A 136,422-nucleotide genomic window follows, 5' to 3' on the forward strand; every position below is an offset into this window, starting at 1 on the left:
AAATACCTCAAGAGGAAAAAGGTAGATCTGAGTGTATGCTGAAAAAGGACAGAAAAAAAGTAATGCTCTGTCTTCAAAAATCATCATAATTTTATTTGCTCTCAAAAACACTTGGGATACTTCGATCGAATGGTATTTGCAAGGTACTGATGCAAAGAAGTGAGACATCTGATAAAACTTAACTTTCTTGTGTAAAGAAGAGGGCAGTTACTCAGAAATTAACCCATACAATAAGAAGCAAGCATCTCTCCCGGGGAAGGACTTCAGCCGCAAGGCAGTCTCAAGGAAATTCACACTCCTTGTCCATCCTCACAATGATCCTTTGCCTCAGAGCACGGCTTGGTTTTGTTCAAATTTTCCAATTCTTCAATGAGCGAAACCATTATTCTCGTTACCCTCCGTTATTACTGCATTAACTCCATTACTCGTCTGTTTCATAACGAACCAGCCCCCTCGAAGGGTCACGCCTCAGGGCCCAGGCCCGCTCCCGCACCCACAGGGCCGTGAGGCGAGGCGCTCGGCTCGGCTCGGCTCGGCTCGGCTCGGCTCGGCTCGGCTCGGCTCGGCTCGGCTCGGCCCCGCCCCGGCCCCGCCCCAAGGTGACGCACGGCGGCGGCCGCGGCGGGGGTCACGTGCGGCGGAGGCAGGCCCGGCCCGCCGCACCCGGAGCCGCCGCCATGCCGCTGCCGCTGCCGCCGCTGCCCGGCCGCCCCCGCCTCGGGCGGGCCCCGCTCCTGCCGCTGCTCCTGCTGCTCCTGCTGGTGGGCCCGGCGCGGCCCATCTCCTTCCAGCTGCCGGGCAAGGCGCGGAAATGCCTGCGGGAGGAGATCCACCGCGACACGCTGGTCACGGGCGAGTACGAGATCAGCGCCCCGCCGGGCTCCTCCAGCGGACCCTCCGCCAACCTCAAGGTGCGGCCCCGGCCGGCCGGGGGGGGCGGGGGTGGCCGGGGCGGGCGGTGCGGCCCCGCCTCCCCTCGCCGGCCGTGCGGGGCGGGGAAGGAAGGAAGGAAGGAAGGGGTGACGTGTTCCACGCGTGACAGCGGCCCACGCGTGGGCCGACAGTCGCCCGGCCCCGGCCTGCGCCGCGGGACTCGCCCTGTGCGAGGGGCCACCCCCCCCCCCCAGCAGTTCGGGGCGCTGGGCGGCGAGGGACCAGGCCAGCGTTATGGCTTGAGCCAAATAGCAGTTTTTTCTCCCCAAAGATCGAGCTGCAGTGGCTCGTCCTACCATCTGCCATATAATCCGCACACGATGCAGATTATCCGGCGCCTGGCGAGATGGGCCGCTGCGATAAAGCTGTACTAAGGCTGCTGACACCCTGTGAGCAGGAAAGAGTTTTGGTGACGTGGCTTTCCCAGGGCTCCCTCCATGCATAGAGCCTGGCACAACGGGATCCTGGCACAGTGGAGTGGGGGCTGAGAAACCAGGTTCTGGTACAAAAAATGGTTATTCTCCTCTTGCTGTGTTGTGGCTTGCATGAATTTTAAGTAGGCAGATGTTAGCTGCAGGGAAGAAAATGATCTCAAAGGATCTTCAGGAAGTACAGGGTTGGCAGAATATACATGAATAATACACCTATGTGACAAACAGCTCTCAAAACTTCAACAGGTTCACTTTAATTCAACAGCTTCACTTTAATTCTGCCCACAGTCTGCCTTCCCTAGGCTTTCTTCAGAATTCCTACCTAGCTGAATGAGATCTGCTGCTACCTAGTCAGTTCATAATAGCATTCTGTGCTCTTTTTTATTTCTGTCTACATTTCCAAAGGTTTCGATAGTAAGCACATAAACAGACAGAATGGTCTGCTCAGGAGTCTCTGAACTTGGTGTTCTTGAGTATTTTAGATCTCCTGAAATCCAGTTGCCTTTCTAGCACCTGCATACCAATGCCTGAAAGCCCTGGGTTAGTGGCAGTTGTGCTTGGTTATGGCTAGAGAAGACTACTTCTGAAATCTTGCTCTTTTAACAATCTTGTCCTTCTATTCTTACCTCATTTGTAAAAGGAATCTTGTCTATGTATAGGCAGAGCCAAGCAGCATTAAGCTTTAAAATGTTGATGTAGTTTTTGCCTGGTAAGGCGTATTTGAGATGGAGTGCCATGTTCCCATCTGTCTCTTACTGCTTGGTAACCAAGCCTCCTGATTCTCAGGTTGCCCACTCTTGGGTCAGTTGACCCCAAGGTTTCTTCCAAAATTCACTTTTACTACACAGGACTTATCTAGGGAGGTGGTGGTGAAGTAGCGAACCATGTTTGGGTCTTAGTTGGCTTTGCTGATGAAGCTGGTATCCAGGAAGTATTGCTTATAAAAGTTCTTTTTTGTTCTAACCATAAAATAATTTTTTAAAGCCTAGTATAGTTTGAAAAGCTACAACGGAGAAAAAATAAGTTATGCAATTCTTGCTTTTATTGTTAAGGTATGCTGTGTCCTCCCAATATGCTGGGCTTGTTATAAGTGCTGAAACTCCTCTGCTAGGTGTCTGTTTTCTCTGCGCTCTCTGTGGGAAAGGTCAGTTCAGGACATTATGTCTGCAGGTACTCTCTCCTCTGCACTGGGTGCTCTGCTTTGGCCCGTTGGATTGGGCCACCGAACAGAGGAGGTTGGTAGTTAATTCTGTCCGGGCTCAGTTCACTTCCTGCCGGTGAGCTGAGATTTGTGTGACTGACAGCCCAGTGCTAACAGTGACACGCTCTGTTTTGGAGGAATCCGTGGGCTCTGCCAGCTGGCTGCTGCGGGGGGCTGGGTGGGGTGGGGGTGTCAGGCGGCTGAGCTCTCGCTTGGCAGCCACGTGCCTTTGCCCCATTGTCGAGCCCGACGGTATCGGGCTGTTTGTCAAGGGCAAACAATGCCCTGTCTGTAGGGGATTGCCTTACCGTAAATAACGTTAGAACAGCATGAAAAATCCCTTTCAGGTCGACTCCCCCACAAGTGTTCTGGCTGGGCTATTAGCAGCTTCTCCCACCCCCGCACACCCGCCTGAATGGGCAGTGTATTTGGCTGATTTGGGTAATGCTATTCAGTTTTGATGAAAGTGGCTAGCAGAGCTTTTACTGTCCAGAATCCTGTTCATGAGCTGCAAAGGGCAAAAATGGATCAAGCTGCATAAAGATTAACTCTGGTGCCTACACAGCCATAGGGAAATAGTTCTCAAAATAACAGGGCCATCTGAGAGCTGTGTTGTTCTGACCACTTTTTGTGATGGAGAATCCAGTGTGCAGAGTGTATGGTATCGTGCTGATGAGGCATCTTAGTTCGTCGGGACTGCTCCACCAAACAGCATGTGCCATATGGTGGCCACATCACAGGCTGTTACACTGTGTCGGCTTGGTCAGGCATACACAGTCCTCTGCTGCAGATGGGCCTGCTCCTCACTTGGGCCCAGTGCCTTCCAGTGCCTGGTGGCTGCCAGACAGGAGGTGGCTGGTGGCTTGTGGCAAGGATGGCAGCACATCTGCCTGGCCTGACTGCACAGGCGTGCTTCCATTTGCTTGCTACTTGAAAACAGGTACAGCTCTGAGCAGGAGCTGCTGCACGGAGAGCAGTGCTCTTTGGTCTCACACACTGACAGTGTATGGTGCAGGGGCAGCTACAACAAATCCCCTAACAGGCAATTGTGCGATAATCTGTGTGTAGAGGAAGCTTGTTCGTAAAGTCTTCCCTGCTATAGTATCTACCATAAAGTGAGAGAATTTATATACTTGATTGTTTTTCTTGCCTACCACAGCAACTCTCATCCATGAGTAGGTCCACACTTGTTTCAAGTCTAGTGGTATCCCATGGCAGAGTTAATTAGGTGCTCTAAGGAGAATAAAAAGTGTTTCCTTAGAGTAGTTCTGGGTACATAACCCTTTTGATGGCCTTTGTACGGGGAAAAAGGCTGGAATAAAGTAGAATGTCTGACTTACTTTTTCCATACTACACCTTATTTTGTGTGCTTTTGTCTTATATGCCTTTAAAATTATTCCCAAGCTTTTTAGTTTCTTTACCTCTAAGACTTTCAAAGACTCCTAGTAACTTCAGTGTCCATGCTGTTTCAGACATACGTGTTAAAAATTAGAGTAGAGGGAAATTGGGAAGCATTCCAGTGGAATACACACTGTTAATTTTCATGTCGTATTATAACACCTTCCATTTTTTTCACCCCTCTCTGTGGTCAGACTGTTTCAGCTGGATGGAGCCTTTAATTGAGAACAATTATTCTCAAGTTGGCGTCATGAAATGCGTGTTCTTTCTTTTTTTACTCTTCATTGAAGCATTTTTGTAGACCTTCCACAGTTTTTGCCTATTTTTAGTAGTTTTATAGACTTAGTGCAAAGCAATCATTATTCTGTCTGTGTAGTCTGAATTGTCCTCTGAAGTGGCCACTTTTATGGATCTTGGCACCCAAACCTTGTCTAACTCAGGGCCACACTCGTGGTTAATTTCTAGAGGAATAGATGTACCCTTATCCGTTTCATTGTCCGGGGAATGTGACTCTTTTGTCCCGTAAGTCTTCTCCCTATCTCTGTTGCTATGGGAATTTATGAATTTTGCTTGTCAAACAATGGCAATGAATGACAGTTTGGTTCAGCTATAGTTCTTACATGTGGTCTGTAATTGGGATTCATAGGATGAAGAAAAATTAGTGTGGGTTTCAGTTTAGGATTTTTTTTTTCTGGTTGCTCAGTTGCTTTTTAGTAGTTTTATTTTGCAGGGGGGTGTTTTTTTGATTGGTTTGTTGATTGCTGTTGTTTTGGATCTAAGAGTCAATAATTACTTTATTATAATTACAAAGCACTCTGTCAGCTCCTGGTGTGTGGATGAGGAGGGGAGAAATTTATGTAGTCATAAGAAGGAGGGAAACTGTTGAAAGTAGAAAGCAGCAGATCCAAAGGGAAAGCTAGGTTTACTCTTCCTGCACAGGCGGCATGAGCTCACAGGAGCAAAGTACTGTGTTTCTTAGCCTCATTGTCTCTCTTACAGATAACTGACTCGGCTGGACACATCCTGTATGCCAAGGAGGATGCTGCCAAGGGCAAGTTTGCCTTCACCACTGAAGACTATGATATGTTTGAGGCCTGCTTTGAGAGCAAGCTTCCTGTGGGTAAGTGAAATGAAAGGTGTGCTGGCTGTTTCTAGCTTCTGATCAGGTTTGTGTTGATATGTGGATTAGGAATACAAGTGATCCGGAGTGTGGTCCACAGAACACTTTTTGACTTTTTTAAGCTGGTCTTCTGGAGGTGTGGCCAGTTTCACTGCAGAACATCTGCTGTATGTGTTCTACTTGAAGTAATCTTCAAGAGCACTTGGGTTTCCTCTGAAATGGGAATCAGGCATGCCTCCCACAGAGGTCACCACAGTTGCAATGAGTGGCAGTACTAGTGAGCAAACCACACTTTTTCCAGTTTCATGCTTCTCCCCATCTTGCAGTTGAGCCAGGACAGAGCTGGATGCCATTATCTCCAGGATCTATCTTTCACTCCAGCAGGCCTTTTCTTCCCCATTTGGTAGAAAGTGATCTGTCCACAATGTGTACTTGGCAGCTATCCTGCAATAGGTTGGCAACCATTTTATAAGAGTGGGCTGTGTGTGTATAGGGAATGTGGCCTTGATTTGCCCCCACAATGCTCTTGAAGTGGTCAGTAAAGGGAAGGGGAAATGAGCAGGATGTCAGCTCTGAATTTGTACTACAAGGGTGGTTGCCTAATGTGTGCTGGGGCTTGTTTCCTTTGTGACATGTGCTGCTTTGAATGCCTGTGCTCAGCTTCGGGACAAACATGCTGAAAGTGGCCAACATGTGGGCTCTGATCTCATCAGGTGGTGGTGTGAGTGCATGCAAGTTAGTAGGTGCTACATCTTTTCATGGTTACTGTTGGAGTTCTGCTCCTTGGGCCCAGTTCTCCTTAGGTCTTATCCTAAAAGATCCAGAGTGTTTGACAGAACATTTACTAGCAGCATGCCTCATATCAATTGAAAGGCAGCTGTTGTTTTGCTGTTTCTGCTCCATGTATAAAATGCAAGTAGTTTGGAAGTTGAAGAGAACTTTACAGAAAGAGAAGGCTGTATTCATTGCTGGGATTGGGAGGGATCTGACTTGTAACACCTCTTCTGTAGTATTTTATAGATAAAATAGTGACCCCAAATGCTCAGGATTATGCTCTTATTTTACTCCAAAGGCAGGACTTCCAAATGTTCTTTAACACATTGAGACATGCAGGCACTAGTGACTCATCTAGGAGTCACTCATGCTATTTACTTTCCAACACCTGGGTATTTGAGAAGTCTCCAGACAGTCCTGCAGATCTTTTCATATCTTCCATATGATCACACACTGAAGTGGGAAAGGTTTCTTTCTTTAGTTGTGTCTAGACTCTTAGTTCGATACTTGTTTCTTGCCTAGACTAAGCCCCTTATAACTGTTTTGATTGTAGCAAATGTTTGTTCCCTGGCTCCCTTGTTGCAAGTTTGTTTTAAAGCTTTCAGTACAGTTGAGGATTAAGTGTTTCTAAATGCAGCTTTTACCTTGATGACCTGTGGGTCATTGATGAGCCAGTCTAGAGCTCATCAACTGAGGAGCTGGATACTCTTCTGGAGGCTTTCTTTCTATGGGCCTCCCAGTTTCTCTTTGGACCCAAGTGTCCCAAATTGCACCTGGAATATCTCTAGATTTCCTAGATCTCTAGATCTTCTATGTTGGAAGCTAAGGAAGTATGAAGGGAGGTGACACTGTGAGGTTTGATCATCTGCAGGACTTGGTTAAGGTACATGGAAAAAAGTAACCACATCACAAGGAAGTACCTTGTTTCCTCTGTAAGGTCAGCCTGGGAGTGGGGGAACTTACCAAGTCTGTTTAATTCCTATGTTTCTCATTAAAGGTTAGGGTTTTTTTCACAGTCTCATCAAGTAAGTAATCAGAACTTACGACAGCAGCCAAGGAGGATGTTTGTGGAGTTTTGGAAGAGAAAAACTGTTGGTAGAGGAAACCCAAAGACGTTGGATCTGAGGGGTCTAAGCAACTGGGATTTCTCAATCCCTAACCACAGAAATGAGGAAGAGGAAGCGAAAAGGAGATACTATATCGAAAGTTCACCTTAACAGAGTGGAGGAGTTCTTAGGGTGCTTCTTGGAGCTGTGGGTATTTGCATGATGAGCTTTTTACCCTCTTCCAGGTGGAATGGTCCTGTCTTCCTGACCAGTGCTCTGTTCCCAGGCACATTTACTCTCTCACCGTATGCTAATCTCAGATGAACAGCCTGGCCTCACTGCATTCTCCCTCTAGGGCTCTTTTGTGCCCTAATCTTTAACTCTTTGCTCCTTCTGCAATCCTTCTCTTCCCAAATTTTATTAAGAGTGTTAGGACTTGTTTTTTCTGCAATTCCTGTGGGGAAACTTTTTGATGTTTAGTTCAACTGTCCTGCTTTTCCACTGACTTTGCAAATTAAGAGCTCCCCTTAATTTCCCGGGAAACAGTTCAGTGCTCATGTGAGATGACCTCTTGAAGACCTGAGGAATGTAGGTATCAGTTTAGTTCATGATCTCTGAATCTTGACTGTTTTTCTCTTTGCTGCTGATCCAGCCTGCTCTGGTGAGCCTTGGCAGCAGGAGAAGCAAGGAGTTTCTGAGGATCTGATTAGTGTGAAGGGAGCTGCCTTGGTCTCAGTAAACTTCTAGAAGAGCAGCTTGAGTTTTCCCCTGACAGTTCCTTACAACATTAACCTCTTGCAAGATGTCCGCTCTCCATCCCTTTGCACCTGTCAGCTTTAAGGTTTCTAGTTTCTTACTGCCTCTTGGCAGCTCTCCCTTCCAGTCTAGCAAATTAATTCTTCCAGTTCTGTTCTTCTGTTAACTGGCCTTTTCATCTTTCTCATCACTTCCTGCAAGCTTCACCTCTCAACTCAAGTTGCTGTAATTTAAGCACCATTAAAAAAACCTCTCACTGAACTGTGAATATTTTTCTGCAGCCACTGTTGTCTGTCCTACCTGTCTGTCTCCACACATGCTGGTATGTGTGTGGCCTAAACAGTGAAAGCTTGTGGTTGGGGAAAGGAGTATCACAGGGTTGTATACAGCCTGTCTCTTAAAGAATACTGCTGGGACTTCAGGGGTTTCATACAGTAACCAGTCTTTTATAAGAAAACAACAAAATTTCATTCTAATAATAATTTATCTGTTGGGCTTTTATGTAGTTCATTCCCATCAGAAAACTTAAGAAGCAGTTTATAGTTAATATGCACCATCTTATCAGTAGATTATTCATTTTCCTGCTGGTAGTAGAAGCTGATTCTACTCTGGTGTTGAAGAGCTGTCCAGTGTGTGGGTAGAAAAAAATGTGGGGATGTTGTATTGAAGATCTGGAATATCTTCCTAGCTCTAACTGGAGTGACCCAGCATAACCTGTACATTGAATTTGTTTGTGGACTGAGGGAATGCCCACCTGGCAGCCTTCTGAGACAAAATGTGAGTACTGGACATGCTCCTGGATAGAGACTCTGGAATTTGTAGTTTAAGTAAATACAGACCTTGTGTTTTTCTGGCAGCCAGTTGAGGACAACTGTATGTCCCAACATGATGGGATTTGGGAATGTGTTACATAGGGACGTTTTCTTGGTGGGTGGTATAGTAGAGAATGATATTCAGAAGAGCTAGTGTGCTGCATTTTTTAGAGTATCTAATATGACTATCTTATATCTATTTTTTTTTCTCCTGTGAATGCTCTCAGATGTTGATAGTTTATAGCAGTTGAAAGAAACTATAAACCACAGGTTTCCCTAGCCTGGAGGCTACAGCATTGAAAGATACCTACTCTGCTGGTGACTGCAGCCTTATGTGCTGCATTTCTCTGAGGCAGTGTTTTCTCAGCTTCAGAAGCCTCTTGCTCTCTTGGGGTTTGCATTAGCAGTGTGATTCTTGGGTATCTGAGATGGTTGATAAAGGGATTGCCTTGGTTTCTGCAGCTACTTCAGCATGGGAGGTTCAGTAGTCCCCATATACCACATTCCTCAATTGGAGCAGTTTATCTTCTGCTCATGTGAATGTGAAGTCATTTACAGCCCCAGTAACCTTGAGAAGTTGCTGGTTCACTTTCTGTTAGGAGAAATGTGGGCTTCGCAGTTGAATATTTGTCCCTCTGGTGACTTCTCTTTCACTAGGCTGTCTCATAGCAGCTGGTGTTCATGTTCTAATCCTCTGCAGTTTTTACAGTGATTTGCATCCTGTAGACACTCAGTGCTTTTAGTTACAGCTTGTTCTCATTATCTTTGGAAGGCTCTCCTTCAGCCAGGATTTATTGTGAAGTCTGTATTTTTAGGCTGGACTGTGCTGCCTCCGCAGTTAGCTGCAGTCATGGAGGGAGGGGAGGGGAGGGATCTGAGTTCTTCCTCACTGGTGGGAAGAGCTGGTGATTTCCTGGCAGGCTGAATGTTTTACACAAGGAATCCTTTCATTATGCTTCCAGGAACAGGGAGGATGCCGGACCAGCTCGTGACTCTGGATATGAAGCATGGTGTTGAAGCAAAGAACTACGAGGAGGTATGTCCCCTGGCTGCCTGCACTGCAGGCTTCCCTTTCCCAGCACTCACGTGATGCCTTTTGTAGATCTGGGGCTCGTGATGGGAAGCTGTTTTCCCAGCGGTGATGAAAGCCTGTCTGCAGCCTACAATTGCAGTGGAGCTTTGTGTGTTATGGGAGGGAAAAAAAAAAGACAAACATCAACTATAATTGATTCTGTACTCTGGGAACTGAAGCCTAATGTGTGAATTTCTTTGGTAGGACAGCATGACCCAGCTTCTGTGCATAGGCATTAGAGGCATCAAGACACTGAGAAGTGAAGTTTCCCCAGGCCCAGCAGCAGAGGGCATTTTAGGTTAATATCAGACCCTCTCTTAAAGATCAAGTTTCAATGTTTTTGTTCTTTCCTTCCTGACAGCAAGATGTACGGGCTCAGCAGGCCTGATACGGCACTTGTATGTTGCTAAGAACTGGCAGTGTATCAATCCAACTGGCAGAATAGTGTCTGCTGTTGAATGGGTGTTTGGTTTGAAGGCGTGACATTGCAAATAGGCATAAAAGCCTAAACACTTCCATTTTAGGAGGACATAGCTTGCTTAGACCCAAGAGCCATCTGTGTAGAATAGCAGTTGCTTAGTGGCTGAGACAGTCCTGGCTGGTTTGGGTGCTGCATTTTTATGGCACCTATCAGGCTTTTGGCTCACTAGAATTTGGGATCAGTCATCCCCAGTACAGAGCCTATGCCTGAGAAAATGAGAATTATTGGTGGACAAAGAGTCCCGCAAATGATTGCCATGTCCACTGTGCATAAGAACATGGGAGATGCCTTAGGGAGGAGAGTGGATAGCAGAGGAGACTATATGGTTCCAGTTAGAAAACTAACAAATTTCTGAGATGATCATGCTGCTATTGTTATATACTTTTGAACTTTGGGCTATCTGGTCTTGCATGGTTTAAGTTGGTTGGTAGCACTTTGTATTTTGAGTATAAGGAGGTGGTTGGGGTCAGGGAAGAGCAGAGCAATCATGGCTTAAGTCAGTGTGGAGCATATCCTACATGGAGAGTGAAAATGTGCCTGGGGTTAGGGAAGAATGGAGCAATCATAGGGCCAGCTGTCTGTACCTGCTACTGAGGGATTGCAAAATGTTGAAATCTTATGGGGTGAATCCCTGAGAGAGTAACTGGGAGGATTATGTTGGCTATATTTACAGAATGCCTTTAAATACCACCCCACAGCATACTCTAGAGTTACATTACTGTAGTGCTACCTAGAAGCACTGTTGCTATGCAGAAAGGTTCTCTTGTGCCTGTGTATCTACATACTCACTGGTTGTACTGATAAAACTGTCTTGGAATAAATGCATCCATTATGCTCATGAATGTAGTTAGACTGAGAGAAAAGGTCCATGGACAAACACAAGAAAAGAAGAATTTAGACTTGCAGTGCCACTTGATACCAAATGCAGATCTTGGCAGTCCTAGCAAACATCCTTGACTTGTGAGGACCTCTCAGAGTAGCAGACTGTACTGAGCCTTGTTGAGCAGCATGTCTGCAAAGGACTCAAACTGATTTATTATTTGTACAGCTGCTAAAGATGTTTAACAATACTGCTTTGCAGTATGTTTTCTTTTTTCCCACCCTCTCTCTTCTCAGTTTGCTGTAGTAGTTGTGAGTTTTGATTTGACAGGTTGCTGTAAGACCTCAGAAGGCAGGAGTTTTGCTCAGGTTTCTCTCCTGGAGTTGCAGCCTTTTTGACCCTTTTGCTTGTGACATTCATTTGTCGTTGGGTACCAGTGACCTGTTGTACACCCCCACTCCTTGTTGAATTGGTGCAAGGAGGCTTGATTCAGGGAGTTCAATGAGGGTCACTGATACTGTCCAAGTCTGGCTTGATAAACTTCCATGGATCTAGACATTCTTGGAGCAAAGTAGCTGGAATAGTGAGGTGGATTAGAAAATCTAACTGCAATGTCATACCTTAGTTCTCTGGGTTTGGGAGGAATAACTTTATCCATTCAGTAAGTGGAAATTAAGGTAGGGAATAGTGAAAAGATTCCTGATAGCACTAAGAATGCTTGATGATCTAGGTTCTTTTCCACATCAGCTACTCCTTGTCAATTCTTGGCTATAGTGTGTCTCTTTGTATGCTAGGAAGAGAGGTTTTGACAAATCTTTAAGTGATCCCTAGGCACTTCATTGGAATTGTTGTCTCAGTATTGGTGGTCCAGATGTTCTTTTTCTAGGATGATGATGTTCCACTATCACACATGCTTTGTGGGCTTTTCTACAAATTCTCTTGGAGCAGCTATGCATATTGGCTTCTTTAGGGATAAAAGTGCCCAGGGAGGTTGTGGTGTTTAAGGAAAGACTAGACATGTTACTTAGTGCTGTGGTCTAGTTGACATGGTGGTGGTAGGTTATAGGTTGGACTTGATCCCAGAGGTCTTTTCCACTCTAATTGATTCTGTGATTCAGGATACACATGTTGGAATACATGCAGGACTAAAAGTAGCTATTAGATGTTTGTAGCTAGTAAGAGCAGCTGAAGGGATGCAGATGGAGCAGATAAACCTTGGTTTTTCCCAGTGGAACCCTGGTAGCCTTCTGTGAATGAGGAAATGAGCCCTCAAGGAAGATAATGCAGCTGGTCAGGGCAAGGCTACCTTGTCAGTAGAGCTGCCTGAGATCTTGTGTGTGTTAGATGTGCTGCTCTAGCAGTGTCAGCAGATTCTGGGTCATAGGCTTGCAGACACTCGTGCCAGTTTTATAGCAAAACTCTCTGCTGGCAGATACATGTCCAGGCCACAGGGTTTTGTCATTACAACCTGTTGACTAGAGAGCAGGAAGGGGTTGACCTACTGCTACCTACCCCTCCTCACAAACACACTCCAAACTGACACTGCTGTGCTGGCAGAGCTATAATATACAGCTTGCCTCAGCATAAAAATCCTCGGATGATTGTTTGATTGCTTGCTGCTTGCCAGGATACGTGTGTCATGTGGAGACCCTTCAGTGGAAAGGCTGATTAGCTAGCACTGGCCTGGTCACGAGCATCTCTTCAGCTTTGGCACTGATGCCCAGGCAGCTGCCTCTGGAAGTGGCATTTTGGGGATACCTTCATGCTGGATGCCCTGTTGCCTGCCTGTCACACATATCACTGAGGGATCCCATCATGCAGCTTATATTTGAATAATCCTGTGAGGCTGACACTGGTGGTGAGCTGCAGGTGCTTTGTGTGTTTTCTGTAACATATCTTTTTTCTGCTCATTACTTGGGGACACAGCATCTGGCTTTCATGACAAGAGTCTGTGACTTGTTGGTAATAGTGACAAATTCTATGCAAGAATCCAAACCCTACACTGGAGCAGTGGCAGGAATTGCAGTTAGCTTCCTTTGAGTGTCCTTGTGTCACAGGTTTTATGTAATGTTCTGTGTCAGGTTACGGCCACGACTGGGACAGAGACACATTTCTACACATTCGGCTTAAATAGTTGCTGTTATATGCTGTGCTTTCTAATTGAATTTTGCTGTGGATTTTTGGTTTTGGATGCGAAGCGTGTGAGCCGTGGGACCGTGGGCTGGGTGTGCACAGAAGCGATGTGCTGCCTGACCCAGCGTTCCCGAGGGAAGCGGGCTGTTCCCGAGGGAAGCCGGCCCGGCAGCGGCCCCGCAGCGCCACCCGGTGGCGAGAGGCGGCCGCAGCGCTTGGTGGCTGCAGCGTCCCTGCCAGGAGCCTGTGCCGCCCGGGAGGTTCTGTCCGACGGATAAAAGCCCCGAGCTCTTGGGGATAATCAAACCGCTGCTGGTGGGAATCAGGCTGCCTGGGCTTTCTGGGGAGTCTCGGTGCTAATTGCCTGTGTGCCTGTGGAGCTGTATCATACGCGTATGCAAGTTAGTCACCTGTATCTCAGTCTGTGACTTATATTCACTGGAGGTTTCGTCATGTGGCAAGATCTTCTACCCACTCCTCAGAAGCCAACTGTGAATAAGCTAACATTAGGCTGAATAAGGAAGAAGTGTGCTTGTAAGCATGCTGTGTTCCTCCACTGTGTAGGAGGGGTAGTAGGAAAGTGTGTTTCAGAAAACAGGTGGGAGAAGTGATAGTGTTTTATGCAATGGTAGTTTCTGGCTAGTAGAGGTATTTCCCGAGGGGAAGGATGCCCTAGATCTGTAGTGTGTGGGGAGGAGTGGTTCAAACTGGCAGTAGAAACCCATGTGGGAGATTTTGGTTTTGGTTCAGTGATTTGATTTTCTGTTTTGTAGATTGCTAAAGTGGAGAAGTTGAAACCCCTGGAAGTAGAATTGAGGCGCTTGGAAGATCTTTCAGAGTCCATTGTTAACGACTTTGCCTATATGAAGAAACGAGAAGAAGAGATGAGAGACACAAATGGTGAGAGACAGTGTGCCCCTTCAGAGGGATGGAGCTCTAAAACCCCTTATTTGTGCTAAATGTGTTCCTGGGACAGCATTTGGAGATCAGACAATTATAGTGGTCTCTGCCTGTTCTGTTCCTAGTAAGGAAGACCTGAAACAGTCACTTGAGTCTTGTTCTGTCTCTAGAAATCATTTCTTTCTGTCTCCATTCCTAATGTGAATTACTCTGTTCCATTTAATGTTGCCCATTAACCAAGCTTCACCTTGTTCCCTCTTATTATCTTTCTCATTGTTCCCTCTGCTTTTATTCTCAAGTGCTGCTGGTTCTCAGGTGCCCTTGCCTTCGTGCTGTATGCTGTGTTGCTTTTGCATGGGGGATAAGAAGAAGTCTTGCAAACTTTGCCAGTTTGGGGTGCATCCTGTGATGCCAGACTCAGGTGCAATGGTTTGTTGTCTGTTTCAGAGTCAACAAACACCCGGGTTCTGTACTTCAGCATTTTCTCCATGTGCTGTCTCATCGGACTGGCCACCTGGCAGGTTTTCTACCTGCGTCGCTTCTTCAAGGCCAAGAAGCTGATTGAGTAAAGGAGCAAATCTTCTTCCCCCTCCTCTCAGACCCAGCTGGACACCGCTGGGACCTAGCCATGGCCCCCTGGAGCCATCTCACAGATAATACCCACTGACTGGAGTTTTCTGGAGCAACTTGGACCCTAAAGGGGGAGGGAAGCCTAAACATTGGAGGCAATGGGGGACTTGTGAAATCCTGTTGGATGCTGAGGGTGGGGGAGGTCGTGATGGGTTTGGATATTCCTGGGGCAGCGATTAAATAAAAAAAGATGTTTCCACGACAGCTGCAGCAAGCTTTTTGCGCTGTCTATTCTCCTTTTATAATCATGGCTTGATGATGTCTCCCATCTGTCTGTGACTGCAGTGTTACTCAGAACCACTTGACCCTGCTGCACTCTGTAGGTGGCATGCAGGTTGCGCTGGGGCAGAGTGGGGGATTACCTGTCCTCACCAGCTGGGATCTAAGCCTCGAGCAAATGGAGATGAGTGCAAAGCAATAGGATTCATCATTCCAGCAGGGCCTGAGGATAGAGGGTTTTCCAAGGTTTGGTCCCTGTCGTGGACCTCTGTGTTTCTCCCTGTGGGAGCTGGTGTCTTTGTGCTGACAGGTCAGAGCACTTGAGCATCTGGTGATTCAGCCTGGAGGAAGGGGAGCCTCCTAAGGTGGGCTTGGAAGTGTGTTTGAGCTTGGAAAGAAGCCTGCTTTGCTCAAATAAGCTATCCAGCCTTGGTCCCACCCTTCCCCCACATATTTGTCTTGGATTTGCCTCGGATTTGCCTCTTGTTTTGAAATGGTGGAGCAGCTTTCCTGAAAACCTTGGTCAGGAACAGCCTTTTGTGCAGAAGGCCTTGGTCAGATATAGTCACAGAGCAGATGGGAGCAGGTCATGCTAGGAAACTTGGTCTTACATTGAGCAGGAGATTTCTCATCTATTCAGGCAGCTGGCTAAATGTTATTTTCTGAGACCTCAAAGCAAGGTGAGCTGATGCTCACATGAGGCATGAGGGCCTGTACCCTGCATTGAGGTCTGAGGGTAAAAGAGTGCTGTGCAGGGTAGCAGAGGAGTTGGAAGAATGTGGATGAACTAAAAAAAGGCAGTACAGGGTAAGAATAGGCTAATTCTACATCTGAGAGGGCAGTCTGAATTGCGCCCTCAACAGAACTGTTATTGTGCAGTGCTGGACAACAAGAACCAGCAGCTTCTTGCTGTTTCTCAGCTGTCCTGATGGCATATTAAATAAACCAGGCTGGGAAAAAGCAGGAAGTTTAACTTCCTGGACTTAAACTGCTGCAGTTTTTAGGCAGTGATTACAATTCTTTCATCGTCTCTGCATTCCTTCAGAGCAAGTGGCTCAGCAGCACAGCATTGTGGTGTCCCGTGTCTAGACACTTCTGGCTAGGGATGGGGTTGTCATGGCCTTGGGCCCAGCCTAGCAGTTTCAAAAAAGCATTGTTTTATAATTTCTGACCTGAGTCTGATCTATTGCTAGGAAGGAAACAGTTGTCCAGGGTGAGGCAATGGAAAAGAGGATGTAAAGATGGTCTTCTGTCATCTAAATACATTAGTTCTTTGCCATTCCTGTGCTCCTGGAGTTGTTTGTTCCACGGGCAAGTACTTAGATTGCTTTTAATTTGTTTGGGTTTTAATAAAGCCTTATTAGGATCCTGAGTCCACTCCTCTGCCCTTGCATCCATTTTATCCTTGTACATTTTTGAAAGCTGTTACAGTGCAGGACAGCAGCAATGCCACAGGACTGAGTTACAGAAGTCATTTGAAGGTAGTTTTAGGTCCTACAGTTTGAAGCCTGTAGATCGGTTAAGGTTTTGTTTTTTGTTTTTATGTAACTAGAAAGTACAAGAAAGAGGCTTTTCTGGTCTTGTCTGTTTTGATACCCTTTCCCTGTCCTTATCTGAGTACAAAGTTAGCTAAAAATGGGGGCGAGGCCTTAAGTTCCCCAGGTGATTGTTACACTCTCGTTGTTCTGGTGTTACATTTTGATCTTCACTGTACTGGTGTGGTTACTGGGGAGCAGGTGCGGGGGACTGGTGTGGATTTACCTGTAATGACTGGTTGGGGGACTTTTGTCAGATTTCTCAAATAAAAATTCTTTGGGGAAAAACAACCCACCTCACCTTGTCGCTGTGAGTCTTGTCCTCCTTGTGCATGTTCCTACAGACTGCTGTTTCCTGCAAGCTGACCTGCCGCAGGAAGCAGCAAGTGCACGGGCTCCTCTCAAATCTTAGGCTTCTCTAGTAACAATTAATTCTAGACTTGGGAAAGGTGCACAGGCTTCTCTGTGGAGTGGGACCAGCACAGCAAGCAAGGTATTTTAATACAGGTTACCATTTTTTGCCTTTTTCACTCCCTCCTTCCTAATTATATCGCTCTATGTGGAGGAATTTTGAGGCTGGTAGTAAAACAGGGCTAGTGCCCTAGGGTATAAGATTCAGTTTTTCACCATCAGCTCCTGTATAAAATTCAGTTCATTAAGACAAACAGAAGTACTTTCAGTTTTGTACTTTAGAGGAGATTGAAAATTGTTGCAAAGATGTGTTGGTTCTGTGTGAGTGGCAGATACTGAGAAAGAGTGTTTATGTATTTACTGAAATGCTGTCAGATCTCTGCTGACCCTGCAAGCCTTGCGTTACGCAGTAGCCAAGTGAAATATGCCACATAACAAGACTGGGGACACATAAATCCTAGATAACTGGTTACTATTATCAGGGAGAATTTCAAGAATGGAAATCCCTAGATCTCTAGATAAGGATTAGCCTCTGCAAGTTCTTTCCTGGATGAATATTTTGAGTGTGTGCAATCCTGCAGCTGCTTGCATGCGGTAGGTTGGTGGTGAGTCTTGGTTACTTTACAGCCCTGTGGATGCAGGGCTGGTGTCTTCATTCCATTTCACTTCTCGGAAATAGGCTAAAGTTGAGCTGTTGCAGATAGTTGGGTCTGAGCCCATCTTTGTGTGTGACAGATGCATCATTGGTAAATCTACAGTTGCCTGTAGCAAACTGCATAAGACGTTTCCAGCTTCTTCCACCCACTTGTCAATGTGACTAACGATTTAATTATCACAGTACTTAACACAGCACGTGAGCATTCCTAAGTAAGGTATATGTGTATTCCCCCTCCTGCTCTGCCAGCGTGGGCTGCACTCTGTACAGGGTGCCACAGCAGCTGCTGTTTGCGTGCATGCATGAGGGGATGAGCATTTTACATACTCTTACTCATTTTTACAAGCTGTTCAGGTATGTGAGAAGTAACCCAAGTGTACAACATCTGTGTTTTCTTCTAACTGGCAGATGAGAGACATTTGACTCAACCTAGTTTGGCAACTGGTTGTCAAGATCATGAAGAGATTCCCACCCATACATTTCAATGGGTCCTAAGGCTGAAGTTTGGGAAAGTAGCATGGCCTCTCTTTACCCCTGTCAGCTCATGTGATATATTTCTGCCTCCCATATCTTTAGTTGTGTTTGTCTGGTGTACTTGTCTTTCAGATGCCTGAGATGGCCATTCAGGCCATCTGAACAAAGTCTTTGGGAAATGAACTTCAGTTATGTTGAAGGCTTGTGGGGAAAGAGAGACCACAAACCTGCAATGGATATATCTTTCAGAGCAGAAAAAAAAGTTTTCTTTTTTTTTTTCTCCTGAAAAGGAGTTCAGCCCTGGCAGGTTTTTTTTCTGCTGCCTCTTTGCCACCTGGAAAATTTGTCAGACTTGTCCTTGTTTTTCCTTCCCCCGAATCACTGCATGTTGTGGTATGGTAGCTCTGGCAGACCAGAGGCAGGTCACCTTTCTCCGAGGAGGCTGGAAGGAGCAGAGGATTTTTAAAAACTGCCAGTTGGCTTTTCCTGGACCTTTTTTTAAACCTTGAACAGGTGAACCCAAACCTTTGCTGCCACACTAAAAGACCTGTATTTGCTTGGCAGTGTTTGTAGGAATCCCACTTTGCTTTGCACTGGAAGGACTGGCAGGAGCTACAAGTTTCTCTGTTTCAGCTGCAGCTGAAGCGACTCTCTGACGTGGTCGTAACAGATTCCTGTTTGCTGCTTCTGTTGCCAGAGGTGCCTGTGGTTTATCACCTGAAACTCAATGCATTAGATTCTGCATTTCCAGCTTGCTGACAGAGCATGCCAGAGGACCTGTGATCTCTTGGTGTCCATCCCAGTGATCTTTGCTATGAGGATCACTGGTTTAGCTCATGTTTGCGGAAAGCTAGCTGCTATGTCCTAAAGGGCTCGTCTATCTTGTATTTCAGTTTCTGCAATAAAATGTACATGTCGATAACTTCCTTTGGGGGCACATAACCAAAAAGAAAGCAACGATAGGACCATGCTCACATTGCTTTGTCTCACTTCTGTGGTTTCCTGTCACTTAATTTCCTTTCACAGCTGGTATTCCTGAGGTACCTTTCCCCTTAGCTTTTAAATCAATTGCATTATGTGATCTTTGCATAAACTGCACCAAGATACTCTGTTGGAATTGTAATGGTAAGAACTTGTTTTCCCTTGGTTATTTGGTTGGATGGTGTTCCTATAGCTGCCAATAGATGAGACAAGCAGAGGAGAGGAGCGCTTGTCTTTTCCTGCTATATCCCATTGCATCTCTGGTCTGACCTGCTGCAGAGTTTTACCCTCAAGCATTTTCTCACCCATGCCAGCTGCTTGGGCCTTTATTTCCCTCAAGTGTTCTTTGTTTGGACAATCCTCCCTCACACATTAAGTATTTGCTATACATATATAACTGGATTTTCATAGTATTGTCTTCTTAATTATAATTAACAATGTAGATGCCTTGCCACTACTTTCTCAGCGTGGGCTGCTCTTTTCTTGTCTTAGTAATATAATCAATGTACTATCTTGACTCTCAAAACCATGAATGAGATCTTTGAAGTGAGGCAGATGCTTGCTATGATTTGGTTTAAATTACAGTTTTCTTACCCAAATTCATCTTTCAATACTCATTTTGCAAGTGGCAAAATTACACATTGCCCCTTGATGGGGGCTTGATGGTTTGGTTTCTTTAAATGCTTGAGTGAAAAATACAGTGTAAAGTCAGGTATGCATTCTTCAGTTATGTTCCAATAAACCTGAGTGGTAGTGACTGCTACTCCCCTTAGAAGCATCTTACTATGAGAATTACAGCCTGCTTCTTAAAGCATAGTAAAGGAAATGCTGTGGAGTGGCTAAACCTGATTGTAGCTACTACTGTAAGCATTTTATGGAAGAAGTTGTATGATAGTGTAGATAATAATGGTCAAGATAGCTCTACTTTTCAAAAGTAAAAATGAAGACTGACTTTTAAAAATAGTCCTCTGATTTTCTGCAGCTGTTCCAAACACTTTAATCCAATTTTCATGAGATTTTGTCACATAGATTTTTAAAAAAATATTACTGTTTGCCAGATGTAATTTTGTCAAGTACTCTCCTTGCAAGGGAAGGAGTAAATGATCCTTAGCAGAACATATCTGAGCTTTTTCATCCATTACTGCAAGTTTTTTATCCTAAAACTGACATGCTGTCATTGCTGCTCTTAAGGACATTATCTTTGTATGGAAATAGTTTCAATGCACAACAAACAGATGTTGACATATAAGTTACTCACAAACAGTTGCATATAATTCTGAACAGCTCTTTAACCTTCAGCACCTTGCAAGGAGTATTGCTCATTCTTTCATGCATCTTCCCCAGGTAGTGAAATAAGCACTAGCTGGGCTCCATCGTGCCTCAATTTAGGGCTTTGTGCTTCAGCTCCTAAGGTCTCCTTGTAAGCATTGCATCACCTGTCTTGAAGTGAACGTTCTCCATCATTCAACTCAGTTTCCTCACCTGTAGTTGTGACCACAGAACTTTGAAAATAAAACATTGAAACGATGATGGTGTGCATCATTTGTGAAGAAAATAAATCACAAACCTAAGATTAAGGTTGCAAATACTTTTTTGTGACAGAGAAGTCATTGCAGTTTCAGCTCTAAAATATTTATGAAGCTTTCAGTTTATTTCTTGGTCAGAGAGAGAATCCATGAACTGTGAGTGGCACGGAGAGGGAGATGCTATGCTTTATTAACAGTGTGAAATGTGTATCCACTGCAAATGCCCTCACTACTCCAGCAGCCCTTCGTCCTTGGGGTACAGCCGTGGTGTTTATCCATGTGTGTGTTCTCCCTTGTGCCAATTATTTTTCAATAAGGTATATCATGTGTAGCACAGATAAGCAAAAAGAAACTTTAACATCTGTACAATGAGAAGCAGTAATTACTTTTTTTGATATAAATCAGTTACTTCAGACAGGTTTTTGTTACTAAAAGCTTTTTAAGAAACTAACGTCGAACGCTTGACTTCTTGGGAAGTGAATTAGTGCACAGCCGCGACTTCGTGCGCCCCGCTCCCGATCCCGATCCCGATCCCGATCCCGATCCCGATCCCGATCCGATCCCGCTCCCGATCCCGATCCCGATCCCGCTCCCGATCCGCTCCCGCTCCCGCTCCGATCCCGCTGCCGGCGCGGGCGGGGCGGGGGCCGGGCCCGGCGGGGCGGGAGCGCGGAGGTCGCGGCGGCGGGAAGCGGTTCCGGGTCGCCGTGGGGAGCCGACATGGAGCCCGCGGGGCCGCGCTGAGGGAGCGCCGGGCCGAGCGGGGCCGCCATCGCCATGTCGCTGGGCGAGTACGAGCGGCACTGCGACTCCATCAGCTCCGACTTCGGCAACGAGTCCTCGGGCAGGGGCGGCTCCCGCGGCGGCGGCGGCGTGCCCGGCGAGCAGGAGGAGCTGCACTACATCCCCATCCGCACGCTGGGCCGCGGCGCCTTCGGCGAGGCCACCCTGTACCGCCGCACCGAGGTGGGTAGCTGCCCCGGCGGCGGGACGGGGGCCTCGCTGCGCCGCCCCGCCCAGGGCCCCGGGGCCGCTGCCAGGGCCGGAGGGGCGGCCGCCGGGGCCGGGGCTCGGAGGCGCCGGTGCCCGAGGAGCCGCGGCAGGGCTCGGCCCCTGGGGTGACACTGACAGCCCCCAGGGAGACATCCCCCGGCACCGCTCTGGGAACGGCCCGGGCACGAAGTGACAGCTTCAGCCCTCGGTGCCCAGGCGTGCAGGGTCTGGGTTTTGGCACGCTTGGGCACTGCCAATCTCTCGGTCCCCTAAAGTTTTGCAGGGAGGTGTGGAGACTCTGATGCTAATATACTGCTCATTTTTCTATGTTTTGTTCCAGTCACAGAGGACATGGGGGCATCTCATACAGGTAACTCCCTTATATGCTCAGCATTTCAGTGTAATTAGGGGAGACTGGATGAAAAGCCACTCCTCCTGTTGCTCCCAACTCGTTTAATAGCATCCCATTCAATTGTAGTTGTGGTTTTTAGTGACTGTCAAGGAAAAATGCTTGATCTAGTTCTAAAGGGAAGTTCTTCAGTTTTTTTCTCACCACCTTGAGGTGTCATAGCTTGGGCAGTTGTAAGTGAACACTCTTAACATGAGAGATCACTCATAGTGTGGCTGACAATGTGTATGGGCCTAACAAGGGCAAACTAAATTCATTTTCTTATTGGTTTTCTTATTGGTTTGTGGGTTTGGTTTTTTTTTTTCTTCTTTCTTTAGGCTTTTTTCTTTGAATATTTGTAACAACTCATGGTCTTGTACAATATTGTACAGTTACAGGATTGGAAATACAATGTACTCCCTTTATTGAATGGGAGTATATTTAGTCTTTATAGAAATAAAATAAACCTCATGTGTTTCCCTTGGTTTGGTGAAAACACCAAAAAGTTTTTGTTGTTTTTTCCCAACATGAGTGTTAGCCAGCTAGAAAGATGGCTTCAGGCCATTGCTATTTCTAATGACAAACAGAAAACCTCAAAACCTAAATTGTGAAGAGTATTTGTCTGAAATCTGTAAGAGACAGGAAAGTCCTTTACTTTTCCTGATATTTTAATTTTCTGCTATAAAGGCACGTACTGTTCTCTTCATAACAGTCTGTTTTTAATTGAAAGATGTTTTTGTGTTTCAGGATGACTCACTTGTGGTGTGGAAAGAGGTGGACCTGACCCGGCTGTCAGAAAAGGAGCGTCGTGATGCTTTGAACGAAATCGTTATCCTGGCCCTGCTGCAGCATGAGAACATCATTGCATACTACAATCACTTCATGGATAACACCACGCTCCTGATTGAGCTGGAGTATTGTAATGGTGAGATCCCTACTCCCATTTACAAGCAGGCAGCTGCCATGTGTCTGGGTCACCCTCCTGCAGAACCTGCAGCAAGTATTTCTGGGGTACCAGCTGGAGAGCAGAGGAGTGGAGGTGAATTCTGCTGCATAGGTCCTGAGGAAGAGTTTGAGAAGCCTTTTGATTTGTGTTCAGGTGCTATAAAAAATAAGCCCAGTAGTTAGTGGAGGCAGTCTATGCAGTAGATGATTTCTTGTATTTTCTGAATGGCTGATGCACTGGAAGGAGTGGGTTATTGGTAATAAACACTTCTAGTGCACCTTGCTGTGTTCTTTCAGGAGGACAGTGGGAAAAGACCATGAGAATATTGGGCATCTCTGCCAGTACAGAGCAGGGCTCTTTTTTCAGTAGTGTTACTTAAATAGGTTTATAATTTGGCAATTATAAATCAAAGCTTAAAATCGCCTGGCACACTGCAGTCAGGACTTTTTCCTGCCTTCTTCTTTCAGCTTCTACATTTACTGTTAAAAAATACCCAAACAGCAAACCTGGTCATTCTCGTGCTGGAGAAAATTTTAAAATTCTGTCAAAGATTAGCTCAGATGGTGGTGTTTGGAGTTTGCAGGGGAAACAGTCCTAGCTGGGATGGAGTGATAGAAGGATTTGCAATGGGGTTCTGACTAGCAGCTGCTCTTAGCATGAAGAGGAGCCCATATACAGCTTACACTACTGGCATGGGACACCTGCCTAGAACTGCAGTGTGGTTCCTTTTTGGGTGAGTGGGACAGCTCCCCAGGTTAAATATCTGGTGTTTGTACAGGGCTTGTGTTAAGCCTTGGCTCATCTGTAGAAACATTTTTTGCTGGAAAAGGCTATCATCATGTTGTTATCACCTTAAACAACAGATTGCTTTCACTGGAGCAGGTTGGAGAGCACAAGAGTTGTGCAAAGTCTTTTTGAAGGGTGTCAGACACCCTGGTTGGCAGCTTGGCCAAATCTGGTTTTTCTTCTCTGTTTTTTGTTCTTTTGGAGGGTGAAGTCCAGTGCAAGCATAGGGGAATATTAGCTCTTTGAGGCAACTTTTATTTTAGGGGTACTCTCTCTGTGTGAGTTACTTAGTTGCCCTGAAGAGACTGGATGCTTGAGGCCATTATAAATTTGTTGGAGGGCATAGAGAAAAGCTGCATAGCATTGGTGTCTGTGCGTATTTGTAAATGCCTCTGTTGGCTTTGGGATAATAACCAAGAGGTGACTATATAGCTGATGTTGCCTGAATATATCTGAATGGTACAGAACAAGGGATGTGGGAAAGAGGAAATCTTGTTTTGAATTCCATGCAGTGGTTTTGCCAATGCATTAATACTTTCTGTGGCTTTTTTTACAGTGTACAAGCTCAAGATAATTTGTGAGTAATTTTTAAAATAAGGCTGAACTAGTGACTGTCAGACACTCCTCAGAGTCCAAAGGTTTTACTGTTTAATTAGATTGTCTCTTCTGAAGAGCTAGAATTTTGAAAAGAATTTCAAATTTCAGTAAATGTTGCTCCTGTTTTGCGGAAGAGGAAGCCAAGTTACTGATTTATTTGCCTTTAGTTCTGTGTGTATATCGTGGTACCTCAAGACGTGGATTTACCGTGGGATAACATCAGTGAAAACAAATTAAATACATTTGGGAAGAAATACCTTATAAAATGCATTAATTGAAAAGAGAGTAACCTACGTCAGAAGGTTAAATGTGATTAGATGAAACAAATACTAAATTAATTTGGTTTTCATATGTATGCATAGAGGTATTGGTTATATGAGTCAAGAGCTAACTTGTCTACTTGCGTAGGATTTTGGCAATGTGGTACCTATCTTGCTGCTCTTTGGTTCAGAAAAGCTGCAGAAAAGATGGGGAAAAAAAGAGAGATGAAGCACACAATTGACTAAAAGCCTGCAAAGTTTGAATGGTTAGAAAAGGTGTTCATAAGAAGAGACAGAAGTGAATACTTTGGTTGAATTGTGAATGTGAAGACTGGTTTGTAGCTAATTTGTAAATGTGAACATAAGGCACAAAAGAGAAATGTTGAGAAGTCACAGCAAAGCTGAATGGGAAGAAGTTAAGTGGAGGGCATCTTAATTAGAAAAATCTTCCCAACGTGGAAGTCTGAATTAAGCCCCTCAAGTAGACAAAAAAGTTATTGCAGCCTGTTTTGGACATTTACCACTTGACAGGCCCATGGAAATCACACAGCCAAAAGCTGTCTTGCACCATGGGAATGGTCCTGGTAATCCATTACTATTAGGACATAATGTATGATAATTGGGAATTGGAATAGCAACAGGATGTGATCAGAGTTTTGGGATTTACTGTTTGAATGCTGATCTGACAGGGAGTCTCTCTACCTGCAGCCCTCAGCATCATTTCTTTTAGCTCTCTTTTATTTTCAGTCTGCTGTCTTGAAGTTGTGAGGTGCCCTGAAGATTCTGCTGATTCCAGGCTTCTGTTGGTGCTGCTGCTGTTGTCAGTGCTTTGTGAATTCTGCACCAATGTATTTGGCAGGGCAGATAAAGGAGAGGCCAGTCAGAGCTGGGCAGTAAGTAGGGAAAGACAGTAAATTGTGCTTTCAGGGACTACTCTGATCTTAAAATTGTTTCCTTTCTCTTTTTTAATGTACTATTTATATATATAATGCTGAGCAGGACAATCTCACATGATTTGGTAGATAGCTAATAGATGTTTACATACCCCAAGAAGCACTTAGAAAAAGTAAGTAGAAAAGTAGGGACTGCTGGCTGAGCTTACTGATTTGCTTTTCAGAGAGTATTAAAGGGTCATGTTAAAGAATCATCTCTGCTTAGGCTTAAATACACCTTTGAAGTTCTTAGATGGAAGAAGAACTTAATTTTGTGATTGCCTGACCTGTTTAAGTGAAGAATGCTGAGAGAGAGCTGTAGTGATTGATCAGATCTCTTAGGGAATTTGAGTATTCCTAGCAGCACTTAAGCAGAGCAACTGCTGCCATTAACTAAGATGCAATTCTCTGTCTTTCTCCCTCACTTATAATTACAGGAGGGAACCTCTACGATAAGATTCTGCGACAGAAAGACAAGTTATTTGAAGAAGAGGTAATTTGGACTGGTTTGAGGGAGCAGTGGGGCTGGCCTAATATTCTGGGGATCTATAGGGTTATTTGAGTATTTCTTCCGAATTTTTTTCATAGTGATGGTGGGGAATTTCTGTGTTTATCTGGGGGTTGGCATCCTCCTGTTCAATATTACAAGCATTTATGGACTATCCAAAACTTCTTATTTTCCTTTTTAAGTTGTCTATAAGCAGTATGTTAGTTCCAAGGGAGGAATAATGAAAGAGAGCTAGCTTTCTTTACCTTATCAGCTTGGCAAACATTTAAACTCTTTCTCTGTTTCTTCCTCGAGGCAACTCAGTTTCTCTCCCTTCTTAATAATTTTGTAGGATTTTTTCAGAGTAATTTCCTTGAATCTGTCTTACTGTTTTTCTTTCTTTATTTTATTTAAACTTACTTTCTGTTTGCTTTCACCACATGCTGAGCTGATTAATGGTTACACTTATTTGTCTTATATAGTGACTTCTAAGACTTTCTGGCTCATGGAGAGTATTTAATGGTCATAATTCATATTCTGGAGAGCACAACTGTAGATGTTTCCCAGATGGTCATTAGTTGTCATTATTAAGTCTTTTCACTTATTGAATCTGTGATGCTTGTCAGGACAGACACTATGAATGGCAGTAGAACAACCTACTAATTGGAACATCTTTTTTAGAGGTTTCCAAAACAGGAAATTCTAAATTTTCATACTCCTGAAAGAGCATCTAAGTGTGTGGCCAGGCCCTCTTGCTGTGCCTCAGTGTGACTGGGGCATGTAGGGTTTTGTGGAGTTTTTTTTTGGTTGGGGTTTTTTTTTCTCTTTTTTTTCTTTTGAGCCTCACATAGTTCTTATATTCCTACCTCTGCAGATGGTGGTTTGGTATCTCTTTCAAATTGCATCAGCTGTGAGCTGCATTCATCGAGCAGGAATTCTTCACAGGTAAGTGTGGCATGCAGCAAAGCTGAGGTGCAGTTCATGGGAGGAGTGAAGAATTCCTTTGTTTTTTTTAAAGCAAGCACCAAGTTTCTCTCCTAAGTGAAACAGGATCTCCTAGATGTTAAGTATCCTTTTTTTATTGGGCTAGAAACAGTCTTAATGTTCCAGTGATAAATGTGCAGGAAATCTTGTATTTGAAAATGGGATTGCAGCTGTATGAAGAGTTTGTCCACGTAGGAAGGAAGTAAATTTGACCTTTATTACTATAGCACATAAATGATGTTTGTTAAAGTGGGTAGGAAGAGCAGTTACCACAGGCCAAAGGTACCTGTTCCACAGCTACTAGCTGCAAGCCAATGTGTCCATTGTTCTGTAATTCCTGGAGGCTAACAGTGATTGCATTAGCCCATGGCTGTAGATTTGTCCTGCATTTGGCTGAATCTTATTTCTTTGGCCTGTTACTTAAGGAAGTAGTACACTCTGTTAGCTTGTAGTGGTCATTTTGACAGTTATTCTGGGATTTTAATGTGTAGCTAATTACCTTTTTCTGTTGCCCTTTTCTGTTAGGGAGCAGTAAATTTCATGGCTTATGTGTATTTCAAGGAGGCCATGATGTTCTGGGGCATATCGCACATGTAGACAGCCACTTCCAGCACAGCTGGATCATGTGCTGCACTAATTCATGGGCTTAGCAGTGTGAGGATGTTTTGGTAGGATAGCATCCTGGCTGCTGCCATTGTGACTCTTTAGCAATTGGCAAGCCTTGCTAATGAGGGGTTGGTAGCCTACATTCAGCAAAGTACTGCCTAAGTTTTTGGCCTGAAGCAGATGTCATGTCTGTCCTGCTTTGCAGTGATTGCCTACTTACCACCTCTGAACATGTGTGGCCTCAAATCCTTCCATAATAATGAATTGAACAATTATTTAAATGTTTGCAGTGATTTCCTTCTGCTGCAGACATTAGCAGAGTGACCCAGGACTTTGCGATGCCCTAAGTGGATGAATGCAAAGTGCTGCTTTACTTGATGTTTTCCTGATCTACACTGGGAAGTTGTTGATGGTACGTTAGGAAAAGAGGGTGTTATGAATTGTTGGCCATGAAAAGCATATCTGCGGGGGCTTTCTCTCTATTTCCAGCCTCTGGTGTTGATCTGTGAAGCTACACATAGATTACTCTGTCTGTGAGAAAATGTTTTGAATGAGTTTTGGAGTTGGGCGTTTTTGTGGCCATCAGCCTTTTGATCTTTTGGGCATTGTATGTTATAGAATCATGGCATCATTAAGGTTGGAAAAGACCTCCAAGGTCTTAACTGAACACCACCACGTCAACTAAACGGCAGCACTAAGTGCCATGTCTAGTTGTTTCTTGAACACTTCCAGGGATGGTGACCCTACCACTTCCCTGGACAGCCTATTCCAATGCTTAATGACCCTTTCAGTGAAGAAAGTGAAGAAATTCAGTGAAGAAATTTTTCTGATGTCCAACTGAACCTTCCCTGGTGTATTCTGAGGCCATTTCCTGTTGTGACAACTGTGACGGTTGTCCCTGGTAGGCACTGTCCCTGATAGGCTTGCTAACCAGCTGTCTCAGGAAGTTATCTGTCACACACTCCAGGAACCTCCTAGACTGCTTCCTCTCTGCTGTGCTGCATTTCCAGCAGGTTCAAGTCTCTCGCAAAAACTAGCGATCATGAAACATCAGCCAGCTGCTTGTGCAATTTCATCAGGCTCTTCATTCTGGTTGGGTGGTTTTCCCTCTGATTGTCACCTGTAGGCATTGAGCCATATTGTCACTGACCTTGGGCTCTGTGCAGTCGAAATGCTCACTAATATAAAGAGCCACCCCACTGCCTCTCCTTGCTCACCTGTCCCTTAGGAAGAGCTCCGTTGCAGCACTCCAGTCATGCGAGTCCTCCCACCACCTTTCCATGATGGCAGCTCTGTCACAGCTTTCCTGCTCCACAGTGGCTTCCAGCTCCTCCTGTTTGTTACCCATGCTGTGTGCATTGGTGCTGATGCACTTCAGCTGGGCTATTGATTTCAGCCCCACTGCTGACATGCAGCCCCCAGGCTCATCTCTAGCAAGCCTGGTCTTATCTCCTTCCCTCTTCAAACCTAGATTAAAGCCTTCTCAATAAGCCCTGCCAACTCATGGGCTAGAATCCTATGTTATGTTATAAAGAGTTCTTGAGGGCTGAGGACATTATGCTTAAGTTCTAGAGTGGCATTTATTTCACACCCTCTGTATGTTTATATTTGCATACATACATATTCATGCTTACACTTAGTGTTTTTAGTGAGCTCAGCGACTCCTGGCTTGGGTCTATTTATAAAACCAGCAAAAATAAGACCTGCTCAATGACCTTCACACGAGAAGAAACTGAGAGGGGGGAAAGAACTATCTTTGATCTGTGGCCTTTACATAGGTGTCTGGAGCCTGAGCTTTTGAAACTGTGTTGTGCTTGCATGAGGAATGTGATAAAACATGGAAAACTACAGTTACTGCCCCAGTACTTGGGGCAAAATTGCCTTTGGAGAACTCTGTGTATGTGTGTGTGGCAGAGTGCTGGCAGAGTAGCAAGTTGCTAATTTTGGGGAAAAGATATAGTAATGTGTGGAAAACTGTGAAATCTAGAAGTGTATTTGAGTGTTTGAATTTCTTTTTCTCATTTCAGAGATATAAAGACATTAAATATCTTTCTGACCAAGGCAAACCTGATTAAATTGGGAGACTATGGGTTGGCAAAGAAGCTGAACTCTGAGTACTCTATGGCTGAGACTGTGAGTATCTGCTGTCTCTGTGTGCAAACTGAATTGTGTTTTTCTTTCATCTCTGCATGCCTTGCAGAAGAGCAGGGATGCTGTACATTTGTGCTGCTTGTTTTTTATTACTTTCCCTCACCCCTCAGTTTCCCTCAGTTTTAAAATATCATGGCATTAAGGTTGGAAAAGACCTCTAAGGTCATTGAGTCCAACTGTTAACCCAGCACTGTCATGTTCACCGTTAAACCATGTCCCCAAGTGCTGCATTCACACGTTTTTTTTCGACACTTCCAGGGATGGTGACTCAACTACTGCTTTGGGCGTCTTGTTCCAATGCCTGACCCTTTCTGTGAAGAAATTTTCCCTAGTATTTTATATAAACCTCCTCTGGCACAACCTGGGGCCATTTCTTCTTCTTCTGTCAATAATTACCTGGAGGCTGACACCCACCTCACTACAACTTCACTTCCTAATGCTATCTCACTAACTTTGGCATACTTGCTGATGTGTTACAGTCCGTGGTTACCCTTGCTCCCAGGGTACCTCTTGGAGCTCTGTCTCTCTGGAAAGCAGCAGTAGACTTAAGCTAGGTCTAGCTTAAGTCTACTATGGGAATAGAACTGTACCAGGGCTAGTGTAGCCACACTAGAGAGCACTGCTCTTCTTTCCCCTAGGCATGGTACTTCCAAAGGTGAGTCTGTAATACTAAGGCAGTGCTGGCTGAAGGACAGAGACAGCATTATAGTCACAGAAGAACAACACTCTCCCTCTGGGCTAGTTAAGGCCAACTTAACAAATTAAATTAATTTTGTCATGCTGCTGTGCTAACAGGTAAATTTTGCCTCGGGTGGATCTGAGATAGCTTGGATGTGCATGCCTGACCTTGCACTGTGCCATAGGCGTATCTCCCATCTCTTTAATATTCAGAATAAAATTCTGAACCGAATTGCAAAGAAGCAAGAAAGCTGCTTGTGCTTCTTATGGTAACCAAAGTGTATGGTTTATTGGTAATGTTCCGGAATGGGGGGCAAAGATTTTTAGGAGATATTAATTCTACCCAGAAGGCTGTCAAGCTTGGCTTTTTTGCAGACCCTGCCAGAAAGCATTCTCGCAGCCAGAGTTATGACACAGGGTAAGCTGTATTGCAGGCACCTACAAGCTTCAGCTTGGATTTCTTGGCTCCATTAATTTCTTTGGTGAGTGTTAGGCTTGGAAAAGGAGACTTTGTCTGGGGCTGCTATCTGCTAAAAGCCTTTATTAAAGTTTGAGACACAAGCCAGGTCATACTTCCCCTTACCAGGCTCTGTTATTTGATTTAATGCCATGTGTTGGTGTTCTGTTAGGATGTGTAGTTAAACACTTGCCAGTCCCCTTCCAGAGCATGAGCACTATTGTGCAGTTCCACCATAAGTGCGAACTCAAGGCTACTGCATAAAGCCATCACCAGAATGTGCTGCAGCAGAACCACTTCTGTTTTGTCACACTTTTCATGGCCTCCTGGCTTTCAGAGGCAGTTCAGTCTGTGCCATGAATTTCCAGGGTTTTTTTTGCCTGTGTTGTCTGTATTCACCTATACCTACTACACCTGTAAGCATTGTTCTATCCTTTTTCACATATGAAAAATTTTGAACTACACATCTTCAACCGTATTTTGTTCTTTATATGCTGGCTATGCTCTGGTCTAGTTGCTCAATTTGTAACGTAAGGACCAGTGGCAGACTGGAAGTCATTTTTTGGGAAATCAGTGCAAAACATGTTATTGTCAGTACTTGTAATTGTAGCAGTCAAAGTGTGATTTTGTAGAATGTTCACATCTTGCTTACTAAACACAGATTGCTTAATATATCATTCTTTCTCCCATTTACCAAAGAAGATATAGAAAATATGTCTGTGTCTTACAGAAAACTTACATTATCCTTGGCTTAAGAAAGGTTTAGGTGCAGTGTCCTAGTTCTCTATGTGATACTCCAATTCTTTGGGCTTCTAAACCTTCTCATGTCTGGGACTCGCATAGCTCTCTAGCTGTCACGCTCTGTAACAGGAAGTGGGAGGGAGATGGCAGATTCTAAATGTGCCCATTAGGTATCCAGTGTACTAGCAGAGTCTAATGAAGGGCAGGCTTTGTAGTTGTTGGAGCTTTGCTGAGAGAGTTGAAAAGAGGTCATCCACAAATATTTCTCCTTTTCCTAAATTCTTTTTTTATTTTGCTGTATAGTTTCTTTCTAAGGAGTGAGCTCCGTTCATCTGGAAGCTTCATTCTTACATCTTTTATCATGTTTGTTCTGTGTCTCCTTGTTGTGACTTTGAGCTAAGCCACTATTTCTGCAGTACCTGGGAGGCAGCCTGTATTTATGTGCAGGGCTTTGGATTTTTCATATGGTGGGGGTGTTTGTTCTACACAAAACAATTGTTCAGGAAAGTCCACTTCAGAAATGAAAGCCTTTCGTGTGGGACTCAAGCCAGCTTTCTATGTACTGACCCTAAAGTAACCCTTCTTTTCATTTGAGACAGAGCAGCCTTTGTCCTGGCACTATCTTGTGATCAGACAGAGTGGCTCCATAGCTATGGTCTGGCATCTGTATTTGGAAGCTTTGCTAGATCCTATTCCCTTCAACCTCATGTGATGGTTTCCATATGCCTGGTCAGTACGTAAGGTTCTGATTACCTCTAAATGATATATATTTCAGAGAGGGGAAAGTCCTTGCTGTGTTTTTATGACTACTGCTCTATTGAGAAGTATGGAGCATGTCAGGTACATGAAAAGAGAGGATCTTTTAGGAAGCTCAGGGACAGGAGGTTTGTGGATGAGAGGGAAAGAATTGTGCTTATTGTTTCTATCCCTCCAGCACATTAGTGAGGTATATCACTTCAGTGCTGTGTCAGAGCAGTGTCTGTCTGATGGATGCAGAGCTCCTGAAGGCTGCTGGATCATTTCTGATTTTTAAATGTTATTTTTCCTAGCTGGTGGGAACTCCATATTACATGTCCCCGGAACTCTGCCAGGGTGTGAAATACAACTTCAAATCAGATATTTGGGCTGTGGGCTGTGTCATCTTTGAGCTGCTTACTCTGAAGAGGACCTTTGATGCTACTGTAAGTCTGCAAACCCATATGGCCTGAACATCCTTATATTTTATCATCCTAAGACTCACATTTAGCTCATAGCTTTCATAAGGCATGTTTCTCTTTCATTGTTGTTTAAATCTGCTGATTAAAAAACCAGCAGCCCAAGAGTGACAGCTATAGCCAGAAAAATGTTTGCATGATTTCCCTTACCCTTCATGCAGATTTCCCTTCTGCCTTCATGCAGTAGCCTCTCTGGCTTCTGCCAAACCCATGCTTGTCTGCAGCCCAGGTTTACTAGATGCAGAATAATAACTGTGCTAATTTGCATCATGGTTGTGAATGAAGTATCCTTTTTACTACGAGGAGGAAGTTTGTGACAGTGTAGTCTTTTTGCTCTTTTAGCATTACTAGAAGTAGATTTTCTGTGTAGTATTCTGTAGCAAAAAGTTCCAACCTTCAGATTTCATAGGATCTAATCCTGTTACTCTTTCTCAAAGCTTGGTTGCAAGACAAGTCTGGTCAAGCTGGCATAGGAGGGTGAAAGGAGCATAGCTGTGTGCCATACGTGATTTGCCAGTTTATGCCATGTGATGGGAAAAACTGCTAGTTACCATAGGCAAGATTTGTAACACTGAAAGACATGGTGTGAAAATACCATCCTTTCCTGACTTTCTCTCATGATGGCTCTCTAGTTCCCAGTAACTTTGCTGCTGTGCTATGTTTAATGGCAATATGTGGCATAGGAAATTACATGCAGGGAAAAGCCCTGCATTGTTAGAGAATTTGGTGAAAAGCTGGATGTTGACACCAAATCCTAGCTATCAGAGGTACCATTTCTGCAGGAATTGTTATTAGGTTTCTGGAAAACCTGCTAGGCAGGGAAGAAGAGGGATGGGACCTGCTCAGAGATGGGGGAAGAAAATAATAGTGGCCTATAGCATCTCTTCCCATTGGACTCATTGTCCAGTTTGGTTCTATTATGGCTGGTCTCTGGTTTTTGCCTAGAATCCCTTGAACCTTTGTGTGAAGATTGTACAGGGAAATCGTGCCATGGAGGTTGATTCCACTGTCTACTCCTGGGAGCTGATCCAAATGGTGAATTCCTGCCTTGATCAGGTTGGTGAAATACTTTTGAATTTTCAGATACCCCTTCTCAGCTGTCTCAACCATGAAATTCAGGAGTGAAGGGGAATGACAAGCCTGTTTCAGTATGTGAGCTGTTAGTGCAGGGTAATTTTTGTGAGGCCTAAGGTATCACTAAGGCTTGACTTGCTCCAGTCCTCTGAAAGCTTTGTCTCAAGATCCCACTCTGTCCTGCAGGCTCTGGAGGTGTGCTGGGTTTACTGACCACAAGTACTTAATGGGCTGGCAGAAGCAATTATTTTTTAATGCAGTGCTGTGGAGGTAGGAACATCATCTCAGTTCAGTCTCTTAGAGCTCTGGGTTTCTGTAGGGAATTAATTTCTTGAAAGCAAACATACTATTAATACCTTCATGGTATGGAAGTCCCTCCTGCACATCCATGGAATTTATCCCTATTCATTCTAAATATTTGAATTAATTCCTTTCCCTTTTGAAGGGAGTCAGGAAAGGAGGTCTATGAAGGCTTGAATGAGGTCTTCTGGACCAAGATCTTGTTGTAGATGATGAATATTTTTCAGAGAATTACTTGTTGCCTCCTTCTTTTCAGGACCCAGAAAAGAGACCCACTGCAGATGAATTGCTTGAACATCCACTTCTCAGCAAACGCAGGAGGTAATCAGATGGTTTTGCCTGTCTGGCTGACAGGGTTTGTGCAGACTGGTGGTGTTTATGTTTTTATAGCAACATCCTTAAGTGAATTTAGTCTGATGTGAGGCAATTATTGAAGTACATAATTCTCTTTAGGAGAAAAGTGCATTTTTGCAGTCTTGTCTTCTGATGTTCTGTTGGTGCATGGGAGAGGTCTCTGCATCCTTAGAAGCTGTTGTATTGAGAACCTTGAGGTATTCCATTCTGAGACTCTTTTGAGGAATGTTGCTTTCTACTCTTCAAATTTCTGTTAATGAGGAGTCACAGCGATCCTCTTGTGGTCATTGGAAAAAGCCATTTTGAATATATATATTCTTTCAAAATATACAGATCATTAAGTGTAGAGACCCTTGCTTTTTCCTTTTGTTGCCTCTCTTTTTGAGAGAGACTTGCATTGAAAGTGGCCCATTTTAGCTTAATTTGACCATCAGCTTGCACACACTGTCTTTTCATCAAAGGTAGACAATAATTCTGCACTGTTTCTATTTCACATTGGTTTCTTCATGAACAGCAGACCTAGTCCTTTATACCTGTATTCTTTTGCTTGGTGATCAGCAAAGTTTGAGTTTTGTCTTGCTGTATGCACTGGTAAAAGCTCAAATCCTAATAATATTTAGCCATTTAAGGTTATTCTTGTGCCGTATGGGTATTGGTTGGCCACATTCTCGTACAGACATAGTTTGTTGTCCTCAGCTCTTCTGGAAGTTTGTTAGCTGTGTGGTACATTACTTCTGCCCTACTTACTGTGTATTGCTGTGAGCTGGTAAACAGCTGCCACGTTTCCTCCAAGAGGCAGCAGCATTTTATTGGAAAGGAAAACAGTTTGTGTGTACTGCTTGTCAGTAAATTGTATGGGGCAATGTTGCTGTTTCCTAAAATCTCCTTTTTCTCTCTTGGCAGGGAGATGGAAGAGAAAGTCACACTGCTTAATGGGCCAAATAAGCGACCAAGGTAATTATTTAGACATGTGTTTGAAAGGAAGTGTGGAGAGAACAGTTCCCCAGAGAGGCACTGAGAGTGTTAGCCTGTGACAACCTTAATGGAATAGTGTAGTTTAGAAGATCCCTGAATGCTAGAAATTTGATGCAGTTGTTGCATGCGTATTGTCCTGTGTTTTACTCTGCCTTTATAGCCTACTTATTTGTATGGCTGGAGCTGTACCTCAGCAGGTCCCATCCAGCTCTAATCTGTCCTACTGATGATGTAGTCTTTGCAGCCTACGTACCTGAGTCGTAATGTAGAGCTCTCCTTTCACACAGATTCCCTTCAGCAGGAGGAATATGACTGTATGAATGATTAATATTACGTTAATATAAATATCATATATAAAATTTGATATAGCAGAGGTTCACCACAGTTCCCAGCAAGCCTGTAAACAAGGTTGCTCTGTGAAGCAGGTAGCTTCTGTGACATGTATAGCTGGTTGTCTGTTATTTGTCAGATAGAATTTGACCAATTTTTCCTCATAAACTTGGAAGCACTAACACTATCTGAGCACCTTATGTGAAGTTGTCCCAGTTCATGGGTTGTTCACAGTTTACTGGAAGAACAGTTTTTGAGAATGGAACCCATGAGTGGTTGTGAAGAGGAAACTGCTAGACAACAGCAGGAAAAAGAGTGATGACAGGGAATGCAAAAGAAATCATTATTAAAAGCATGTGTGTTTTGTTGTGGGGTCTTGTGCAGGTCAAGTACCATGAACGAGGCTCCCATTGCAGTGGTGACTTCACGCACTAGTGAGGTGTATGTTTGGGGGGGTGGTAAGTCCACCCCACAGAAGCTGGATGCCATCAAAAGTGGCTGCAGTGCACGCCAGGTGTGTGCTGGTAACACTCACTTTGCTGTGGTGACAGTGGAGAAGGAGCTCTACACCTGGGTGGTAAGTGAGACAAACTGCAGGAAGGCGGTAAGGGTGGGAAAGGAGGGTTCACATCTACTGCTGACCATTCACAAGCCTGTCTGAATCAGGTGGGCAGGAAGCTTGGAAAGGGAGAAATCTGACTGCAGTGGATACTGAGGCCATCTGATTCGGGGCTGGCCCAAGTCTCCCATGGCAAGTGTGTTTCTGGGAGACATTTTCCATTGTGACTGGAAGTGTCTTGGAGACTTGCTGTGCACTTGATGTTTGTAGATGGTGGTCTTGTAGGCCCAAACACTGAGTCAAATATCTCTTCATTCCATTCCTGGTTACTAGATGTGCAGTGGAGACTTAGTGATTCTCTGTTGGCTTTTGTATTTTTGAGGAGAATTTTTCAAGATCAGAACAGATGGGATAAGTGGCTTTTTTGTAATACAGTTGTCATCTGCAGTTGTCAACTTGAGGCTGAAAGCAGAGGCATCCTATGCTAAACAACTCTGCTTTTTGTGATTAGTGGAAATTCTGGAATAGTTTAAAGTGAATAAAAAACGTCAGCATATAATGCATTTTAAACAATCGAATCCAGTCTTCCCAGGTTTAGATGGTCAGTGACATGGAGGTATTCTCCATCTCCAGGCTTCCATGGGTTCTTGTGTTGATTATACAGAATCTGTTAAAACAGAAGATAAGTTGGTAAGAAAGTAAAGAGATCCAAATGAGAGGAGGACGACTTGGAGTAATTGCTGGATGTTCCTCCAGAAACAACCACTGAAAAGTTTCAGCTGTCTATTAATAGTTTTAGTTTCAGTTGTAGTTTTGTTTTTCCTGTGTAGTTGCTAGGTCAGGCCACTTCAATGAAATTTGTTTCAGGTTATGTATTTATTTGCAGCCATTAGGATTTAGAAAAGTAGGTCAAAAAACTGAAGGATGAATTTCAGTCCTGCAGCAGGGAGCGGGTTCTGTAGCCTGGCAGATGAGAAAGGAGCAGGGATTCCTCACCAGCTGGTGGTCTGAGACTGGTTCACTCCTTGTTGGTGCATAACTCCCAGAAAGCCTGTGCTGGCATTGGTAGCATTGCCTGCTGTATGCCACACAGATAGCAGTCTCTTCCCTAGAGTACATAGAATATTTGCTCCTTGCAGTTTTCTGTTTGTTTGAGGTGCTGTAACTATTGACACCATCTTTGGGATTGTGGAAATGTAACCTTACCAGGTGTTTCTGTCTTGCAGAATATGCAGGGGGGCACCAAGTTGCATGGGCAGCTGGGACATGGAGACAGGGCTTCCTACCGACAGCCAAAGCATGTTGAGAAGCTTCAGGGAAAAGCCATTCGCCAGGTGTCCTGTGGAGATGATTTTACAGTGTGCATCACAGGTGAGAGCTGGTAGTCCTTTGGCTCAGACTATTACGGATGCATTGGCATTGACAAGTCCCCTCACTTTGCTGTGCTGTTGGAGGTGTTTGTCTTTACCATCAGATTAGCAAAGCAGCTTTGTGCACAAAGGAGAAAGCCCCATATGTTACTCATCCCTCAATTTTGAGAATAGTATCGACATTATTACATTTGAGATAGATTATATCTCAACGTTTGAGATAGACGAACATTATTACATAGAGGAAGATACTGCCTCCCAAGAAGGATGGGGGTTTTGCTAAGGATGTGCTCCTTTTTGGTGATAAAGCTGGGTGTTGACCACAAATCCGTGTGTCTGTGCTGAGTCCCTGCTTTTACCAGTGCGTGTGTTTCCTCCATACATGTTAAAGACAGTACTAAAGACAGTGAAGCCTGAAGGCGAGAATGTAGATGTGTTTGAAATCTTTTTGGACTGTGTGGGGAAAGAATCACAGAGTGATGAAAAAGAATGTGAATTTAGGATTTGCTGTTTAATTCAGAACACTTGGCACCTGGTAGCTCTCTCTAGTTCTAGCCCTGCTCATACTTATAAGATGTGTTAGGTGTGGTGTTGTCTGTTATAGAAGAATTTGACTCTTGCTTTACCCATGCAAATGATTCTCAACAAGGTAGCTTCAAGCTTATTTTGCCAGTGCTGAAAGGGCAGAGATTTGACAGAGATAAGCTCAAGTGCTCATTGTGGGCAAGGAGTGACTTGGAGGGCCACAAAATCAATTTGTGGGCTACTGTTGAAGAAAGTGGCAGGTTCAACCAAAGATTTTTTGGCACTGAAGTAGCTGCAGGTTGTCATGTAAGATCATCCATCTTAACATGGACAGGAAAGGACTCCATAGTCTCCTGAGGACATTCTTCTGCACTAAAGAGGATGATTGCAGAAAAGTTGCTCTGACTGTGTCATAATTTGCAGTCTAACACAAGCTCTGTGTGCTGACCAAGCTCCCCTTATGTCCTTCAGATGAGGGCCAGGTTTATGCCTTCGGCTCAGACTATTATGGATGTATTGGCGTTGACAAGGCTTATGGCTCTGAAGTGCTTGAACCCCTGCAGCTGGATTTTTTTCTTACCAACCCTGTGGAGCAGGTCTCATGTGGAGATAACCACGTGGCTGTGCTGACCAGGAACAGAGAAGTCTACACATGGGGCTGTGGAGAGTATGGTAGGTAGAGTCTCCCTGAAGCCTAAAGGCACTGGGGCATGCCTACCAGAAAGTGGTTTGGTGCAGGTGTGTAATGCAGGGCTTGGGTGAGGACTGCCTGATATACCCTGGGGGCAAAGAACATTGTTTCTTTGGGGCTTCCTTTCCATGTGAAAACGGGGAACTGGAGACTGAACCCTTGGGACTTTACACTGGAAAGCTCTAGGGTGCCACTTAGCTTCCCTGTGGGTTGGGCAATGGTTCTGTGAGTGGGATTGGATTCCCTTGAGGATTGGCAGGTAATGATGGATGTAGGGAAGCAGGTTTGTAGTTCTGCAGGCAGATTCTTTTGGGAGTATAGAGAGACAATACCAGTTCTTAGGTATGGGCACCTGCTGAGGCCATTTTTAATTGCAGTATTTTCACTGATGCAGGACGCTTGGGCTTGGATTCAGAAGAAGATCACTACACCCCTCAGAAGGTAGGGGTGTGACTACTTCTCAAAATCCGCATGGCCATAAATCCAAATTGCTGTTTGGAAATACTGTCTCTCTGAGGCTCAGGTGTTTTTTTTAGAGACATCATAGAGTTTTCAAGGGTTTTATCTTTGCTTCCTCACTTCATTTTGCTTCATTTCTCTCCTAGAGATCATGGCAGACAGTCATACCACTCACCAACCAGACAGCATCATAGCTTAGAGCTTTATTGCTCAGATTTCAGTGATGGAACTGGAAATGACCAGCTTAATGTTGTAGAAATCATTTTGAGAAATACCAAATGGTATACCTTGGGTCTGTAGAGGAAACTCATAGCAGTGCAACTACTGCAAGTCTTTGAATGTAATATAATGAGTCAAAGAGAAGTTGAAAGTAAAACCCTCTTGAAACACAGTGCTAGGGGTAACTGAAGTATTCTAACCCCCAGTGGGTTAGACACTAATAAGGATGTGCCTGGAAGCCAAATGTCTGGGATCACACAGTACCACACCCACACAGCACAGACACAAACCCAGCCCTTCTCAGCTGACTGGGTTTGGTGTTTGTAGATCCCATCTGGTCAAGTTGTCCATGCACCATGTTTCAAGTTCCTGTGCTGGTCACTGGAATCTGCCTTGAATTTCTGCATTGTGACTGCAGTTTCAATATGCTACAGTCTTTATGGTATTCTTACACCTTCATTCAAAATAACTGTGTTGGTTATCAACAGTGTCCAGACTAGCTGTGCCACTGCTCTACCCTCATATGTTTTCCATATGCCAGCTTCCATGTAATAGGTGTTGGGATTTTTATTTTCTTACGATATATTTCTTCCACCTAGGTGGATGTTCCGAAGGCCTTAAACATTGTGTCCGTTCACTGTGGCTGTGATGGAACTTTCCTGCTCACCCAGACAGGCAAAGTCTTGGCATGTGGACTCAACGAGTTCAACAAGCTGGGCCTGAATCAGTGCACATCAGGGATAATCAACCATGATGTAAGTGTGTTTGGATCCCTGGCTCCAGCTCCCAGCAGTCAGTAGTATATGGGGAAATGGAAGTCCCGTGACAAAGTGTTCATTAGCATCGTGCCAATGCTTTAGTCCAGTCAAGACAATAGATACTAGGATTGTGGGAAGAGGCAATTTGTTCCTCAGTTTCCTGTCTGCCCTGTGGACTTATGTCAGATCTGAGGTAGTGAAACAGATTGAGCTGCTCTGTGGTGACTTAGCCAGTGATATGGATTGTGGCAGTTCTTTACCATACTTGTGTTAGTATTGTCTAGGTTTAATGTTGTGGTCTGCCAGAACCTGCTTGAGTAGGTCTTAGCTGATGAGTGTGTGATTTTTTTCACTCTGTGCTTACCCACATACCTTTTTCCAGACATACTGTGAGGTGCCGTATGCCACTTCCCTTACTTTGGCCAAGCAGCTGTCCTTCTACAAGATCCGTACCATTTCTCCAGGGAAGACGCACACAGCTTCTATTGATGGTGAGAGCCTTATGCGTTAAGAACTGAATGCTGCTTGCTGAATTATGTTACATCAACTTTGCCCTTTCAGCCTGCCCCTTGACGCTGGGGGTTTTTCTCTTGGTAACAAGGCTCATGCCTGCTCCAGGAACCCAGGATTCCTGTTTCTCAGCAGTCCTGTTTCCTGGCCAGCTGAAGCAGCAATGTCAGCCTTCCTGTTTTTTTGAAGGGTAGAAAAAACAGTTTTGGGAAGAATCATGCTGTGGGCTAGCAGAGGAATCATTTATGTTCAACTTAGGCTTTGCCTAAGTGACATCAATCAGAGAGCTGTGAGGAGTCCCAGCATCAGAAAAGGGAAGCAGTGGGACAAGGAACTGGGGAGGTGTTTCCAGGCTAAACCCATTCCTTTTGGCTGGCACTGTCCCCTTCCAGCCTGGCTGGCTGCCTGGCAGAGTCCTTCCTGTTCATGGGCTGTTGCTGCTCGTGCTCTGTGTGCATGGCTGCTTCCAGAGTTGGGCCCTCGCTGTGACTGTCTCCTCGTTCCTCCTCTCAGAGCGAGGCCGCCTGCTGACCTTCGGCTCCAACAAGTGCGGACAGCTTGGTGTTGGGGACTATAAGAAGCATCTGGGAATAAACCTGCTGGGAGGCCCCTTGGGGGGTAAGCAGGTGATCAGGGTTTCATGTGGAGATGAATTCACCATAGCTGCTACTGACGGTGAGTGGGTCTTTGCCGAGTTGCGGTGGGTTACTTTAAACTTAATCTGCAGAGTGGTTAACTGGCTCCCACTGATCATTTCCTTTACCAGCACCGCAGCACAGCACTGAAATAAATAAACCCTCCTAGACTGGGGCTATCTTGCCTCAAGTATTTGCTGTCCCTAAGGCTGCAGAGTGCTGACTTGGTGGCTGCCTGTTACGTTTGTTATTGGTTTGTTCTCCCACTGGCAAAATGGAGCTACTGGATTAGATACTTTGGGATAGGAGTTACAGCAGAAAGATAGATCCTTACAGCAATTACTGGCCAAGAAGAAGGGAGGTAATTGAGTCCCTGAATTTCTCTTTCCTCAGACAATCATATCTTTGCTTGGGGTAATGGCGGGAATGGGCGTCTGGCAATGACATCGACTGAGCGAGCTCATGGCTCAGATATTTGTACCTCGTGGCCTCGGCCAATATTTGGATCATTGCATCATGTTCCAGACCTGTCATGCCGTGGCTGGCACACCATCATAATTGTAGGTAAGTGTAAATTTAAGATGAAGTTTTGGGATCTTATTTATGATGTTACATTCTTTGCCAGGGCCTACAGTATAAATCCTGCCTGGGAACAGGCCAGATTGCTGGGGGGAACGTGGCAAACTGCTCTGAGCCATAGGCCTGTAACACTGGCTTTGTAGGAATAGTCTTGCTTTCTGTGTGGCACTCTAACTGAAATGCGTGCTTCTCTCTTTACAGAAAAGGTGTTGAATTCTAAAACAATCCGATCTAACAGCAGTGGTCTCTCCATTGGTACTGGTGAGTAACCTGCCCTGGGGAGCTCTGGTTTAAGTCCATTCAGTGGTTAGTTTGCGTGAAGGAAGTTTGGTCCTGCAGCACGGTTTTTCTGTGTTTGAAAGGCCTCACAAAAGAGCTGAAAGAGAAGAAATCTAGTTGGTGCTGCGCTTGGGAAGGGATGGCCTAAAGCTGAGGAAGCAACAGCTGAAACAGGAGAAGCAATGTGGGTGCAGAGAGGCCTTTGTAGTTGAAGAACTTCAATTTGACCAAGAAAAGCTGAGAAGAATTCACCGAAGGGAAATGATATGGAAAGGGGCTCTATGGGGGCAGCTGCTGGAGAGATGGAGTCTGGTTTCTTGGTCCTGTGGGAGGACTGGGGCCAAGAAGCTGCAGAAGACTGCTGCACACAAGCCCTTATGAAGAGGCCTGCAGGGAGTGTTAGGAGCTAAACTGCTGAGGGAGATAATGCTCGTATGTGCTCTCACCATGACCATACAGCCCAAATTTACGTATCTTCTCTGCTCCACCTGTGATCTGGCAACAGGAATAGCAGAGGTGGCAAAAGTATAAAGTTTTCACTCTTGTGTGCTAGTGGCTCAGAGCTGCACAACTGGAGGAGGAGAGGAAGAGGATAATGAACAGGAAGCAGAAACCCCCAATCCCAGTGGAGGTTTTCGGGGAACCATGGAAGCAGATCGTGAGTTGGGGGGCTGGATCAGCACTGCAGAAGCTAAGGGAGGCAACAGTGCTGACAGCAGCTCCTGCCCTGGCTGGCTGAGGAAGGTAATGTGGTTTCTCAGAAATGCCTTAAAATGGGGATGTAGGCTGGGAAAAATGGGTGGCCCTTCCACCTTTGAGGGATGCTCTGATAGATTCAGTAATGTGTTTTCTCAGAAATGCCTTAAAAAGGGGGATCTAAGCTGGAGAAAACTGGGTGGCCCCTTCCACCTCTGAGGGATGATCTGAAAGGTTCTTAGAGCCGTGTTGCACAGAGCCCTTAAGGCTTTGCTGCCTGTTTAACCACAAGAGGGTGTTGGTGCATCGATTGAGAAGATGAAATGAGCTGCAGGAAGTTGCAGGCCTGACAGTGATGCTTTTGTGTATCCAGGAGCTGGAGAATGCTGAATTCATCCCCATGCCTGACAGCCCCTTTCCTCTGAGCATGGCATCTTCAGAGCCTGAGAAGGAGACTCTTCCTTACCAGAAACTTCAAGGACTCAAAGTGGCCTCTGAGGAGCCTGTTGGATTAACCAAGCCCAAAACAGAGCCCTGGGTAATGTTATCCAAGTGAATGCTTGGCTAAAAGCTCTTGGGGACCAAAAATGGCAATGTTTGAATTATGGGGAGACTTGAGAAGAGACTGTTAGATTGGCCTAATTCATCTGGGTGAGGAAAAGAGGGATGGTAATAATCAAAGATGATGCTGCAAAGAGAAAAATACCCAAGGATCTAGAGCACCAAATTGAGTCTTAGTCAGATTTAAAGTAATGATACCAGTTCTGTGGGAAAATGTGGTTAATGCAACTGGGGGGAAAAAAGAGAAGCCAAGGGCTCAGAAGCCTAGCAGGAAATAGAAATTTAGAAAGCAGAATTTGCTGTGAGATAGGAAGAAAGATTGATATGGAAAATCACTGAGAAATTACAACCTGTGAGACTGCCTAATTCCAGGAGTTTTTTGTCCCAAGAGGAGGCACAGATCCTAGGAAATGGGGGTAAACCAGATGGATTTTGGTGACAGGAGGACAGGAACAACCTTCCCAGGAAAAGGAGGAAGCTAGTGGCTTTGTACTGAAGACAGAATGAGAAGTAGGTTGTTGCCCCTGGCTGCTAGAAGTTTGGCAAGTTGGGAAGCAAGCTGGGAGAACACTCTGGGCATGTTTTTTTCTTGTGGCATATACAACTGTTGTATATACAACTAAAACCTGGCCTAACTTCCATCCATGTCTCTGCAGCCTACTTGCCTGAGTCCAACCTTGCCATGTGGTGAAGGGAAGGAGGCATCTCCTGGAGCAGGCTGCATGTGCAGTGCTCTGCAAGTGGAGGTGACACACCTCCGAGGCCTGGTTTTACAGTGTCTGGATGATCAGAAGAAGCTGCAGCAGGAAACCATTCGTCTGAGTGCCCAACTCCAACGGTTCTGCAGGAGGATGGAGGGAATGCAGCAGGTGAGAGTCCATCCCCTGGGTGCACATCCATGCTCAGGGCTCACCGTGCTCCTGCAGATTGTGGAGGCTGTGCAGAAGGAAGCGGCTCTTAACAGCTGTCTGTATCAGAGCAGAATGTGGTGAGACTAAGAACGGTGCCTGTTTCTTGTATAAGCTGCTGATGCAGGCTCTGACAGCAACAAAAATGGAATGAAGCCAAGAAGAGTTTCCTGTGAGGACAGCCCACTCTTTGAGGGACCTGGGATTTCCCCTTATTTCTCCTGATGAGAAGGGATGGGCAGTCAGATGTTGTGAAGAGTCACAGATTAATGTGGAGAGTACAGACTGGGCCATGTGCAGCTTCTAGCTTTTTTGCAGCTAGTCCTGGAGCTGTTTGGGTAACTGCTGTGTGTTTTGACAGGTGAAGGTTCATTCCAAAGGAACACAGACAACCAAAGAGGAGATGGAAGTGGATCCAAAACCTGATCTGGATTCAGATTCCTGGTGTCTCCTGGGAACGGACTCGTGCCGCTCCAACCTCTAGTCTCCTGAGCCCACTGGGATCCATCTAACTTCACAGCACACTAACCGAATGCAGAGAGCGGCTTTTCTGGCTTCAGGTCACTCGCGGACAAGGAGCGAGGCCGGAGGCTCCAGAACAGCACCCATGTACGTTTGATATGAACTAGGAGTGAGTTTGAGAGGGAAAGGGCCCTAGAGCTCTAGGCCAGCTCAGTGATTGAAGCAGCAGCAGCTCCTCTTTGTACCTTATCTGTCAATTCTGCACAAGGCAGAATGGCCCCATTATGGCAATGGCTCCAGTAGCAGCTTGTGACCCTTTCATTGTTTCACTGTTTCCTGGGAGCTGCCTTTGGGACCCCAGTATTCATCACTGCATCTCTAGATGAGAGGAGGAAACATGTTTTGTACTGAAGCTGGCTGAACCCTAAAACTCGCCACCTTCACTTCAGAGGGGTGAAGGACTAGGATCCTCTCCTTACCACATGGTAAGGCCCCGCCGGTAAGGCTGCTTCCCTCTGCTCAGGGGCAGAGGGACCAGCAAACGTGTCATTCTGGAGGCAATGGCGATGTTCCTCTTAGGGAGATAATGGTAGACAGCATGTCCCTGGCCTCGAGGCATAGCTTCTGGCCATATGGTTGTGTCCACTGGTCTGTATAGACAGAGTTTGAAGGCTTTATTCTGGGTGCCGAGGGCTTTCCAACTTCCAGGCAATGCACCGAGATGAATGAATCAGGTGTTGTTTCCTGTAGCAGTAGTGGGGACTGTCTGAGCTTGGATCTGCAGTTCTCAGTTTCAGACCACCTGCTTCCCAGCCAGATGCCAAGCATCTGGGCCTCAGACTAAGTTACCCATTTCTTGCTCCAGCTGTTCAACTTGATTTGGGTGCCAGAGTTTCTGGTTTCTTGGCATAAGCCTGTAGCTGCTCCCTGCTTGACTTCTCTTCTGCTCCAATCCCTGTGCCTACACTCTGTGTGGGTGTGGGAAGAATCCGTGTTTTTCCACTCAATGTTTTGATGAAGCTGGAATGCTGTTTCCTACCCAGAATAGGTCATTACTGCTGTGGTCACAGGATGTAGCCTTCCCCAAAGACCATGAATGATCAAATCTCAATCCTGAATTCACCTTCTTTCAAGAAGTGAGAGGCTTTCCCAAGAAAATTGGAGACAGGAAGAGGCATGGTCTTATTCTCAAGATTTACTCATTTTCTCTTAGAGAATGAGGTTAATTTTATTCCCCTTAAATTTATTAGCAAGCTGACTTTGAAGTAAAGCTTGTGGGATTGTTAAGATCCCTGGGAGCAGCTAGCCTCCCCTGCCTTATGTGATGCCTCTAAGGAGTCTGGAGTTCCTCTCACTTTTGCAGTGAGAGTGGGGTTGTGATTTCATCAGGCTTAAATGATCCCCATCGATGGCATGTTACTAGAATTGCCTTAGGTCTACTGGAGGTGGATATTGTATCACCTCTGACAGACTTCTTTCCAGAGACTGTTCTGGGGAACCCAGCATTCCCCATTTGTCTCTAGAGGTGGATGCCAAACAATTTGTTTGTAACATAATGCTCCTTAAATACTTCTTTGGTGCCTATTGCTAGTATCTGGGAGCTGCATCAAGTGCCATCTTCCCGATGCAGTGTCCAGGGCAAGGATCATTCCAGTGTGCTTGTCCGTTGCTATCAAAAGCACGGCAGGAGGAGAGCCCTCCCTGAGGGGTGGTGAGCATCAGGTGCCCTGGCACAGCCAGGCTGGTTTGCCCTTGTGACTCTGCTGTCCTTTCCCCCACGTGTGTTGGAGCCAGTTCTCAGGTCAGGGTCCCAGCTTGAGGGTCGTTGGTCACGTTGCAACGGTGCCTTTGAGGAGTGAAAAGTTGAGCCTGAGCCATGTCCAATAAGCAAGCACCAAGCTGATGAGAGTCGCTCTCCTGCAGTGCACTGCTATCCTCATTTCTCAATGCTCTGCAGTTGGGAAGCTAGGTGCACAGACTGGATTCCCCTTGGATCTAGTGGAGGATCAGGGTTCCTGACAGAGGATGCCCTGTGCTCCACAATCTCATATGTGCCTTAGAGGATTCACGCTATCCTGGTTGTGCCTGTTACAGACCACAGATTTCACACCAGCCAGCTATGCAACAAAAAAGCAGTTTAAAGGCAACACCTTCATCTTGGGCTGAAAACAGAAAGGCAGGCAGGCAGAAATGCCTTTGAGCAGTTTCAAACCCTTTTTACTTCTCCCCTTCTTGCAGTGCTAGCTCCATATATGTTGGTCTCCTGCTAGTATTGCTACTGAGTTGTTGTAGTGGAACACAACTTATGCCTGCTCTGACACTCTGGCTGAAAACTAGTTTGTCGTTGTCTTTTTTTGAAAGGTTAAAGGGTGGAGTGGTTTGGAATTTCTGTTTAAATAAACATTTAAACTCATGCTCCTGTGTTTGGAGTCTTTTTCTTGGTTTTTTTTTCTTTTCCAAGAGAGGAAGGGGAAATAGGCATACAGTCAGCTGATTTTGTGGCATTCTAGTTTTGATTATTTTCTTTTGCTTATAGAAAGAGGGTGAAAGGGCTTGTAGATTCTTTGCTATGGTAAAAAAAAAAAAGTCAGTTTCTGTGTCCCTTCCTTAAAAAAAGCCAACATCAACCAAACAGCAAGCCAATTCTTTTTTCATACAGCTACATCTCCTCCTAGTGACGTCAGGAGCTTTTGTATGTGTGTGTGTGTTTATTTCTGCAGTTTGAGTGCCAACTGGGAAAATGAGTAACGGGAAGAGAGGCTTAAAGGGAAGAAGTACCTGTTTCTCTCAGAAGTGCTTCTACTGATCCTCAAGGCCTACAGAAGGGAGAATGTGCCTGACACCTGCTCAGCCAGCTGTTTGTGCACACTGTACTTGAAGCCTGTCACTTTTATCAGGGGTTTTATTAAATTGTGAAATATCTTTAAAGGCAGAGCAGTGTTAAAGACTTTAAATTCACTAGAGATTTGGACACTGAAAATGCATCATGTCTCTGAGAAGGGGATTGTAACTGCAGGAGCAAAAGAGGAAGCTGAGGGGGTGTAAATAATAAGTGTCAGGTTAACTAACCATGATAGCAAAGCATCACCCTAAATCTCTGTGCAGAGCCTGATACTTTGTCCAACTTGTTACTAAGTTGTAAACTAGTTATCCAGAGACTTTCTGGATACTGAAACAATAGCAGAGGGATGAACTGCCCACAGTTAGCTCCAAAGCAGGTAACAAACAAAGCCTGGTGATTTAATAACTTGTTTAATCTACAGTTTCAATCTTTTCCATCTCAGTGTTAGCCATTTGCCTGTCATGAGAAGTTCCAACACATGGATTTATTTTATGGCATCAAATGCTTTTCTGTGTGTATCCACATTTCACTATTTACAATCTGCTGACCTTTAGGGTCCACTAAATATAGTCAATAAAACATAGTGCAAGAGAAACAGAGTTAATTACAAGACAGGCAGTGGTGCTGAATTTTTTAACTATTATGTTCAATTATACCTTTCATGAGTTCAGGGAGGCCAGCATAAAGGTTTCAGTTTACCCCTTACCTACCTCTTGTCACCTCTTGCTATCCTGTTTTTCAAAACTGAAGATAAAGCATTGGTCTTGCTTCTCCGATCAATTTGGATACAGCAAATTATTTTCCCTTGGTTTGAGTCTGCTTTTTCTCTCAGGTTTGTACACTCATTGTTGGCTGGCACAGTGCAGAAATGACCCTTTCTAGGACCTTCCTGCTTTTCCAGGGTGCCAAGGGATTGAGATTTCTGCACAGGTATCTATAGAATAGATATAGAATCAGCTTCTTTCAGGAGTCAGGTTCACACATTGAAGGCTGGAGTATTTCTCCATATTCAGTTTCTGACTATTCCAGCTTAATCTAGTCGCTTTAGGTTCCCATGAGTTGCTGCTATTCTACTGGAGGACTTGCAAAAGGAGCGGCTGGTTTTTTTTTTGTTCCTTGTCCACTTGTTGCAACTTTCTTATACAAAGTAATAATTTTTACTGTGAGAACACAAACCACTCTGTGACCATTTAAAATAACTTTTACACAAGAGAACTAGTTTAATATATTTAATAATCAGAATCTAGAAAAATAACATCTCAAGAAGAAAACAGAAGGGATATGTTTTTGTCATAATTCCCTACCATTGCAGCAAGGCGAATATAAGCAGATGACTTAAGGAAGGGTGCAAGCTTTGTTTTTTAGAGGTCCCTAGCAACTTGCCCTGCAGGAAAACTCTGTTTTTTAAAAATATTAAATCTGATTGTGATGGTTGTTTTGTTGCCTCAAGGGCCTGGCTGGTTTAGAGTATCCCTGTTGTTCTATGCACAGGAATTGACATATGCATTCAAACAGTAAGTGCCTGCTACTGCTAGGTTTTCTAACCCCTGGAATGTCTGATCCTGAGCTTCTTGTGCTAAGGAAAGAGGCATCTCTTGTGGGGCAACCCAGGGCGTAGGTCAAAGTATTCAAGTTTTGTTATTCTGCTTATACATCCCGAGCTGTTCATTTGCTGTACATACAAATGCAGCCAGAGTTGAGACTAAAGAAAACACAAATGTCTATAGCTGGAAACCTGGTAAAAAAACAGACAGGGAATCACAGCAGCAGGTACAGTTGGGTGCTGCCTCAGCAGCGCCTCCTCTGTGGTGGAGGTGGGGGCCTATTCTTTATGTTTTTGCATTTGGGAATGTGTCTCTCAGCTGCTCGGGGAGCAAACTTGCGTCCACAGTAGGTGCAGGCAACATAGTCTGGGTTTTCAACGGGAGGCAATGGGGGCAGGTCAGATGCCTTCCCGCCCTTAGCAAAGACTTGCTGCACCTGGCGGGCCTGCGACACAGTGTGGATGAGAGACTTGTGCTTCTGTTTCCAGTTGTTCTTTCTTGGTGGTGTTTTACTCTGCGGAAGGGAAAGGCAGTCAGAGCAACTGGGACCACCATCAGCCTCCATTCTCAAACTTACACTCAGAGCCCAACCCATGCCACCTGTCCTTTTGCATTCCCTGTTGATGTGAAACCCAGCCTGAGAAGCTGAGTGCCACAGAGGGGATCAAAAAGATCAGCAAGGAGGATGTAAAGGAAATACTGATGGAAACATAAGTATTTAGAAAGAGCTTGAGGATAACCAGAAAAGCAAGCAGTAGGGCCAGGGAACTAGAGAGGGTTACTATATCTGCTTTGTAAGAAGAGACCTGCATGTTTCTACTGCCTTCATTTTAATAGACTGTGTTATTATCTGGCTTTTCCATCAGCTCCCTGCAGCCCCTGATGTCACAGAGCTTTACTGCAGCAGAACCAGTCTGCAACCTTAGGACAGCAAGTGAGCTTTCTCTGGTAGTACACCCTTGACACATTATAAAGCCAAGTCAGGACTCCTGCCTCCATCTATGACATTTTAAATGGATCTATTTATCCATTTGGCAAGAATCTTTCAGAGGCAATAACTGGATTGTATCCCTTAGCCCCATGTACATGGGATCTTGCATATCAGTCAGAAGTTGATGTGGAAGGAGTGTGAGCAGTAGATGTGGCTCCAGAGAGGCAAAGGGACTGCACATTACCTGAGGACTCCTTGAGCTCTTCTGCTGCTGATACTTTTCCAGTTCTGTTCCCCTAGCTCTGGCCTTGCTGGAGTCAAACACTTTCCTCTTGGAGTCTTGGTTCTTGCCACAGATACTCATGTGTTTCTCAAGCCTGGCGCAGAAAAACTTACGTTTGCAGAAGCTGCACTGTCCAAACTCCTCCTGCTCTACAGCACTGGCAGCGTGCATGTATAGCATCTCTGCAGATGCGTGGTCATCAGAACCTTGGTCTGAGAGGGCAGAAAGGCTGTGTTTTGGGGCCAGTTTTGAACAAGAAGCTAAATGCTCCATGGGTATGTTGTCTTGTATTTTGCTGTTGTTTGTTTCGTTGTATTTTGCGGCCACCAGCCACTCCTTGAGTTTCCCAACAGCCAGCTCTTGGGAGTGGAGAGTGGTGCCAGGCTTGGGGATAGTGTGCTGTGCAGACTGTGCCCCACTGAAGATCCCAATACCTGGCCTGTCTGCAGCTCTGAAAGTTTTTTCTTCAGGGTGCGTTTTGGCCTTTTGGTCATGGGTCCTCTCCACTTCACTGTCTCTTCTCTCCTCCACGTTGATGAGCTCCTTCTCTCTTTGAATCCTCCTAAGTATCTCCTTTGTCCTCCTCAGCTTCTCTCTGAGAAGGGCTCCTTTCTTTTGAATTGCCTCTTCTAGGTTTCTTGTATCTGCCTCCAACTTATGGATGTAGGCCAGCTCTCTTCTGTGTAGATGAGGGGCTGATGGTTCAGGCTCTCCTGTCCAAGGGCAGAGCACTGCAGGCAACTGAGACCTCCCTGCAGGAGCCATCTCTTTGCTTATGGAGCTTGATCTACTATTTGGAGCTTCCTGCACATATGGGGAACTTCCAGTGTTGAGCAGTGGAGCTCTTGTACTCTTGTGAGAAATTGGTTGCAGGGGATATGCACGGTCCACTCCTTCTTTCTGTCTGCCTAATGATTTAGCTGACAGAGTACAGGCCTGGCTGATGAGATCCTTGCTCTCCGGTCCATCTGACCAGAAGCCTCCATGTCTGGGCCTGTACTGAGTGCTTTCTACAGACATAGAATATGAATATCTTCGGTTGCTTTGGGCACAGAGATCTTTTAAAATTTCCTCTTTGTCAAGTATGAGTCCATGCTGAAAGTTATTCTTCTGGTGTTTCAGCTGGGAACCAGGAGCAAGGTTAGTAGTTGTCACCAGAGGAGCCACCGGTGGAAAAAAAGCCATTCAGTGCCTGAGAAAGAGCCTGAGGTTAGAAGCAAAGCCGTTACAGACAATCTTATCCAAAACTGGACAAATCTTCTCCTAACAGTTTATGCATGGAGGCTGCAGACAGAGGTTAGAATAAGCATTAGTAAAGGTTTTGTAACTTCTCTGATTTATAAATCTTTACATTGCTTCCATCTAGGGAGCTGCCTTTTCTAGTCCTAACCGTTTATGCAGCCAGAAGTAAGATTCACTTTTATTTCTCTTTCTGTCTGAGCCCTGCCTTATCATGGTAGCAGCAGAAACACACTGCAATGACGGAGGAATTGTTATACTCCCCAGGAGGTTTCCCATAACGTGTCCCTTCAGTCCTGGCATTGTGATCCACAGGTGTGTCACACAGATCTGACATTTGGAGTCCGATCAAGCTTGGCACAGTCTTCCCGTGGCTCGTTCCGCCACATGCCCCGAGGTGTGCCGGGTGCTCACGCCGCGGGGCGAGCGAGGTTACCTGCGGGGCTGCGCCCGGCGCTCCGCCGGCCTCCCTCCTCCGCAAGCTGCGTCGCCACCCGCTGCGCTTATGGCCCGAGAGACCCGACCGCTCCAGCCGCCGTTGCTGCCCACGGCTGGCGGGGTGCCGGTGCGGAGCTGTGCCGGTGCGGAGCTGTGCCGGTGCGGAGCTGTGCCGGTGCGGAGCTGTGCCGGTGCGGAGCTGCTGTTGGGGGCAGTTGCCGGGAGACCGGCCCCGCTCCGGCCGCGCGCCCCTGGATGGCTGCCGGCCGCGCGGCCGTGCCGATACGGAGCGAGTGCGGCGGCCGGGGGCGGTGCATGCATTATTCATGAGGCTGTCGGAGGGGCGTTGCCCATGAGCCTGGCCCGTGTGCATTATTCATGAGGCGGCGAATGAGGGACAGGACCGGCCCCGCTCGGGCTCTTCATTGGCCGCAGGGTGGAGGCCGCGCCCCCCACGGCCAGCCGCGCGGCGCAGGCGCAGCGGGAGGCGCGGCGGCCTCAGGCGCAGGCAGGAAAGCGCGCGGCCGTGGCGGTGCCGCCATGGAGGAAGGCGAGGGCTTGGTGTCCGTGGACTACGAGGTGTCCGGCAAGGTGCAGGGCGTGTTCTTCCGCAAGTACACCCAGGTGCGTGCCGCGGTCCCGTGGGGCGGGCTGCCCTGCCTGCCGGCGCTCTCCGTGCCCGTTATCAGCGCCCTGCAGGCGCCTCGGAGGTGCCGAGCTGCGGGCGGGCAGGGCCGCGGCCGCGGGATGGGCTCCGGCCCATGCTGAAGGGAGCTGGCATCGAGGTGGTGCTGGCAGCCCCGCCGAGTTAGGTTATGTAAGCATGACTCAAGAGTGCGTTTCAGCCCCAGTTTTTTGCTTGAAAGACTATATTGAGTAGTCGAGTGAATGCTGCTTTCCTGCTCTCTGAGTCACAGGAACTTTCTTGGAGGTCTGTGTCTTGCCAGCCAAATTGGCTCCTGTGTGCGAATGTTGTGCTGTTTGCTCTCTTACAGTTTGGATTAACCTCATTTTGCTCTGCATTGTCTTCGCAGGGGGAGGCTAAGAGACTGGGACTTGTTGGCTGGGTCCGAAATACCAGCCACGGCACTGTCGAGGGCCAAATCCAGGGTCCAGCTGCCAGGGTGCGGGAGCTGCAGGAATGGCTCAGGAAGATAGGAAGTCCTCAGTCCCGCATCAGCCGAGCAGACTTCAGCAATGAGAAGAAGATCGAGGCACTGGAGCACAAGGAATTCCAGATTGTGAAGTGACTTTGTTCAGGAAGAAGCAAAGTCTGGAGCATGAGCTGCCCTCATGGAGCATTTCCCCTCTTCCCCACTCATGCAGTCAGCCAATGTTCAGCTCTAGAGAGCTTTATTTTATTAAATTTCTAATTTATTATTTTGCTGCACTGTTAGTTTGACGGTCAGCTTTTCGCAGAATTCCAGTGGGTAAATGAAGAGCTGTGCTGTCTCTGTTAAAGGGGTTATTCGGGGGCAGAGAATATGTTTCCAAGTGTATGTGGTTTGGGGAGTCGTACATGAGAAAAATCTGAAATTTATAGTGTAGTGCTCATGTGAAGGAAGTCACAGGGTCCATGTGGATAGAAAACATTGCAAAAAAACATTATTTCTGTGCACTAAATGCCTCAGAAACAATTAATTTTATTCCAGAACTTCACATTTTCTGTGGAATAAAATTGCTTGGACTTCACCTCCTGTGTGGAATGGACGTGTTGGATGCGGTGCTGAGTGGATGATGGCCCTCGGGGCGGGATCTTGTTGCCAAAGCTGCCCCCTCCCCACGCCGGCGCCGCTGTGCGGGAATGGCCAGGGGGAAGGCGTGCTTCCCGCAGCCGGGCCGAGCTCCCGCCCTTCCCTGCCTCGTTGGGCCCAGTCGGGACGGGAACTACAACTCCCGGCGTGCTCTTGCCCCGGCCCCGCCCGCTCGCGGCTGCGCACGCGCCCTGGCCCTGCTGGCGGAGCCCGGCGGCCCGGCCGGAACGGTTGGTCTCGCGCGGCGGCCGTTGCGGCGCTGCCCCGGTGCGGCGCGTGCTGAGGGGCGAGGGCGGGGCGCGGGAGCGGGCCGGGCGGCCGGGAGGAGGAAACGGAGGGCACGAACAGCGTGCGGTGGCGAGCTGAGCCGCCGGTTCGCTCTGTTCTCCTGAGCCCCCGGCGCCGGGAGCCTCGGGAGACCTGTCACAGCGGCGGCACCGCATCCTGGGAGGGCTAGTAGCCCCCTTGAATGCCACTAGGAAGCCAGTCGGCGCCAAGGACTGGAAAACAGCGAGTTCTCTTTTGCATACACTGCTTGCTCTTTGCCTGACACCCGTTCCCAAGCCTGCTTTACTCCTTTCCTGGATAAGTAGCAGCAGATGCTGTTTGACCAGGGCGAAGCACTGTGAATTTTTGTGTGGACTTAGACATAAAAACAGGACAAAAGCAGCTTTCTGCCCAGTTCTTGGTGATACTTAACTCTATAATTCTGATGAAAGTTACGGTAGAAACAACCCTTTTGCTTGCAGGTCCTTTGAGTTTTGCCTCGTATGGTCAGAGTTAGGTTTGGGTATGTTAAGTTTGAGAACCATGTATGTTGTTAGTAAGGAGCTTAGGCTCTGGCCATCTACCCTGAAGGCACTTGGCAGTGTGTAGTCAAAGCCTAAGCATGAAAGTATTCACAGAAAAAGCCTCTGAATGCCAGGAAAACTAAGATATGTGTATTTATGAGGGTGAATGAAATAAATGAAAGTCTTTTCAGGTCTTTAATTTGTATTCCTTTAATGTATTTTTTTCCTTTTCTCTCCACGTTTTAAGGAACATGGAGCAGTGAGCTCCCTGCAGTTTCTTGTGTTTCTCATCTATCAGATTTTGACATGATCAAACATTTGGTGGAAGATGTGCGAGCCAGGCTGCGTTCTGGAGTCACTGTCAGCTCACTCGGACAGTGTGTTGAGGAGCTTGTCCTCAATAGCATTGATGCCAAAGCAACATGTGTAGCTGTCAGGGTGGATTTGGAAGCTTTTAAGATCCAGGTGGTGGACAATGGCTCTGGGATGGGCAAAGAGGACTTAAATGCTATTGGAAAGCGATACTTCACCAGCAAGTGCAGCTCAGTGAGAGACTTGGAGAACCTGACTTTCTATGGCTTCCGAGGGGAGGCTGTGGCAAGTATAGCCAACATGGCCAGTGTAGTGGAAATCTCATCTAAGACCAGCAGGACAGCAAAAACATTTGTGAAACTGTTTTACAATGGGCAAGCACTGGAGGTATGTGAAGCCGAATTGAACAGACCAAGTGGCGGAACTACAGTCACCGTGTGCAATCTGTTCCATCAGTTACCAGTGAGGAGAAAGTGTATGGATCCCATGTTGGAAATTGAGAGAGTGAGACAGAAGGTCGAGGCTGTTTCACTGATGCATCCTTCTGTTTCCCTTTCTTTAAGGAATGATGTTTCTTGTTCTATGGTGCTTCAGCTCCCTAAGACAAAAGATGTATACTCTCGGTTCTGTCAAATTTATGGACTGGGCAGATCCCAGAAGTTGCGAGAAATAAATCACAAGTCTGGGGGATTTGAGATAAGTGGTTTTATCAGTACTGAGGGCCATTACAATAAGAATATGCAGTTCTTGTATGTGAATAGAAGGCTTGTTTTAAAGACAAGGCTACATAAACTAATTGATTTTTTGTTAAGAAAAGAAAGTGTAATTTGCAAGGCAAAAAGTGTCCCTGCAAGCCGACAGGCTAGTTCAAGTCCTGGTCGCCATCGCTGTGGGCCAGAGTTGTACGGGATCTTTATTCTCAATGTGACCTGTGCATACAGTGACTATGATGTGTGCTTGGAACCTGCAAAGACTCTAATTGAGTTCCAGAACTGGGATGTTCTTCTGACTTGCATAGAGGAAGGAGTGAAAATATTTTTAAAACGAGAACATTTATTTGTCGAACCATCTGGTGAAGACATTAGAGAATTTAATGAAAAGAATGACTTTTGTTTGCATAATGCTCCAGTTATGAAGCCTTCAATTCTTGATGAGAAGAGCATCCAAGAAAGTTTTAAGAAAGCGTGTAATGAAATTGTGGATTCTTATGAAATCAAAACCTTGCAATCAAAAGATGTCAAGAGGAAAGCCATTACTGGAAAAAAAAATTCAAGTCTTAGAGAGTCAAGTAAAAACATACAGGAAACTGAAATTTCCCCAGTTCAGAACACTGCTGAGTCGTCTGATCCATGTAGAAACAATAAAACAGAGATTCCCCTGCCAAGCAAAGATGACAAAGTTTCTGATTTAATTAAACCAAATACCGCGGAACAGGAGCCAAAATACACTAACAGTTCCCAAAAAGTGTCTGATACTCGTCTGAAACCTTCAGAAAGGTGTCAGAAAAAAACTTCAGGAAGTTTTCCTTCCTCTGTCAGGGGAGGGGCCAGATCAGAAATAAGAGAAAGAGATGGATGTGGTGACCTGAGGGCTTGTGCAGAGAATAATATAAAATATGTGGGCAGCCAGCAAGGCCAAGCAATACAGGAAAGAACTAAGGTCTGTATCTTAAATAAGGATGTTAGTCAGTCACTACCCAAGAGAGAAGACCCTACTGAAACAGCAGTGGGACCTGAAACTGTCTCTGGAAGTTCATTGATGAGACTGTGTAATGCAGGAAGAAACAGGGAAACAGCTGAAGTGATAGATGATGCCAGAAGAGGGACTGTTAGTTCAATACCATTAAAGTTGTGCCTTACAGACCTCATAAAAGATGTTAACAGAAGCAAGCCCCCACGTGACTGTGAACAAACAGAAACAAATCTTGCATTAAACACACAGTGTAGGCCTGGCCCTGCCAGTGCCAAGGATATTTTTGGCCACAAAGTGAATTTTGTGATTCAGTCTTCAAATGCTAAGGGTATTTCCAGTAATACAAATAAAGAATGTACAGCTTCTTTTACCAGAGAAGTATGCGTGACTGATGTTAATGAGAACAAACCTTTGTCACATCAGGTGAGGGAGGAGATAGCTATGCCTACTGCTACCAACAAAAGACCTTATGAAGCATCAAATGATACAGAATTGCCGCTGGCAACTTCTTCAGGTATTCCTCGCAAGAAAATTGTTATCAAAAACAATAGAAGACAGATAGTTGTGCCAAGACCTCAGCCCTCTAAGAAACTGAGCTTGTCCACACAGCTGGGATCATTAGAAAAGTTCAGGAGATATTATGGGAGAATCAAGTCTACGCTACCATCACCCCCATCAGAACAAAGTGAACTTGGTCTCCCAGTCCTTAATTCAGAAACTAACTGTGACTTTTCAAAGAATGAGAATGACAATCATAGTAACTTCAGCAGTTGTGAAACTCCACCTGCAGAACATAGAGATTCTAATAATACTATCCAAGGTTTTGGTTCCTTGGAAAAGAATTTATTTTGCAGTGGAGAAATGTCACAGGACAAACAAGCCCTTTGTCAGAGTCCTTTGACATTGTCTGATTACTCTCTGGTTAGTAACAAAGATACAAGTTGTAAAAGATTGCCAGGATCATTATCATCCAAACTGTCCAGAATGAAAACTGATCACAAAGAAGTAGAAGAACTTGGTGAACAATTCCAAACAGAATCAAATAGAAAAGATGACCATTCTTTTGATCTTGAATCCTCAGATAATGATTTTTTGTATAATGATTGTCAAACATATAAGTCCTCAGTGGAAAAAGTGAGGGAATGTAAGTCCAGCATTTCTAAGGAGACTGTGTGCTTGCAATCAGATGGTGTGATAGCAGAGTCTATGAAGAGTTCTGTCAGCTCATCACCACTCAGCAGTACAGAAGGAGAGTACACAGTCTCTTCAGGCAGTGTTTTATCATTACCTGCTAAAAATGATTGTACTAATATAATCTGTAAAGATAAAAGTATGTTGGATGAATCCTCAGAACAAAATATGAAAGATACTGAGGTTCCCCATGTGACTTCACAAAGGAACTTGGAATTCTCTGCCGACAACACAAGCACAGGTGATCTCAGAAATGATTCGTGTCATTCTGTCTGGCTGCAAGATTTTGATGCTTTATCGGGTAAGACAATATACATCAATAAAGCAACTGGACTGAGCACCTACGACACTCCTCCTAGTGAAGGATTTCAAGCTGCCTGCATTAAAGATATAACAACAATGGCTGTGAATGAAGTTTCAGAGAATGGTAAGAGGGGGGTGATGGCTGTAAAAATGGGATGAGGGAAACTGTTCTGCTACATGCATGAAATAATCTTGCTGGCAGAACTTGAGAGTTTATACTGAAATTGGCACTGCCTTACTGGTAATAGCTGCATGGAAAACAGGAAATTGGTGGGAACTATGGAGATAGTAAAACATTAACAGTAAAGACATTAAAAGATCACTTTTAATAAAACGGTAAAAAGAAATGTCAGCATCATGTAAATTAACAGATAGCTGCCTAGTTTTAACTGGGCATCATAACATTCTCTGTGATAACAGTTATTGTTGTCACATATAAAGAGAGAAACATACTTCAGAGTAAATGTACCAGAAAACCACTGTGTTGGTTACCGTTTTGTCCTAAACAGTTACATTTCTAAGAATGTGTTGTTACAGAGGGCCTCATATTAAAATGATCTTTCTTGAAACTGCATACAAAATTTAAAGCAACCCTTGAAAGATGAATAAAAAAATCTAACTTCATTGAGAATGTGTAGTCTCCTCTCCATGGATTTTGGAAGGCAGGCTGTTCTTTCACACTTTGTAACAGATTGTACAGCACTGTTGGTGTTTTGATGGTAGACCTTTTCCACAAGTGAAAGGACACTGCATTTTTTTCAGAGTTTTTCAGGGGCACAGTGTTCATAAGTCTTCACTGATCTGTCTGTCGGGTTTTGGTTTTCTGTGTTTTCCTAATCTAGTTTGTCAGAATACTGTCTTTGATAATTTTCCCTTCAAGGGATATATCTGTGTTTTCAAGTTGTTCTTCATTCTGTCTATAGGCAGATTTTATGAGTGGAAATGCAGCCATTCCTTGTGTAGACTCTATTTTCTACTGCAAAATTTGTTTTAAAAAAGTAGTTTTAACTTCTTTCTAGATAATTATGTAAAATGTTTGTCTAATCAATTGTCATAGCCTTTGGCTAATTCCATTTTTATCTGTTACGTCTTTCTGTGTCACCAGTCACAGAAACACTGCTGCAGTAGGTGTTTCAGTTGTTGAGCTATTCCCTTTTATGTATAATAATTGTTGCCAATAATTTTTAATGTTTATTCTGTTCTATTGAAGAAAATTTGATGCAAGTTTTTATTTAGTAAAACTACTTGCAAGTGCAAATATACACTCCTTGACTAACACTTTTTGTTTCTATGGTATACCCATTTTGTTGCCCACAGTGCTGTTTAGTAGCCAGCCAAAGCCCAGAGATGTAAGACTTGACCTTCAATCCCAAATGCTTGGATAGTGCATTCATGTTTATGAAGATAATACCTCATATACATTTGTGCTTTCAGATGATGTATAGTCTGTAGGCTTGAAGACATATATTGCGTCTTTTTACCTCCTATTTTACCTCCTATGTCATTGTTCTTATCCTTAGCACTGGTGTTACTCTCCATTGTATCAGTGGTGCCAGTCTTTCTTAATTCTGTCAGTTCTTTGGTGAGGTGTCTGATTTTATTCTTTTCTTAGGTTGAGAGTTGGACCTCCCAAACCTTCACAAGGTGTTTGAACTGTGGCTAGGTTTTCAAAGTTCAACAAACATGTTTTTTTGCATGTTTTTGAAGCAAAGGATGCTTGTTCCTTTCAGCCATAGGAATAAACATAACTCTGTCCTAACACAGCTTTCACATCTCTTAATGTTGAACACTGTTTTGGACTGCTGTTAAGAGCCAGGAGCAAAATGATTTCTTCACTTGTATGCTTTTATTTTGCTTTTTAGAGTAGTGTCAGTAACCCATGGTGTTGACTTAGAATTTCATAGCTCTGTGATTTATTAAGAATAGCATCTCATACACAATTTTAAGGAAGTTACACTGATTAGTGACAGGTGGAAATAAGTAAGAATAATCCATATCCTCTTTTCCATGGCAGCAATGGCCATCTGTCATCTTTTCCAGTCAGAAGCCATGTGCTCAACAGAGATGTTAGATTTTGTAGGTTAGACTTGGGCATCTTTGTACTAGTTAAACTGATTGCTGCAGGAAAATTTATCAAGCTTCATTTCACCATCAGATGCCTTTTTGAACAGTGCATTTGTAGTAGGCTAATATCCCAGCTCAACTTGGTCTTTGTTGTTATGCCGGCTGTATTTGCAATTTTGTTACTTACGTTATGCTATGTCATTACACTGGTGTATGTTTAATGATCTAGCTGAAGCAAGTGAAAATAACTACTCAAATATGATAATTGTATGGGGTTTGCCTGCATAAACTATATGCATTATTATCCTCAGCACCTTTTCTGATGTTACTTGTCAGAAGAATCATATTAATAATGTCTCTCCCAGCATTTGAGCAAGTAAATCCTAACTTTATGAACAATGTATATCTTGAACAAGGATTTTCCCTGCAGGAAAAACAGGGAGATGACTCTTTATCTATTACAGGTACAAAATACTGGACTTGTGTTGACATAGATGATAGATTCTTCTGTGAACTTGAGAGATAATGTCTTTGCATGGCAATAGCTATGAAAGTTCTGCCAGAGTCTGAATTACGCAGTGTTCTTCAATTTGCCACAGTTTACCAGAAACTACACCAGGCCATTTTGTCATCTCCTCTGGGTTTTGTGACAGTGGGATGCTGACTTACTCTCCAGTACTGGGCTGCCAGCTGGGATTCTTGAAAGTATTCTCTGTCCCCAGAGTAGGACCATCACTAGTCCTCACTGGAATGGAGCCAACAGTCAGGAGTCTATGGACTGGCCTAAGATTTTATAGAGCCTTTTCACACTGAGCTTATCAGCACACAGCTGGTTTTCTTTGGTGTTATCACTCTGCCTCTTTTCCTGAATGCACACCCTTAATTTCTTGGTAGAAAGGAACCTATTTAATTCATTATTATTTCACAAAGAATAGAAGTCTGAATTGTACCAAAGGAAGGGTGAAATGTTTACCGCTGTGCTGGAAATCTGAGCCACTTTTCTTAATACTCTTGATAACAATACAAGTTTGTAATATTAAATCATTTCTGGGTGGGTGGGAACATATTGTTGGACTGACTCTGTTATCTCATGTGGACTCACTGACCTGTAGTTTTCAGTTTTACAAATTCCTAATAACTGTATTAAGTATTGATGGGAATGGTGATAAACTGACAGTTTTGCCACGCCTTAGTAGAGGGAACTCAACTGTGTTTTGATCTCTGATAGACTACTATATGCCTCCCTTTTCTTTGGGGAGAACACTTCTGATTGCGCTAATTCTGGAAATAATTGTTGCAAGTTTAAAGCAGCAGCCACTTTTTAAAAACAGTCCTGCAGAAGCCATGGTAATATTTTTACATATATTTCCTGAGGCAGTTATGTCTGATAATTCTCAGCTTTTTACATATGTGTTGTTATTTCTCAATATTAGATTGCAAAGTCTGTGGGATACTCTAAATTTTACAGGGTTAAGCACACACTCCTTTATAAGAATATAATAATCGTATAGCTTTTAGTAATTTTGCGTTCTGTTGATTATGCAGAAGTATAATTTATTTTGTTTTTAGGGTTTCAGTTCAGATGCTATCCCTTTAGAAGTGAGATTGTGCTTCCCTTCCTTCCTAGACCTCAAAAAGAGAAGACTCAGGCAAGCCAGAATCTGAGAGGTAGGGCCAGCTTTCCAGGACACAGTGTTCTGTGGTAAAAACAAATCAAAGAATTCTCCCAGATGTCCCAACAGGAACCCAGAATTACTCAAGGTCTTTTAACAATGGGACTGTGTGAGTCATCTCAGATCTAGAACTGGAAAAAAATCTTTTAGGGTTGAAGGCAGATACTTATTTACAGGATGAAATACCTAGTTCTTTGTTGAATTATGTCATGAGTTTAAAGAATAATTACCTACTCCCTTCTTTGTACTCATTCCAACCTTGGAATGTAAAAAATAGCTTCAATCCTCACACTTTTTTTTAGTGGAAAGGATGAAGTAATCTTTTTGGTATGTAACTTTGTCCGGAGGGAGGGGTAGCTAAACAGGTCTTTCTTTCCCTACTACCCGTCCACCCCTTTCCAGGCCTACTGAATTGTGCTGCAGCATTTTTAGGAGCCAGAAAGCTGCACAGTGGCCTTCCTAGTTAAAGCAGACAATACAGAAGTCTAGTGTCCCATTCCATTATTTATTTATACACTCTCCTCTTTTTATGAAGAAAAAAAATGAAATAACACTTGTGTGAGGTAGTGGTACCCAGTGAACCTCCTATGGACAGATGGTGGTAGTTCCTGTATTATCTATGTGCTCTTTCCTAGATGCTGAAGGGGAGTCTCTCCACTCATTGCTTTTGGAATGGGATAATCCTGTTTTTGTTCCCTGCCCAGAGGTAAGTATTACCTTACATCTCATGCTGAAAAGGAATAATTTTAGATTTTTATTATTTTCTGACATTGGGTCCAAAATTGCAAACATGATTGTTGCATGTAAGTTATCCAGAGATATATTACACTATAGACCTGACATGTTTGGTTTTATAGACTGTTTAAATGCAAGTCATTGTGGTGGATTTATTCAAAGAGAAGCAGGTATCAGGCTAATTTTTCATCTTATGTAATTTCAAAAATAAAACATTGCAAAATGTCTTTCCTTCTAAGAGATAGTCATCTTAAAAGTTATTGAATGACAAAATTGTATAAAATACAGTGTCTATCTGCTTTGTGGACAGAGATAAAACCACCCAGGTTTGAACAGGTCTTGAAAGTGTATTTTACTATAGCTGTTTTTATAGCCTGGCAGGATTACAGCATGTGAGAGGGAAACAATGTTGGAGCTTTTAGAAAAACTTCCTTTGCTGTCATGAGGTGGCATTATCTTTAATCCTCATGTTGTGTGTGTGTAAACATACGTATGTAACCATTTCCACCTGCAAACAATAGGCATGGAGCTGCAAACCACCTGCTGGTGAGTTTCTGGAAGGGAACAGTTCTGTTCAGTCCTTGGCGGTGACGTGTGCTCTGACTCATTCCGGAGTAATGCATCCTTTGTAATGTGATCCCCCGAGAGCTCACGTAGGCTGATAATTAACTTCAGCTTTTGATAGGTACTTGGGATCAGCTGGATGCATTGAAATTAGCAGGTAATATCCAGATGGGAAAAATACGTGGGGATAGAAGCAGAGGGATTGCCAGATGGCTTTTTTAGTTGGTATTATTCTTGTGTAGAAAGCTTGGTTTGTGAAATACGGAGTTATTTGCAGGTTTTATTAAAGCTAGCTTGTTTGGAGTGTTTACTGTATGTGTTTGGGGTTTTTTTGCCATATTCTTGGGCTTTTCCTTGATCTGGAATCCTGTTTTTACAGATTGCAGTTGATGTGACCAGCGGTCAGGCTGAGAGTCTGGCTGTGAAAATTCACAATATCTTGTATCCTTATCGTTTCACCAAAGACATGGTTCATTCAATGCAGGTACAATATGATCTATTAATAGTTTTCACCCTCAAATTCCCACTCTGAAGATGGGATTTGAGAAACATTAGAGGTGTTTCTACTTGGTAGGAAAGAACTATCTGGGAAAACAGTTCATATTCCTAATTTTCACAAGTACTAACAGAATTTTTGGTCATGTGTGATACCAGCAGACGTGTGTCATGCCATATCTTAGTATCATCTCATGGTTAATCAGCCATCTGCAAGTGACTGTAAAACTACTTGACTAGTATGGTTAAATCAAAATCAAGAGATAGCCCTGTTGCTGTTGCTGAGATAGATTATTAACTAAATTATAGTTCTAAGTACAGGTTTTTTTATTTATTGTAGGCATTTGCTTAGTTCGTATTTCTTGGAAATCTGTCCTGCATCCTCCATTTTTATTGACCTTAGAAATTTAATTCCTCAGCAGAGTAATTTCAAAAGCGAATCCCAGATTTAAAGGAAAAACTTGGAATTTCATCTTAAGATTTATGTCTGCCCTTAAAAGTGATTTTTTTAATGGCATAATAACACCAAGGTTTACTGGTTTAATGTTTTTTTAATCAAATGTTTTGAATGTTAGCTGAAAAGCTAATGAAAATATATGGCTTCAACTTACGTATTTGATGGTTTGCCTGGGTGAAATGCCAAGTGGATTCTCTCCCTCTCTTGCATCCCAGTGATGAAATGCTTACAGGCCCAGCTAGCACTATTCTTATGCAGTCAGGTTGCTGACTTTGAGATTGCAGGTTCTGACTGTGTGAGGCATGGTAATGTTTATGTCCAGGGTAGACAAGGATCCAAAAGATTCGCTTATTTAAGTTGTGAGTGCACGAATAACAGGAGTAAATAAAGTTGCTGTAGTGAACAGGTTATGTTCCACAAAGACAAGAGAGGAAAGATGGAAAATGGAAGGTACCATTTGTCTGTTTACTCATAATAAGAACTGCTATGTAAAACTTACTGAATGTTTCTGTGATTAACTTAACCTGTGCAATGTTCTCCTTTCTGTGTTCTTAAGAAGGCAAAGCTAGAAGAAAATACCACTTCCTATCTCTGAAAAAGCTAAATAATGCCTTTAGTACCCTACAGCAATTTTGAGAATCTCTCTACAAAAGATTAAAAGCACGAAATGTTGTCATGCAACAGGAAAAGAATAAAAATAATTAGTCTTGCATCTCTGCAAAGAAATAAAGTAATCCGTTAGTTTTTACCTGTCGGGTGAACAATGCACATGTTGTGAAATACTGAATTCAGAGTGAACTCTGTCTATGTGATATTGAGAGAAATTCCTCCATAACACTATATCTGTATATTTGAAATCTAGCAATAAGATACTGGAAGCATGGTGCACCCCTTCTCAGTATCCCTTGTCTCTCTGGTTGATTTCTGATGCTTGAGGGGAAGGTAGAATCAAGTCACAGAGGCAAATTCTACATCAAAAAGTGAGGGGGAAAATTGCCTCCTGTCTTTTGCAGACAATTAGCAGGTTAAAAAAGGTTGTTTACATTCTCTTTTGGTGACATCAACAAATCAATTACTCAGAGTCACTGTGTACATCTTTCTTTCCCACCTCAAGGGTGTTTCTATGCGACCATTTAATTCACCTTAGAACAATTAGTGGTCATACCCTTATGACTCTCTTTGAAAAAAATTATCCAGAATTTGGGGGTTTTTTGTGTTTTGAAACTTTCTCTTAGCTCCAGACAAAACTGTTTCATGATCATTTAGTGGTCATTTGACCTTCTGCTAATATTATCTTTTAGCTTAAACAATTTCTGCCTTTTCTATATTTAACCCCCCACTGTATTTATAAAAAAAAACTATATAACTTTTCAAGTCTAGTTTTGCTAGGCCAATTTTTAAAGCCTTTTGTGTTAGGAAAGATATGGCTTCCACTCTTCTAGTTATCCTACTAGCTATTTGTTGCTCGTGATCCATTTTGATTGTTGTTTCTTTTGTTTGCCTTCATTTTAAAAATAATTTTATTGCTCTGTAATGATTTTTCAGGTTCTTCAGCAAGTGGACAACAAATTTATCGCTTGTTTAATTAACACTAGGAATGGAATGGATAAAAAGGCAGGTAAGAGTGGTTAATAGCATGAAGTTGAGGTGGTTGTCAAATACAGTTGGGCTGCAGAGGGAGCACTGTCCTGTTTGTAATCTCTTCTTGCTTTGGGATGATATTGAGAATAGAGGAAAATCTTAGTCTTTGCTTGAAATTTCCTGGATCTTCTTTATCTTTATTTTGGACATTTTTGTGTGTTCCTACTGCCTTCAGATTAATGTTATAAAAATAGATTGTACTCAAATTGCTAATATCTTTCAGGCTCTGTTCACAGTGTCTGGACGCATTCATTGTTGAAGCTCGTTGAAGCTCTGAAGCTGTACAAAAAGGCATTCAAAAGCAGTAGCTTTTGTAACATTTTAAAAAACTGTGTCAAACAGAGCAGTTTGTGGGTGACCTCAGCTCTCATTCTGAAGCTGCATGAAGATGTCAATAGACAAGAGTTTCTGACTCAATTTAGTTACCTAATTTAACCACCAATTTGGATCACTAAATTTCTGTTCTGTAGTAACTTTATGTTCTGCCAACAGAGCCTCCTCCTCTCTTTGTTTCTGTGAAACAGGCTGATAGTTATCTTCTAAATGTGGCCTCTGGGAAGTGGTTATTCTTCCTGACCCGTGCAGTTGTCTGGTACAAAGTTGCCTATTTCTCATCTATTGTGGTACATTTTTAGATGGAAACCTCTTGATTTTGGTGGACCAGCATGCAGCTCATGAACGGATCCGCTTGGAGCAGCTGATTGCAGGTGAGGATTCAGGTGGTCTAAGAAAAAAAAGATAATCAGTGCACAGAAAAGTACAAATGAGGGATCTGGGCTATACAGAACCGATAGGATATTAATTTGTCATCTTTATCCTGATCCCTAGAAGAGTGCAGACATTCAATATCTGTAGCAGTCATAATATTGGCAGCTGAAAATTCTTACAGTCTTTCTAAAAATGGAAGATATACTCTCTACCCACAGACCTATTGAACTAAAATAGTTCTGACATAATGAAAGAGCAGGAAGACTGATAGGAAAAACAATGAAGAGGAAATAGAACAACATCAATAAGTTTGTGTGGTTATACTGTGAAGAATAAGACATGGGATGCCAAGTAAAGAGCATAGTTGATTTGGTTCCTTTTTAGCTGAATACTGTGCTTAAAGCATAAAATTTCCACAGACTTACTGTTTGCAAAGGGATAATAGCCGACTGTGTAAGCTCATTAGCCATTGGTGTCAGTGTTAAAAAGCACAATAGCCATCCATCAAGTACCTAGAAATCGTTGACCTTCTCTTACATCAACAAACACAGTGCAGCTCCTGCAGAGTGTTCCAGGAACTCTGCTCCTTTTGGTCAGGTACTGAAAAAAGGTAAAGACTGAAGGGAGAAATGCTAAATGAATGATATTTTAACTCCATTTATATCTGACTTTTCTGTGGAAAAATTGTTCTCTCTGAGTAGAACCAAATATATCAGTAGGTTTTTTTTGCTATTTAGGGTGACTTTTTTTTGGAACTGGTGGGAAAAAACCAAAGTGGCATTAGCCAACCCTTCCCCAGAGACTGCATGTCTGGTTTGTGATATTCCCAGTCCTCCACAAGTTTGAAGAGAAGGCATTCTGTGGTCACTTTTTAATCCAAGCAGGGGATTACATGCCAAACCAGAGGGTCATTAAGGGTAATGCCTCCGTAAATATTTTAGGAGGGACACTTCTAAATGTTTCATTCACAGATTCCTATGAGAAGGAAGCTGCAGCATGGGGCAAGAAGAAAATACTGTCATCCTCCATCTCCCCCCCTTTGGAGATTGAAGTTACAGAAGAGCAAAGAAGATTTCTACGGTTAGTAAAGACAAATAGCTCGTAATTTTTGGGGATGGCTCTGTTGACCAGGAAGATTTCTATATATTGCTGGGTTACCATCAACTGAGGAGAAAAGTTGTTGATTCTTTTCTGAGCTGAGCCCAATTGGCTCTCTCTGGGCTGAGGGAAATAGATATGCTTCTTAGCACGTTGTTACAACATCTCAAGACAAAACCCTGGGGTGTGCCATTTCTGTGCCTTTGCAATGTGCTCTGATTTCCCTGGGAAAGTAAACCTTCATGTGTGGGCCAGAAGACTGCCAAAGCAGCCTCCAACAGTTCCTCCTGTCTGGGGCTCAGGACTTGGGAGCACACAAAGGAGTGCAGTGCCCATAGTGTCGATGTAGGTACTGATTTTACAGACCCTTTTTGAGAAGAGAAGGATGGGGTATGGAAAGTATGTATTGTGAATCCTTCAAAAACACATTCCTTTTTCCTAGGTGCCTGCCAAGAGTAACTAATGAACACTGTTTCCCAAAGGTTTCAGAATGATGGCCTAGTTACAATTAGGATATTTAACTTTTGTAATTCAAGAGTTTAGATACAGATTTATTGTTGGACTATAGCAGACCTATTGGACATTAATCAAACTTTCTTTTCCTCCAAATCTCTGTCACCTGCCACATGCATTTGTGGGGTTTTTTCAGTACATTGTTCTGAACTTTCAGATTAAGTTCTGTCAGTACTACCTCATCACTGCTCTTTCTTCTTTTTTTTTTTTTTGGTGATTCGTGTGGCAAGCTCAACAGCTTCTGGCTCAGTCTTTATTAAGTTTGTTGCCTATTACAGGAAAACACTTCCTTAGTGTTGCTCATAGTTCAGTAATATTTGGGTGCCTTTATTGTTCCCCCCTCTCAACGATGTTCTTGCTAGCATCACAATATTCGTAATGTCTCTTGTTCAGCTTTGATTTATCTTTGCACTGATCTGTGAATGTGTTCCATTTTTGATAGATCTACTTTAGAGAATGGATGGCTAAAATAGAATATAATATACCAAGTAAGAGAATCCCATTGATTTGTATAGTAGCTTTGCAGCTCTGCCCATGTTTTCTGTTTATTATATCCCCATCTGATATTTTGTCTGCTTTTTTGGCTACTGCTGCTTGCATGAGCTGCTTGTCTGTTTATGGTCATGACAAAGAAACACAGAGTTGTGGGGTTGTTCTTTGAATTTGTGCTTTTATGTAGAAGCCAGCCAAAAGTAGAAATAGATTAAATTACTCCTCACAGTTTGTTATTATTTGTCTTTATGAGCAGCGAATTCAATTTTTCTGCCCATTTTTCACTCATACTACTGATTTCATTCATAATTTTCTACTTGTTTTAAATTCTGATTGAGTTCAATTTTGTCTCTAGTCTCAGTTGAGCTAAATAATTCTGTGCTTTCTACAAATTTGCTTGTTTGACCATGCCTCTTCTTTTCCACATCATTAATAAACAATCATGAAGACACAGATCAGGACTCATGTTGAACACTGACCATCTGCTGCCAGTATACCTTGCTTCCATAGTCTCCAAATCATAATAGATGTTGCCTCTCTATCCATGACAACCTTTTGCATTTCCTTTTTTAGCTACTTTTAAGAGGTGGCATCAAAGGCCTTTTGAAAGAGCTAAGAAATTCTGAGAGCTACTTTTTTTTCATCAGCTAAATCACAAATATTCTACAAAAATGCATAAAGAAGGAAATCAAAAAGGCATGTGTTTCTTCTAAGGACACTGGTTGAATATTCAGTGCAAAGAGTGACAGCTGTGATTTTCAGCAAGAAGCTTACTGGTGCTGGCTTACTAGTACTTTTATTGTGTGACTATAATTTTTCAGTCTGTATTAGCAGTTCATCCCTTTGCAATTGCTCTGTGAGACTATCATTACTAAAAAGTTATGAATTAAAAGTATTATATGAAAATCTAAATTCTGTAGTTACTGTTACTGTCAAACTATGACTGTATTCTCTGGTAAAGTTTGGGGTAATTAAATAAATTACCATGTCTAAAAGACCTTTCACTTCAGCAATGCTTGCAATTTAGTAGTTCAGCTGGACCTCTGGTTCACCTGCAGCTTTGGTTCTGTTATTTGTCTACTAAGCATTGTAGTAATGCATTGTTCTGTTGACTCTCTTGAACTTCCTTCTTTATTTTTCCCTTAATAATAAAAAAGAAAAAAATTAGAAAAGCCCAATTTACTTCAATAGCTGCTTGCATTTTGTCATTTCATTCACAATGGGCTTTTTGTCTTTCTATGTGCTTGCTGAAGGCTATACATGTCTTCTTTTTTGAGTAGAATTTCACAAGCCATCTTCATATGGAGGCTAATAATTGCATTATTCTCATGACTGATTTTAGTGAGTTTAGTTTTGCTTCTTCTTTTTTAGTTCAAAGAATTTATTTTCTAGAACTAATCTTTACCACCTTTGTTTTAAGTGAATAGTCCCTGAATTAATAAAGTATATATTGTTACAGTTGTTTTCATTTTGAAGGTAAGTTCTCATCTGTGTGTGAGCTCTCATTTTTGTGTGTATTTTTCCATCCACAGGCTGACATATGTCATAATTAACTAGAGGCTGTTCTTTCCTGTGTTCTCTTTGCTTAACAGGATATAAAGTTCATTAAACCATCAAAAATTTCTTAAAATATTTTTTCCATTTTAAGTATTTGCTAATACATGTCAATTGAAAGCACAGTTCTTTTAGATTAAAGTAGTCTTAATACTGTGTAATTTCAATATTTGGAATGTTTGTATGTTGAACCAGACATCTCGTGCATCTTCAGAAAAGACCAATTTGTAGGTTTAGAAATAAAGCTCCTCTCCATGTAATACAGGAACTCTTAGATGTTGTGATTGTGGAACATGAAAAATGCATGGTTGATTGGAGTGAAAAAATGTCTGAATGTAGGCTGAAAGGGCAAAATTACTTGGAATCTCATGATGCATAGATTTTGAGATGGGAAACTGTTACAGCAAGTAACAAAAGGAAACCATGTAGGTGGACTACAGAAATATTTACATGTGCTGTGGAGTCATAGGTACAGCGGTTGATGTCTTATGTTGTTTTTTTCCCTCAGATCCTGCTATAAAAGTTTGGAGGACTTGGGTCTTGAATTATCATTTCCTGAGAAAAACAGCTCCTTGATTCTTGTGAGGAAAGTGCCAATGTGTTTTATGGAAAGAGAAGCCAATGAATTACGACGGAAAAGACAACCTATCACTAAAAGTATTGTGGAGGTCAGCTGTGGATATGGGTGAAGCTATGATACTAGGTCTTGTTCTGTGTTAATGTCCCAGAGTATTACAGGATCTCTGTTATGAGTGAGACAGTGAAGTCCCCTGGCAAATACAAGTACCATCACTTTTAGTAGCTAAATAGTCACACAGCTGAAATCACTGAATTATAACTGAAATGATAGGCACCTGTTTCCAACTTGGACTAGTGTAGAAACTAAGAAAAATTGTGTATAGCAATGACATACTGCACATGGATGCTTGAATGGATAGTAAATGCTTGAAGGAACAGCAAAATGATTAAATGAATGATCAGAATGATCATAAATGATCTAGTTTCATTATCTGAAGAAGAAAGGGCAGCTATTGAAAGATAACATGAATCCATGGTACTCTGAGGTATGAGTTCTGTTATGCCCATTCTGCAGGTTGGAAACATGGGAGGTCAAGACTTCCACCTAGATCTTTTACACTGTGGTCAGTGTACTGCCACAATTACCCACAGATGTGAGGAAAGTAGGGTAGTGGGGTGGAAGGGAGAAGTTGCAACTGATGACATTACCTTTTTTCTTTCTAGGAGCTTATTCAAGAACAAGTTGAGGTGAGTTGTTGTCTGCTTCTAAAGTTGATTGTAACACTCCAAAGCTTACTGCATGAACCAAAGGGAGCATGTTGAGCTTCAAGTGAGAGAGTGGACTAGATAATCCACTAGCATTTCCTCATTTTTAGTTTCCTTTGTGTTGCAGTTCTTCTTTTTTCTCATATTAAATGGAAAGTAAGATGATGTTCCCTTACTGCTTTTAGCTAGTGCAGACCACAAGAGGAGGAGCACGAGGGACACTGCCTCTGACTTTTCTGAAGGTGTTAGCTTCCCAGGCCTGTCATGGTAAGAAAACTGTACTTTTCTTCCATTCTTTCTTTTTTTTTCCAGACCTTTCTCTCTACACAACATCCTCCCCAGGGGCAGTGTTTGGATATGTTTGCAGCTATTGCAGGGTTAAAGATGGTGTATTTCATAGGGATCAGGAGACAATGCTCTTGGACACTACTGAGGGATAAGCAATACTCCCCCACTTCATTAATGTATAGACCTAACATACTTTCCAGCTTTCACATCAGACATACAATTTTGAGATGCATTCATCTGTGCAAGCTCTAAACCATTCAAATAACAGCTCTATGAAGGGCCAAGGGGGAAGGTGCTGGAATCTGCTTGGAAGCATGCAGGAAGAACACTTAGCCACTCTTCCCAAATTTTTTATTTCCTTTAGGTATCACAAGTGGTAGTTTAAGTGTGCTTGCAACATTTCAAGTATTTTTAGGAGGAGTGCAGTAAAAATTTATGTTTTCTCAGGGAACTGTCACTTTCTAGTACCTGGCAATGAGCAGGCCTCACCAGTGGACTGTACTAGCTCCAGCCTCTTGTTGCAGTTCTTGTGCCATATACAGTATCAATAAGATCACACTGAAAGGGCAAATGTGAACCAGAAGTATCTGTTTTCCCAAGTGTCACTGCATTTAAAATTTGCAGTCAATGTATTTTGGGAGTTTTGTATCTAAAGAAGTCTCAAGGCTGAAAGGCAGATTGCAGATAGTCTTGTACATCTGGGAAGGCTGAAGTTTGCAAACACCTCTGAAATAATTCCCTGATGTTCTGATTAAATTTCCTCTGGATGCCTTTAAGTGCTCATTTATGAGAAAGGACTTAGTGGCATTTGGTCTTAGAAGTGATATCTGTCAGTGGCAGCCACAAAGAACCACTAAAGCCCATGAAACCAATATTAGCTGTTGTCTTGGTTTAATACTTTTAGATTTCTGAACTGTTTGCGTCTTTAGTTGTAACACATCCCATACACACAAAAAAAGCCCATTTGCCTCTTGCAATGTTACTTGCAATGCCAAAACCTAATAGTCTTAGCATCCATCATACTTGGGCTAGGTGAAAGTTTAAGCTATGGAAAGCTGATCCTTATACAGCAGGCTGTTTAATTTAGCTAAGCCCCAAGTCTGCCACACTGCAGCCTTTGGGTTGCTGTTGCAGCCTCTCAGCTAATCATTGGGAGATGCCTTGTTTTCACTGAAAACCACAGCTGTAGAGAGAAGTGGAATCCTCTTTGGCAGCAGGTGCAAGAATTTTTATGTCTCTTTCAGGAGCTATTAAGTTTAATGAGCATTTGACTTTGGAGGAGAGCTGCAGGCTTATTGAAGCTTTGTCATCTTGCAAGCTGCCCTTCCAGTGTGCTCATGGAAGACCTTCAATGCTGCCTCTTGCAGATATAGACCATCTACAGCAGGAAAAACAGGTACTGTGTGGGACACACCTCTGGTAATCTGTGTTCTGGATTATCCAGAGGCACATCATGTATGTTAGAACTAGGATCATCCAGTTTGAAACACTCATCACTGGCCTTATATTACTTGACTTTTTACATATTGTTATTAATAAAATGAAACTTTTGGATGTAAACCATCTGTTATGTAAACACTTTAATAAGGATCTTACCATATATTATTTGAATGGTCACACTGACTTGAATAGTGTCCTTAACATAAGGCATACATTTAAAGTGTTTGCAGTTTTTAAGTGTTAAACCTGGAAAACATGGAAATTCTGAAATTCTGTCAGTGGCAAAGATGCTAATTATACAAATGCTTATTTTCCCAAAGTTTACAATGCTGTAAAATGTGGAAAAAGCACAGGAATGGCAACATTTCTTAGAAAATCATAGAATGGTTTGGGTTGGAAGGGACCTTCAAGATCATCTAGTTTGAACCCCTCCTGCCACGAGCAGGAATGCCTTCCACTAGACCAGGTTACCCTTAAATTACATTGAAATCATGTTACATTTAAATTTAAAACAAAAACATTACTCATCCCTTTTGCTCTGACTGTGCTTTATTGTTATTAAATTGGATTCTGTTGAAAGTCAGGTGGGACTTCGAATTAGATATTAGAAGAACCTGGGAATTACTGTATTAGGACAAAGAGTATGGAAACACTGACACTTATTCACTCATTTATTACTTGTGTTTCTTAATTTTTCTCCCTCCAGCCTAAACCTAATTTGACTAGACTGAAGAAGATGGCACGAGCATGGCAGCTATTTGGAAAAAAAAAAGAACCTATTTAAAAAAAGTAGTGGCATGGGTATGATCCATGAGCCCTGTTTTCAGACCACAGTACCCTGTGTGGAGCCAAGTTCTGAGCCAGCACAGTCACCAAAGCTCTCTTCTGAGTACTGACCTAAGAAGCAGAGCCCAGCCAGGAGAACATGGCAGGAGCCCACCCTTGTAGCCTGGAGAAGGATCTTCAACATTAAGGAATTGCACTGTAAGTCTGGGCCCAATGTCAGTGCTGGACTGTTGGGCACAAGGAGTTGCAGCCACTTGCAGTTATGAAAGCAAAGCACTTTTATTCTGCAAGCACAGCATTAATTCTGCATAATAGAGAGGGGAATTTTAATTTGTGTATTCTATAGTACTTTGAAAATTGGAAGGTATTTCTTAATAAAGTTCACACTAAATTCACTCCTTGGGCTCATGGCAGTGGTTGGAATGAGCATTGACCAACTTCATAGCATATACAGGCCAACTCAGAATCAAGAAACATGGGCAATGAATGACCCAGCTGCTTTCTCCAGCTCCTTGCAGCTTGTGTTCTTGAGTGAGAAATTTCTAAATCCCCATACAGCCCTACAGAATAACTAAACAGTTAAATATACATTTTGAAGACAACTGTTGATGGATTCCTACTCCTGTCACATTTGCATGTGAAAGCACACCATAAAGCCTGCTACTGCATCATGTAGTGAGTGCAGGCAACTCACTACACTGGTAAAACTCCTGCTAGTTAGGAAAGCAAAACAACTGCATATGGAAAATGTGCTTAACAGTGAAATCAGTGTAAACAGCCTTTATTGCAGTGTACTTTGAAGTAACAGCTTAGCTGCCCCAGAGTTACACATATGCCTTGATATTTCAAAATCAAAGTGGGTTAGCAGCTCCACATGGTTTCTGACACAGCACAGAGATGAAACTTGTACAAGAGCTCTGCCTTCTATTGCTTTTGGGTAGGAATGACATGCTGAGCAAATTCCCCACTGGCTTCTCACAGCACCCTGTCTTTGCAACGTACATTTGAATTAGCTGTTGTATCTTTCTACAGAGAAAGATGGGAGGAGTCTGAATAGTGATGTGCTTCCCAGTATTAGAGTTCATAGTCATCTGGATGGTAGAGCTCGCTCATGAGACGGTAGATGTAGGAAGGTGCATTACCCCCAATGTTGGAAATGAAGAGAGTAATGAGCTCTGGAGGGACGTAGTCAAACACTGGGCAGTGAACATTGATCTTTGCCAGGATCTCCCCTGTAAAATGAATAGCAGCAATATCAGTCAAAGTAACTCAAAGTACATTTAGCCTTCCTGAGTCTCTAAACAAACTGGCTATGCACATGCCACCCTGAAGTCAGTCACTTGAACATCCTGAATACTTTCCAACTTCTTCACCGATGTCATTGAATTACAGGTGTACAGCAATCTTGAATGAAGGGCAAAACTCTTTTTGGTCATTTTTGCTGGTAGAAACCCCAGATCCCCTCTGATGTAGACTGACTAATTGCCAAAAAAAACCTACCACTATGTAATACAATAATCCTGATACTGCCAAAGTTATTATTTAAAGAAATGCTCAGAAGGCCAAAACTAAAAACTGGTGCCAAGCCTTCTATCCTAATTTCAAAAGTCTTTCTCACATAGAAATGGGGCTTTGAAAAAGACTTTGCTATCTGAAAACGGGCTTGGGCACTGATGCCTTTCTAAAGATGGTGCTTGTGTGGGAAGCCCATTGTAGAGATACTGTTTCAGCCCATTGCAGAGATACATTACAAAAAGTTTCAAGAAGTTAGAGGATAGAAGGGAAGCTTCCCTTGGTGTTGGGCATCTGCTCTGTCCCACAGGAAACTGCAGCCTACTTGTATCATTATCACCATCCTTTAATAAAACACTGTTTCAGAGCAGAAGCAAAACTGCAAAGACAGTGTTCAAAAGAAATCCTTTTTCTGTACTTTACGTACTACACTGTTACTTATAAAACTGGATGGTTCACGGCACTTTTTTCTGCATAGGACAGTAAAAAAGGATTTTCTGTCTTGGATTATAACATAATCTGATGTTTATTTTTTATGTGAGTTATTAAAAAAAAATTATAGTCTGAATCAGTCTGACCAGATGTAGGAAGAATAACCAGTACCTTCTGTGAATGGCAGCACTTCCTGTGGTGACACAAACTTGTGGAACGAATCTTCTTCATTAGGGAACTAAATGAGAAAGGAGAGTAGAGGAAGGTCAGGAAAAAACCGCTGATTATCCTAGTGAAAACAGATCCTGCACTGGAAGGAACTAATGCAGAGGAAGATGATTTCCCAGGTGATACTACCTCTGTTTACAATAATTACATACTGCCTGCATCTAGAACCTTTCTAACATTTATAGGTGAAAGGTTTTTCCTCAAAGCTTTTAGAGCCTTCTATGATGTGGCTGCCCTTATCAAAGCCTAGTGAACTGGAGCAGTGACTTCCTCAGTCTGCAACTTCATCTGACAATACTAAAACAAGTACTCAGTGTAAGAAAGAGTTTTGAGTGTCTCATTTTACATTCTCTGCCCTTCAACACTAATGGTATGAATTCAAATCTGCTGTGGTTGAGGAAAGATAAGTATGGCAATGTCAGTCTCATCAGTCTAGGCAGTGGTCTACATCTTATACCCAATGTACTGCTTTGCACACGTGGCAGAGGATGATGCTTCAAGGAGATCCTGAGGTGTGCCAGATCTGGGTAAGGATCTCCTATCTGAAGTAACAGCGCTAGATGGGGGAGATGCCTCATTTACTGACCTTACCATGAGACAGATGGTGCTCTCCACCCTAAGCTCCCACAAGTAAAAGCCCCTGCACATGCAGTCCTGAAGAGCTGCTGTACTTACCTGTGGGGAAAGCTTGAACATGGGGGCACACACGATGAGTGGAGTGGAGTGGTGTTTAGCTGCCAGTGCCAGAGTGTGAGTCCCACTCACAGCAATCAGGGCGCCATTGGCCAGGATTGTCTTTGTACCAATGATGACCTTAAAAGGGCAAATCAGAATTGGAAAGCATGTTCCACATCAAACTGGGGAATGAACACTTCCTGGCTTAGACCCTGACAGATGAGCTGGAGGAGGACTGTGTCAGTACAGCCAGCCAGCCAAAGGCTGGAGTTACAGGGTAGCTGAATGCCTGATCTGTTTCATTTGGCACTGGCTCTGCACTGAGTCGTTCCTCTCTAATAAGACCGTGACTCCAGCATGGAGAGGGCAGCACAGAGAACTTCAGAAGACAAATATATGTTCTATTGCAGGGAACACCAGGCAGAAACAGGGCTGTGGTCCCTCTGTTCTACAAACCTAGAAGGTAAGCTTTGTACAAGTAACTTGACTGCTCACTGCAAAAATTTCCTTGCAGTAAAATGGGAATAATGTAAAGCAGCTTAAAGTATATAGACAAGAATTGATGTGGCTGGATTTTAAAATGTTGCAAGTAGTTGTTTTGGTTTTTTTTTCCTTTAGGGTGCCAAGTTTTCATCTCTTCAAAAGTACAGAAAAGGTCTGTTTAAAAAGACAAATCTTGGTGATTCCCTTAATCAGTCATCTCTTTCAGGCAAAGGGGTGTTTCTACCCTTTGGAAATGCTGCTTTTTGCTCCATCTCCTTTGAAAACTGAGGTTACTCCTTTGAGGCTCTCTTGTAACTGTCAGCTACTAAGCCAGAAAAACTTATCACCATGAAGTCAGTCATCATACTGACTTGGAGTCCCACACTGAATCTCCACCCTGGCTGTGAACAGGGACTATTACAATTTTGAGTCTTCAGTGAAAAAACACATCCATCACTGCTGGGACTTGCAGCTGCTTTGAGAGGCCTAAGCAGCCAGCCAGTCATGAACTCCCTCCTCCAGTGGAGCCCTCCTTACCTTGTTGACTCGAGACATGACAGCAAAAATAGCTGCATCACTCATGACAGTAGTTTCAATATTCTCTTTAGATAGTCGGACAGCCATTTCATGACCCTAAAAAGAGAGAGAATCCAATGGGTTCCCATTACATGGCTCCTGCAGTGCAATTGTAGAGGTATCAGCACTCAATTCTTGTCTGAACTGCAAAAATACCAAGTGAAGGAACTTGAATACAGGCATTCAACTCAAGGATGCTGGGGTAGGAAAGTGAGCTGTCTCCAGTCGCTCAATTACAGAAGAATTTCCATAATGTTCAGCTTGATTGCAGAGACAAGATTTCAATAAATATGTGTGGGACAACATGGTACCTGGAGAAGGCAGTCAGCCTAGGCCTTACCTGGCAGAACGGTGCACACTCTGCCACAATGACCTGGAACTTCCGCTTGCGAGCAGCTTCCTTCAGGAAGGCCTCAACAGTGCGTGAGTAGCCAATGGTCATGATCACCTCATTGGAGTGGATGTGCTCCAGGGCCTGCATAGCAATGTTATCAGTGGTGCCCTCTGTAACAGAAGGAAGACGTGGGTGTAAAACCAGCCAGCAAAAGCAACACTTGTGCTGCTAGGATTGTCTTCTAACAAGATCTTTTTTCACTTATGAGCACTGGTAGAGCAGGAACAGCTTTTCTCCCCATTCTTTTTGCCAGAGGAGTGGGACCAAGGAACTGGCCCTTGAATGCCCCATGCTCCCTAGCTATACATAGAAATAGCTGCACTGAAAACTCCATCATGAGGGAGGATTGTGTCAGTGCTACTCCACATAACCACCAGGCCCACAACACTTCAACCATTTTGTAGTTCAATAGCAGGTCAACTTGGGCCTCAGAAGAAAAGTCAGATGCCTGATCTGTCACAAGTATCACAGAAAAAGAAAACTGTATTACAGTTCTTTGTGACAAGGGTCAGGTTATATGTGCACAGGGATTAAGTCCAATCTTGGCATATTTTTTACACTCTTCTTTGGAGGACTTGAGACTCCCCAGAAGACCAAGAATGCAGGCCTACAGCCCCTCATACTGCTCCTTCCAATCTACCCATCCCCCTGTAAGCCAAAGGAGACTTAAAACTAAGTATGGGAGCAGCAGGGCTTCAAGTCTCTTAGTTCCCTCAGATTAAGCCTTACAGATCCTTACTGTTTTCTTTTCACCTAGAGAAGGGGGAACCATCAGTCCCATCCCATAAGAAGCTTCACTCAAGCAATTCAGACCCATCCATACCTAGCTCAATTAGCATCTCATTAATGGCTTCAATAACATTAGCTCTGAGGGACGGGTAAGGGGTTCTGAAATCTTCACTCAGTCCTCCAGAAGTCAGGAGTTTGTGCAGGGATTCTTGCTGGTCACTTTCCTCACTGCGCCCATGAAGCCTGCAGAGAGAAGCAGCCTCTTCAGACTCAGGAAAAAGCACAGGGCCACGGCCAGGCTGAGCACCACCCTCACAGTGCAGCCCGCCTGGACGTGAAGAGACGGGAAGGAAGGCCACACACAGAAGGCACACCATGCCACACCAAAGAGCTTCCCTAGCTTTCTTGGCAGAAAGATACACAAATTTCTACTGGAAAGTGCTTTCTTAAGTCATGTGCAAACACTGTTGTCTGCAGACAAGGAGCACGCTCGAGGCTACTGCTCCATAGGATGGACACTCCTGGGAACAGACAGAGAACAGCCCAAGATTAGGGTAAAGACTGTTCTTATGCACACAAAAAAACACCCACATCAAGTGGTTTCTACACACTAAATGTTACCACAACAGGGTTTATTTTGGTGTTAAACTCCTTGAATCCCTCTCTAGGAGAGGTGGGAAAAGAGGGTGACGGAAACTAAAGGGGTTTCACAGAAGCAACTTAAAAGGGTGATTCTGAGCTTCCAGAGAGATACAGGGAGCAAGAGGGTCACTTTACCTGCCATATTCCTCACGAATGACCTTCAACACTCGTCTCACCATGTTGCCCACGGTTGTCTCTGATGGCTGGGCTGCTGTCATCCTCTGGCCCTCTGTTCGGATCAGATCCATGAGCTCCCCTGAAAGAGGGGAGGGGCCTTGGTTATTGCTGACCAGAGCAAGCCCATGTGAGCATCAAACCAGTCACCCCCCTCAACATCCCAGGGCCAGCAGCTGCTCCAGCACAAGGACCACAGCACCAACAGCAGGAAGGGGCGAGCAGAGAGCCCCTCACAGAGCAATCCGTTCCACTGGTGGGTTTTGCAGTCGGAAATGCTTGGACGCAACGCAGATGTAGGGAAGATCATCAGCAGTGCATTTGGTTTTTCCTTTGAAATAGGAAACCCCGTGCTGCTGGAAAGGCCCGTGCTCGAACCGACGCTGCTGAGGGGGTAGCAAGGCTGGAAGAGGGCAGGTCCTCAGGTAATGCCGCCCGTGAGCACAGCAGGCTGGCAGGGGCTCCGCCGCGGCGGGACAAGTGCTGGGAATCCGGGGGTCGCTGCTAGCGACGCTCCCGCGGTCCGCAGCGCCAGCGGCGCCGCATGGGGCCTACCCCCGCCTCGCGGATCCCTCCGCACCCGACAGCCGCGACCGGGCACAACTGCCCTCCCGCGGCTCGCCTCGCTGCCGGGCTCCGCCGCCGCCTCGCTCCCGACGCTGGCGGAGCCGCACCCGCCCGGGGAAAGCGCTGCGTCCGCCCGCCGCCGCCCGGCCCTCACCGGCCCGGCTCCATCGCCCGTGCCCGACGATCTTCCGCAGCAGCGACAGCGTCTGCCGCGCCGTGTCCTCGGAGCGCGGCCGCTCCCCGCCGCGCCGCAGCCGCGCCGCGAAGGCCTCGATCTGCTCGGAGAGCTCCGAGCCGCGCTCGGCGGCGCCCGGCATGGTGGCAGCACTTCCACTTCCGCCTCCCCGCCGCCCCATTGGCGGAAACTGCCGAGCCGTGCCCGCCCCCCGGGCGCGGCTCAGCCAATGAGAGGCGCGTCCGGCGGGTGGGCGGTGCCGCTCCCGTCTCCCGGGAGACGGGCGGTGCCTGCGGAGGCGCGGGGAGCGCACGGACGGGTTTACTTTGGAGCGGGCCGTGCGCTGCGTGTGAAGAGCCAAAGCAAATGGGGTGGGAAAGGCGCAGTTCCTGGCAGTCCAATTGTTCTTGCTGGCAGAGCCAGAACCGGCCCTGGATAAGGCAGGAATGTAGCTCCTTTGTGTCTAGTTCCTGGAGCCACGGAATAGTTCTCATTGCGGTACTGCTTTACTCTATCGCTCTGCTCTGTGTCCTGTTGTTTTAGATTAGGAAATCAAAGCAAACAGGTTTATGCTGGAAGCTTTCAGCGGTTGCTTCGTGCAGAGGCCTGTAGGGCCTTGAATGTTCATGACATCTTTTTTTGCATTCATCTGGTCACCTTAGGACTCATCCTACAGCCAGCTGCTGTCCAGGGGCTGCTGGCTCCCCAGCAAGATACCAACAGCTGGTGTGCTGGCTCTGAGGACACTTAATACAGGTGATTTGTCACCAGTGCTGACTGGGCATGTCCTGGTTCCCCACTGCCTTGTCTCTCCATTCTCCCCAGATCCAGGCATCTGTTTTCTTCCATAATGCATAAATTGGAGGCTCCCTGGAGCAAGGTCTGCCCAGCTCTGCATTTGTGCAGGGAAACCCCATTCCCCCTCTGCCCCTCTGCACAGTCACTTACAGGCAGGGCTGGGGAGGCTGCCTGTGCCCATGGGCTGCCTGCTGCTGCCTCTGGCTGTGCCCCTGCTGTGCTGTGTGCCAGCTGCCTTGGTGTCCAGAAACAGCTCCCACACATGCACCCAGGGACTAAGATGTGTGGATTGGCTAGAAAAATAAAAATCACTTCGTTGGAGCTTTCCTTTGTTTGTTTACTTATCTTGCTAGTAAACAGAGCAGCTCTTGGAGATTAGGCAGGATGGAGAAGAGGAAGGGAAACTGGGCTCGGAGGTTATGACCTTTTTGTGGATGTTGGGCTGTTTACATTCCCTGCCTTGGACCCAGTAACTATTGCAGAACAGTTTTTTCCCAGCACTTTGCCAGGCTGCAGAGCTTTTCCCGTTTGTGCAGTTTCTGCCCTTTTCCCTACAGCACTTTCTGCCGGGCACTGCTGCCACAGCTAGCATAAGGCAACTGGCAGTCTGGTGTCCCTTGAGGGGCAGAGTCCTGAGCTTGGTCTGCTGCCTTGTGTTTCATGAATGAAAGCCTCTGAATGGGGATTTCGGGAGCTGTTAGCTCTGCATAGCTGAGCTGAGCCAAAATCTGTGGCTCTCTGGAGAGCTGCAAGGCAAACCCCAGGCTGCTCGGAGGGACCATGGCTATGAGACATCTAACTGTCATTAGCCAGCAGCTGCTGTCAGGACTCAAAGAGTTAGACAAGGAGGGCCCAGAAGGACTGAAAAGGAGGGACTGGGGACGAGGAGTGGCAGCAAAGGCAGTACAGGGAGTGTGGAGCAAATGGGGAAGGAAAGATGAATGTTGGTGTCCTGGTGTACTCTACTAAAATCACAGCATTGCAGGCTGTGCTGGCCACTGTGGCAGAAGCAATGAGGGGTGGGGGGTGCATCCCTGTGCAGCTGGAAGGAGTCTCACCTGGTGGTCCACAGCTGCTGGGTGTTATGGAGCAGGGCCCCCTCTGTTGCCACAGCCATAGGCAACTGTCTCCTGCACAGCCCACCCTCCTTTCCTTCCCGGTGTATCCCGGGTGTCCCCCGAGGTAGAGTTGGTGCCTGCAGCTCCCCAGCTGGTGCATAAGCAAGCACGAAGGCTGACACAACTGCAGACAGTGCTGGTGATGTGGACAAAAGAGCTGAGCAGGGAATGAGCTGGCCAGCCGAGCATGGCAGCACATTTTATGGGCCTGCAGAGGAGCTGAAAACGGTCTCACCTCCTCGGAGAGCTGCCAGCCTCACCAGGATGGCATCCTGCTTTGTACTGTCAGGGCTGACGGCTGGAGACACTGCTTTCCCTCCACCCAGGGAATTCTGTATCCCTGGGGGCTGAATGTCATCCCCCAAGTGCTCGTGTGAGGGAGGACAAGGCAGGACGGAAGCTGGGTAGAGCCTGGGAGCACTGGAACATTGTGTGCTGGGAGGCTGTTTGGATTAGAAACTCTCAGCGGATAAGTAGGCTGGATAAAATGCCAGGGAGGGGAATCAGTTTGCTGAACTCTAGTAATTGGACTCATCTGCAACAGCCGGGTAAGCAAAGTGAGCTGCTCACGCTTAGCACAGGCAAAGAAAAGGAGCCAGCAGAGGAGAGCCAGCTGAGCCATGGCCCAGCAGGAGCAGCAGGGCAGGCTGTCAGCATGGTATGGACTGTGAAGACTGGGTGGATGACACGGGTAGAAGTAGCGTTACTGCTGGGTGCCTAAGCCACTTGCTGCACACAAGTTAAGGAGGTCATGGTGCGTGGGTGTGGGGGGAACACAAAGCACAGTCTAAGGAGAAGGATGTGCTAAGGTATCTTTGGTGTGATATTGCTCTTTGGAAAGTCCATGCTCGAAGGCCTGAGACAAAAACAAATCAAGACCAAAGCTCTTGCAGTCACAGATGTAGAGGCAGGAATGATTCTGCTGAAGGGAGCCCAAACCAGTGTTTTGTGTGTGCTACAAGGGAGAAAGTAGGTCACTTAGTAAGTGAAGGGGGTGGAAATGATGAGCTGTACTAAGTGTGGAATGCATGTTTAAAACTCAGGCTTTCAGGGAAAAAAGACAAAAAGCCCAAACAAACAGCTGGTGATCAAATGCAGGTACGTGAATAGCTGGAAAGCTGAGCTCTGTGAGTTTGCAGACGCACGCACACTTTGTCTGAGTCATCAGCAGTTTTGGCATGCTTGAAATTCGCGTCTGACCCTGCAGGTACCAGGGCAAGTGTTTTGCTGGTCTTCACTGATGACCCTGGTAGCAATTGTCTCCTAAACTGGTCATCCTCAGGAAAGCCTGGCTGCCATGACTGCCTGGGTGGCCAAGGAGAAACAGGCAGGGTTTACTAAAGGGAATAACAGGATGGACACAATACCTCAGGTTAGCAAAGGATTTGCTAACTGTAGCTCCTGGCTTGGTCACCTGTGTGTATGTGTGCTTGTCTCTGCCTGGAAAATGGCTGCTGTCTCATCTTCACATCAGCACAGCACACACAGGCAGGCTGAGCCCATAGCCAGACTCTTGTGGTACCAATGGAGTCCACAATCCCTATGGAAAATGAGTAGGCAGTTCTGAATACGGCCCAGGGACTGTCACTCCTGCCAGCAAGTTAGTAATTTGTGCCCCTCTCCTTTTAGGAGCCTTAAAAATAGAGACCAAGGCTGGGAAGCATGAAGGTTTTTCTAGGGCTTGTGGAAGCAGCCCAGGCTGGGCTGCCTCTTGCTCTTCCCAGCCCCTGGGAGAGGCATGGGAAGCTGGTGTCCGAATGCCTGCCCTGGATGTGGAGTCTCACTCGTCGGCTCATTCATCTATGGCAGTTGCCCAGGTCTCCTCTCGTGATGCAGGCAGCTGAAGGCAGCTGGTTCAAAGGCCAGGCTGGTCAGGAAGAGGTGAGGGAAGTGTGGGAAGTCACTGCATGTCATGTAGGAAAACAAGCTGTAGTAAGGGATGAGGGAGCATGACACAGAGCTGGGTGGGAGCTGTTGTCCTCAGCATTGCTATTAGCGTCCTGGACCTTCATACCCTGAAAAAGCATTGGCTTTTTTTGCTGCCACCAAAGACAGAAGTGTTCAGAAAGCTCAGTGGCACCATGCAGGTGTTGGCTGTGGCCCTGCCAGCACTTTGAGGGTGCATGGCAGTCTGGCTGGGCCACAGAGGAGGTGGTGCAGGGGGCTCATCCCTCCAGGCTGGCTTCAGAGAAGCCCTGGAAAAAACCTGGTGTGGCTGCCGGAAGCCAGGCCCTTGGGGTGAGACAAAGTGTGGCCTGGATGCTTTGTGGTCACCAAGGGGTCCGTGACACCAGCAGTCTGGGCTGCTTCCTGGTCACCAGCCAGCTCCCCGCAGTTCCTCTGCTCACGCGCTCCCGGTGCTGCAGCTGGTCCCAGGCTCGCTTTGCTCATTGTCTGCTGCGGGTGATGGCAGCTATTCAGCGGCTGCCAGGTTTCAGGGAAAGGGAGAGATGAGCCACTCCTCCACCCACATTCTGGGAAAGCCTCTGGGATGAAGTCCTGCCGACACACACGTTCACTCTCCTCAGCAGGGAGAGTGTGCTGTGGAGCTTATATCCCCCTCAGCCCACATCCCACCTCCCCCCCTTATCAGCAGGAGTGATGCTGGGGAGCAGAGCTTGGAAGCAGCCCTGGCCGCTGCCCTGTCCCACACAATAGTGGAGTCTGCTACTCTCCGTCTCCTCGCCTGTTTGCCTTCCAGACCCAGGCAGAGTCTCGCCATCACTATTATTTTGCTTTGTGTCAATATTATGACAACTAAAAGCAGGAGAACTGCATCCACATGATAAGCAGCCAGAAGCTCTGGGCTGGGTGTGGATCGGGTTCCAGTTTGGCAGGGGAGAAAAGTGGCTGGCAGCCCCTGCCCACTGACTGGTTCGGGTGGGAAAGCTGGGAAGCGAGGGGCAGCAGCAGCAGAGCAGCAGTCAGCTCGTGCCTGTGCGCCTCTCCTCTCTGTTCAGCGCTCACTGCCCTTTCCCCAGGGTAGATGAAACATGATAAATGTGCAGAATATGCGTGGTTCTCTGGTGGAAATGTAGCCTCTGTCTCTTTCCTGAGGAGAGGGCTGCTCAGCTCCTGCTCCTGCTCAGAGAGTCTCACCCCTCCCATGGCTGCCATACCCTGTGTCTCCACCCCATGCAGGCCCAGGGTGTTCCATCTCTGCTGGTGGCAGAAGGTCATGCACACTGCTGCACCAGTCCATCCTGGCTGCAGCCTTGTTTTTCCCAGGCACGGCACTCTACAGCTGCTGGAGAGAAATTCCTGCAGGCTTTCTGGGGCTTGAAGGCTCAGCTCCCACCCAGAGCTTCAGGAGAGGAGCTTGGACAAAGCCGGGTGAGCTGTGCTGTGGTTACTATGTCTTTGCTTCCTGCTCTGGTCTCTCAGCACCTCGTGTTCATGGGGCTGTTGTTTTGGCACAGTAACTGCACTTGCTGTCAGGGCTGCTGACAGAATGCTTACCTGTAGGTACCCACGTATTCTTGGGGCTGTGGTTTGGCTCTCCAGTGGCTCACCCTGCTCCAGGGCTGTGCTTTTCTGCAAACACCCGTGGCCTGGCCAGTCCCTGCAGCGTGGGGCTGCCCAGACACTGGCCACTGAGCGCTAAGCTGAGTGGCACTGGGTCTGTCAATGTCGACCTGTTCCTGGAGCACTAGGTGGATGAGGGCCACGGCTTCCCAGGACTTGGGTCTGGCAGTTTCAGGGACGTCCTTCTTTGCAGCCTCATCCCCGCCCCCATGGGGGATTTAAGCCGTGTCTGAAAGCAGTACCCAGGCTTGCCACAGATTCCCCTTGCCTGGGTCCTCTGCCTGGAGCTCTCTCAGGCAGCCCTGGTGCTCATCCAATGCCCCCCCAAAACTCACGTCTGACCTCGGCAAGCCCCCAGTGCCTGTGAGCCATGGGGAACAGAGCCTGATGTCCCAGGCACGGGGCTGGACTGTCAGGTGCCTGCAGTTTTGGTTGTGGGTCCCCAGGGAGGCTGAGCTCCCCTCCCCAGGAACCAAAACAAACAGCAGAGTTCCTGCCACGTGCGGCCGGGGCTGACTAAGGCCGGACGCTTCCGCCTGCGCGGGCAGCAGCGGCCGGGGCTGCGAGCCACCACCGTCGGGGCGCACGGCCTGGCCCATTTCCCCCTATTGTCAGCCTCCCCCTTAGCAAACACATCCCCCTGCGCACCTGGGCTGGGAGAGGCACTGACGCCACCACAGCCAGCCGCCGGGGACAAGGGATGTGCTGCCGAGGGCATCTCTCAGAGCTGCCGCAGCACAGCTCTGAGGAGTCCTTCGGGGACCAGGTGCCCCAGACAGGTTCTTTGCAAGTTGTTTGCTTGAGGTACAACACTGACCATTCAGGGCTCACTGGTGCAGCCCTGCTTGCCTGTAAGGGCACTGGAGAGCCCTGCATTTCTCAGAAGTCAGCAGCAGTCTCCCAGCAGAGAGGCCTGGGTTCCCTGTGCCAAGAGGCTGGAGCTGAGGAAGCCCCAGCCTGACCATTCCCATCCTCATGCTCACCGTGGAGAAACAATCTGGAGATGATTGACCTGGTTTATCCCAGTACTAGCTATGGACTGGCTCACTGATAGTGGAGCTTAGGAGACTCCCTTAGAAGAGATCATAGGACCCGGGAAAGCAATCAAATGAAACTACGAGGGTGAGACATGGGGGCTCTGGGATGATGGGCAGGTGTGAGGAGCCCAGTGCCTTACATCTTCATGCTGCTTTGGCCTTGGGAGTCCCATCACAGTGCAAGACATAGGGAACTGCTGGTGGGGTTCTTGCCCACTGGGGTCAAACACAAGAGGGTGACATGATACAGGCGCGGGATCATGGAGAGTTTGGCACTTCTGTTGTTGGAAGCCTATAGCTATGATGAGACTGACTCCTGTGGCCTAAATAGCAGCAGAACAAAAATCATGCCCTGAGGATTTCAGAGGTGTTCTCTGAGGGTTTCAGGGGTGACACAGGTGATCCTGGCTACAGTTGGTTTAAGAATGATGCAGGGGCAAATTTTTGTTGGGTTCTTTCCGTGTGAAATGCCAGACGTGGGATTTTGTAGGGGATAAGATGCCTGTGAGAGAGTTCTGATGCTAAAATGGGGCTTTTTTACAGAAAAGATCTTAGAGAGATCTTTAGAGGGATCTTTCCCTCTCTTTAGAGGGATCTTGCCTGCAATGAGCAGGGTGGGGTTTTCCAGGGAAGAGAGGATGCTTTGGGATCCTTCAATGCTCATGGGCAGCCAGGGGCCCTGCTCTTGCCCCTCACCTAGAAGGTGTAGGAGACATGGAGGTGACCCTGTTCCCTGGCAGGGCTGTGCCATGGCATGCTTGCAGCTGGATGCCAGGGCTTGCCTTCCCCACCGGGCTGCCAGGGCTCACCCGCAGCAAGCACACACCATCATTCCCCACCCACCTCCTTCCCCAGCTCTGTGAGCAGGGCAGGGAGGTGGCACAGGCAGGCAGTGGCATATTCGAGGTGATGCTCTCAGTCAGCAGCCACTGCATGGGGCTCACTGCAGGCAAGGCATCTGTTCTTTAAGGAAATGTCCCTATTTTTCTTACGTCCCAGACTGGTTCCTTGAGCTTCCTCTGTCCCTTGTTCCCAAAGTGCGTAACTCTGCTCCCCAGAGCTGAGTGGGAGGCGGTGCTAGGGACATGCTGGTGCATTTATAGCACCGACCTCCAACCCTATCCTGCAGCTGGGGAAGGGCAGATTTGGCCTCTCAGGAAGGAGCATGGCAGAGGGGAAAGCAAGCAACTGTGGCCCCAGCCAGTTTGATGTTTCTCCCATATGCAGGAGGATGTTGCTGATCACAGGTTACCGATGTCCAAATATTATTTCTCTTCTCCTGTCTCTGTTCCAAGCTGCCTAGAAAGTGGATGCTCATCCCAGGAATGTAAACTCTGCCCAAGGCCTCTGAGGAAATCACTTCAGACCAGGAACAGGACTGCACTAGGCAATTAAGGGCTGGTCTCCCCAGCCACATGGCTCCTGGGGGAGAGCCCTTTGCTCCAGCGCCAGAGGCTGGCCTTGTGTCTGAGAGGTGGCCCCAAAGGACCTTCCTGCAAGGACAGGCATGAGGCCCCATGTGGTCACGGTCTTTGCAATAACAGGATTCTGTCTGTCCAGTGAGTTGGCAGCAGCTGCTGTTCAGGGTGGCCTCTGCTCTTGGATGAGAGGAAATGCTCCCTTCACCCCCATCTCACAAGCATCCCCAGGGAAGTGGGGAGGGGGTCCCCTTGGCCCAGGAGGGTCTGTAGGGTGGCAGTAGGCATGCTCCAGTCATCACATTAAGGATGTTACCTGCTCTTTGCTGCCCAGCCAGGGGCAAGAGTATGAACAGGCGCTGAACACCACCACAGCAGCCCCCGGCAGCTGCTGAGCTGGTGCTGTGCCGCTGAGTGATGAACTGCAGCACACCCACCCCGCGGTGGGGCTGAGATTTCTGTGTGCTTATCTCTGCAGCATCTCCATGCTAATTTGCCAGGCCTTGCTCCAGCAGCTTTCTCACACATTCAGTGGTACCAATGCCTAGAAGCTCCTGACAGAGCCCAGCTCCTGCTGACGCCTGAGTCACTGCCACCTGCATCACCCAACGGGGCTGAGGACAGACAGCTGGCATGTCCTGCCTGGGGACAGATCCCACAGGGCTGGGAGCAGGCCACTGGCATCCTCATGCCGCAGGAACAGACCTCACATAGTGTTGGGTAGGGAAGCCCTGAAGCAGCCTCCCCACTCTCCCAGGAGGACAGAAACGTGAATCCTGGCACGGACACAGAGCCTGTTATTTCCCTCGGACCTGCATCCCACGGGGGATCGTGTTGCCTGTTGGTATCTCATCAGCCTCCCATAGTTCCAACTTCCCTGGCTACTGGGGCTTAAAAATAGAACAGAAAAGGCCACAGAGCTCCTTTGGGTTGGCAGCAGGGTTTGACCCCAGACCTGCTGTGCCCCCTTCCCTTCTGAGCTGTAGACTAGAATCGGGATGCTGTCCCTGAGGCTAGGGGGCCTGGAAACCCTCTGACAGGGGTCCAGCGGCAGGGGCTGATGGAACAGGCAGGGGCAGCTTGAGAGGGAAGGGGGTGGGTGGGCACTCAGGGGATGTCTGAGTGGGAACAGGGCATCAGTAGGGAAATTGAGAGGATGGGTGGGAAAGGGGCTGTTCTATGGGCTCAAGAGAACCAGGTGGGCACAGAATTGCTGGATGGGCATGGGGCAGCAAAAACAGCAAGCCCAGAAGCCCGACACAGCCCCGGGGCTTCCCGCCGGCCGGGGATTCACCGGGCACAGGCCGGTGAATAGAAGCGCCGGGGCAGCCCAGTGGAGAAATGGCCGGAGGCGGCGTGGGGGCGCGGGAGGAGGGGTCTCCGCCAAGCCCGGGAGCACCAGCCGTCCCCGCGGCCGCCGGGGCCGGGCACCTGCTCCCGCCCCGCGGCGGGGCCGGGGCGGGGCGGCGGCGGGGCGGCGGCGGTGAAATACGGCGGCGGAGCGGAGTGCGCTCCCATGGCCCGGCGGCGGCGGAGGCGGCACGGCAGGGCCGGTGGCCCGGCGGCGGGGCGGCATGCCGGGGGCGGCAGGGCGGTAGCGGCGGCGCCGAGTCGGTGCCGGGGCGGCGGGAGCGGCGATGCGGCTGCTCGGCGCCTTTCTGCGGTTGCTGGTGGCCGGGACGCTGGGGGCACCGCCCGCCCCGGTGAGAGCCGAGGGGCGGGAGGGGGGTCGGAGCGGGGGCAGCCCGGTCCCCCGGTGCCGCTGCACCGGGTGGCCGTGACGGCTGGGACAGCTCCTCCCGGCGCTGGGCGGTGGGCGGCGGCTCGCCCCATGCCGCCTCGCCAGCGCTCGCCTTTCCCTCCCTGCAGGCCCCGGAGGTGCGGGGGACAGCCAGCGCGGAGTCGCCCGGTGAGTTGGCAGTGGGTGGCCGCCGGTGTCCCGGCTGGGAGGGGGCGGCAACCCAGGGAGGGCTTCGCGCAGAGCCGGGGCACGCTCGGTACCACCCGGAGCTGTGTCACCTCCGGAGCCCCGCAGCGACAACCGGGGAGGCAGCGGGGAGCTGTGCCGAGGCTCGGAGCAAGCAACCTGATTCCCGCAGCCCGCCCCGGGCGCTTGCGGCACCGGGCACCGGAGCGGAGCGCAGCCCTATACCTGGACTGCCGCCGCTCCGGTACCAGCATGGGGGGTCCCTGATGGGAGCACTCCGCTTCAGCTCTCCCTGCTGGGAAGTCCCAGGGGAGGGCTGTCTGCCCGAGGGAGGTTCGAGGAGCGGCAGATCCCCTTCTCGGCGGAGGCCGGGGGTGAGCAGAGTGCCTGGGCAGGAGACTGAGCTGGCGGGCAGAGGGAGACAGAGCCTATCGGGGTGGCTGTGTAAGCCCCCGCACGGTGCTGTGCACAGTACCGTGATGGACTTACTGAGAGCACAAGCAGGTCCTTGGCATTCCTGTGCCCGTGATGGCTGCAGGACCCCACCGCGGCCGCTGTACCTGCCCCGGCAGCGGCCCGGCTGGGCTCTGCCTCTCTGGGCGCCTCCTTAGAGTCCCTGCCCCTGTCTCTTGCAGTCCTGACCTTTCGGGAGATCTGGAATCGTAGTTTCTGCCGGCCTCTGGAGCAGCTGGTGGACGTCATCACCGAATTCCCCAACGAGGTGGAGTACATTTTCAGACCCTCCTGCGTCTCCCTGCAGCGCTGTGGAGGCTGTTGTGGGGACGAGGGTCTCCGCTGCGTCCCCGTGGAGACAAGCACGGTCACCATGCAGGTACGTGCCGCTGCCGCGGGGCCGTGGCTGTGCCGGAGAGGTTGTGGGCTGCACACCCAGCGCCGGGAAGGTGAACTTGCAGCTTTGCATCATCTAAACATTGTAGCAGTGTGGCTAGCAAGGAGGGGATTTACAGCTGCTCAAAAGCATACCAAGTCAGTAGGGTCGCTCTGCCTGCTGTTTGGGCTTGCCTCTGAGGCCAGGTGTCACCCCTGGTGGTACTGGCCTCACTCCCTGCTTCCCCGACTTCTCTCTGTGTGGTCTGTCTTGCTCATTGCTGTCATCTTTCCAGACCTTTCCTGTCCTGTGGTGGGGTTTGGGGGGTGTTCCTGTTGCCCTGATTGCCTGAAGCAAGTGCTGTCCTTTAACCGAAGGCAGGAGTGAGGCTCTCCTATGTCAGGTGATGCTTGGGGTGGTGCTGACTGTGAATACCCCCACGCTGGGGCATGGTGAGCATGAAGGCAGCTGCATTTTCAGTTGCCACTGTGTGAGCTGTGGGGTGGGAGATCCCGGGCAGTTCAACTCTTCTCCATGTACCAGGCAGCAGTTGTCCTCACACTGCAGCTCTTGCACTGAACTGCCAGAGATCAACCTGCTGATGCTGCAGAGAGCAGGAAAAAGCTCTACTTTGTTACAGATGATGGACTCGGGAGTGCCTGCAATAAATCACCAGTGGTTTTGGTCCCTCTGTGTTGGAAGGCAGGATGGCAGTGTCCAAAAACTCTTGGCTGAGGTGGATCCAAAGCCTGATGTGAATAGGAAGCAACTCCCCAAGCACAGGTCTCCCTCTATGGGAGGGATCCTGCTGCTGTGTACAGTGTGGCAATGTGAGACACTTCTGCAGAGGCTAATGTGGATCACACCAATGATGAACATACCCTGTGAGGCTCTTGGATGTCCAACCTGAACTTCAGGCTGGGCTGTGGAGTGACATGTGACAGGGCAAATCCTGTACCTCTGGACTGGGGAGGCACTGTGGTACTGACTCCAGTCAATTCCCACTCAAACTGTAGGAAAGGGGTCCAGGAGGAGACAGCAGCAATGGAATTGGTGTGGAAAACATGACTGGGGGGATATTTCTGTCAGAGAAGGGAGATGTGCAAAGTGGTCAAATATGTGAAAGCTCGCCAGAAAGGCAGACTGAAAAATCTTGTCTAAGGCTGGGGAATTTTAAGACCATGGGACTGAAACTAAAGCCCTGAAGACACTAGCAGAGCTTCCCAAGCTGCCGGGGCAGCTGGGCCTGGCCGATGCTGCCTACGTGTGGAGGTGGAGTCTCTGTTGTTGGAGGTCCCGAGGAACAGGTTAGACATGCATCTTCCCGAGAGGCTGGGGTGGCAAGGCAGTGGTGCAGGAGCCCTTCCAGCCCCTTCCTGCTTCTGCCTGGGAAGTAACCTTTGCTCCTCTTTCAGCTCCTGAAGATAAAGCCAAATGGGGAGGCACCCTATGTGGAGATGGCGTTCACCGAGCACAAGCAATGCGAGTGCAGGTAGGGACTGCTGGGCTCCAGCAAGAGCAACCCAGCCACCTCACCCTGTGTGTGGAACAGGGATGCCCTGTGGGCACCCTGGCTGTGCTGGCACCCCTTCTTGCTGTCTTTGCACTAGAATTTGCAGGTGCTTATGGCCCTTGTTCAACTGCAGTCTGCACCACATCTCTGCACCTGCTCTCCGCAGCCAAGGGGGTGTGTGGCATTGTGAAGACAGGTCAGGCACCACGCACCATCTGCAGGGCTGTGCTCCTCATCCCTGCAGCTGCCTTGGCATGCCTGGCAGATGCTCCTCTAGCCAGAGGATCTGCCTGTGGGTAATGGAGCAAGGCTCGTGGCTCTGAGGCAGGTGTTTCGTGTGTGACAGCACGTCCAAGGTGGTGGCTCAGCGGGGAGCTCCATGGCTTGGCATGCCTGAGTGTGACCATGGCCCAAAGAGAAAGCTCAACAGCTGAGTCTTGGGCCACCATTAAGGTGGCCCTTTGGGAAGCAGAGGTTTACATCCAAGCCAGCAAATGGAAGCTTAAAACACAGAGTGTCAACCTGGCCTGCGTAAGCAGTGGTGGCCTGGAATGGATGTGCAGCACCAACCTGCCACAGACTCCTGGCACCTAGTCAACCCCTTGGGGTGCTCACTGTGTCCCCAAAGTGGTGAAAGCCTGGGTAGGACAGGGCCATTGCCTGAGGACTGCAATGCTGCGGGAGCAGCTCTGCTGCTGCCTGCAGCTGGTCCTTGCCATAGAGACTCTCCAGCATTTCCTCTGTGGGGGGTCCTGGTAATCACTCTCCATCATGATCCAAGGGTGATTTAGTATTGCGAAAACTGGGGGATGAGTGTGCTGCTGGGCAGCCATTAGACATGATCCTTGCCTGGAAGAAGAGCCTGAGGATCCCTGGATTGGTATTCCCCTGCAGTTGTATGAGCAGCTGTACTGGAGCAGACCTAGCTCCACGCTACCTCTGGAGCGTCTGTCAGTGGATGCAGAAAGGGGAGTGGGAAGAAGCACATGTGTTACTTGCCTCCTTTTCTGCTTCCAGCTATTTTCCATGCAGGGAATTTCCTAAGCCTTTTGTGGTTTTCCTACTTAGGGTAACTCCCAGGGGATCTCCTATGAGCGCTTGTGCAGGCTGCTTTCTGCAGCAGTTTTTGGCTTCTCCCTAAGCTGCTTTCCACACCTGTACATTGCTCCCTTTTGTAGTTTAGTGTAGGCGTGGTGGATGTCCTGGCCGTGACCCCTACAAGGGGCATGTCATGCCTGAGAACTACTGCTGAGACTTTGAAGCAGATCCCCATGTTTGTTACTCAGGATGTTGCACCTTGTTTAACTACAGGATGTGAAAGCTGTCATTGAGAGCAGCTAAGACTGAACTTGCCCTTCCCATCCTCATTGGCAAAATGTCACATTCCCAGAGTAGTCACCCAAGCTGACTAGCTGTCTCTGCTGCTCTGCCCCTTTGCTGTCTCTGCCTTCTCTTTGCCTACTGCAATCAGCTCCTAACTGAGGAGTTGATAAGGTCAAGAGAAGTGACATTGGGTCTGTTTTAAACATGAATGATAACAGGTAGATTGTGCTGTGCACTGGAGCATGTCAATGGACCACCTCCTGCAGCTCAACATGCAGCACTGCCCAATAACCGCTTCACTCTGTCTTTTTCCCACTCTGCAGGCCCCGGCAGGACCTGATGAGGTTGGGAAGGTAAGTGATATAGGGGTGTTGTTACTGGTTGGGATTGTGGTTCTCATCTCCCACACATCATCTCTTCTTGTGGTACTTTCCTTTTGAAGGAGGAGATCCAAGGGCCGAGGTAAGAGAAGACAAGACAAGAAGGGACGGAAAGACTGTGAACTGTAAGTGAGCAGGGGCAGGTATGGGTGGTGTCTTCTGGGTTAATTTCCTTGGGATGAGCATCTTCATGAAGCATTTAGATCTTTACTGACACTGCTACCAGCGAAGGGTTTGTGCAGAGCAGACACAGAAGAAAGGAGGGGATAGTGGGTGGCTGTGGAGAAACAGGCCTTTTACTGAAGGCTCAATAGATACTTGGTAGTCTCCTGGCTCAGCAGCTTAAAGCTGGGCAGAATGGAAATGGATGGACTGTGTGACTCGATGGTGCTTAGCTCTATTGCCATCACAGACAATGCTGGGTTTCCTGGATCCATGAATTTCCAGTTTCAGCCTCATCTTGCTGCCAGCGGTGTCCTTACTGCTGTCCTTGACTGATTGTTGTTTGGGTTACTGTACTCTTTCCGTCCTTTAACTCACTTTCTCAAACTGCTTGCTGTAACAGCACAGGCTGGACTCGTGGCACTTTCGAGGCATGACACCTGTGGCTGGCACTTTATCATTTTCCCCTTTTGTCTGAAGCCTGCTCTTGGGGGCTCAGCCAGCACCATCCCCACCAGCCTCTCTTCTCCCCATGAAGAGGCTGCCTGCAGTCCCTGCCCCTGCAGTTCTGTGTCAGAGTGGCCAGGCACAGAGAAGGGGATCCAGGGCAGAGCAGGTGAGCGTGAAGTTCCAAGTGTCTTTCCCATGCTGGCAGTGCTCACCCCGTGTCATGCTCTCTTTGCAGATGTGGCACACCACGCAGGTAGCCTCTGCCCTGTCCCCAGCCTCGCTCCCACCACCTGGGTTTGAGCCAGCTGCCTTTCCCCCCAGCCTGGGCGATTTGCAGAGTCATGTCCCTCCAAGCTGCAGTGGGGAGCAGGACTCCGGCACGGAAGAGCTGACTGTACTCTTGGTTGGCCCTGGTGGGAATACAGCCTGGAACCAAGGACTCCCTTGCCCCATCTGCCCCGTTGGCAGCAGGACAAAAGGACCTGTGATCGGGCCTAGAGCTGAAGATGAGGAACTCAAGCAGTGTGTTGGTGTTCGAGGACATCCTTGGGGCAGTGAGGAGCAGAGCTGGTGGACTGGAACTGGCTGGGGAGGGCAGCATGATGTGGGAGTGAGTGGAGATGTCTCACAAGGCTGCAGCTGCAAATCTCTGTCCTGCCAGCACTCTGCAGCTGGGAAAGAAGGAAATCTGGGGCAGGCAAGGCTGCAGGGCTGCATCCATCCTAGCTTTGGCACAGCTTTCCCCTAGCTAGGGCAGCCTAGGCAGGTGCCAGGGAACTTGCCTGGGAAGCTGTTCTGGTAGGTAGCTGTTCTGGGCTCCTGCTGTATTCACAGCCACATCCCAGCTTTGCCCTGCTCAATAAAAGCTGGTCTGGCGTGGGAGCTGGCAGTGTGAACACTCCTATCTGCTTTCCAGCAGCTGCAGGCAAGGAACTTTCCCATGGGCACCCTCTCAGGCTGGAGGAAGGCAGTGACCCAGGGCCTGACTCCATCACCAATCCTCCAGCACCCAAGGGACTGCCCTTGGTGTCATGCTGGAGATGGGCAACCAATAGGTTGCTCCCCAGGCTGAGGACTATCCATGTTCAGTTGGGTGCTGGGACACTCTTGAGGGAACTGCCCTTCTCCACACCACAGTGTGGGACTGGTACCTCTCCCTGTTCACCATCCTCATCCTGTTCTCACCACAGTCTGAATGTCTGGCTCAGTGTTCTGTCCTGCCTGGCAGGGCTAATGCAAAGTTTAGGGCAGTGGGGGGCAGGCTGTCCATGGGCCTTCCCACTCAGGAAACACCCCACCAAGGCTCATTTACCTGACATGGGGACAGGCTGGCCTGGGGCCCCTGTCCCTTACTGGGAGTACCCTTGGGGTATAAGGAGCCAGTGGCCCTCATGGAGGTGGTTGTGGGTACTGCTATTTCCTGCTTTCCCCACTCAGCCAGCTCTCTGCCCAGGTCCAGGGAGAAGCCACAGCCCCTGATTTTCCATGCTTTAAGCAGTTCTCATGGGGCTTTTCCTGTCTCAGTTCCCACCCCTTCTGCAGGGAGTCTGGGGCTCTCTGCTAAATGCATCCCATGCTGGTCTGTGTAAGCCATACCCTGGAGCAGTGCATATAGCTGGAAACTCTAGGGATGAGTTGGGACCAGCATGTTTGTGGGGCACCCCTGGCACTGGGTTAAAACAAAATCAAGGGTCACTCTTGAAAGTTCAAACAGAAGACTGGAGGGCAAGATCTGCAAAGGCTTCATGGTTACACTTAGATGATGGGACTTGTGGTTTATCCTGGTCTGAGGAACAAGAGCGGAGCCTAACGTAGCAGGATTTGGGTTCCACAGCTCCTTCCCACATTTGACAGGGCTGCCTGTAACAGGGGTTACATTATGACTCCCTAAGCCATAATGCTGGTGTTGCTTGAGGCTGGCATAAGGTCGTGGGGACAGGCAGGTCCCTGTCAGGGAAAGCTGGCAGTGGGTGTTGAGGCAATGTGAACCTCCATACTGCCACCGTGTAGCAGGGAATGGACTGGGTGAGTCATACGTGTGCAGCTGGGCATATTCTTCAGGAGCTTGCTGGATCTCTTTGGATCCCATTCCCAGTTCTGGCATCCACAGTATCTTGGGCCATCACCTACATGGGCTTTGCCTCAAAAACAGCCCATGAAGTTCTTCCTTCACTACCTCATGGATGAGGGGAACTGCTGCTCCCCTTCCCACATCACTCAGAGTCTGTGTGGACCATGTGGTGGCCTGTCCTGGGCCACACAGGCCTTCCCTATCACTATGTGTTATTTCTGCCTGGCTGGCTGTGCTCTGAGACCAAAGAGAACCCTGTGCAGCACTTGAAGATGCATGTGATGGTTTCTGTATTGTTTTTAATACCCTGGTAGTATTAAACCTTTAAAAAAGGAAGTTACATAAATCCAAGTATATTAATTAATAAAAATATGTTTATCAAGACTGACGATTAGGATTAAAACTAATCCAAACACACTAACTTACAGTTGCTTTTCCAAACAGTTCCTGGTATCTGATGTCATCTCTTTGGCTGCTGCCTGGCACTGAGATAGTCCAGTGCTAGCTGTGCCCATCAGACATGGCAGGGCCAGGCACCTGCCTTGCACAGCCACTTCGTGTTGCTTCTTGCCCTCCATCACCTGAGCCTCCTGGGTGCTGTGTGTGGCCTTGTCCCCTGCTCCTCCTGTGGCATGGGGCATTGGACAGCAAGGATGTGGGAGCTGGGTGGGATGTGGCTGTCCCACTGCAGCAGTGAATAGCTGGGGCAGGGCAGGAGCAGGCGAAAGCATCACTTACACAAGAGGTTTGGGAGCTGGATCTCCAGCTGTCAGGGCTCCCTCTAGCTCCATGGAGGTAATAGGAAACCAGTGAGTCCTAGCATGAAGTTCTTGTGACTGCTGCAGGCATCACATGCCCAGGGAAATGCTAGCTCCTTTCCCTACCCCTTGCACAGAGGACAGTCCTGGGACCTTCCTCATCCCAGGGTGGCAGGGACTTCCAGCAGGACATCACAGCCAACAGAGGTATGAGGGTCAGGGTGGGGGCCTGCTGCTCTGAGAGGCAGAGCGGGCCTCCTGGCCTCAGGACTTGTATCCAACACCCACATTTCCTCTCAAGGGGACCAACCACTGTCTGCCTGTCCCTCCTCTCTGTGCTCCCAGTAGTGGCTTTTTTATACCACTAGCTCCTGGCAGCCCTCCTTGGCCACAGCAGACGTGTAAGCACTCTGACAAGGTCAGCTACATCTGCAGAACCCCATGTCCCCCAGGCACTGCAGAGTGGGGCTGTAGGAGACTGGTGCCCTTGTAAAGGGACCCTGACAGACCCCAGCTCCTCCATGGACAGGCAGAAAACCTGATCCAGCCCCAGTGCTCCCAATCCCCTCATCTTTTCTCTGCCTGTGTATCCCTTGCAGACAGGCAGCTGTCCCATGGGAGCAACACACCACTGGGTTATCAGCGTCCCTGGGCTCCCTGTGTGTTCCAGCCTTACAGAGCAAAGGTTTGTTTAATGAGGCTTTAGGAGCCAGAGCTGCAGTAAGATGGTTTTGGAGGATAGTTGTAGGGACATAAAACATAAATGCACCTGGCCTTATGCACAAGGAACAAAATATTAAATTTTTGGGAAGTAACTGTAAAGGTGATGTGGAGATCAGCCCAGGGTTCCCTCCTGATGTAGTATTGTAGCTGATGAAACCCGGATGTTAAAACTTCACTGATAACCTCTGGTTTCCCTGGTTGTAGGATGACACCAGAGTGCTGCCTCCCAGCAGCAGTCATGCCAGTGCAGGTCTCCTACATGTCCCTGCAAATAAAGAAGCATTGAGGTCCTAACTTCTTGATTGTGACTTACAAGGCTTTTGCATACTCACAAAGTTTGGCATAATCCTTCTGCTTGTTGCAGCCAGTGGTGGTTGCAATCTCAGCATGTTTTAAGCTTTTGCCAGCTCTTGTGCATCAATTTTAGTCTGTGAGAAAAAAAGGCAGCTCTCACTCCTCTCCATGGTGTCTATGCTAGTTTTGCTTTGGCAGTTCCCACTTCCCAACAAGGACCACAAGCTCTTCAACAGGTTAATCTAAAAGTAATCCCCCAAATTTAATGTCCTCTGTCGAGCACTGACATGCAAACCTGGAAGCCCACAGGTAAAGGCAGCTGTGCCTTGGGGCTAGTAAGAGTCTTCTTCCCTTGCAAGGCTTTTTCTCACAGGAACATTCTTTGGCTTACTCTCTGCTGGCCACTTCAGAGGTGTTTGATGACGACCTTCACAGAGTTTTGTACCTTCCCAGCAATTCCTCTTCACACATCTCTCTACCACCATCACCTCAATATCCAAACCACTCTACAGATACATTGTGCTGGATTTTGTTGTTTACCTGTGCTCTCTGTTCTCTCCAGGCCCACATAGATCTGCTGAAGTTGTCTTACAAAGCAGATGGCTTTGCATCCTCCTAGACCTGCCCTCTGAGGCAGTTAATACTTTCATACTCCCAAAGAAATGGTCCTTATAAGAGAGACAGTGTTTTGTTGTTGAATGCTGAGCCGAGCTGGGGGCACAGGCTTTACTGTCCTGTTCTGCTGTTAAAAGACTGGGCTGTGCAAAGAGCTACCCAGGGGACCTGAGCCTGGGGACATCTCCCACCACCAATGTGTGCAGGGTATGAAGTAACCACAGGTCAGCCACAAAGGGGTGGCCCCTCTGCCAGTCCCACAGCAAGCACCAGCTCCAGCAGGCACTGAACACAGTGTCTGACCAGACTGGTGTGGCTGTGATGGCACAGCACAAGGCCAGCTCCTGACAGAATGAAAACCCTCATCTTAGGATCATTTCCTGTTGCAATGGGATATGCCCATAGGTTAGCAGGGGATGGATAAAGATGCAGGTGCCTCCCTCTTCCCAAGCAATCTTAGCACAGTTTTTCTAAGGATATCCCTTAGATTTCATTCTAGTCCTCCTGCCTTTACAGGTCCCCTGCCACCTCTCTGGTGAGGCAGTTATTTAATCTGGGACCAAGCATCCCACAGACACAGCAAACCAGCTGGCCAGCTGGCATAACCACTTCAGTACTCCAGGTTCAGCAAATCTCCTTCGCTAATAACTGCAGTGATCTAGCAGGCCCTGCAAGGCTTCCTGACCTTCCAAGAGAAAGCCAGGCCAGGAAGGCAGGAATACATGTTTCTAGGATAAGCCAAAGACTGATATTTTCCACATACAAAGCATTTGTTAACCACCAGATGGGATCTTGACTACGCTGTCATTTTGTGGCACCTCAATGCATTTGTGCTGATGTTCCCTGTTCTGTACATATTGTATAAGTTCATAAAACCCAATGAGTCTGCAAGAGCTGGTAGAAGGGCTGGCTGAGAGCCCAGTGTCAGGGCCAACGGCACCCACTTGAAAGATGAAATCAGGAAGAGCCAGAGGTACCCAGGGCTGGCCACAATGAAGTGGCAAGACATCCATCACCTTAACTGTGGCAGTGGGGATCTGCTGGAGCGGGTGCAGCCATAGGACGGCTGACAGAGACAAAGGCTAATTAAAACACAGCTAATTACGCGTTACGAGAGGAAGGAAACGCGGCTGCAAAGGCGGCATTTAATGAACGGGAGCTTGGTTAATTAAAGGCAATTAATGGTGAGTAACGATGACAATGAAGCAAGTGGAATGACGGTGCTCACCGCCCGTTAACGGAGCGGTGGAGCGCCTGCCTCGGGCGGGGGCGGGACCCCGGCGGGGGGACACGAGCACAGACCCCGCGGGGGGCGATGATGATGATGATGATGATGATGACGACGACGACGACGACAACGATGATGATGATCGCGATTATCTCATCCGCGGCCAATCAGCGCCGCCCGCCCCTGCCGCGCCCCTGCCGCCCCGCCCGGCGGCGCCGGGGGATGCTGGCCGTCGCGCTGCCCAGGTGCGGGACCGCGGGGCCGGGGGCCGTGCCGGGGGGGCCGCGCCGGTAAGCGAAGGGCCCGGGGCGTGTGCCGCGCCCCGGCTGACCCCGCGGCCCCTCTCCCGGCGGCGCAGGGCGGCGGAGGGCGCGGGGCCATGAGCCGGGCGGAGGCCGAGCCCTGCTCCCGGGCGCTGGCGCAGGCCCGCGTCTACCTGGGGCAGCTGCGGAGCCGCGTGGTGCCGGCGGGGCCCGAGGGCGGCGGGCGCCGCGACTACCTGGTGGAGGCGGCGCGGCAGCTGCGGCTGGCGCTGGAGCGGGACGTCAGCGAGGACTACGAAGAGGCGTTCAACCACTACCAGAACGGCGTGGACGTGCTGCTCCGCGGCGTGCAGGGTGTGTGCGGCCGCTTGGGAGCGGAGAACCGGGGCACCCCTCCGGGGACGCCAGCCAGGGGATCAGCGCTTTCACGTCGGGAGTTCCGTGAGGCGCGGAGAATGATAAGGGGACGGGGAAATCCCTCTAGGGAGTGTGATGAGGGCACTGGGGCATCTGTCCAGGGAGTGCATCCCTACCGGGAGAAGGGTGAGGGGGGCGGGGGCATCCCCCTGGCGACTGTGGCCAGGGCATCCTTCCGCGGGCGTGCCAGACCCCTCACACCCACCCTTTGCACCCACCGCAGTTGACCCCAACAAGGAGCGTCGGGAGGCCGTGAAGCGGAAGATCACGCAGTACCTGAGGCGTGCCGAGGAGATCTTCAACTGCCACCTCCAGCGGGCCGGGGGTGACAGCACCACTGCCACGGTGAGGGGCACGGGTGGGATGGCAGCGGTTCTGTGACACTGGGAAACGGGGGTGGGAGTGTGGACACGCAGATAAAGCAGCCCCAGTGGGCTTCCTTGTCTGCTTCTGCCAGATGCCACGCTAAGATGGTGTAGAGAAAATGGCAGGTACGTCAAGCTGCAGAGTGTCCTGGCTTGCCAGTGGTTGCAAGGGAGCTGGCAGCTCTTCATCCTGCCCGAATCAAGGAGCTGAGATGGGCCCAGATTGCCTAGAGTGCTTCCAGGACCCCATCCTCCAAAGTGTGTATACTTAGCTTGCTGCCACCACAGTGAATATGGACATTTTTGTGGAGACTGAAGCCACTGCAGGGAACCACCCTGTCAAATGTTTAAAGTGTCATCTTCCCTGTCATTGTTCCCATCTGTATGGAAACCAAAGACAATGGCTGCTTTCTGTATTGTGGGAAGGAGGTGGTTAAAGAAGGGAGAAGGGAGCGAGGCGAGGCAGGGTAGGGTCAGGGCCTAGTGGGAAGAATGTGGGGAGAAAGACTACCTTCCATACAGTTCCCCTTAGTGTTAGTGTTGAAACAGTCATGGTCTAGCTACAAATTTAGGTGTGAATTTTGCCTCTGCTGCAAGTGCAAACATTCCCTAAAATATTTAGAAATCCAGGGGTTGGCCAAGAAAATGGTCCAGCTGTTGTTAGAAATGAATCATGGCCATTGGAATGTTGTCTCTGCATGTTGACCAGCTGGGCAGGATTGTTGCCTCTTCTGGAAAATGCAAGGACTTTTTCACCCACTGTCGTGGACAGCAGCATTTCTAAGCCCTTCATCCTTCTCCTCTTATCACCTTGCAGGGCTACAGCAGCCTTCGCTTCCGGCCGATCAGGACACTGAGCTCGGCAGTGGAGAACCTGAGACGGTGTAAGGTTGTGGGAGTGATTGATAAGGTAATGACTTGACCTGGGAATGGGGGTGAGGCTGGGGTGGGACCAAAGGGAGCAAAAGCTGGAGGGTCCTAGCACCTGGAATGGGGGTGCCAGCCCTCAGCACATCCATCAAGTAACATTGGGGTATCCATCCACACCATTCCCACCAAGAAAAATTCACAGGAGAGTATTCTGCACCCCTTAAGGAGTTAATTGGGAAATCTGTTAATGTCCCTATTACTTTTGCTTACCAGAGCTTCCAAGATGTTTATGTATCTGGTTCTTTCACACATATGGAATTGTGCTTGATGCTCTGGTGCCATGATGGTGGACCCCAGTGGATAATCTGGACTTCAGCAGAAGCTGAGCTATCTGGATGAATAAACTAATTAGAAGTTCATTATCTTGGAGTGAAGATGCCAGGCTTACTGTACCCACACACGCACTGCATGTTGCTCTCCACTGCCGTTTGCACATCTCAGTTTGACAGGACTGATGTGATCCTCCTATCCTGCTGAGGTCCAGGTTTGTGCCCAGCACACCCTGCAGAGCCCCAAAAGAGCACTGTGAAACCCTGCAGTGTGGAGGAAGCAAAACTGGCATGGGAGCCACCTCTTGGTTTAATTAATTTTCTGCTTCCTTGCTGCCTGGCTATGGCCTTGCTAATAACCTGTGTTTTGTCTTTCAAGAGTAGGGGTCTGAGCCCCACCAAAGTCCTCCTGAGGGGTGGGAGTTTGTTTCAGTTTCAGGGTTGAGTCCCTTGGGTCATTCCTGTAGGCTGTGTGTTGGGTCACTGCTTCTGACCAGTACTGTGTGTACTGTCCCAGGTGCAGATTGTCCAGGATCCAGCCACTGGTGAGAGCTTTATACTCAAGGTGGGTGTTTTCAGTTTCATCTGCCTGCTTCTCCCTCTCAGGCTGGGGCCACCTTGTCCAAGCAGATGGCAGCCTTTTGGCTGCCTCAGCCATTTTCTGTGATCAGAGGGGAAATGGTTTATCTTGGTCATCCATGTCTCTGACTTGTAATGCTTCAAGGCCATGTTAATCTGGGTCAGCTCCTGAAACAGGTTGTGGGTGAGATGTGCTCAGTACGAGTCCTAGAGTATTTTTCAGTGCCCTTGGAACTAACAATGAGGGACTTCAATAATGGGACAAGAAGGATCTGGCATGAGAGGGAGAAGCATCATTTCCAGGGGAAGAGGAGAAAGGGCTGGGATGGCAGGTTCCTGCCTGAAGGGAGCAGGGTGGTTGCAGAGGAGTCACTGCTCTGGACCAGCTGTGCCCTCTGGGTCCTGCAGTGCAGATGGGGAGTGCCTTACCTTGGCAGAGCTTTGCAGAGCACTGCCTGATCACAGCTGGGGACTGACAGACTCCATATGAGCCACAGGTTTGCTCAGATGGGGAGCTCCATCACAGATCACGGGAGCAGCCATGGGGCTTGGCAGAAGGCAAACTCCCTTTTGGCTGGCCTCCAGCCCTGCCAGGTGCTAGGTTGCAGGGAGTCCAAGTCCTTACCATGCTGTAACACCCATCTACCTGTACCTTCTCAGAGCCTCCCCAAATCCCATGTTGAGACTCGTGAGCGACAGACCATCATCCCTCATGGGGTCCCCTTCATGGTCAAGTTGTTGTGCTACTATGTGAGTGAGGACTCCATCTTCCTCCATCTTGAACACGTGCAGGGTGAGTGAGGACAGCCTTCCCTCCCATCTGTGAAGCATCCTGTTTATCCATAACCTTCCTTTCTTTAAAATCTGAAATATGTTTCTCCTACTATTTTGGGAGGGTTTTTTATGGTCATAGTGTAAGCCGTCTTCTTCGTAGAAGGGTGGTAGGTACCAGGGCTTGGAGACTCGGTGGACAGAACTGCTCAGCTGTGTTGGGAATTCCAGAGGTTTGATAAGAACTGACTGGGGGTGTAACCTAGAAATGGGCCTATGGAGACCTACAAGGAGAATGAGGTTGTGCGTGTGTGGGTGTTATATGGAAACCAGCCTTAGTCTTTAGAGAGATGAGCCACTGGGCCTCATGGGAGGGAGCAGTCATGCCTTTAGGTAAAGAAGTTGATGTGATTCAGCATCTTGAAAAGCAAAACCTCTTCATTTTACTGAAATTGGATATTTCTGAAATTGGAAAGTGTGATCTCACTTAGGTTTTCCAAGTGGTTATTGCAAGAGATGGCTCTGCAGCAGCAGAGTCAAGGGCCATAGCCACAGAAATGCATTGCCCCTGCTCCCACGTGGGGGTTGGCTGCCTGGGAAATCCCAGTATTGCCTGACCATAACAGTATGGTGATGGAAAATGAAGTGAGGTAGTTCACCTGAATGTTGCAGAACAAAACAATCTTTTGACAAGACCTTTATAAAACATTATTTTGGTTACAAAAGGTCACACTGGATTTTGAGAGCATACAAAAGAGAGGAGATGGAACATTAGGGACAGTGGGCATACTGGGGTTTGGGTATACTTGAGGCTTGTCCCAGATCCTGGTGAAGAAGTGTGACAAGGTGGAGGTTTGTCCCAAGGAGCTTAGTTACTCTCTGCTGGTTGAATAGAAGTGTAGGGAGCAGCATCTGGAGTCCAGTGATAACAAATGGAGGCTGATGTGTGTTGGAGAATAGGCTCAGCTCCTTGTGTGTTGCTGTAGGATGAGTTTACAGAAAGCAGCCAGCACTGAATGTAGTGAGGCTGGGAAGACTTGGCAGCATGCTGTGGTCTCCAGGGCTTGCTGCTCTGGCTTATTGCTGACCCTCATGCTTGTGCCATGCTGTAGGAGCTCTCTGTCGTCTCTGTCACATAGGAAGGAAAGGCTTTCAGGGAAAAGTGGGGATGGCAGTGGGATCAGGAGCATGTGTGCAAATGTGGCTTTTCTGTGACATGGAAGTGGCAGAGCTGGGATCAAGGAGACTGCAGAATGGGGAGAGGGCTGCTAAATGAGGTGGGAATGAGACTTCAGTGTGATAGGTCCTCGGGGAGGTGTGGCACTGGGCATGGTGTGCTTGTCGGGCTGGAGTGTATTCTGCATGGACTTGAGCTTTGTGCTGGGGAGATCAATGATGATCAATCACATTCCCACTCTGTGGGCCTTGGCCTGTGCCTGAATGGGCCATGTCCACCGTGGGATAACCAGGAATGCTTTCTGCCTCATCACTTGTTCTCCTTTCTGCTTTCCAGGGGGGACACTGTGGTCCCACCTCCGCTCCAAGTACTGTGTCCAGCAGGACTCTGCCGATTCAAACCCCATTGGCGCCCTGAGGGACCACGGCACAGAGGATGGTGTGGGAAACTCCCAGGCTGGCAGCCAAGTATCCGTCTTCCCTGCTTGGAAAGGCAGTGACCTCCCAGGCTCTGTGAACTACCGAGTATTGGGAAACACTGATGCCTCACTCCCTCAGGAGCAGTCCCTTGGCCCTGCAGACTCTGGCTCAGGGAACCACTGCCAGCTTCTCCTGGCTCCTGCCGGCAGTGTGAGGGCTGCATCTGGAGGACAGGATCTGAGTGTGACACAGGCTGTGTCCGGTGGTGTGGACCATTTTCCAGCAGCATCTGCCAAATGCCCTGGCCACCTTGCCAGCCAGGGCCTGGTTGTCTACCCATGGAATGATCTAACCAGCAGCACAAGCTGCAAATCTGAGAGAACAGCCTCACAACAAGGCCCCAGGCTTCCCCAGGGGCTTGTCCCTGTACCAAAGACTGTGAGAGGGGGCCAGCCAGGGGCAGGGCGACTGCCGACTCAGAAAGTATCTGAGGTTTCCCAGGCTCAGCCCCTCCTGACCTTGGCTGAGAGGCAGCTTCCTGCAGGAGCTGCCCTGCCCAGCTCTGGCAAACCCTGTGTGCCTGACCCAGCCGTGTGGGAGCCCTCGTGGGGTGCAAGCCTGACCTGTGGCCAGCTCAGCAAACAGCCACCATCAGGACAATGCAGGGCTTTGGCTTCCCATGGGCACAACCGGAGAGCATGGGCTGTAAAGGAAGAGCAGGTGCAGCTGTGGGCAGCAGAAATCCTCCTGGCCTTAGAGGGACTTCACCAACAGGGTGTATTGTGCCGGGACCTCAACCCCAGGAACTTGCTGCTTGATGCAGCTGGTAGGTAGTGCCTCATGCTGCTGTCCCGAAGAGGAAGAAGATGGTCTCTCAGCTGGGAGTCTGCTGCTTGCCTCATTTCCAGAAGATGTGGAATTTCTTGAGTTTGCCTTGCAGGGGGGTGGGAGTCTGGGACAGTTTGGGTATTTCTGAAATTAGAAAGTGTGATCTCACTTAGGTTTTCCAAGTGGTTATTGCAAGAGATGGCTCTGCAGCAGGAGAGTCAAGGGCCATAGCCACAGAAATGCATTGCCCCTGCTCCCATGTGGGGGTTGGCTGCCTGGGAAATCCCAGCATGGGGAAGCTGAGACCAGCTGAACTGTGCCTGAAGTTAGTGGGACTAGTGGGTTAGTTTTCCCCTGCTTAAAAGTAACTGCCTGCTGGGGGTGTTCTGGAGCCATCCCATCCCTCTTAGCCATGGGTACTGCTGTCAGTGCAAGTCCCTGCCCAGCTGGCAACATCTGGGACAAATTGGAGAGCTACAAATTGCTTAAGAAAAATGCAGAGAGTTTTGCAAGGCGAAAGCTAACCTTCTCCCGTCCACTTTAAAAGCATCTTTCCTCACCAGAGCCTGCTCTGACATCTGTGGGTTTGGAGCCCACCTGAACAGTCTCACCAGCTCCAAGTGCCTGTTGAGCATCTCGGGCAAGCACTGGGAGGGTGGGATGGTGCCAGGAGATACAAAGTGCCTCTGTGTTCAGGGCATGACAGGGGCCCAGTGCCCTGGCTGTTGACAGTGGTGGGGATATGGCTTGGCTTTGTGCTACGACCAAAATCCTTAGTCTTGTCCTAAACTCCCCACTTTTGTCTCTGATGCTGCTCTGCAGGTCATGTCCGTCTCACCTTCTTTGGCCAGTGGACAGAGGTGGAGCCCCAGTACTGCAGCCAGGCACGGGAAGAGCTGTACAGTGCTCCAGGTAAGGGATGTGTCCCCTGGCTTCTCCAGCTCTCTGCCCAGTGGCACCAGCTGGAGTGAGGGGGCTTCTGCAGACATGTGCCCAGCACAATGTGGCCACTGGTGCTCCCTGCCTCCATCTCTAACCCCTCTCTGTCTCTTTCTGCAGAAGTGGGGGGTATCGTGGAGCCCACCGAAGCAGCTGACTGCTGGAGTTTTGGCTCTCTCTTGTATGAGTTGCTGACAGGAGTGGTAAGAGGCTGAGGAGCTGTGCAAGGAGGACAGGGGAGAAGGAGGCACAAGGGCTCTCATCTGTGTAGGGCTGAGAGGGTGCCTTGTGCTGCTGGTACTTCTGGGCTTGGCCAGGTTGCTTTAGATGTGTGATTCTCCATGCCTGTGCACTGTCTCTGAGTGTTAAGGGCTCTGGCTTTTAAATTCTGCTGTGTAGGGCTAGGGTTATGTGGCAGTGAAGACACTACAGGGTGCTCCTACCTTCCTTAGTGCCTCTGCTTACCATCACCCTCTGCCTTCTGCAGCCACTCTCCCAAAACCATCCATCAGGGATTCAGCCTCACACCCAGCTGCATCTGCCAGAGGGCCTCAGCCTGGCTGCTACATCGCTGCTCACCGAGGTGAGAGGCTTGGGTGGATAGGAGGGAGAATGGTACTAGAGGTTGGGGAAAGGCAGGGCCCAGCCTGGATACCTTTTCCAGTGTCCCCATCTCCTGTCCCATTGCTTTTCTCTGCAGCTTCTGCAGTACAATCCAAAACGGCGCTTGGGCTCTGGAGGAGCTGGCATAACAAAGCTGAAGTCTCACTCCTTCTTCAGCACAGTCCCATGGAACAAGCTGGTGGGCTAGGCAGGCTGTCTTTCTCCCAGGGAGCTGGGCCCTTGACTGCTTCCCTGGCATTTGTGACCCCAGATAGCACTGGCAGCTCTACCTTCTGGGGAAGGTTTGCTCAAGGGCTGCCTGGAGGTGGAGTACTCACGAGGTTTTGCAGCCTTTCATATCCTTCTGTCTGCTTCTGTTTGTTGGCATCTCCAAAGAGGAGGTGGCAGGCTGGGCCAGGCTGTCTTCTCCAGGTCCTCCCTGGTGGGAAAAGGAACCTGGGTGCTCAGCCCCAGGAATAGGTGGTCCCATTCTTGGGGCATCCCTTGCTCAGCTCAGCATCCTGCCCTGGGACTCTCTGGTTTTTCTGCTGCTACCAGTGATCCCCCTGCTGTTACTTTTTGTGGTTTTCAAATGGAGCCCTTCTGGGCCCTGCTGGCTGGAGCCCGAGCCCGGGGTCTCTGCCCCTCCCTGACTGCATGTGTGTGTGTGTGTGACTCCTGCTGCAGGGGTGAGACAAGGGCGAGCCCTCTGCTCTTCTCCCCCTCACCCTCTGAAAAAAATAAACTACTCAGTATCGCTTGGAGAAGTGTCCTTTGTTTGTGAGCTGCACCAGCCAGGTGTAGGCCAAGCATGCTGAGCAATGGAGAGCCCCAAATCTGTTTCTCAGATCTGCCTGGGAGCCCTGGTTTGGTGTCACCCCCCAGCCATCAGCATCCTGCAGCCAGATCCCAGAAGGTGGCACTGCCTTTGTGCTCCTGCCTGCCTCACAGCCTCTCAGGTCTGCACAGCTGCATGGCTGCATCTCAGATTTGAGAGTAATGCACAGAATGCCTGGGTTTTCTTCCAGCCTTGCCTTTTGTCATCGTTACCTGCTGTGGCTCCAGCCTCCCATGCCTGGGCACTCCTTTCCACTGGCAGGACAGCAGCCCTTGGGCCGTGCATTGAGCATGATCATCCCTGGTAGACCAGTGAGGGCTTAAAGGAGTGAACTCTGAGAGCCAGCACAGAGGGAAGGAGGCCAAGTGTACATACATACAGGATGAAAGAAAAAGCAGCACGAACACATGTCTGCTGACAGCCCAAGGCAGAGGCTATTGTGCTCAGCTGTGCAAGTCAGAGCCACAGGCTGAAGGATGAGCTTGCAGTGGCAGCAGTGCAGTTCTGGTCCTCCTCTCCCAGCACTCCCTCATACTGCTCACTTAACCTCCGATAGTAAGGAATCGCTGGTACCAGCGACACTATAGCTAGCTGGTTCCAGCTCCTGCTTGCCCCCACAGTAACAGCTTGCTGGCTCAGCCTGGCTCTGAGACAGCAGCAGGAGTGCTCGTCCACCAGAGGGAAGCAGATCCCTGGAGAAACTCATCTGTACCAGCAAAGGTACACATACACCTCAACGGCTGTGCAGAAACTGGAGGACTAAGCAAGGAGCTGACCACTAATGCCGCAGAAGACCAGAAAGCAGGAACATCTGAGCCTGAGGCTTTTCCTCTCCATGGCAGCCCACACTGGCTGAACCCTCCAGCTGCAGGCTTGCACCCTTGTCCACGTGCCTCCTAGTCCTGTGGACAGGGGAGATTCAGGAGGAAGGACCCTGTGGCCAAAGCCACAGCACAGCTTCTTGCAACTCACCCAAGAGTCTACAGAAAGGGTGTTTCAAGCACAACTCTCTTACAACAAGCCTTGACAGGGCAGATTAAATAAGGCAGTTTGCTAGGCTGCATTATTTTAAGAGCCTTAACTATATATTCACTTCCTGGATGGTTCAAAGGCCACATTTATTGCAGCTCCAGACAGAATAAAGGCATTGCCCTTCCCTAGGCTCATGTATAAAGTCAAGATGGACCCTCTGTATCCTAAACCATCACGAAGGCTGGGTGCAAGCATTACTTTTTAATCAAAACCTGCTCTTTCACTCTACTTATTTGTGCAAGAACAACTAGACTCTTCCTTTCCCAGAAAAAGGAAGGGTTTTTTCCTCCTCCCCTAACCTACCCTAGCCAGGGCCAAGCAGAAAAGCTGACTCCACACCCTGGTTTTGTCCCTAGCTGCCAGGAACATGCAAGCACCAGTACTAAGAACTGCCCTCCCTTTCATCAGCATGGTAGCTGGGAGTGCAATCATTTTCTGTTAGAAGGGCCTGCCCTCTTCACCCATAGCTGGGAAAGGCAAACCACTCTCATGTCAGAGCTGGGAAAACCCTGCCATGATCCAGGAATGATTTTGTATTGTTCCAACAAGAACAGCTCCTTCGGGAAACACCCATCACCACAGCCAGCTTCTGCTTTACAGTTCCTTGTCTTTGCTTCCTTTCTCCCTCTGCACCAGCCTTTTCCTCACCTGCATGAGTTACAAGTCTCCCTTGTTGCAGCAGTGAAAACCCAACCTGGCTCCACCCCCGGACTTTATGAGCCTGTCCCCCATCTCCCTCTTGGCCATCATACTCTTTAACAAACACTGGGAATTCCTCACCATCTGTAACAGCTCCGTTGGTAGACCAAGAAAAGGATGATTTCCAGCCCTAAAAACCTCCTCTTTGCTGGGGAGAGCCAATTCTTTGGCAGAGTTTGAGGACAGCAGAGTTCACAGGCAGAGAAGCCTCAATACCACCAGTGATGGGTTTAGCCCCCATTGCCTCTTTTCTCTCAGCACCAGATAACAGGCCCCTTGCACTACACTCAGGATGATGCTGATGCTAGAGTCCTCAGCCCCTCAAACACACCCCACCTGGCAGTCGTTGCACAGTTTTATTTCATTTAAAATCCGCTGTGTTAAATATTTTTGTTACAAGTTCTGTGTAGGGGGTAAAAGTAATAGACTCTGCAGGCACTAGCAACCCCCTCACCCCTCAATTCATGTGTGCGCTATCAGATTAAGAACTGCCCCCCTCCCCCCAAAACCAGCACCCGTGGGCTGGGATATACATTACACCGAAAGGCCTGGCCCCCCCACCTGTGTGTCTGCTGGGAGCAGGCCAAGCCTCTGCACGCAGGAAGCCAGCAGTCACATCCACTGCCAGTGAGCTGTGAGTCAAGGAGAGTTGCTGAGGGCTGGTTCTCACCCCCGTATCGGGCATGTAATGGTGAAAGGGTTGTCCCCAGGAACAGTGCTACCTCCACAGAGGTCATGGGCTCTGCCCATCAGACATGAACATTCACACCACAGTGACCGGGCTGGTGTGAGACAATCTCCAAGGGAAAGCAGGGGAGCTGTCACCCCTGTGTTACTGTCTGTGGAGGGAGTGTAGCTAGGGCACTGCCAGAAGCATGACACTTACCTCAAGCCCTGCTCTGATCAAAACGTGTTCTGCAAGCGGCCTCGGGGTCAGACCACCCTTGCAAGGCAGATGAGCGTGAAATATTTTCAAGCAAAACATGGACAGGACAGTAGCCTTTCCTCTCCTCTCCCTCCCAGGAACCTTAGTGCTAGGCAATAAAGCTGAACCCGCCATGGAGGGGCAGGGAAGGGTACCCTAGCACAGCAGCAGCAAGCAGTTTCCAGTGGTATAGGACAAGCTAGAGGTGAGAGTTTGGTGCTGTGAGGGAGAGGATGCCACACAGATGGCTCTGGAAAGGCAGTGCCATTCAGTGGTTGGCCCACTGCATGGCAGTTCTTGTGAGATACTACACCTTCATTAAACAAAATAGGAAAGAAGGTAGGAGCTATTCCTGTAATTCCTTCTGGGACAGCTCCAATCACAGCGGAGGGAGAAAGACTGGAATGACCCCTGCCAGTTCCTGAATGCCCTGCATTGTCCCTGCTGGTGCTGCGGCCCTGTCCTGGGTGGGTTGTGTGGGGGTGTGGCTGCCCTACAGGTCGAGCAGCAGCACGCGGGGATCCTCCACCGCTGCCTTGATCTTGCGCAGGAAGGTCACAGCCTCTCTGCCGTCGATGAGCCGGTGATCGTAGGTCAGCGCCACGTACATCATAGGCCGCACCTCGATCTGAGAGGAGTGACATGGGCATTAGTGAGCTCAGTCCTACTGCCTATGTGATCCCATCCCAGGAATTCAGGGAGGACCTAGCTTTTTCCCACCCCGAATCCAGGCTTCAGGCCCTCCTGGATGTGTCCTGCCTGGCAAGATTACCTACCCACCCACCCAGGCTGAGTCCACGCCACATACAAGATTATGTCCCTTCCTGGAACTGTTCCCTATCACAAAGGCTATGATTTCCTCCTTCCCACACCTAAACAGATTATATCCAGTTTGCCCCCTCACAGATAGGACAAAGCCCCCTGCACAGCTGAGGCAAGCACCAAGGACAGCAAAGGTGTCAGGTACCCATTAGTCTCTGCTCCTTTACAGTAAAATGTTTTAGAAGTGACAACAATCCCTTAGAAAAAGGTCCTCAATCTGCTGAGCCCTCTCCTTTTTTCACTAAAATCCCCTGTGCAGGTCCACCTACCTTGCCTCCCACAGCCACAGGCCTGTCAAAGATGGCATGCATGCCTAAGATGGCAGACTGGGGTGGGTTAATGATTGGTGTTCCAAAGAGTGACCCAAAAACCCCACCATTGCTGATTGTGAAAGTGCCGCCATCCATGTCTTCAATGGCCAGTTCATTCTTCCGTGCCTAGAAGAAAAAGTAAGGTCATAGAAAGCCACACAGATCACAGACAGCAAAGAACAAGGATCTGGACATTCACTCTCTCCAGGAATAAATACTGATAACAAGAGCTTTGCTTATTGATTTTTTCAGCTGAAAAACAGCACAAATGGCTTGAAAATGCATCCTGTCTTTAGAGCTGAACATTTAGTGGCTTTGGGGAAGGATTCTCTCGCCTTCGCTTCCAACTCCTGCTTTTGCAGGTGACAGGCACTGCAGAGCAGTTCAGCCTTGGCCTCTTAAGACAAAGATGGAGATACACCACGTCATTAATGCATAGATTGCAGTCTTCTGGAAGGGCAACAAGTAGATAGAGCTGTCCTAGAAGGCAGAGGCACAGCCAGACATGTAACTGGATCACTCCCTACAGCACAACTCAGTGTGTTAGAGGTCAGAGATGACGACACAGAGAGACCAAAACAATACACGCCGATCCAACGCTCCCAATTCTTTCCATTACTCCCAACCTTCTTCAAAAAACTTTCCTTACCTTCTCCCCCAGCTCGTAGATAGCACGCTCTATGTCAGCGAAATTCATGTTTTCTACATTCCTAACCACAGGGACCACCAGACCCTGGGGAGAAGCAAAGTCCATGAATAGCAAATTCAGTGCAGTGACACACAAATAGCTGTCATGGGGCAGGAACCTGGACACAGCTCCGGAGAGCTGCCACCACCCCCTCAGCTCACAGCAGGTGGTTGGCAGAGCTGCCTCACACCCTGGCAGCCTGACAGGAAACCTGTCACAACACACATAAAGGGCTGACACCTTAAATTGAGCCATCATCTTTGCCTTTGTTAGCCTATCTCATAAAACCAACCAGGTCTGTCTGGATACAATTCCCAGGTGAGGCACTGGGAGATTCCAGCTGGCATCTCTAACCTCGTTATGCTGGCCCTCCCCTAGACTTTGGGAGCAGTGACAGAACTTCAGCCTTCATCAAACTTCTGCCTCATAACAGAACCTTCTAATCAAGAAATTAACTTCTTAATTCAGCATCTGTAACTCCATCCCATACTGTCCCTGGACAGAAACATCTCTGTGGAACAGCACAGCAGTTAGCCAAAGGACAGGATGTTCAAAGCTTTTACTGCCTATGTCATGGATTCATGACAAAAAAGGGTTTCCCTAACTTGGCCCTACTCATTAACAACTGAGATCTATATTGACCCTGTTACCATATCTCCTATTAAGATGAATATAGTGGCAGAATATTCTTGGTCCTCCATCTTCTCTCAAAACCTATCTCAGCAGTCCATTATGTATCAGATGTCTCATTTATACGATCAGTCTTATCAGTTAATTTCTGCTGCAGCAGATCACAAGGCTGAGTTGACTCAAAGTATATGACCATCCTAGACCAAAGACTGCAGAGGTATCCAAAGTACCTACCCGGGGAGTTGCTACTGCGACACTGATGTCCACATAGTCCCTGTACACAATCTCTTTGGTCGTATCATCAATCACTAGAAAGAGAAAAAACTTGTGTTACATGTGCAGAGCCCAAGATCAAGGGTTTGACAGGCTACAAAAATTGTAACAACTTGCTCATGTCTAGCTTAAACAGAACTCCAGAGAAAAATGAGCCCTTACTGTACCTGTGGGAGAAGTGCCAGGATAGACAGAAAGAACACAGTCCACACAGCTCAGTCCCCCTCAGTTATTCTCCCCTTGGTTATTCTGTTCCTCTGGGTTTCAGCAAGCACCTCTGACGCCCCCAGGAACCACAATGTGGCTACAGCAGCCACTTGTACGCCAACCAGCAGGCTCTGCCTTCTGTGGGCTGCGTATGCATGGCCCCAGCCCCACTCCTGGTCATCCCTTCCTAAAGAGTGCCCGCTTGGCAAGCTGCCTTCTACTTATATAAGTGGCTTTAATAAAATCAGCTGCAGCATGCAGGACTGTCCCCCTTTTACCTGTATTTGATTTGCTTCTCCGAGCTATTAGTCCTGAAATGGACTTGGCCATTTGCATTCCCCCATTCTGCCACATTCCCTAAACATGCAAAAAACAGCAAGGGTCACCACTCACCTGCATTCACAACAGGCTGGTCCTGCAGAGCAAAAGCTGCAGCTTTCACAAAAGCTGACATGAAACCTAGCTTCAGGTTGTGCTTTTTCAGGAAGGTATCTTTGTGTACAGTTCTCATCTCCCGGATGTTGCTGCAAAATGCATGATAACACTGGTAAACAGGGAGTCCAAGAAAACATCGTTCCCCCACTCTATAACACATTTCAGTGCCAGTCCCAAGGATGCTAATCTGCACCACCAAGTGGGAAACCACCAGTCTGCTGAAAAACCCTTCAAATACCATAGCTACTGAACATGGCTCTAAGGCTCCTGCCAAAGGATCAAACAGAAACTGGTCCCTGACCATGAACTCCACAGGACAGGGTTAACCCGCATGGCCCACGCTGGCAGGCAGAGAAGCAAGATGGGGCATGGCATATTTCCTGCTTAGGCCTGATGACCAGTTCTCTGTAGACACCAGTTCTCATACCAGTGTGGCACCACAGACAGCAAAAGCAGGTGTGGGTGGGCTGACACAGAAGGGTAAAAAACCAGGAAATGCCAAAAGCAGAAAACATGCAGTAGGTGATCAAAGGAAAAGACCTCAATCACTCTGCAAGTTCAGCACACCAGACAGCATAACACCTGCACTGTATCCAACTCTATGGCATTGGGAGTTGAGTGAAAATGAAAGGAATTTTTCCAGGTGCTATGGTAGTGGGTGACAGTCCACCCACAGCCCTTAACCAAGTAAATCACATTTCCTCACTGTTTCTATTAATCAAAATTGAGGCCATTTGCAAAAAGTCAACCAAGTGTGGCTACAAGCTCTGCTTATTCCAAGCTAACACCAGATGTTGTGGAATTGCATGGTCCATCCCTTCCCCCTTCAGAAACCTTGAGTCTTTGAAGAGACAGTTTCAGCAAGGAGCAGAGTTCCCCACGGTTTAGAGTGTTTGTTTTCCTGCACCTAACCTTGTTTAGGGTTAGGATTACCACCCAAAGACATTAGTGCCTCCCAAGACACAAGGACTGCAGCAATGAGGATGCGGCTTGCTATGAAACTGGCTCATTATGGGCTCCTCCTTTCAGACACTGACCCCCGTGGGAAGCAGGAGGCCCCAGCACAGGTCTTCACGAGTCAACTTCACAGTAATCAATCCAAACCACTTTAACAGATGCAATGAGAGCCCCATGCCGGTGTAAAGCGACACCTCAATGAGCCTCTGAGAGGAGATAAAGCTGCAGCACTTCCCTCCAATCAAGACTATTTTGCCAGCCTTATTGTTTTGAGACCCAAATATTTACATGTTTTGTCTTAAGGAGCAGCATAGGATTTCACAAGGCAATTTGATTTGGCCACAATTTCCCCTTAATGCACTGTAACATAAGCTGTCCACCCTCTAAAGACATTAGTGTGCTCAGTCCACACAAGCACTTGAGTCAGGAGCCCCTCACCTGATTGAGGGGATGGGGAAGGATGCTTGTCTGTCTCTGGAAAGCTGTACCATCGGACAGCAAAGGCCTCAGACCTCTGCAATGCTCATCTGAAAAGTTTATGAGCCCTGGAGAACCACCTCACTGGAAGTTATATACCTCCAAAAGCAGTAAGCTAGTGGGGTAGCAGAAAGCAGATGCTACATCTTGCTGTCTCCAAACAGCCAGTATTCAAGTGATACTAGTCCCTCCTGACCTTCTGCTCAACATTGACCAGTCTTTCACAAAAAAGCCCACAGAAGGGGAACCAGAGACTACCCCTACTACAAGCAGCAGACGACTCCCAAGGAACGACAGGCCATTAGGAAGCTATGTACCCCCTCATACCACAACACCAACATGGCCCTGCAGACTGTGTGCAGACTGTGGTACACACCTAAAAAGAGGTCCCAAAACACGTTGCCAATCTCTCCAAAGAGAACCTGCAAGGCTTTGACTGCTCTTTAAAGGTGATTGCCTTCATCTGTTTCTACTCATAAAGCAAAAAAGAGGTTTGCTCCTCACCTCATATCAATCTCATTGAAAGTGGTCAGCATGGCACAAGTATTCTGAGCCTCTTTCAGCCGCTGAGCAATACGCTGACGCATCCTATTCATTTTCACCTGCAAATTAAAAAGGTATAAGCAGAAGTCACCTCAAGCTTATCCAAGGGCAAAATGCACAAGAAACTCAAAAGGCCCTTCTCTTGCCATCTGATTGACTAATAATAGATACTTAGGGCCAAGGTTTTCACTCCAGGTCAGGAGCACAATGGGCTGAGGGTTCACTGCTCAGCTCAACACACAGCTCACTTGAAAAGGAGTGCTGAAATGCATCACAGTATAGATATTTCTGACCTCTGCATTCCTCAGGACCTCCAAGAAGAGCAAGACTGCTAAGAAAGCAGGTTGCTCAACCATGTTCACTTAAGAATGCACAAGGCAGCTGCAGCAGCCTCAATCTTTTGCTGAGGGCTTGTGGACAAACCAAGCAGATCACGCTGAGTCCTTCTGTCCTCAGCCGGCAGAACTCAATACATGACTTTTGCCTAGAAAAGACCCATGCCAGACTGGTCCAGGCTCTTCATCCACACCACCCATAAGTGGTTTCCTCATGTAGAGAATTTCCCCATCTGTCAAAGCTCTACTGGATGTGTACAGGTAGATATGGACACATCCAGAAAGCTCAAGGCTTGTGCCAGAACAGATTATCACCTAGCAACAGAAGAGCTGGCAAGGTCCCTGTTCCCACAGCTTACCCTATGCTCTGATCTGGCACCTTTGGTGGGCACTGCCTCCCCAGGAGGGGCTGCCGCTGGGGCTGCAGCCGGCTTCACAGCAGACACTGAGGGTAAAAAACACATCAGTCAAAAAGGGAAGCCAAGTAAAAAAGCCCTGAGGTAGAAAGCACGCCTGAGCTCCTTGATTAAGCAACACAGTGTGGAAGCAGCCTTAAATTAGGCTGGGAAGGTTCCATAGCCTGGAGCATGCAGGGCAATACTGCGGGAGGCCTTCACCATAAGTGCCTCTGTTTGCTTTCTTTAACCTTACACACTCTCCTCCAAAGAATTCAGGCTTGAGAACAGGAACAAATGGCTGTTGCCTCACCTGGTTTGCTGTCGATGGGCTGAGTTGACACAGGCGGCACTGGTGGCATTGTAGTGGGAATTGGTGCTGCAGCAGGGGGAGGAGCAGCTACAGGTTCAGGGGCTGCAGGAGGAGGAGGGGCTGCTGCTGGTTTAGCCTTGGCAGGAGCAGCTGAAAGACAAGAAAGAATCACAGTAAGAGCACCAGCTTCCATTGGCAGGGATCTGCGAGTCCAACCAACCTGACAAAAGTTAAGCCTCTGGCAGAATGCCTTTATGTTCTCAGCACTATTGAGCTGACAGAAATCACCACAAGAGAATGCCACGGTGAAAGTGTTTTACTCATTGACACCCTTCATCTCCTCACTGTGCAGGAGACTGGATGCTACACAGAAGAGGGCAGAGAAGGGAGTTAGGGGAATTCTCAACTACTTTTAGCTTAGAGGTCAGTCTCCTCCAGAGGGATCAAAAGAGAAGATCTCCCCTCAGAAGGACTAAAATTATGCTTTTCTAATTAACAGAATAGGAGGATTTTCTTCCAGTTACAGAGGCAGATGGAGGAATTATTTAACCTCTCTCAGGATCCCTCTAAATTCTTTGCTTTCATCTTCAGAAAAAAATTGGTGGAAACACAAAGCCCTACGCAAGTTATACATGCCTGACTTACCTCCAGTTTTCCTGAGTTTGAATAGAGGTGTCCCCCCTTCCACTTTGCCACCATCGGGTACCAGAAGGGCTTCAATCACACCAGCTGCTGGGGCTGGAACTTGCACTGATGTCTGAAAAAAAAAGAAAATCAGTGAAATTCTCCCAAACATTGGTTGGAGAACAAGTGCCCAAGAGAAGATGCCAATATGTGCAGATACACATTGTAATTTGGCACAGACAGCAGCTATGTCTCACACTATTTGCACCAGTTTTCACACCCTCCACCGGGATTTTGTGTCAATAGTTAGAAGTTTTAGGATATGCTGGCAGTGCAATGTATAGCCTGATCTCCACGGTACAGTCAAGAACTGACCCACTGCCAGCATCTTCCTGACAGCAAAGCTGAAAACAGAACTTGGCAGAGAATTCAGCAAGATCTTCAATGCTTAACAGTCCTTTAAGGGGTGGATAAATTTAAAGCCTAAATTAAAAACAATCTGAAGACAACCCATGACTTGCAGATTTCTCCTTTAAACATAAACAGGTTTCAAAGCTTAGAGCACTCAAATTGGAAGGAGGAGTAGAATTACAGCTCCAACAAACATCAGCTCCATTGATGATTAATCAAACGTATGAGTAAGGATTATCAAAGAATTCTCACTTAAGGCGCAGCAGGTTTTTATACTAGATGAGAAAAGCTTTTCTCCATGAAGAGAGCAGGAGACACAGTCAGGGCCCTGCAGGCTCTAGGAGCTCTTAGCAGGAAAGAAGCCATACAGGGTACCTGCTACAGAACTAGAAAAAGTTTTGGTCCAGAAACTCCTACCTTGTCTGTTTCAATCTCACACACCACTTCATCTTCCGCCACTGTGTCTCCAACAGCTGAATGACAGATATGAAGACCACTGTGAGGAGGGAGGTGTGCTCCAGCCTCCCCTCTTTACCCACAGCAGTCTCCCACACTAACCCATAATCTTCTCACCCCAGTTCTCCACAACTGAAAAAAAGACTAGCTCAAACAATCTACTGCACGGTTAAGAGTCTGATTCCAGCTTAGACATATCCCTTCACCCAATATCACCTCTGACAGAGAGGTGATAAGGCAGTAACTGCTATCCTTACCCCTTAGGAGAGCTGCAATTAAATGCCTCATTTGTCACACACTGAAAGGCACATAGCAGGCTGTCAGCCAGCAAACTATTATAATGCATCCCCAAGGTGTTCAACGCAGCAGTAACAGTGATGAGAATTTCAGGGAAGAGGCAACTGCTTACCTTTCTCCCACCTGACATCTCCTTCTGTGACTGACTCTGCAAAGGCTGGTGTGTTCACCGTAACCACGTCATCCCCTGTGAGAGACACAAACAGACTTGACTGCATTCAGAGCTCAAAATTTATGGCATTGCTTCATTCTTGTCATCACAATGCTGTTAAAGGGAGTAGGTCATCAGATATTAATTGCTGTCCTCCTTGCTTCAACACTGATTAACATTTGAACACCAGAGAAATTCAGATTTGACTGAAAGCCATGTTGTGACAGGAGCTCCAGACAAAACTTTAGGGCCCTGGGGATATAAACCCTGAGTCATCCATGCAGGCAGGACAGCAGTGAGCCTTAACCAAGGATGGAAGGTAGCTTTGGCTATTGGCAGGACAGCAAGAGGTAGCAAAAGAAGCATCATGCTAACTCCGGACTTTTTACTTACCATGTACCGCAGTGGTTCTGAAGTAGCGGACAGTGAAGACACTGGAGCTATTTACTCTGCAGAAAGAGAGAAAAGTATGAACACAGAAAAACACTCCTCTGCAGGGTGCTGGCACCGAACTCAAGTACCAAGTTTACATTTGGTAACTGATGTGAAAGGCTGCTCGGCTGATCTGATGTATTTATTCCAAAGGACTCCTACTTACTGTTCAAGCTGCAACAATCCAGTAAGAAAGGAAACATTACATCCTACCACCATTAGCACTCTCAGAAAGTCAGTGAGAACTGACATGTATAGAATTTTAATTTTGACAGACAACCCAACAGAACCCTCATGGTTTAAATACTCACTAAAGGGTGACCTGGCCAGCCTATGCAATGCCCAAGACTAATGCAGATTTACCTACAGATTAGGACTGTTATCTGTACAGAAGTTGTTAGATTGCTCCAGAAAAAAGGAAAAGCACCATACATTGCCTATGGCAACACATCAAAAAACTGCCTATTTCCCTCCACCATGTTCTTTCACAGGGAGCTGGCAATCCCAAGCATTCCAAAGGATGATTTGTATATCTACTGACATCACATTTGGAAAACTGAAACAAACATGCTTTAGCATTTCCTCTAGCACAGGCAACTTTGTATAAACAGACCAGTATTTCAGGCTTCTATACAAGTACTTTTCTGGTTATTTCCTCCAATACATTTTTATAAGACCACCTCAGTAATGAAAATCCTGACATATGAACAAGAGCTCTGTGAATGACCCCTCTTCTCCTGACAGAAAACCTACCAGGAGACCATCATAGAGCAAACAACACCTCTAATCAAAGAGCAGAGATCCATTTATCACTGGTGTCCTCATTTCTGTCCCTTTCCTGCCTCAGTATCTGATTGCAAAGTTTATTTTCACCTCCCAACCTGCAAAACCTAGGTTTTGTTAGGGCTAGATCCATGCTTCTACAATGTGCACAGGGATTTTATGTCAGCCAACTATATTCTGTTTCTCAGACCTCAAATCTTACCAGGGCTAGAGCAGCCTCAGTCTCCCCATATTACAGTTTTCCTGGGGATACTTACACAAGCTTTCTGCTGTTTGTGTAAGCCAGTCCTTGGCTCCCAGACACACCTGTGAATGAGAAAGGAGTTAAGGAGTTACCCACAGGAATGTTATCCAGCTGTCCAGCCCTCACATATCCCTGTCCAGTAAAAGAAGGCAGAGGACACCACTGTCCATCCTGAAGGAAGTTTGGGACTAAGTAGAGAATATATCGATGCAGAGACATCTCAGTGCCATCAAACCTGTGCAGAGCTTGCCATGAGCTTGACAAGACAACATGAGAGTTGTCTTGTCTTCATCTGGACTTATAGGGATGGGAAAAACAGTTATAGCTTGACAACAAAGCTAATAAGGCTAACTTTGAAAAGGGCAAAAAAAGCAGCAGCTACCCTGTTTAGAGCAAAACCAGGAAAGAGCTATGAGGAACCACCTCCAAGACTGCTGAGTTATCCTCACCCATACGAAGGATAAGAGCAAGGTATCAGCCCCATAAGAGGCACCCCCAGGAAGCCTCACAGTCACAGAGACAGGTAAGAAGGAAAAAAAGACTGAAAAGAGGGTGTAGGGCAGAGTAGCAAGCCACCATCATCCCTCTTCCCTGCTCGCTCCCTGTTCAGAGAAATTGTTCTTCAAAACTCACAACAGGGAAATACTTGCACAGCTTCTCAGTTTCACATACCCCACTCTCCCCTTCCCACACTGTTCATATGCCCTGAACACTGCAGTTTTATTATGAACTGAACTCCTGACCCTTGTCTCTTACAGGGCACTGGGCAGTTTTCCAGACTGATCTTAAAGAGACTCACCGTAGTATCTGGAGAACATAATTATCTCAATTACACAATGCCAGAGGGAAGAACCATTTCCTCACTTGAGTTTTTAAAAAGGCAATACAATTTCTACACCATTCCCTACTAAAGAATTGACATTAGAACTCTAGAAACCAAAAAAGATAAGCAGATTTAACTGGTTTCTCAAAGTGGAATCAGAGTTGAGCTAAGTAATGCTATATAAAAACACTGCAGCTAGAAAAAACAGAACTCTAAGGAAAAGCAGTTTAAGCACCAAAGTGGAGTTCACAGGCACACTAGATTTGACATGTCACTTAATATTCACCCATCATTTCCAAAGAGTTTATTACAGAGCTAGGGCTCTGCAACAGCATGTGCTTCAAGCACTGCAATGCTTGAAATACATTCTGCTGCTGCTGTGAAATCTTTACCAGAGCCAAATGGATCAGGCAGCATGTACACTAGGCAAGGGAGGCAATCCCATGGACACTTAGCTCATTTCACTGTTTACTCATTACGTGATTGACAGAAATAAACCCCAATCAGACCTATTGCCAACCTCCATCAGCAGTTCTGTTCTTTCTAGGCAGTCTGAAATGAAATAAAAGTGTAAGACTCACCAGACGGAGAGCATCTTGCCAGAGTACAGTTCCCCTGTCAGAGAGAAGAGGATGCATCAGTATTGCAAGAAGACAAACCCATCCTAGAAAGGACTTTGGTTTTTTTCTAAGATCTGAATCAGCCACAGGACCCACCATTCCCATGCTCCAGTCTGCAGGTATGCTACTTTCCCACAGTATGCTAGCGCAGGAGAGCACCTGTGCCCTTCTTTTTCCTTTGTCTCCTCCCAGGATGTTTTACGATGCAGTAATGTTATATCTGATGCTTTTGTTTTCCAGTTCTAGCTCCAGCGGTTTTGACCTTCTCATGGACACTTTCCTCTTTAAAAAGGAACAGACTTCTAGCTAAATTTGCTATGAATGAGAAGGTAAAGAGTAGCTACTGGATATAATGATAAAACATCCCACAATGTTTACTCCTACAGTCATGAATGCAGCATCTAGGGTTTTTTAAAATTTGTTCTAAACCTATGGAGCCTTTGAACCCGAGAAGGCCAGAATTCCTCTCAATGGCAAAATTTCTACTGCTGTCAGTAAGCCAGGAATTCCACATTCTTGTGATGTTTCACTTCATACCTGTGTAATCATTGACTGCACTCCTAGCTCAGTATAACAGGGCTCAAAAGTAGAACACATTTCAAGATATTCCAGTTACTTCCCCTACTGTTATATATTTCTCTAGAACCAAACCTGCAGGATTGGAGAAGCTAAGAACTCTTTAAAAGCAATAGGAAAATAGCACCATAACCATGACTAAAATACAGTTGACTGGCTTAGAACAGCAACTCAAGAGCTCAAAGCACCCTTATCCTGCAGCTAAGGTAAGAGGTAAAACTAGATTTCCTTCACACCTTCAGCATCTGAAGTTTGAATACAAGCCCTGATTTCAGCTTCAGCAACGCAAGCAGGATAGGATACAACTGACCTTAGATATCAAAATAATTTGAGGAGTTGTGTGGCAAGACAACACAGAGACCAAGGACCAACAAAATACTTAAGCCTGGCACATCATCTACAGGACTCAGTGCTGTAGCATACGAAAACATATTCAATGAACATGTCATATCAAAACTACTAACAGGCCTGGAATCAAGCCCTTGGTGGTTTAATTATCCAAGCTTATAAATGGATTTGGCTTCCTGGTTATTAACACAGAGTCAACTCAATGATCAATGGGCAATTCAACAGCGTTATGACTAGCTGTGCCAAGGACACAGGAAGTCAGTCTAACTTACTGCTAAGCTCCAGCACTACACCACGCAGCTACCCTGCTTGCCAGTCCACTGCAGGGATCAACGATCCTGAACCAACAGTCCTGCAAAACCAGCTTCTGGCAGGGCCCACTGGAGCCCCTGCCCCAAGTCTGGCTGGGTAAGGGAAAGAAGGAAGTGCTTTGCAGGCTCTGTATACACCTAATCTTGGTGCAGCACTGGCCCCTGCTAACTCAGACCTGATTTGTGTAGAGCCAGCCCTAAGCCAGGATCAGTAAGACAAACTCCAGCTTAACTCCGCTGGGTCAGCCTTCTAGAGCACCACAATCCTCAGCACTCTGTATTGATCAAATTTTTCCCAGTTTCTGTAGTGTCCCAGACAACACGGAGTCAATCACAAACAGAGCATCAAGTGACCCGAGTTCCCCTCTACCCATTAATGTTTTCCTGGGTGCTTTTATTAAAAAGAGTGGTTAAAGGCATTCCTAGCATGCTGGACAATAAATTGTTAAGAAAGGAACAGCCTCAGACTGAAACAAACACAGACGCTTTTATTTGCCTAGGACCAGTTTACTGTGGAGTTAAAACAAAACAAACAAACAAAGAAGTTTGGAAGGCCTGTCCTAAAATAAATGGTTGTGAGAAAACACATCTGCAGCTCTCTTCCATGAGCGGTGTCAAGTCTGTGTTCCACAACTGCAGCAAAATTAAGGAGAAAATTGGTATCACTCTACTCTTCTGTCTTTTAGGTTAAGATATTAGGGGAAGAGCTTAATGTGACGAGGAAGCCACTAATAAAAGATACTTAAGATTTCTCTGGCTCACATTCTGCAGAACTGCTGTGTGTCTATCTCTTAACTACAGTACCTCAGAGATGGACATGCAGCTTCAGGAAACACCTGACAGGGCTGCTTCCTGTTCCTTTTCTCCCTGGAAACAATCACTCTGATTGCACCTGCTCCTGGATCACTAGGCTAAATCTGCCCTTTGCCTCCGACTGGAGCTTTTTCAGTGAGAATGGAAATATTTCAGTTTTGCTATCTGACATTAGCAGTTTGGGTCACTTTAAAAAGACAGCCTTCACTTGGGGAAAGAAGTCTTGGTCTAATTAACCAGTGACTCATGTACCAAGTGATTTACTTTTCCCTCTCGTTTCACATGACTTCTCGGAATTGTTTTCATAACCGTTATTATGTCAAAGTGACCCTGGCGTGCACCATCCCAGGCCACACCTTTCAAGGAGCCATAACCTTCCAGGTCACTATACACTGAAATAAAAGATGGAATACATCAGCTAAAGTAACTGCCTGTATACCACCAGTGAGGGACCAGTTGAGGTATAGAATCTGATGAACAGGACAGTGCAACTCATTTCAACAGAGGCAAACCAGAAGGCCAGTGCTGTGCAGCTCCAACAACAGGCAAAGCAGCAATTGGTTCTCCAGCCATGGCTTCTTCAGAGCACAGCAGCTGCTGCTTCAGCAAGGATGAGCACAAACCACTGCTACACACAGAAACCCCACTGCATGGCTTTCATGGATATCAACACAATTATATATAGCATGGGAGGGCAGACGCCAAGATGGGATGGAGATAACAACACTGAGTGGTGAAAGATACTGTTACTAAGACAACAGGATGAACACTCCTCTAGCATGAGGGGAGGATCAATCAGGGCAGAAAAAGTTCCTTACAAACTCCTCCCCAGATAAACAGAGGGATCTGATTCTCAAAGCATTGCATGCAGCTCCTGATCAAACCATTCTTTTCCAGACTGGCTCTTCTCTGGACTTTTTCACATCATCCTTCAATGCCTGCCTTCCTGAGTCTTAAATGCCACAGGCTATTGATGCACATTCATGGTTTCTACTTGATACATGAATTCAGGACTTTTTCTTCTTTTACAGACTATCAAAATCCAGTCAACCCTTCCTTAGTCTCATTGACTCCACTCTTCTCCCACTCAATCCTCCACTTCTGAATTTTGTACTTGTCTACTGCTCTCACTTCTGCCATCAGAGGTTTGCCAAGTTCTGGAATTTCTTGCTATCTCTCCAAAAAACCTGTATTATCCCATAATCAAAACCTACTTCCCATATCACTGCTCAAATGGGATTCAAACTCCTACTACAACTTTTCCAGTACATCTAACAGGTTAACTAAAATTATCTTACTTTACTAGCATTCAGCTAAAACCTTGTGATTTTCAGACTAGTTCAGTAAAAAGTTTGAATACTCCATCTGACTTCTCCCTGTTCTGTATAATTACACAGCACCACTGAGAGCTGACAAAGTGTAAGTATTCCTAAAATGCCATTTAAATAATGCATTATAATGAATTTGTCACTGCATATATGCATACCAAAATGTAACTATATGGTTACTTTTAAGTTGTTCCTAATGCAGTTTTACACGTGTACACACGTATTTATAAACACAAATCTGTCATTACATTACAATCAGTTGCCAACACTTGCTCGCCTACATTTACAGGATGGTGAAAACTAATTCTCATGCTCTAAGGCTCCAGCTGGTCACCTGGAAGAGAAGCGATCTTTCTCATCCTGTAGGTATGCACACACATGTGTGTGCACATGAAGCTGTGCATGTTTGCTATTTAAACGGAAGATGTGTCCAGCAGCCGCTGAATGACAGGACCCAGCTGGCCAAGGGCAGCCCCAGGGTTAAGCAGGTATTGGGCTCTGTCAGCCTACGGTGCAGCCGGTAGAGGCTACCGCCGTTTGCAGCGGTTCAATGACTGCCCTGAAAACCGAGCACAGAAATTAAACCACAGACCAGATAGCGATTTGTTGCCATCCCTGCACCGGGCGCACCCCGGCCCCGGGGGTCTCTGCCACCGCAGGCCGGCGGCTGCCAACGGCGAGAGCCCCAGACACTGCAGCCACTGACAGGCGAGGACGGCGGGGCCCGAGAGCGGCGGCGGTCGGAAGTCCTTCCCGCCTGTCAGCCGTGCCCGGCGCTCGGCACCGCCGCCCTTCCCGCCGGGCCTGGCCGGGCCGGGCGGCAGCGGGACAGCGGCACCCGCGGGGAAGGGACAGCGCCGCGCTCACCGCGGCCCCTGCCGGGGGGCAGCCCCGCCGCCGCTCCCTGTGCCCGGCCCTGCCGTGCTGCCGGGGCGGCGGTGCCGAGCGCCGGGCGGCAGGGGACGCGTCCCGGTGCCCTTGGCGCCGCCGACCTCGCCCGCCCTGCCGCCGCCCTCCCTCGCCGCCCCGCTCCCCGCGGCCGGTGCCCGCGGGCGGTACCTGTCGGAGGGCGCGCAGCGAGCGGCCCAGCGCGCGGCCGAGGCAGCGGGACCGCCACAGCGGCACCATCGCGGCGGCGGCGGCGGCGGGAGGGGCCGCAGGGCGGACACCGGAAGCAGGCCCGGCACGGGCCGGAAGCGCGCGGGGCCGGACCAACCTCCGCAGGAGGAGGGGAGCGCGGCAGGGGCGGAACCACCGCGGGCGGGGCGGGGCGGGGCTGGGCAGCTGCGGGGCGCGAATGCGGTCAGCTTATTCCTACGGATTACCGCATAGGTAATAACACTGGGTTAATGCGTTACATGTAACATAGTATATGTTATATCACGTATTATTATGTATAGACCACACGTATATAAAATATCTCTGTATTACATGTATTTATATAAAAACACGTATATGTATATATAGATGTTATTATACGTAATAATACATGTATATGTGTAATAAATAGCCCTACGTATTACAAACAGTGCGGTCTCATGACGCTCTTCTCTGAAGCAGCTCTGGGCTGCTGCAGGGCAGAGTTCCCTGCCGTTTTCCCGCTCGCCTTGGCGAACTGGAGCTGAGCTCGTGGGGAATGATACTGCCGCGAGCATCAGCCAGTGGGAAATGGGCAATGAGGTCATCTCACCGTGGCAAACAGGAAAGTGAGTACATAAGTAACCCTGTTCTCCAGGTGTGCTCTGTGCGTTGAAAACGTTTGAGAATCCCCCAGCTAGCTTCTGTTTTCTCCCTGCTTCCAGGCAGGGAACCACAGCTGGAAGAAAACCCAAGGAACCTATGTACAGATTGTGACAATTAGCCTGGGAAAGTCATAAAGGGCTGTCTGGCATCCAGGCATCTCTCAAGGAGCCAAGTCTGGGTTATGCACATGTGCTTAATTTAGCCACTGTTTAATAATATATGAATGGTAAACTGCAAGCTTCAAAATATAAAATCATTTTCAAAGGAAAGAGGTTGAATAGAAATCAACAGAGCACAGTCTCTGAGGCTTTGAGGATGAGCTGACTTCTCTAATAAATAGTAGCCAAGCCAGAAAGGCTCTCTGCCAGGGATTTCTCTGCGATCTGTCTTTCAAAGGCTAATATCCTTGAACAATATTGACCACCTGATGTCACCTGCTTTTAACCACAGCTTCCTGCCTACTCAATGAATAAACTAAACATTGCCATGCTCAGAAAGCGTGTGGAGGCAAACCAGTTGAAGCCCCAGGAGTGGCATTCATGCCTAGACTTTGTCCACCCATCTGCACATCCTGCATGAGGAGAATTGTCTGACCACCACATGTTCTGCTGGGGCAAGTGGGTTTATCCTGGGGCTGAGGTTGGGATGTGCTCAGCTGGGAGTGATGCCAGCTCTGCTGGCGCTGTCTCTACAGCACTCTGTGACAAGCAAGGGATTCTGTGTTACTGTTTGTCCCATTGCCTGGCCATGTCCTTTGCTGCAGACCTCCAGGCCAGCCAAAATGCCTCCGTGCCCCACGGTGGGGGATGCTGGAAAGGCCTGGGCACTTTCCATAGAAGACGGGTAGCTGGTGGGATCTGGGCCAGCTCCTTCCTTGCCTGTGGCACTGCTTGTCAGCCTGGACTATTTGCATCGTCCCACCAACAGTTCACCATCCTGGATCCTGAAAGGAGTGTCCAGGCCAAATTCTAGGGGAAAATTGCTCTTCTGGGCCAGTGCCCACTTGGTCAGCCAGCGCTCGGCACCTGACAGCCCTTGCCCGTCTTACTCCAGGGGCTGTGACTGTGGGAGACAGCAAGGAAGGTGGCTGGACGCTGATGTCGGACCTGACCTCCTGGATGTCCATCTGCATATTCAGAAGTCGTTCCCAGCTGGTTGGCTGCCTCCGGCCTCCCACTCCCGGTTAAAAGGCCGTGTGCGCAGCGGGGCCGGGCCTGCGCTGCTGCTGCGGCACCCCGCGCTCCCCGGCAGCGGCGGGCGGCTCGGCATTCCGCCTCTGGCTGCCGCGGGACAGCGGGAAGCAGCGGCTGGGGAACGCTCTGGGGCAACTGCAGTGCCGGAGGGACGGCAGGCTGCTCCGTGCGCGGCTGTCCCACCGAGAAGCACCTGAGGAGCCCATGTGGGGTGGCTCCAGTTTTGGAGAAGGCGAAGTTTTGGCCTTCTCCTCTGAACATCTTCATTTCGTTCCTGTTTTTTGTTCAGGTAAGAGGCATCTCGGCTGCTTTTCAGTGTTCTGGAAGGCGGCACTAGTGACAGCTGGTAGTAAGAGTAGGAACTGAAGCACGTACCTGCTAATTTGGTGGGGAAAGAGCTGCATCAGCAGGAGGAGTTTGCTTAGGGCAGCACCTCCTGGTCCTGCGGGGCTGGGGACGCTGTGATGGGGAGCCAGGGTCACCCTCAGCGAGCTACCGTGGCCTGGGACCACAGGCTCTGCTCCCGCCCTCCAAATCTCCAGAAGAAAGATGGTGGTGCTGGAAACCTTAAGCAAGTGGAGGTTGCCTTGACAGCTTACAAGGGGTGTATCACCCAGGTTCTGGGGGACTGGGAAACCTCAGCACAGGGGCTCCTGACCTTGCTGTTGAGCACAGTAGACATGAGAAAATGTGAGCAAGTGTATAAAGAAGGTGTTTCTGTAAAAAAAATGAGTGAGGTTACAGGACCAGCTGTCTTGAGTCCACATCATTGCAGAATAGATTAAGAGTGGATGGAATCTATGAACACAATAGGTTTGGGACTTTTTTGGATGCAGATGGCAGGTTAAGGGGCAGCTGCAGGCAGTGGTGAAGCTTGTAACATAAGGGCAAGGCATGATGCTGAGAGCTGCCAGCACCCCGGCCTCGTGCTGGCTGTGGATAAACTGAGCAGCTTGAAAGACCCCACAGCAGACTGTTAGGAAAATGAAACTTGAATGGTCAGGAGGGGTGGGGAGACAACACAGGAGATCTACAAGTGGTGTCAGAAAATCCAGAAAATACTTGGTTTGTCAAGACTGGAGCTTTGCAAAAGGTAGAATTCTCTCAGACACTTGCCTGGAATTCAGGGATGTTTGAAGAAAGGCAACTTGCTAAAAACCACTGAGAAGAAACCCATTTTCTACATTGACTGGAGGACTCAGTGTGGAGCAAACAGTTACAGGGGCAGGAGACTGATGGTGTTGAAAATGATCAGGCATTTCTGGGAATAGCAAAAGAATCTCAGTCTTTAAAGGTGTCTGGAAAAGACAAGAGCTGTCCTAATTTAGTGGTGCAAAGCTACTGCTAAGTAATGTGGCTATGGAATAAGCATCCCACAGGGACAGTTACTGTGTAATTGCCCAGGATACAATGTTTTACATGTTCTTTTGCAAAGCCGTCCAAGCGAGGGAATGAGTGGTGGGGGTGGATCCCTGCTTGGAGTCAGCACGATGATTTTAAGCCTGGGGCTGCTGGCTCAGTATTTTTTCTGTTCCCCTGATAATCCCCATCCTCATTTCTTTTATTCGGTGTTTCACCGAGCACTTAGGAAGCCCGTGTTGTGTTAGCCTGAACATCTCGGTGTGTCCCACTCACAGCAGGTCACATTGTCCTTTTACTCTCCCCGTGCCCCCTTCCACCAGCCTGTTTGTGCCGGGCCAGCCCCCAGGTGCTGCCATCCATCCCCGTGCCCTGGGGGCTCTGCTGGTGGACGCTGGGGCCGGCAGAAGCCAGCAGCACCCATGGCCCAGCCAGCTGTGTGCCGTGCATGTTTTCACCAGGGATGCAGCTGCTGTTCTGTGCTCTGCCAGCACTCAGGAGCACCCGAACCCACCCCTTTGCCCAGGTGTATGTGGCACAGGCTCTGCCTGGTGCTTGCTGCCCTCGTGCTAGAGCCCACAAGCCCAGAGGGCAGTTTCCCCAAATGCCTCTGGTGCAGACGCAGTTGGTAGTGCAGGAAGTTTGTGCTGCCAGGCACATCCAGGGCCCAAAGCAGGTGAAATATACTCTGGGCACGATGAATGCCTGGCTGGATGAATACCCTGTGTGGGAGCTGTGGCAGCGCCCAGGGCATTGTTGCTGTCGTGTGACACCAACAATCTGCTCACAGGTTTTGCATCGCCTGGAGGTTTCTGCGTGGGTCATTCCCGTGGCGATACAGTTTTTGCAGGGGAGCAGGGATGCCATGGAAACCTGGGAGGAAAAATCTCAGGCCGTGTGCTTGAAAAACTGTTGCATGAGGTCCTGTTTCTTGCTCTTTCTCCAGTTTCACACCACGACCAGGCTGAAACATCAAACATCTGGGAAGCCTGCCAGTCTGTCCAAGCAGGAAGAAGATACAATGGACAGCAGGACTGGCTTTGAGCAGGACAGAGACGGTGCCACTTCAGAGCATGGCCAGGGGCTGAAATTGGAGCCCTGTTTCCAGACTGGGTCTCTCTTGCCTTCCCCCAGTGCAACTCTGATACCACAGCTCCTCAGCCCCACAGTGGTTGGCAGGAACCTGGATCCCACCATCCTTTTCCCTTCCTCTCAGGCAGTGGCCCTGCCTCATGGCTACAAATGTAGTGCACATCCTGGAGTAGAAGCACAAGCCCTGCCTTTCCCCAGGACCCATGTCCTGCCTCCTGTGCCCTGTGCTGGTGATGGGGACCAGCTCTCTGACCAGCACTTACGAGCCAAGCGGGCCAGGGTGGAGAGCATCATCCAGGGCATGACCCTCCCACCAGCCCTTCAGGCATTTGACACAAGCCTGAAGGCAGCTTTTAGGCACGACAGGGAGGGGGGCAATGAGATGCCCCAGGAGAGCAAGAGGAAGCCAAGGGTGCCCCAGCAGGGCATGGGGGCAGCTGGACAAGTGGCTCCCACAGGGGGCAGCTTCCATGCCAAAGGCTGCCAGCAGCTGAAAGAGCAGCTCTACTTTCTAGAGCAGAAGCTGAGGTGGCTTCAGGAGAAGTTCTACCAGGTGTGCGACTCTCAGGATGCTGCCCAAACCCAGGAAGATTCTGAGAAAGTGCTGCCCCTGCCTGGAAAGCCTGGAGACAGACTGAACAAGGACAGTGCCACTACCACCAGCAACCCACACAAAGCACCTCTCAGGAGGAGCATCCTGGAGGTGCGTGGGCTGGAGGAGGCGGTGGAAAGAGGTGACACAGGTGGCCTGCCCTCAGCAGTGAGGGTCCTCTCACAGGCACTGAAGCACGAGCTGGCTGTGGTGACGTCCCAGGTAGTGGACTCTGTCCTGAAGACTGTCTGGCCAAAGGCAGAGAGCCACATCCAGAAGCAGCACCACAGCCTTCCAGTGCTGGGGCCAGATGCCAGGAGACAGTATTCTACTGGTGGGAAATGCAGAAAGCCACTTGTTAAGCCATCTCACATGAATGCACCAGGCTCACTGGGCACACCCCAGGCTGAGGTCCTGCCAGGAGCTTTGGGGAAGAGCCTTGGCTCTTATGCTGGCTCCTTCAGTTCAAAGGGGGCCAGAAAATCCTCTCAGATACCCAACATGGGTTATTCACTGGGCTCAGCCACCCCTGTCCAGGACAGCCAGCTGCTGAGCCAGCTGTTGGGCTATGGCCAGCACAGCCTTTGGGCCAGTGACTCTCGTGAGAGCCCATCTACTCTGGAGAGGGGTTGTTCAGAGCCCCATAACTTGCCCTGGGGAACTATTAAACTGAGGTCATCGGTCGTGAGACAGCAACAGCCCCATCCCCTGCCCCTAAGCCCTGCCAACATGGAGAGCCTGGCACTACTGCCAGCTGGCAAGGATTGCCAAACTGAGCTGCCAGCTGCAATGGATGGAGCACCCTTTGCCTTGACCCATATATCCTTTGGGGGCAGCTAGGGGTCCCTGGGGAATGTACTCCCCTTGCCTTCTGGAGCCACAGCTTGGCACTGCCCCTGCTGTTCTCCACAAGGCCAAGGTCCCTGCTGGTCCATCGGAGGCTAAAAAGGTATGGGCAGGAAAGGGGTCCTAAGCCATAGAGAGGTACTGCTGCTCGTCAGGGTTGGTTAGATGCTGTAGTGTAGCTGTGGGTATAAGTCAGGAGCTACCAAGCCTGCTCTTAGACCATACTGGAGGTCCTGTCATCCTAAGCCATGAACAGGTGTCTCATGGAAATTCCAGTTGTCACCAGACTGTGAAGTGCTGTGAGGAACATTAGCCTCCTCATAAATCCTGAAGGGGAAAATCAGTGTCTATCCAGCCAGGGATGAACCCTCTCTGCTCCACTGAGAGGCCATGGTGAGGGGTTATTGTGGACATGATGCATGTGTGTGTCAGGGCTGGTGCTCAGGGACATGCTGAGCTCAGGGTTTGCTATGTGTAGGTTTTCCTTGACCCCACGGCAGATGCAGGAGGCACTGACCCCCGGGCACCTGAAGAAGGCCAAACTGATGTTTTTCTTCACCCGCTACCCCAGCTCCACTCTGCTGAAGACCTACTTCCTCGACGTGCAGGTAAAACAGCAGCAGCCGGAGCTGGTGCTCAGCAGGGCTCCCATGTGGTGTGGCACCTAGCCTGCCTTCCTGGGAAACAATAAGGAAAGGGCTGCTCTTGTACCCCTCGCCTTGCTGGCAGGAGATGGGGGAGAGCACCCATTTCAGCATGGGCTACCCTGGAGCAGGTGCACAGGGCTGTGGCAGACTGGGTTGTCAGGTCTTCACTCTGTGCGATTAAGATACTCACATTAAAGCACTTTATGAATGTGCCTCCCCACTGCAGGGCAGCTGGGATCTGAATCTCAGTGTGGAGAGCACCACGGACACCCCCATATCATGGCCCCAGCTGGTCCTACAGCCTTGGGGCAGGGCTGGGTTTGTGGAGGCTCATGGGTAGGGAGGATCCAAGCTGGCATAACACCATCCTCTGGTTCTCCCCCTGCCAGTTCAGCCGCTGCATCACCTCCCAGCTCATCAAGTGGTTCAGCAACTTCCGTGAATTTTACTACATCCAGGTGGAGAAGTTTGCCCGGCAGGCCCTGCTGGAGGGTGTTGTGGATGCTTGCACCCTCCAGGTCTCCCGGGACTCAGAGCTCTTCCGTGCCCTCAACATGCACTATAACAAGGGGAATGACTTCGAGGTGAGGATGGGGATGTGGAGAAGGGGGTGGTGGAATTTGGGGCGTAATGAGGAACCAGGGGCATGGTGGTGTCATTGGTTGATCCCTGTCTTGCTGCAGGTGCCAGGGCGGTTCCTGGAGGTGGCCAGCCTGACACTGCAGGAGTTCTTCAGCGCCGTCAGGGCAGGCAAGGATGCTGACCCCTCCTGGAAGAAACCCATCTATAAAATAATTTCCAAACTGGACAGTGACATCCCAGAAGGATTCAAAGCTGCTGGCTGCTCCCAGGAACTGCTCCGCAGCTAAGTCTCTGTGAAAGCAGCCCTGGGTCCTGTGTGCAGTCACCATGCGCTAAGCACCTCATGGGCACTCTGTACAGCACCTGTTACTTGGGGTATTTCTCTTTGAGGGCCATGCCCTCTCTGTAAGATAACTTCTTGGGTGAGGCCTATCACTTGCCTCATTTGCTGGGATTTTATGCTGTGTATTTTATTCCACTGCTCAGAGTTGGTGGGGACCCTCAGAAGGATGGGACAGTGATGAAGCCAGCAGGTTGGAGCCTGAGAAGTTGCTCTGCCCCAGCTCCCCCATGACCTTGGCTGAGCTGCCTTCATTCTCTCCTCTAGAGGTCACAAACCAGGGCAAACAGCCTTGCTGTTTATAAAACAGGCAGAGGTCCTAGTAGTGGGCAAAGTTTCCTTGGCGCAGCAGAGAAGCGGATGTGCCCAGTCCAGCAGAATGACTCACTTTCTGTCCAGATACAACATACTAGTGTCCAAAGAAAACAGCTGGTTAATTCCAGCATTTCAAGCACCCCATGGGGATAGTTGTCCATGTCTGGGATATGTAAAAACAGTGTTTGTTGTAGCCAGCAGGAATAACACTCTCCTCTGCCTCCCCTGTGCTGTTAGACAAGACCCCCCACGCAGCTGTGTGCTGTAGCCAAGCAGGTATGTACTCCCCAGCAGTGTTATCTGGGATGCTGGAGGAACTCAGGGTGAACAGCCAGCACTGCTTGGCACTCCAAAGAGCCTTTGTCAGCCCATCACCTGGGAGCATAGCTCCATGTTCAACACCCTCCTGCGTCCCCTCATACCCTGTTCCTGCTGGCAAAACTGCCCCAAGCATCTCTGTTCAGCAACCTGCCCTTGGTGAAAGAGGAGCATGTTATTTCGGATCCATCAGTCTCTGTGGGTTTAACACAAGCTGGGGAAGAGCTGGGCCCTGACATCTACAGCCCCATTGCCATAAGGGTTGTAAACTCAAGGAGGTTTCTTTACCCTGTGACCAGGACTCAGTGGCCCCTTTTCTACCTGATGGAGTATGGTGAAGAATTTTGTGTTAAGGGCTCTCTAATCCTGAGAGGTGCAGTGGAGAGGAAAAGCTGCGAAGAGGAGGGAGGTCCTGACAGAGGCATAGCAGGAGGGCACTGGGAGGGCAGTGATGAGCAACAACATACCCATGCAAAACCCTCAGGGAGAAGAATATTGGGAGAAGGCCAAGATGATTTTGGGTGTGCTCTAAGGTGTTAGCTGGTACTAGAGCTCTGCAAGTGACTCATGAGAGGAAAATCACAACTCCAGCATCAGACAAGCACATGAGGTGATCCACAGCCAATGCATCTACAGGGGTAAGGCAGAATGTGGTAACATCAGGACACAATAGGGAGCTCTGAAACAGGGGCAGTTTGACAGTAGTTCCTCCCCATCTCAAGTGTGGCCACGCAGATTTCCTGCTTCTGTTTGTATGTTTCTTTGTCAAAGTTTGTATGTTTTACAACCCCAAGGCCAAGTTTACTTGAGCCCCTTTAAAATAAATACATTGTTTAAGTTACCCCTTTACATCCCTATAGATTTATTTGAAAACCTCTGTTCTAAAGAGTTATCCTGGGAATTTCTTGCTTTTTGTTGGGAAAAATAACACCGCAGCAAAAGGATAGTCCTTCTGCCAGCATCTCTGTGAGGCCAAACAGCCCCCACTAACCAACATCTGCTCCTTTAAACCTGCCCCCCTCACCCCAGTGCCTCATGTCAGAGAACCTGCTCTGAAGTGCAACTTGTGAGGATCAGGAAGGGGAAGAGGGTTGGAGG

General features: G+C 47.6%; 10 protein-coding genes across 24 annotated transcripts; 7 read left to right on the top strand and 3 right to left on the bottom strand.

The window, feature by feature from the left end:
* The first annotated feature begins 622 nt into the window (after positions 1–622).
* On the top strand, positions 623–16,556 carry TMED10 (transmembrane p24 trafficking protein 10). The gene is made up of 5 exons (XM_085061760.1): positions 623–911; positions 4,963–5,083; positions 9,434–9,507; positions 13,751–13,877; positions 14,325–16,556. The coding sequence occupies exons 1-5, from the start codon at positions 678–680 to the stop codon at positions 14,444–14,446; spliced, it is 678 nt and encodes a 225-aa protein (XP_084917886.1). The 5' UTR covers positions 623–677; the 3' UTR covers positions 14,447–16,556.
* Positions 16,557–20,988: 4,432 nt separating this feature from the next.
* Positions 20,989–47,185, top strand: NEK9 (NIMA related kinase 9). 2 transcript variants are annotated; one of them, XM_085061754.1, is made up of 23 exons: positions 20,989–21,274; positions 21,642–21,671; positions 22,437–22,614; positions 25,648–25,703; positions 26,572–26,642; positions 29,315–29,420; positions 32,364–32,495; positions 33,474–33,584; positions 34,159–34,223; positions 35,160–35,210; positions 35,946–36,138; positions 37,347–37,491; positions 38,487–38,687; positions 39,101–39,147; positions 39,984–40,139; positions 40,525–40,633; positions 41,166–41,327; positions 41,681–41,851; positions 42,068–42,127; positions 42,699–42,889; positions 43,215–43,379; positions 44,059–44,271; positions 44,672–47,185. In XM_085061754.1, exons 1-23 carry the CDS (start codon positions 21,086–21,088, stop codon positions 44,792–44,794), a joined length of 2,925 nt encoding a protein of 974 aa, XP_084917880.1. In that variant the 5' UTR covers positions 20,989–21,085; the 3' UTR covers positions 44,795–47,185. The 2 variants fall into 2 exon arrangements, with proteins under 2 accessions (XP_084917880.1, XP_084917881.1); XM_085061755.1 differs by lacking the exon at positions 21,642–21,671.
* A 1,645-nt stretch (positions 47,186–48,830) lies between these two features.
* On the bottom strand, positions 48,831–52,217 carry ZC2HC1C (zinc finger C2HC-type containing 1C). 3 transcript variants are annotated; one of them, XM_085061757.1, is made up of 3 exons: positions 52,048–52,217; positions 50,334–51,564; positions 48,831–49,672 (listed from the first exon to the last, which is right to left on the bottom strand). In XM_085061757.1, the coding sequence occupies exons 2-3, from the start codon at positions 51,555–51,557 to the stop codon at positions 49,403–49,405; spliced, it is 1,494 nt and encodes a 497-aa protein (XP_084917883.1). In that variant the 5' UTR covers positions 51,558–51,564; positions 52,048–52,217; the 3' UTR covers positions 48,831–49,402. The 3 variants fall into 3 exon arrangements, with proteins under 3 accessions (XP_084917883.1, XP_084917882.1, XP_084917884.1); XM_085061756.1 differs by having other exon boundaries at positions 50,334–51,576; XM_085061758.1 differs by having other exon boundaries at positions 50,334–50,578; positions 50,807–52,217.
* Positions 52,218–52,373: 156 nt separating this feature from the next.
* Positions 52,374–53,741, top strand: ACYP1 (acylphosphatase 1). The gene is made up of 2 exons (XM_085061761.1): positions 52,374–52,673; positions 53,084–53,741. Exons 1-2 carry the CDS (start codon positions 52,428–52,430, stop codon positions 53,297–53,299), a joined length of 462 nt encoding a protein of 153 aa, XP_084917887.1. The 5' UTR covers positions 52,374–52,427; the 3' UTR covers positions 53,300–53,741.
* A 253-nt stretch (positions 53,742–53,994) lies between these two features.
* On the top strand, positions 53,995–74,279 carry MLH3 (mutL homolog 3). Of its 6 annotated transcripts, none has more exons than XM_085061747.1 (13): positions 54,000–54,070; positions 54,842–58,216; positions 61,726–61,824; positions 62,465–62,535; positions 63,508–63,612; positions 65,626–65,698; positions 66,357–66,428; positions 67,401–67,509; positions 70,595–70,754; positions 71,329–71,352; positions 71,556–71,637; positions 72,903–73,054; positions 73,805–74,279. In XM_085061747.1, the coding sequence occupies exons 2-13, from the start codon at positions 54,901–54,903 to the stop codon at positions 73,880–73,882; spliced, it is 4,341 nt and encodes a 1,446-aa protein (XP_084917873.1). In that variant the 5' UTR covers positions 54,000–54,070; positions 54,842–54,900; the 3' UTR covers positions 73,883–74,279. The 6 variants fall into 6 exon arrangements, with proteins under 6 accessions (XP_084917879.1, XP_084917876.1, XP_084917877.1 ...); XM_085061752.1 differs by lacking the exon at positions 54,000–54,070 and adding an exon at positions 54,143–54,157; XM_085061750.1 differs by lacking the exon at positions 63,508–63,612 and having other exon boundaries at positions 53,999–54,070.
* Positions 74,280–74,632: 353 nt separating this feature from the next.
* Positions 74,633–80,650, bottom strand: EIF2B2 (eukaryotic translation initiation factor 2B subunit beta). The gene is made up of 8 exons (XM_085061759.1): positions 80,451–80,650; positions 79,691–79,811; positions 79,008–79,156; positions 78,131–78,294; positions 77,752–77,847; positions 76,732–76,869; positions 76,000–76,066; positions 74,633–75,116 (listed from the first exon to the last, which is right to left on the bottom strand). Exons 1-8 carry the CDS (start codon positions 80,611–80,613, stop codon positions 74,959–74,961), a joined length of 1,056 nt encoding a protein of 351 aa, XP_084917885.1. The 5' UTR covers positions 80,614–80,650; the 3' UTR covers positions 74,633–74,958.
* A 9,202-nt stretch (positions 80,651–89,852) lies between these two features.
* On the top strand, positions 89,853–100,254 carry PGF (placental growth factor). Of its 6 annotated transcripts, none has more exons than XM_085061780.1 (7): positions 89,859–90,070; positions 90,237–90,276; positions 90,930–91,126; positions 92,539–92,615; positions 94,283–94,312; positions 94,402–94,421; positions 95,187–100,254. In XM_085061780.1, the coding sequence occupies exons 1-7, from the start codon at positions 90,005–90,007 to the stop codon at positions 95,249–95,251; spliced, it is 495 nt and encodes a 164-aa protein (XP_084917906.1). In that variant the 5' UTR covers positions 89,859–90,004; the 3' UTR covers positions 95,252–100,254. The 6 variants fall into 6 exon arrangements, 2 of the variants coding, with proteins under 2 accessions (XP_084917906.1, XP_084917905.1); XM_085061779.1 differs by having other exon boundaries at positions 89,864–90,070; positions 94,402–94,464; XR_014852542.1 differs by having other exon boundaries at positions 89,853–90,070; positions 90,930–92,615; positions 94,178–94,312.
* Positions 100,255–100,838: 584 nt separating this feature from the next.
* Positions 100,839–108,733, top strand: RPS6KL1 (ribosomal protein S6 kinase like 1). The gene is made up of 10 exons (XM_085061775.1): positions 100,839–101,257; positions 101,544–101,665; positions 102,503–102,595; positions 103,402–103,449; positions 104,124–104,256; positions 105,748–106,656; positions 107,481–107,570; positions 107,718–107,800; positions 108,085–108,180; positions 108,298–108,733. The coding sequence occupies exons 1-10, from the start codon at positions 101,020–101,022 to the stop codon at positions 108,406–108,408; spliced, it is 1,923 nt and encodes a 640-aa protein (XP_084917901.1). The 5' UTR covers positions 100,839–101,019; the 3' UTR covers positions 108,409–108,733.
* Positions 108,734–111,415: 2,682 nt separating this feature from the next.
* Positions 111,416–127,508, bottom strand: DLST (dihydrolipoamide S-succinyltransferase). 2 transcript variants are annotated; one of them, XM_085061776.1, is made up of 15 exons: positions 127,357–127,508; positions 122,883–122,916; positions 121,492–121,540; positions 120,413–120,468; positions 119,981–120,055; positions 119,533–119,588; positions 118,726–118,837; positions 118,081–118,230; positions 117,732–117,817; positions 116,999–117,096; positions 115,019–115,149; positions 114,380–114,453; positions 113,477–113,560; positions 112,786–112,953; positions 111,416–112,322 (listed from the first exon to the last, which is right to left on the bottom strand). In XM_085061776.1, exons 1-15 carry the CDS (start codon positions 127,423–127,425, stop codon positions 112,188–112,190), a joined length of 1,377 nt encoding a protein of 458 aa, XP_084917902.1. In that variant the 5' UTR covers positions 127,426–127,508; the 3' UTR covers positions 111,416–112,187. The 2 variants fall into 2 exon arrangements, with proteins under 2 accessions (XP_084917902.1, XP_084917903.1); XM_085061777.1 differs by lacking the exon at positions 127,357–127,508 and adding an exon at positions 123,018–123,041.
* Positions 127,509–129,316: 1,808 nt separating this feature from the next.
* PROX2 (prospero homeobox 2) lies at positions 129,317–136,159 on the top strand. The gene is made up of 4 exons (XM_085061763.1): positions 129,317–133,095; positions 133,623–133,730; positions 134,159–134,353; positions 134,453–136,159. Exons 1-4 carry the CDS (start codon positions 131,041–131,043, stop codon positions 134,636–134,638), a joined length of 2,544 nt encoding a protein of 847 aa, XP_084917889.1. The 5' UTR covers positions 129,317–131,040; the 3' UTR covers positions 134,639–136,159.
* The last annotated feature ends 263 nt before the right edge of the window (positions 136,160–136,422 follow it).

Source organism: Lichenostomus cassidix, chromosome 5 (assembly GCF_008360975.1).
Source record: "Lichenostomus cassidix isolate B80296 chromosome 5, HeHo_3.0, whole genome shotgun sequence".
Classification (NCBI taxonomy): Eukaryota; Metazoa; Chordata; class Aves; order Passeriformes; family Meliphagidae; genus Lichenostomus; species Lichenostomus cassidix.

Bases quoted from the DNA above. Each gene is read 5' to 3' on its own strand.
- PROX2 (XM_085061763.1), top strand. From the start codon at position 131,041: ATGTTTTCACCAGGGATGCAGCTGCTGTTCTGTGCTCTGCCAGCACTC. The intron at 133,731-134,158 runs GTAAAACAGCAG...TCCCCCTGCCAG, and splicing joins CCTACTTCCTCGACGTGCAG to TTCAGCCGCTGCATCACCTC. The intron at 134,354-134,452 runs GTGAGGATGGGG...GTCTTGCTGCAG, and splicing joins ACAAGGGGAATGACTTCGAG to GTGCCAGGGCGGTTCCTGGA.
- PGF (XM_085061780.1), top strand. From the start codon at position 90,005: ATGCGGCTGCTCGGCGCCTTTCTGCGGTTGCTGGTGGCCGGGACGCTG. The intron at 90,071-90,236 runs GTGAGAGCCGAG...CCCTCCCTGCAG, and splicing joins TGGGGGCACCGCCCGCCCCG to GCCCCGGAGGTGCGGGGGAC. The intron at 94,313-94,401 runs GTAAGTGATATA...TTCCTTTTGAAG, and splicing joins GACCTGATGAGGTTGGGAAG to GAGGAGATCCAAGGGCCGAG.
- RPS6KL1 (XM_085061775.1), top strand. From the start codon at position 101,020: ATGAGCCGGGCGGAGGCCGAGCCCTGCTCCCGGGCGCTGGCGCAGGCC. The intron at 104,257-105,747 runs GTGAGTGAGGAC...TCTGCTTTCCAG, and splicing joins CCATCTTGAACACGTGCAGG to GGGGGACACTGTGGTCCCAC. The intron at 107,571-107,717 runs GTAAGGGATGTG...CTCTTTCTGCAG, and splicing joins AGAGCTGTACAGTGCTCCAG to AAGTGGGGGGTATCGTGGAG.
- MLH3 (XM_085061747.1), top strand. From the start codon at position 54,901: ATGATCAAACATTTGGTGGAAGATGTGCGAGCCAGGCTGCGTTCTGGA. The intron at 61,825-62,464 runs GTAGGGCCAGCT...GCTCTTTCCTAG, and splicing joins GGCAAGCCAGAATCTGAGAG to ATGCTGAAGGGGAGTCTCTC. The intron at 67,510-70,594 runs GTTAGTAAAGAC...TTTTTCCCTCAG, and splicing joins GAGCAAAGAAGATTTCTACG to ATCCTGCTATAAAAGTTTGG.
- ZC2HC1C (XM_085061757.1), bottom strand. From the start codon at position 51,557: ATGGCTTTTTTTCCACCGGTGGCTCCTCTGGTGACAACTACTAACCTT. The intron at 49,673-50,333 runs GTAATGTGCAGT...TCCCTTCCGCAG, and splicing joins AGAGCTCAAGGAGTCCTCAG to AGTAAAACACCACCAAGAAA.
- EIF2B2 (XM_085061759.1), bottom strand. From the start codon at position 80,613: ATGCCGGGCGCCGCCGAGCGCGGCTCGGAGCTCTCCGAGCAGATCGAG. The intron at 79,812-80,450 runs GTGAGGGCCGGG...CCCCTCTTTCAG, and splicing joins CGGGCGATGGAGCCGGGCCG to GGGAGCTCATGGATCTGATC. The intron at 77,848-78,130 runs GTAAGGCCTAGG...CTCTCTTTTTAG, and splicing joins AGTGTGCACCGTTCTGCCAG to GGTCATGAAATGGCTGTCCG.
- DLST (XM_085061776.1), bottom strand. From the start codon at position 127,425: ATGGTGCCGCTGTGGCGGTCCCGCTGCCTCGGCCGCGCGCTGGGCCGC. The intron at 122,917-127,356 runs GTACCGCCCGCG...TCTCTCTGACAG, and splicing joins CGCTGCGCGCCCTCCGACAG to GGGAACTGTACTCTGGCAAG. The intron at 115,150-116,998 runs GTGAGGAGCAAA...TGCATTTTGCAG, and splicing joins TTCAATGAGATTGATATGAG to CAACATCCGGGAGATGAGAA.
- TMED10 (XM_085061760.1), top strand. From the start codon at position 678: ATGCCGCTGCCGCTGCCGCCGCTGCCCGGCCGCCCCCGCCTCGGGCGG. The intron at 912-4,962 runs GTGCGGCCCCGG...TCTCTCTTACAG, and splicing joins GACCCTCCGCCAACCTCAAG to ATAACTGACTCGGCTGGACA. The intron at 9,508-13,750 runs GTATGTCCCCTG...TCTGTTTTGTAG, and splicing joins AAGCAAAGAACTACGAGGAG to ATTGCTAAAGTGGAGAAGTT.
- ACYP1 (XM_085061761.1), top strand. From the start codon at position 52,428: ATGAGGCGGCGAATGAGGGACAGGACCGGCCCCGCTCGGGCTCTTCAT. The intron at 52,674-53,083 runs GTGCGTGCCGCG...TTGTCTTCGCAG, and splicing joins TCTTCCGCAAGTACACCCAG to GGGGAGGCTAAGAGACTGGG.
- NEK9 (XM_085061754.1), top strand. From the start codon at position 21,086: ATGTCGCTGGGCGAGTACGAGCGGCACTGCGACTCCATCAGCTCCGAC. The intron at 25,704-26,571 runs GTAATTTGGACT...CTACCTCTGCAG, and splicing joins ACAAGTTATTTGAAGAAGAG to ATGGTGGTTTGGTATCTCTT. The intron at 26,643-29,314 runs GTAAGTGTGGCA...TTCTCATTTCAG, and splicing joins CGAGCAGGAATTCTTCACAG to AGATATAAAGACATTAAATA.